At 49.5% G+C, this 115487-nt stretch overlaps 5 protein-coding genes and 2 long non-coding RNA genes across 16 annotated transcripts; 3 read left to right on the forward strand and 4 right to left on the reverse strand.

Moving 5' to 3' along the window:
• Positions 1-11418: 11418 nt before the first annotated feature.
• LOC147365191 (uncharacterized) lies at positions 11419-13213 on the reverse strand. Its single transcript, XR_015135233.1, has 2 exons — positions 12497-13213; positions 11419-12409 (listed from the first exon to the last, which is right to left on the reverse strand). It is a non-coding gene; the product is annotated as an uncharacterized LOC147365191 (long non-coding RNA).
• Positions 13214-13294: 81 nt separating this feature from the next.
• Positions 13295-23226, forward strand: NFATC4 (nuclear factor of activated T cells 4). 4 transcript variants are annotated; one of them, XM_086322556.1, is made up of 11 exons: positions 13823-13980; positions 14156-14284; positions 15372-16467; positions 17893-18055; positions 18661-18860; positions 19168-19340; positions 19769-19909; positions 20873-20928; positions 21183-21309; positions 21504-22085; positions 22811-23226. In XM_086322556.1, exons 2-11 carry the CDS (start codon positions 14185-14187, stop codon positions 22876-22878), a joined length of 2706 nt encoding a protein of 901 aa, XP_086178682.1. In that variant the 5' UTR covers positions 13823-13980; positions 14156-14184; the 3' UTR covers positions 22879-23226. The 4 variants fall into 4 exon arrangements, with proteins under 4 accessions (XP_086178681.1, XP_086178682.1, XP_086178680.1 ...); XM_086322555.1 differs by lacking the exons at positions 13823-13980; positions 14156-14284 and adding an exon at positions 13295-13422; XM_086322554.1 differs by lacking the exon at positions 13823-13980 and having other exon boundaries at positions 13986-14284.
• Positions 23227-45685: 22459 nt separating this feature from the next.
• LOC147365193 (uncharacterized) lies at positions 45686-47956 on the reverse strand. The gene is made up of 2 exons (XR_015135235.1): positions 47718-47956; positions 45686-45967 (listed from the first exon to the last, which is right to left on the reverse strand). It is a non-coding gene; the product is annotated as an uncharacterized LOC147365193 (long non-coding RNA).
• On the forward strand, positions 47090-67940 carry NYNRIN (NYN domain and retroviral integrase containing). The gene is made up of 9 exons (XM_086322580.1): positions 47090-47242; positions 47384-47598; positions 55935-56587; positions 56704-58218; positions 59077-59207; positions 59340-59436; positions 61667-61768; positions 61979-62080; positions 63238-67940. Exons 2-9 carry the CDS (start codon positions 47401-47403, stop codon positions 66098-66100), a joined length of 5661 nt encoding a protein of 1886 aa, XP_086178706.1. The 5' UTR covers positions 47090-47242; positions 47384-47400; the 3' UTR covers positions 66101-67940.
• Positions 67941-73172: 5232 nt separating this feature from the next.
• KHNYN (KH and NYN domain containing) lies at positions 73173-89769 on the forward strand. 3 transcript variants are annotated; one of them, XM_086322581.1, is made up of 8 exons: positions 73173-73454; positions 80545-80765; positions 81584-82722; positions 82880-83010; positions 83097-83193; positions 86144-86251; positions 86458-86559; positions 86996-89769. In XM_086322581.1, the coding sequence occupies exons 1-8, from the start codon at positions 73346-73348 to the stop codon at positions 87246-87248; spliced, it is 2160 nt and encodes a 719-aa protein (XP_086178707.1). In that variant the 5' UTR covers positions 73173-73345; the 3' UTR covers positions 87249-89769. The 3 variants fall into 3 exon arrangements, with proteins under 3 accessions (XP_086178707.1, XP_086178708.1, XP_086178709.1); XM_086322582.1 differs by lacking the exon at positions 73173-73454 and adding an exon at positions 79846-79905; XM_086322583.1 differs by lacking the exon at positions 73173-73454 and adding an exon at positions 80007-80142.
• On the reverse strand, positions 76251-79695 carry CBLN3 (cerebellin 3 precursor). Its single transcript, XM_086322589.1, has 3 exons — positions 78466-79695; positions 78065-78184; positions 76251-77754 (listed from the first exon to the last, which is right to left on the reverse strand). Exons 1-3 carry the CDS (start codon positions 78763-78765, stop codon positions 77557-77559), a joined length of 618 nt encoding a protein of 205 aa, XP_086178715.1. The 5' UTR covers positions 78766-79695; the 3' UTR covers positions 76251-77556.
• Positions 89770-89782: 13 nt separating the features above from the next.
• SDR39U1 (short chain dehydrogenase/reductase family 39U member 1) lies at positions 89783-93209 on the reverse strand. Of its 5 annotated transcripts, none has more exons than XM_086322587.1 (6): positions 93114-93209; positions 92656-92762; positions 92484-92566; positions 91030-92087; positions 90809-90952; positions 89783-90535 (listed from the first exon to the last, which is right to left on the reverse strand). In XM_086322587.1, the coding sequence occupies exons 4-6, from the start codon at positions 91061-91063 to the stop codon at positions 90123-90125; spliced, it is 591 nt and encodes a 196-aa protein (XP_086178713.1). In that variant the 5' UTR covers positions 91064-92087; positions 92484-92566; positions 92656-92762; positions 93114-93209; the 3' UTR covers positions 89783-90122. The 5 variants fall into 5 exon arrangements, with proteins under 5 accessions (XP_086178713.1, XP_086178712.1, XP_086178710.1 ...); XM_086322586.1 differs by having other exon boundaries at positions 93105-93201; XM_086322584.1 differs by having other exon boundaries at positions 91966-92087; positions 93077-93115.
• Positions 93210-115487: the final 22278 nt, after the last annotated feature.

Genomic DNA, 115487 nt, shown 5'->3' on the forward strand with positions numbered 1-115487 from the left:
CAAAGTCCTTTCACAGAATGTCATCACAATTCTGAGAGGTCAGACCTATTGTCAAATTTTGTAGATGAAGAAATTTTTTATTTCTCTCTCTCTCTTTTTGTTCTGGATGTGAAGAACAAACATAAATCAAGAACCTCTGTTACTGTGGCAGGGCAGGTCCTCCCCTCACTGGCACACAGCTGCTTCTGCTTATCGGGGGAAATCTTATCTCTGCTCCAAGCTGCTAAAAAATACCCTCCCCAGCGAGGGAAAGGGTACAACTATGGGCAAATTAACTGTCACTTTGGGAGACTGGGCTGCATCCTACTTAGAAAAGTCACAAACCAACCCTCCCCCATCCCCCATCCAGGGAGCAGAGAAGAGTTATGGAGAAAACGTTCTGCTTGGAGGGGAATCTATGGTATTGTGATCTAACAAGAAATAGTTGCTCTTTGGCCCCATTCTTGGCACAGAGCTCCTAAGACACTTGGAATTTCCAGTGTTGAGAGAGGAATGTTGCTACATTGATGAAGTGACTTTTGGAAAACCCTTAGGTACCAAAGGGATGCGGGCTGGTTGCCAGAGGGACCAACCTTGTGATTAGAGGGCTGGAACCTTTGGTACCTGATCCATCTTCAAACTCTGGATCAGAGAGAGGGGCTGGAGATTGAATCAATGGCAATGAGTTCATCAATCATGCCTATGTAATGAAGCCTCCACAAACCCTGAAAGGATGAATTTGGAGAGCTTCCAGGTTGGCGAACACATTGATTTTCTGGGAGAGTGGCACCTGGAGAGGGCACAGAAGCTCTGTGCCCTTTCCCCCATACCGCACCATGTGCATCTCTTCCATCGGTCTGTTTCTGAGTTAAATCCTTTTCTAATAAACCAGAGATCTAGTAAGCGCAATCTTTCTTTGTGTTCTGCATTGCTCTAGTCAATTAATTGACACCAAGGCAAGATTTGATGGAAACTTCAATCTATTGCCTGTTGGCTAGAAACCCAGGTGATAACCTGGAGTTGAGACTACTATCTGAAGTTGGGGGAGGGGCAGACTTGTAGAACAGAGCCCTTCACTACCTTGTGGGATCTGATGCTCTCTCCAGGTAGTGTCAGGGTTGAGTTGAATTGTCGGACACCCTGCTGGTGTCCCAGAATTCCTTGGTGCTGTGAGACACCTGCCCCTTCCTGACACACATTGGAACTGGGTCCAGAACCTTTAGGATCCCTACTGAGGTGGCTCCTGCTTCTCTCTGCTTTTGGATCCATTTTGGAGGGAAACCTTTTCAGTGTCCAGGGCATGCTTTTCTCCTTTAGTGTTCCAAGGAGGACAAAAGCCTTTTTTCACTTGTTTTCCTCAGCAAAGTGGAAAGACTGATGCTTTCACAAAGAACTACTCTGTCTAGGGCCACCTGCCTCAGCAAATGGAATCTCTGCTCACCATTGGCTCTTCACAGAGCAGGTTTGGCAGAACCTAAGCTGTCTGCACCTTCAAGGCAAGGGAAATTGGAAGGGTAGCTTCTTTCTATTCTACCTTATCATAAAGGGACTAAAAAGATTTTGAACAACCATCAATGACAAGTGTCCATACATGCTGTTGCTTAGTTGCTAAGTCATGTGCGACTCTTTTGTGACCCCATGGACCCCATGGCTCCTCTGTCCATGGGATTTCCCAGGCAAGAAGACTGGAATGGGTTGCCATTTCCTTCTCCAGGGGATCTTCCCAACCCAGGGATTGAACCTGCATCTCCTGCATTGGCAGGTGGATTCTTCACCACCGAGTCACCGGGGAGCCTGTCCATACACAGACAACCATGATTCACCTTCTAATATCAGTGTGGAGTCCTTCTCTCTTTGCTTTCTGTGTCTAATTAATGTTGATGATTTAATTTCTGTGCTCTCCTAGTCTCTCTCATCCCAGTAAGGCAGCTTTCCCAGCTGAATGTTCTGCTCTCTCTCATAGGGAGTTAACTATAATCTAGTGGTCAAAGGTCCAGGCTCTGAGGTTAGGCTACCTGGAACTTAATTCTGCCTCTGCAAGTTACTAGCTGTTTAATATTTAACAAGTTACTCAGTTTCTCTGCACTTCAATTAATTATACTACCGACTGGACTGGGTGGCTGAGAGGATGACATGAAATAACACGGGAAAGAATACAGCCCATTTCCAGGTGCATGTTGTGTGCTTAATAAGTGATAGACACTAATACAATCAGTATCACTGTGTTTCCAATCTGAGGAGCATTGCTAATTCACTATTTGTAGAGCAGAGAAAAATGATTTCACCGCTGCTCAGTGAAATAGCTAGCTTTTCCTTCTGGTAAATTCCCAGCCCCGCCCTTTCCTCCCAGGGCCCCTTTAATGACTCACCCCTCAGGTATTCTCACTCCTCTCTCCCAGACAAGTGTCCAGAGGGAGCAGTTGAGGAAGTCAGTTGTGTCCCTGCCTGTGGTCTAGGGGAGGACTTGAATCCCGGGTCACAAGCTTCTCAACTGTCAGGTTGCCTAAGGTTGAGGAGGTCACGTGGTTGACCCAAAGACGGGCTTTGGGCCCCAAGCAGCTGCTTTTGGTGCTCCCCCGCCACACATTCTCAGGCCCCCTTTGATCTGCGCTGCGCCCACGGTAGATATGCCCCCCGCCCCCCTCAACCGGCCTCCATCCTGCCAGCACCCCATCCAAAAGGCCTGTCTCAATTTTTCTCTCTCAGTTGACAGAATTGTGGTGAGAGGAGAGGAGAGTTAATGCCTTGGGGGCAACCCTCGTGGTGGAGGACATGGGTCAGTGCCCCAGTCTCCTGTCTTTCAAAGGGTCAATTCTCTTTTTTCTTTTCTCTTTATGGATCCATTGACTGTAGCCCACCACGCTCCTCTGTCCATGGAAATTCCCAGGCAAGAATACTGGAGTGGGTGGCCATTTCCTTCTCCAGAGGATCTTCCCGACCCAGGGATTGAACCCATGTCTCATGTGTCTCCTGCATTGCAGGCAGAATCTTTTACCGCGGAGCCATTGGGGAAGGCCCTTATCATCTAAAAAATTAATAAATAAACTTATTGTTTTGCTGTGCTGGGTCTTTGTTGCTGCTCCGGCTTCTCTCTAGTTGCGGTCTGTGGGCTTCTCAATGTGGTGGCTTCTCTTGTTGCAGAGCATGGGCTCTGGGTGCGCAGGCTCAGTAGTTCCAGCATGAGGGCTCTTTAGGTGAGGCTTCAGGCTCTCAAGCACAGGCCCAATAGTTGTGGCTCAGGGCTTAGTTGCTCTGTGGCATGTGGGATCTTCCTGGATCATGGATAGACCTGTGTCTCCTGCATTGGCAGGCAGACCCTCCACTACTGAGTCACCAGGAAAGCCCCAAAGGGTCAATTCTGAGCTATGCCCTATTACTCTTCAGAGCGTCTCTGACAGGACTGAGCTCCACAACAGTAGCTAGCTCAATAGATGGCTTTTCGGGGCATCATCTCCTTCCCTGACTCACATTTTCTACTCCATCTCTCTGACCCTTGGGACCACCCTCCGGAAGTCTCATGTTTTGGCCTCAGACGGTGTTTTCAGGGGAACACAATCCAAGCCCTCTGCCGTGTTTCCTCCTCATTGTTTATCCTCTGGATGTCTTTGTGTCTAGGATCCCTCCCTGTCTGGAAGGAAAGAGGGCAAAAGTGGGAACAGAAATGAATCTAACTCCTTTGGAGATGGGAAATCATATTTTATGTACCTACAGCTTTCTCATCTGTTATCTCACTCAAATTTTAGCAACAAACCTGTGAGGCAGATTATTATTAGCCCCATTTTATGGATGAAGAAAATGAGAAGCTGTGAGAGTTTAAGTAAACAGTCTAAGGTCATACAAAAACTTTAAAAAGGCAGGTCTATGCTCTTTCATCCATGGGGTCAAAAAGAATCAGACACTGAGCAACTGAACTGAACTGATGCTCTTTCAGCTGCCTTCTTTTATGGGTGAGATCCTCTGAAAGAGTCCTCTGGAAGCTGGACTTTGAATCAATCAAGTAAGTTTATCAGTTTTTCTTTCTTTCTTTCTTTCTTTTTTATTTCATCCTCTGGCATGTGGGATCTTAGTTTCCTGACCAAGGATTGAACCCATGTCTCCTGCACTGGAAGCTTGGATTCTTAACCACTGGACCATCAGGGAAGTTCCTATCAACTTTTTTAAGTTAAATATTTTAACAGCATCATTTAAGTAGAGTTGACATTCAATATATTGCCCATATTTAAGGTGTACAATGTAATGAGTTTTGACATACTTATGTGCCCGTGAAACCATCAGCACAATTAAGATAGTGAACATATGTATCACATCTGAAACTTCCCTCTAATCTTTCCCTCTGCCTTTCTATGCTATTTTCCCTTTCTTGGCAACCACTAATCTGCTTTCTGTCACTTTAGATTGGTTTGCCTTTTCTATTTTATATTAATATAAATGGGATCACATAGCATGTTTTCTTTTCTTATCTGATCTCTTTCACTTAATGTGATTATTTTGAGATTCACCTATGCTGTTGTGTGTATAAATAGTTTCGGGCTTCCCAGGTGGCACTAGTGGTAAAGAACTCACCTGCCAGTGCAGGAGACATAAGAGACACGGGTTTGATCCCTACATTGGGAAGATCCCCTAGAGGTGGGCATGGTAACCCACTCCAGTTTTCTTGCCTGGAGAATCCCATGGATTGAGGAGCCTGGTAGGCTACAGTCCAAAGGGTCACAAAGGATTGGGCATGACTGAAGTGATAGCATGCATGCATAGTTTATTCCTTTTTATTGCTGAGTAGTATTCTGTTGTACCACAATTTCTTCATCAGGTCATCTGTTCATGGACAATGCTTTTTGGCTCTTACAAATGTACATGTCATGTACAAGTCTTTGTATAGGCCTATGTTTTCAGTTCTCTCAGGTGAATATCTAGGAGTGGAATGTTCAGTCACATGATAGGTATATTTAACTTTTGAAGAAACTTCTAAACATCTTGTCAGTGTGGTTGTATCACTTTACACTCCCACCAGCGATGCGTGAGCCTGTGCTCACAGGGGATTGTCCACCACAGAGAGTCCCAAACAGACCTACACCAAGACATATTACAATAAAAGTTTCAAAAATTAAAAGTAAAGAGAAGATCCTAAAGGCAGCAAAAAAAAGAAAAAGGTTTAATAGCAAGGTAACCCTCCTAAGACTGTCAGCTGATTTCTCTACAGAAACACTGCAGGGCAGAAGGGAGTGGAAAAATATATTCAAAAGTCTTAAAAGGGAAAAATCTACATCCTAGAATACTCTACCCAGTAAGATTATCATTTATAATAGGAGAAATAAGTAATTTCTCAGATGAGCAAAAACTAAAAGAATACAGCAATACTAAACTTATCCTAAAAGAAATAGCGAAAGGTCTTTTCTATATAGAAAAGAAGCAAGAAGATATAGGAAGAAATAAATCATAATTGGAAAGTAAATCACTTAAATTAGCCAGTATAGAGATCAAAGGGAAAAAAACACCTATTTGTGAAAGTGATGATAAAAAAAAAAAGGAACAGCAAAAGGGTTAAACAGGAAAATGTGAGAAAAAAAAAAAGGACATCAAAATCATAAAATGTGGGAAAAGAGAGTAAGAACATGCAGATTCTTCTTTTTTTTTTTCAGAATGTGTTTGAGCCTCAAACAAGCAAAAACTAAAAGAATACAGCAATACTAAAGGCTGTATCAGCCTAAAGCAAACAGGTAGGTAGGGGTTAACATACTTGAAAAACAGGGCAGCCACAAATAAAAAACATACAATAGATTCACAAATGCCAAAAAGAAGAGAAAACAAGCATGAAATAAAAGGAAATTATCAAACCACAAAAAGAAGCAAAAGAAGAAACAAAGAATCAACTGGAAAACAAAGTTTAAAATGGCAATAAATACATATGTATCAACAATTACCTTAAATTCAATGGACTGAATGCTCCAATCAAAAGACATGGAGTGGCAGATTGGATTAAAATTAAAAAAACACGAATCTACCATATGCTGTCTATAGGAGGCACACCTTTGGGCAAAGGACACACACAGGATGAAGTGAGGGAACAGGAAAAGATATTTCATGCAAATGAAAGTGACAGGAAAGTGGTAGTTATAATACTCACACAAGACAAAATAGACTTTAAAGCAAAAGCTATAAAGAAAAATAAAGAAGGACAATATATAATGATAAAAGGACCAATCAAGAAGAGGATTTTATTAATACACTCATCGATATAGGAGCACCCAAGTACATACACAAATGCTAACAGACATAAAGGGAGAAATTGATGGGAATACAGTAGTAGAAGATTTTAACATCAAAGGACACATTTTCTAAACAGAAAATCAATCAGGCAACAGAGATCCTTAAATGATACAATAGAACAGTTAGACTTACTTGATGTTTTCAGGACATTACACCCCCACGCCCACCCCCCAAATCACGTTCTTCTCAAGTCCACATGGAACATTCTCTAGGACTGACCACATACTAGGGCACAAAACCAACTTCAATAAATTTAAGAGTATAGAAACTATTTCAAGCATCTTCTCTGACCGCAATGGACTAAAACTAGAAATCAACCACAAGAAGCGAAAGGACAAAAAAGCCCCATTAAACAACAACATGCTACTAAAAAAACAAAGGATTAACAAGGAAATTAAAAAATACCTTGGGACAAATGAGAATCAAAATGCATACAAAATATATGAGATGCAGCAAAAGCAGTTCTTAGAGGGAAATTCATAGTGATACAGGCCTTCCTTAAAAAAAAAAAAATGAGAAAAATCTCAAGTAAACAACCTAACCTACCACCTAAAAGAATTATAAAAATAAGAAAAAACAAGACATAAAGTCAGCAGAAGGAAGGAAATAATAAAAATCAGGGAGGAAATAAATAAAATAGAGATTAAAAAAACAATAGAAAAAAATCAATAAAATCAAGAGCTGGTTCTTTGAAAGGGTAAACAAAACTGACAAACCTCTGGCCAGACTCAACAAGGAGAAAGGATAGAGAACCAAAATAAATAAAATAAGAAATGAAAAAGGAGAAATTGCAACTGGTACTACAGAAATTAAAACAAACAAACAAAAAAAAGAACAATTATATGCCAACAAATCTGACAACCTAGAAGAAATGGACAGCTTTCTAGAAACATATAGTCCAACCAAAACTGAATCAAGGAGAAACAGATAATTTGAACACACCAATCACTAGAAGAGAAGTAGAATCTGGAACTTAAAAACTCCCTACAGGGACTTCCCTGATGGTCCAGTGGTTGAGTCCATGCAGGGGCTGTGAGTTTGATCCCTGGTGGGGGTACTAAGATCCTATATGCCATCTGGCATAGCCAAAAAACAAAACAAAACAAAAACTCCCTACAAACAAAAGTCCAGGACCAGATGACTTCACAGGTGAATTCTACCAAACATACGAAGAAGACCATATACTGATTCTTCTCAAACTCTCCCAAAAGATTGAAGAGTTGGGAATACTTCCAAAAACATTTTATGAAGCTACTCTCACAGTGATAACCAAAATTAAAGATACTATCAAAACAGAAAATTGCAGGCCTATATCTTTGACAAATATAGATGCAAAAATTCTTAACAAAATATTACCAAACAGACCCCAACAATACATAAAAATGATCATATACTATGACCAAGAGAGATTCAACCCAAGTTCATAAGTGAAGAAAGCGAAAGTGAAAGTCGCTCAGTTGTGTCCAACTCTGTGACCCCATGGACTATACAGTCCATGGAATTCTCCAGGCCAGAATACTGGAGTGGGTAGCCGTTCCCTTCTCCAGGGCATCTTCCTAACCCAGGTCTCCCACATTGCAGGCAGATTCTTTACCAGCTGAGCCACCCGGGAAGCCCCAAGTTCATAAGGATTCTCCTTTTCTCTTAGTTCTGCTATCTCTCCTGTCAAAATGTTCCTCTTTTGCTTAAGTTACAGGGAGCCATATTCTGTTGCTTCCAACCAACCATCTCTTATGGATAGAATTGTTTTGTTACATTGCCTGAATTATTGGTTATTGTTAAACATTTTTATTAGTTTATAACTTTCACCTTTATATTTTATCTCCCAATTACATAATATGTAGCTGGAAGGAACCACTAAGTATCAGGGTGGTTTGTTAAACAGCATTTGCTCAGGCTTGAGGTCCAGGATCTAAGTGATGAGATCTGGGCCCTTGTGCCTGAGCTTGGTGCTGTAATGGGATGAGACTTTAAGATCTTATGGGGAGAGGATGAATGTGGGAGGAATGTGGATTGTTATGACCAAATGGTGACAGATTTAATTTTCTAAAGAAGACCATATGTATGTGTTTAGTGCATTCTACATGCTCTTCTTCCAATATAACCGATACTTCTTCTACCCAGAGGTGAGGGGTTTATGTTCTCATCCCTTGATTCTGGCCAGGGGCTTGTGACTCAAGACTAGGACATGGGCTTCCCTAATGGCTCAGTGGTAAAGAACCTGCTTGCCAATGCAGGAGACATGGGTTCAATCCCAATCCCTGATCTGGGAAGATCCCACATGCCACAAAGCGACTAAGCCTATGTGCCACAACTGTTAAGCCTGTGCTCTAGAGCCTGGGAGCCTCAATTACTGAGCCCACATGTCAAAACTACTGAAGCTAGAGTACCTAAAGAACCCTTGCTCTGCAATAACAGAAGCCACTGCAATGAGAAACCTGTGCCCTACAACTAGAGAAAAGCCTGCACAGAAATGAAGACTAAGCACAGCCAACAATAAATAAATAAATGAAAAAAATTATATATACAAAAAAAGACTAGGTCATGAAAAGAATGTAGTGCCTACCTGAAGCGTGCTCTCAAAGCTGCTGTTTGGTAAGGAAGCCCAAGCCACACCGAACAGTCACATGTATGTGGTGCAACCAGTTGTTCTGGCTAGTTTCATGCAGCGGTCAATGTCAATAGCTAGACATGTGACCGCTACAGCTCCTAGCCTGCAAGTCTCTCACCAGACGTTGTGGAGCAGATAAGGAGCCTTCATCACTAGTGAATTTCTTACTCATGGAAACTATTCGAGATAACAAATGATCATTGTGGTTTGAAGGCACCCAGTTTTGAAAGTGATTTGTTATACAGTAATAGAAACTATTACAGTAAAAATGTGAAGTGTTTGTATTTAAAACTTTTCAGTGAAGGAGGCACCTGAAAGCTGTTAGCTTCAAGGAGAAACAAAACCATATTGCAATTTTTGGAACTTACTGTGAAATGGGATTGTTAATGAATTGTGCCAATCTTTTCCTTGGATTTTTTTCTATCGGTGTCTGTGAAAAATATTTTTAAATTAAAATATTTAGTCATAAAAAGGAATGAATACTGGTATGTACTACCAGTGGATGAACTTTGAAAACATTAGGCTAAGTGGAGGCAAATTTATAGGGACATAAAGTGAATTAGTGGTTTCCAGGGAGAAAGGGAAGGGGGAAATCGGGAGTAACTGCTAGTGGGTATGGCACTTCTTTTGGGGGGTTATGAAAATAGCCTGGACTTAGATATGGTGATGGTTGCACAGCCTTGTAAATATACTAAAACCTACTGAGTTGTACATTCCAAAAGAGTGGATTTTATGGTATATGGATTATATCTCAAAAAATTAAGACTATTAAAGTTTTCTTTGATCAGCCATAAGTGAGATCAACAAATCTGGCTATACTGTCTATATGTGAAGATCAATTTTGACAAAATCATTGACAAATTTGCAAAAATTAAGACAGAAGTTGTAACGTTATAATTCATTCTTATGACAGACCAATATGTAAGTGTATGTTTTCCCTTTATATTTAAAATAAAAATTATATGCATAAAATTACAATTATTAATCTGTTGCTTTTTTCTGTCTTGTACTGCCATATATATATATATATGTAGATAATCTGTAACTATATGGCATGTATATCTATATCTATATGACATATATATAGATATATTTATTTGCCTTGTTAAACATATGAGCATATAAAGTCAATAAAAGAAAATTATTATTTTCCAATTTGTCTGGCTATTATTGTTTCATACATGATTAATACTGAAAATCATATAGATAGGGTTTAAAAATTATATGCTTCAGTTATCAAATGTGTAAAGTATGTCATTGATGTTAATACTGTTATTGAGAGTCTAAGAAAAAATCAAGGTCTACACTGGAATGGCAATGAAGGGAATGCAAAGGAAGGAGATAGATAAGTAAGTACAGATAGATACTCTGTGAATAAAACAGTTCTGTACAGTTAGGGGGAAAGGAAAAAGGAGATGTCAAGTATGAAATGTATCTCTAACCTGATGATACCCAACAATTCTTGGAGGCTTGTTCTATAAATACAGGCACCCAATGCCTAGAAATGCCTCTAAACATAGAAGTTCCTCAACACATATTTTTTGTGTGAATTAAAGATTAGATAGGACACATCTTCCATCCATCTTTTTACTCCAGCTATTACTATGGCAACCAATAGCTTGCCCCTGTCACCTGAGAGTACCAGCTTGCAGGTATGGCTCCTATCTTTTACGCCTCTTGCTCGGGGGCGTCTTTGCTGCAGCACTGTGGAATACCTACCATTTTCTGACACTTGTGTAAAGCTGGAAGAGTGAGGGAATTAACAGTTAAAGGGGAACTTTTGACCACTGGAGGTGAGGGTGAGTAGACGAATATCCTGTCTCTGGAATCACATTCTGTATGGCTCCACAGAAAGTGCTGGGACAATGTTCCAGTTGTTTGAGGTGGCCACCAGCTCCACATCACTTGTTTGGATGGCTTTTCCGCTTTCCCATTTCACTCTTCCCAGTTCCCCATTTTTGTCCCCTGTGGTTGCTCTCCACAATAACCTACCTGCATCATCTCATTCTTTTTTAAGGGTTTGATTTTCGGCGGTGGGGGAAGGCCACTCTAAGACAGATTCCTACATAAAATGTGGTATGGTAGAATTAGCACTGGACAAGGACCCAGAAAACCTGGGTTCCAGACCTAGCTTTCTCACCAATCTCAAATGAAGAGGAGTGTTTTTATTACTATTTTCAGATGTACATGTACTGACAGGAAAAGATCTCCAAGTCATTTGTTAACTGAGGGGAAAAAAAAAAAGCAAGTCAAGAAAAATGCTTGCAACATGGTCTGACATACACAAAAAGGGCAGGCATGCGTGTGTGCAAGCTCAGTCGCTAAGCTGTGTCTGACTCTTTGGAACCCCAGGGTCTGTAGCCCTCCAGGCAACTCTGTCCATGGGATTTTCCAGGCAAGAATACTGGAGCGAGTTGTCACTTCCTCCTCCTCCTTCCCAACCTTGGGATACAACCGGGGTCTCCTGTGCCTCCTGCATTGACAGGAGGATTCTTTATCACTGAGCCACCTGAGAAGCCCAGCCATATGTACCATATACAGGTTAATAAACTTAGACAAAATGGTGGGGGATCACAGCTTACTATATATTTTTGTATGGCTTGAATCCTTTACAAGGAGACTGTATTTTGTGTAATTTAGAAACAACAACAACAAGAAAAGTCCGCTTCCAAGGCCGTTGAGTCACGCTTGTGAAAGTGGAGAGCGGAAGTCAACGCTCCACGAACACAAGGTGAGAAAGAGGAGCTGTGCTCAGATGTGCGCGCTAGGGGATCGGGGACCAAGGCCGGGCGGTCGAGAGACCGGACCCGCGGGAGGGAGGGCGGCTGGGTCTTTGTGGTCGCCAGGGGGCAGATGTGCGGAGCAACCCAAACCTACAACTACCCACTTTTCCCCGGGCAGGACTTCGCAGAAATTATAAATTCCATCCCTTAGCTGCAGTTCAGACAGATCCGAGGGTTTTCAGAGTCGAGGGGAGCCCCCCCTCCTCTGCCCCACGAGGAAAGCTTGGCTCTCTGAGCAGTCTGCAGGCTTGTTCATACCACATTTACGCGCAACAACTCTTTTCTCCACCCGCACCACACCTCCCGGCCCCCACCCGCAGAGGGGAAATTGAGTCACTGGAAGGCGAGGCCAGAGTCTCCAGGGGAATGTGCGCCAACGCCAGTCCTCAGGGCCTTCCAGATGCTGGGAGGAGGGGGAGGGACCTCAGGAAAATACAGAGTGGGGTGAGGGCGAGGGGAGCGGCTGGCTGGGCAGGAGCTGAGCCAGACACATGGAGAAACGCTGCCCAGGATCAAAGGAAATATGACATTTGAAAAGAATGCGCACGTCTGCTAGTGCTGCGGAGCAGGGGGCGGGGGGGCCGCGGGGTGCGTAGGCGGCGTGTCGGGGATGGTGAGCTAGAGCAGGGGCAGGGTCTCTACCCCTTCCCGCCTTGCCTCGGCTTCCCACGGCCCTCTGTCAGCCTCTTAGGTGCGGGTTGGCAGTCCGTCTCAGGATGCTCCTCACTCTCTCTCTCCTTGGGTCTCTCCTTTCTTTATTTCCATGATGAAGCTGGAAGGGAAATGTAACCTGAGGCGACAAACCAAAGCGGGGGTAATAAGAAAGGAAAAAAAAAAAAAAAAAATCAAACCAGGCCACCTCCCCGCGCGGCCTCGGAACATTCTTCTCTCCCCGCCGGCCTGGCTTCTTCTCCCCGCCCCTCCGGCGTCGCGGTCCTGGGCTCGCCGCCGGGGCAGCTCCGCACGTCACTGGGGTCCCCCGGGGCTGGGGGGTCCCCAGGGCGGGCCGGAGGGAGGGCGGGAGGGGAGGGGGGCGGGCAGTCGCCTCGGCCGCGGCGGAGTTCGGGCCGGCCGGGCCAGCCCTCCCCTGCGCCCTGGCCCCGCCGAGCCTGTTTCTCATTAGAGTAGCGGGCGCGGTCCCCGCCCGGCTCCCGAGTGTTTGTAAACGTCTGAGCCTAGGGCCGTCGCTTAACCCCTTCGGTGCGGGGCCCGAGCACAGCTGCGGGCTGGGCCCTCAGCTGGAGGTCTTTAGATTAAAGGTAGCTGCGGCCTGCTGATAGGTTTGTAGCCTAAGGTCTGCGTAGGGGGAATGGTACCAACACCCATGCACCCACCCTAACCGACAGGCATCTGAATAACTAATTTCGACTTAAATCCCTCCCGCACAACAGGACCCCAATATGCCTGTCCTTTCTAGGAACTCCAGTCCGAGTCTTTCTTCCTTCTCCCGCCCAGGTGACAGGTGTCCAACCCAGGGGCCCACCCGGTCTTAGGACTGCTGGGCGCCGGTAAACCTGGCCAGGATTATCAGGAGAGCTGGAGCGGGATGCCAGCGGAACCGAGATTCATTCCCGACTAAGATTCTAGGGAGGAGAGAGCCGGCTTCCCTTGGAGGCTAGTTAATGGCCCCTCCGGGTGGCTGGGACTAGGACAGCAGTAAAGTCCGGCCTGGATTGTCGCCCATCAGGAGTCATGGACCTTTGAACAGTGCCTCAAGACCAATAACTCTTCTTCACTTTTGGGGGACAGGGAGAGATGGACCGGTGGAGGGGCTGGTTCGGCCAGGCAAAGGCTTCCTTCCAGAAGGCTTAGGCGGGGCGGCCTCAGGCTAGGGACTTCAAAGGAATGGCCTTCTCCACTTCAGAGCAGCCTGGAGCCATTCTGCACCCCAGAGCCTGGTTGCCCTTAGACAAGGGAAAGGGGATAAAATGTGGTGCTTCCTTGCTAGTTGCTGGCTGGCTGCACAACTCTTCAGAAAGGGTCTTCCGTGGGCCCTCTACACTGTGGGCCCAGGATGTGGCCCCTTTAAGGCATTCGAACCCAGAGCCCTCGAATTCAGACTAAGTTGGGGATTGCGGTGGGACTGCGCCCTGCGGGAAATGATTGTCACCACTGAGGGCCAATAGGCATCATTATGGTCCTACCAACGCTGGAGAGACCGTTTTCCAATTCAGTTTTGTTCTTTTTTTTTTTTTTTTTTTTTGAGGGGGAGGGACTGGAGAGAGGACCGAGGGAGGGAGACGGGGAGGCTTGCGGGAGGGAGGGGGCACAAGGGGCGCGTGGTTTTCCCATCTCATCCCTGGAGGAGGGGCTGGAGCATCCCCGGCAGCCAATCAGAGACAGGTTGGGGGGGCACTTTGAAGAAGTTTGGGGAAAAAAGTTTGGAAAAGTTTCTATAATAACGAGGGGGCGTCCGGAGGGAGGCGTCAGCGGCGGAGGAGGGGGCGTCTCAGAGAAGGGAGGGAGGGAGTCGCCGGTCAAGACACTGCAGCCTCCTGAGATCCCCCCTCCCGCCCAGACCGGGACCTGGGGGCTCCGGCCGGACCCATGGGGGCAGCGAGCTGCGAGGATGAGGAGCTGGAGTTTAAGCTGGTGTTCGGGGAGGAAAAGGAGGCCCCCCCGCTGGGCGCGGGTGGGGCGGGGGAAGGTCAGTGCGGGGCTGGGAAGGGGTCTGGGGCTCCGTGAGGGAAGGGGGCGGGTGTCCTGAGTCTGGGGGCTTCAGGGGAGAGAGCCTGGGGTGAGAGATGAGGGGGTCAGAGGTTGCGGGGAGTCGCGGGGCTCGGGGGGATCTGCAGACGTGAGGCTGGGGGCCCGGCACCACTTTCTCCTTTTTAGGTCGTGACTGGGGTGGGGGTGGGGGTGCCGTTGGCTGCGCGCCGCCTCTCGGCAGGGCCGACTGTCACTGGGATGCGGGGCGGGCGGGAACACGGTCCTGAGAGCCCAGGGCGCCGCCAGGGAAAGGGGACATTACACTCTGGAGCTTGCCCCTCGGGGACGGAGCTCTGGGCCCGCAGACGGGACGCCGAGGGCTGGGGGCGCTCTCAGGCCCCGCCAGGGCGCCCCTCCCCCTCCCCCGTCTGGCCGCAATGAGAGGCAGATGGCTGGGATTGAGCCGGGGGCGGCGGCCGCCGCTCGCACGGAATCCGCGCAGCCCGCGCCCCCGCCCCCCCGCGCCTCCCCGGGCCGGCGCGCAGCACCCCCTTCGCTGCACCCCCGCCCCCGGATTGGGGGGAGTGAGGGAGGAGCCACCTTCCCTCGTCATCACAGCCCTGGAGCCCCCCTTCCCCTGGCCACCGTTGCGATGGCAACTGGGGCTCCTGCCAGCGCCGTTTGGGGGTTTGGGAACCGCTGCTAATTGGGTTCATGTGTGAGTCGCCCCCAGCCCAGCCCAATGCTTCCCTAAACACGCCTCCAAACCCAGCTCCAGCCCCTCTCGACCCGCCTTGAGACCCGCCCCCTGTCTGGTACCCCAGGTCCCAGGGCCAGAGCCCTGAGGTTCTCTGAGTAGGAAAAGGTCCGGCACTTCTGGATCTATCTCCTCCACCTTCCCAAGTCCAACTCTGCTTTTGTCTCTGTGGCTCTGAAGGGCATTTCAGAGACCTCTCTTTGCTGAGGCGGGGGTAGCATACTGGCCAGGGGTGGCTGCCCACTCCAGGAACCTAGACATCTCACCTGCCTCTTTCTCTCCCCGCCTTTTGTGTCATCCCTGTCTCTGTCTCCTTCCCTTTCCACAGAACTGGACTCAGAGGACACCCCACCATGCTGCCGTCTGGCCCTGGGGGAGCCCCCTCCCTATGGCGCTGCTCCCATTGGCATTCCCCGGCCTCCACCCCCTCGGCCTGGCATGCACTCCCCACCACCCCGCCCGGCCCCCTCACCTGGCACTTGGGAGAGCCAGCCAGCCCGATCAGTGAGGCTGGGGGGGCCAGGAGGGAGCTCCGGGGGGGCTGGGGGAGGCCGTGTTCTTGAGTGCCCCAGCATCCGCATCACCTCTATCTCTCCCACTCCCGACCCACCAGCTGCGCTGGAGGACAACCCAGATCCTTGGGGGGAAGGCTCCCCCAGGGACTACCCCCCACCGGAAGGCTTTGGAGGCTACCGAGAGGCAGGGGGGCAGGGTGGGGGCCCGTTCTTCAGTCCGAGCCCGGGCAGCAGCAGCCTGTCCTCCTGGAGCTTCTTCTCGGATGCCTCGGACGAGGCAGCCTTGTATGCGGCCTGTGACGAGGTGGAGTCTGAGCTAAATGAGGCAGCCTCCCGGTTTGGCCTGGGCTCCCCACTGCCCTCACCCCGGGCCTCCCCAAGGCCGTGGACCCCCGATGACCCCTGGAGCCTGTATGGTCCGAGTCCTGGAGGCCGGGGGCCAGAGGATAGCTGGCTACTCCTCAGCGCTCCTGGGCCCACCCCAGCCTCCCCACGACCTGCCTCTCCATGTGGCAAGAGGCGCTATTCCAGCTCGGGAACCCCATCTTCGGCCTCCCCAGCTCTGTCCCGCCGAGGCAGCCTAGGGGAGGAGGGGCCTGAACCACCTCCACCACCCCCCTTGCCTCTGGTCCGGGACCCTGGCTCCCCTGGCCCCTTTGACTATGTGGGAGCCCCATCAGCTGAAAGCATACCCCAGAAGACCCGGAGGACTTCCAGCGAGCAGGCCGTGGCTCTGCCTCGGTCTGAGGAGCCTGCCCCATGCAATGGGAAGCTGCCCTCGGGAGCAGAGGAGGCCGGGGCTCCTCCTGGGGGTCCTCGGAAGGAGGCAGCTGGCATGGACTACCTGGCGGTGCCTTCTCCACTGGCGTGGTCCAAGGCCCGGATCGGGGGACACAGCCCCATCTTCAGGTGAGGGTTGTGCCTGAAATCACCACTGTCTCCAGCCATCCCACCCAGGGAGTAGGAGGGTCAAGGGATGAATTTGGAAAAGGTCCTAGGGCACAGAAGAGAGACTCTACTACCAGCTTGACTGCTGCCATTCACTCAGTTTTAGGAAGAATTTTTTAACGGGCATCTCCTTTGGACAGATGATTTGCCGAAGGTCAGTCACTCCCTGTATATTAGAAAAAGCCCCTGGAGCCCTAGAAGGACCACCTAGGTAAAGGAGGAATTCCTCTAGGCGTCCTCCACTCTCAGCTCTGTGCTGGATCCTGGGCTGGAATTCTGCCCTGCAATGGGCAGCAGGAAGTCCCCTTTCTCTAACTCAATTCCTTGGCCCTGACTTGTGGCTTAAAAGTATATCTGCAAAATTTAGATGAAGTAGCATGTGTTTGCAAGTCAAAGAATTCATGTTCAAACAAGCAGTTCTTACTGCCCTTCTACACTTCTCACCCTCAAAGAACCGTGTCTATTTCTATAATCCTAAATCTTGGATGTCAGATTGAGCTGGTTTCATCCAGAAAAATTTCCTGGAGGAAAGAAATTTTAACACCCATTCCTCTGGGTTCCTGTAGGGCAGGGTTTCTCAGCCTCAGCACTCCTGATACTTTGAGCAGAATAATTCTTTGTTGTGTCGGTTGAGCTGGACATTGTAGAATGTTTAGCAGCATCCTGGCCTCTATCCACTCTCCTAGTTGTAACAACTTTTTAGTTGTTTCCAAACATTGCCGAGTATCACCTGCGGGCACTTACCAGTTGAGATCCCCTGGCGCAGAGTGTCTGGGTGCTCACTACAGGGAAGTTGCACATCTGTATCCCCAGCTCTCTGGAACCCACCCGTCCAGCTCCAACTAGTGGAAAGTGTGCTGGCCTGGGAAGGGATGCGATCAGGCCCTGCTCTGTTAGTTGCTGGCTTGCTTAGCCCACTATGTTCTACTTGAAATGCGAGATCTTAGCTCCTGATCACTAGACCAGGAATGGAACCTGTGCCTCCTGCAGTGAAAGCTTAGAATCCTAACCACTGGACCACCAGGGAATTCCCTGAATTTGTGCTTCTTTATTTGACTCTTCCCATCTAGGAACCCCATCTTGGGCTTCCTCTGTATCCAGGGGAACCCTTGCCCCACCCCCACCAGACCCAGTGTTCAGAGCTGGGAAGAAGGGAGTCTCACTCCTGGTGTCCCCCACCCCCCTATCTCGAGGGTCTCTCAGAGGCCTGTCCCATAGTGCCCCTGATTATAGGCTTGTGGACCATTTTACTTCTGCTCTGACTTCCTTTCTCTCAAACCCACCCCACCCCTTCCTCCCTCACACCCCTGGGAGTTGGGACCCAGGGTTGCCCTGACTCAGGTCTGAGGCTGCAGGTGATCAGTGCTTCTCTGTGTCTCTCTCCAGGACCTCTGCCCTACCCCCACTCGACTGGCCTTTGCCCAGCCAGTATGAGCAGCTGGAGCTGAGGATTGAGGTACAGCCCAGAGCCCACCACCGGGCCCACTATGAGACAGAGGGCAGCCGGGGAGCTGTCAAAGCAGCCCCTGGTGGTCACCCTGTAGTGAAGGTAAGTGGTAGAAGCCAGGCCTGATAGCCTGTCTCTTCTCCAGTCCCAGATCCCTGCAGATGGGCCGCAGCTGTGCAGACCCATGGCACTGCCCTTTCCCACACTCCCTCTCAGCAATGACCCTGCAGGCGGCCTGGGGGAGGGACTAGTGCTGGGGAGGAAGGGTGCACTTCAGGGACCCGGATGTACTTTCTACTCTTCTGTGCCTCCACCCCCACTCCATTCATCCCTTGGGACACCAGCCTCCTGTCTACTCTGGAAAATGGTGGGCTGCCAGATGTGGGGGAGGGGTTAGGCTGAGGCCAAAGTTCACTGGGAGTTAGGTTGTCTCTGTCCAGTTGGGCCAGTCTCTCTTGGAAGATTTTCCCCTTCACCCAGCCCAGTTTGGGCCTCATTCCAAGAATAACACTGTGAACTCCAGGCCACGTTTTCTCCCCAGCTGGTGGAGAGTTGGTGCCCAATCCCCCCTGGGAATCCCTTCCAGGATGTCCTTTATCTTTCACTCCTCTGGAGTGGTGGGGGGTGGGGGGACTGAAAACTTGGGCGTGGGTGAAGGATGAGACAGGGGAAATTTCAGCCGGGTGGCCTCCGTCTCCTTCTGCCAGCTCCTGGGCTACAGCGAGAAGCCCCTGACCCTGCAGATGTTCATCGGCACGGCGGACGAGAGGAACCTGCGGCCCCACGCTTTCTATCAGGTGCACCGCATCACCGGCAAGATGGTGGCCACGGCCAGCTACGAAGCCGTAGTCAGCGGCACCAAGGTGCTGGAGATGACCCTGCTCCCTGAGAACAACATGGCAGCCAAGTAGGTTCTCACTCCATCTCCTTCTGGTCTCCGGGCTTTAGGACTAGCCTTTTCCATGGGGCCTAAGCTAGGCCAACTCTTCCTCTCCCCAGAGGAGTTAGACATCATCCCTAGGAGGTGTCAGGCCCTCTTACTATCTAGAGGAGGACTTTGGGGGTGGGGAGCACTCTGGGTTAAAACAGCCACCCCCATAATCTCCCAGAGAAGGTCATTTAGGGCTTTGGATGGAGGATGGGGACTCCCTTCTTGGGAGGCATCCCCTTCTGGCCTCAGATGGGAGGGCTTGCCTTCCGTTCTTTGGCTTCAGCATTGACTGTGCCGGAATCCTGAAGCTGCGGAATTCAGATATTGAACTGCGAAAGGGCGAGACGGACATTGGGCGCAAGAACACACGCGTGCGGCTGGTGTTCCGAGTACACGTGCCCCAAGGCAGCGGGAAGGTTGTCTCGGTGCAGACAGCATCGGTACCCATCGAGTGCTGTGAGCAAAGAGGCCCTGTGCCATCCTTCTGTCTCTGGCTAACTTCTTGTCCGTGTGTCTGTCTGCCCATGGCCTCCGCAGTGTGCCGTGCCTGGCTGGTCCCCTAAGGGACCCAGCCTTTATTTCTATTGTGGGTGGGCTGGGGGAAGTGTTCTATTTTACCCCGGCTGCAGATTCGGCCCCTAGGCTGGACCAGAGCAACCCTAGCCTCCATCTGCCCCTGGGCAGCCCCTTGGCCTCTCTCTCCGCCCAGGAGGGGTTCCTTACCTGGCCTGTGTGACCCCAGGAAGACTGTTGTTTTTCTTGTGTGTCCGCTGCTGAGGAGCGCTCCTCCAGGCTCTGTGGCAGTTATCCTAGGCAGGGTGGGGGCGCAGGAGCCTGTCCTCTCCATAGCAGCCCAGCCAGGCCTTTCCTGCACTGCTCTGCAGCCCAGCGATCAGCTCAGGAGCTGCCCCAGGTGGAGGCCTACAGCCCCAGTGCCTGCTCTGTCAGGGGAGGGGAGGAGCTCGTGCTGACTGGCTCCAACTTCCTGCCAGACTCCAAGGTGGTGTTCATCGAGAGGGGCCCTGGTGAGTACCCATTCTGGGAGGAAGAGCTTGGAACGGGGAGGGTGAACAGTCTCTGCACTAGCAAGTGGAGCCTCAATTTCCTTACCTGTAAAATGGAACGGAAAGATGCCCTTCCTCTTGCACTGCTTCCCCTGCATATGACAGCCATCTGAAATGCTCAAGATGGTGAATAAATGTAAGAAATACACATTCTTTTTATTAAAGATGAGTCAGCTGTGAGCTAATTTACCCTCATGTGGACAGGGAAGATGAGAAAGGAAGAGGGGACTATACCCTGAGCCCTATGGGACTCATAGCCCTATACTATGGGACTATGGGACTATAGCCCTATGGGACTATACCCGTAGCCCTCAGGGACTATGCCAGACCCTGAGCCCCTCCTGAGTTTCCGGACTGGCAGCACAGCTATGATGACAAGAGCCTGTGAGGCATCCAGCATAGAGCTGCAGGGGTGAGAAGGGAAGACTGAGGGGCCCAGGTACACCCCCCAGCCTGAGGCTCAGCTTGCCCCTAACCCTACCTGCTCAGAGCCCCAGCCCCTGCCTTCAAGTTTAGCACCCTAGGACCATATCAGAGCAGAGTCAGAGGTTCTGGGTCCTGAGACTTGGAGTCTTATTGACTCCCTTCAAGCTGAGACCCTTTCCTACCCTTGAACTTCTTTCCAGCTCTATCATGCGAGGGGATGATGTTTGGAGTTGGGTGGGAGGGCTCAGGAGTTTTTTATGGTCCCTGGATTGGTCCTGCCATTCCTCTTGGCTCAACTGATGGCTTGAGATCTTGGAGACAGTTGTAAACCCGGCCTGTTCCATTCGATTGAGTAAACAGGCAGTGGGCTGTTCCATTAGATTGAGTAAACAGGCTTTGTTAGGACCTTCTGAGTGTGGCCTTAGCTCAGCAAGAGGGGAAATGGCAGTGGGCAGGGACTGTGGGGCTGGGCTGGAGCTCCCTGTTCTTTCTGCACAGATGGAAAGTTGCAATGGGAGGAGGAGGCCACGGTGAACCGGTTGCAGAGCAATGAGGTACCCGTGTTCCTAGGGTCTCCACCCTGGGGGTGGGAGAAGTCAGGAAATTCTCAGCTGACTCCCTTGCCTTGGGAGTGGACTCCAGAAGTGACCTGTTCTTTGCTAGAGGAGACATCCTGGCCATTCTGGAAGCAGGGACACCTCTGGGGGATGAATTTTGCTCCTTAGCAAATGGAAAAAGCCAGGAGGTGGTGTTTGGGCTGAGCCTAGATCCCAGAGGGCTCCGTGCCTCATCCTCTGCTCCTCCCCAGGTGACTCTGACCCTGGCCGTCCCTGAGTACAGCAACAAGCGCGTGTCCCGGCCGGTCCAGGTCTACTTTTACGTCTCCAATGGGCGGAGGAAGCGCAGTCCTACCCAGAGTTTCAAGTTCCTGCCTGGTGCGTTCTGGTACAGCCTGTGGTGGCAGGGTGGGGATGTGGGGGCTAAGGCAGGGGCAGAGGGATGCAGTGCCCCATGGGGAGGGGCTAAGGGCTGGATGAAACCTGGGCTGGAGAGGTGGGGTCAGCGGGTATGTGGTGGGGAGACTGCCAGCCCTCTCAGCAGCATGTCCTCCTGCTTCCCCTCCATCCAGTGATCTTCAAGGAGGAGCCTCTGCCGGATGCATCTCTCCGGGGCTTCCCCTCAGCATCGGGCCCCCCCTTTGGCTCTGACATGGACTTCTCACCACCCAGGCCCCCCTACCCCTCCTATCCCCATGAAGACCCTGCTTATGAAACTCCTTACCTGTCAGAAGGCTTCAGCTATGGCACGCCCCCTCTGTACCCCCAGACGGGGCCCCCACCATCCTACAGACCCGGCCTGCGGATGTTCCCTGAGACTGGGGGTGCCACAGGTTGTGCCCGCCCACCTCCAGTCTCTCTCCTTCCCCGGCCCTTCCCTAGTGACCCCTATGGAGGACGGGGCTCCCCCTTTCCCCTGGGGCTGCAGTTCCCTCCTCCCTCCCCCTTCCGGCCCCCGATGCCTTCATCCCCACCACTTGAAGGCCCCTTCCCTCCCCAGGGCAGTGTTCACCCCCCACCTGCTGAGGGATACAGTGAGGTAGGGCCAAGCTACGGCCCTGGGGAGGGGGCTCCGGAGCAGGAGAAATCCAGGGGTGGCTACGGCAGCGGCTTCCGAGACAGTGTCCCTATCCAGGGTATCACGCTGGAGGAAGGTGGGTGTGGGACCCGGGGCTGCGAGTGTGAGTGTGTGCAAGAGGTTGCTCTGCATGTTTACTGAGGGCTGGAGTTTGGCTTTCCAGAGACTGGGCCCTGATGGCCCCTCGGGGCCAGTTGGAGGGCCTCAGGAGGCAAGTGCCTGGTGCGTGTGGCCAGCTGACTCCGGTTAACTTAATTCTGAAGGGGGCAGGGAGTACCTGCCCCACCCTTCTGCCTAGGCCCTCGACCCCAGATCACAAAGACACAGGGCTAGAAGTACTTGCAAGACCATTCAATCTAGCTCCCTCAATTTGCAGATTCAGACACTGAGTTTCAGAGGGGGGCAGTGGTTTGCTGGTGTTCAGTCAAGTTTTCCCTTGTCTCACCTCCCCCCAAACATGGTGACTGTGGTCTTGAGTGGCGATGAGGACACTTATTTCTACTCTTCTTCTTCCCATCGGCTACACCCACTTCCGGCCCTGCTGACAGTGCGGGCTGAGCCAGCAGGAAGGGGCTGGCATGAGGGCCCGAGAGCCCACGTGGACAGAGTTGAGCAAGATTTGATTGAGAGCAGGTGTTAGGACACAGTGGGGAAACTGAGGCCCAGTGGAAGAGAAGCCAGCCAGTGCAGGAGAAATCTAGAGGCATCCTAGAGGGAGGCCTGCCTGGAATGGATTGGGGGTCTCTGGAAAAGGAGGCGACCTGCCCTGCTCCCAGTCTCTCAACTGCCCCTCCTTTACAGTGAGTGAGATCATTGGCCGAGACCTGAGTGGCTTCCCTGCACCTCCTGGAGAAGAGCCTCCCGCCTGAACCATCGCCTGGCACCCTGCTCCCAGCCCTACCCACTTTCCCTTGTCCTGGGGTGGTGGTTCCAGAGGCTTGGGGGCCAATCTGGTTCCGTTTTCCCTAGCTCTCGCCTCCTCTCCCTTGCCCTCTCTCCCCTCCTCTAGCTGAGGTGTGGCCCCTGATCTGGTGCTGCCTTGAAGGGGTGGGAGCAGGAGAGTGTGGAGGACTGGGGTGGGGGTGGACTCTGGGTGGGGCCTGCACACGAGGACTGGAGGGTTGCCGGGAGCGAAGGCCCTGTCTAGACTGTGTACAGGCCTCGGCGTGGGGAGGCCCGGACAGGCTGATGGCTAATAAACTGCTCGCTGACTAGTGCTTCCGGCTCCAGAACTCTTTGGAGAGAGAGATATGGGGCAGCTTACTCTAGCCCTGGCTGGAGGAAGCTTAGAACCTGGTAAGCGGTGGGCTGTGGCTGGGAAGATCGCATCCCAGAGTCATGGTGCAGGGGGCTGGGGAGGGTTTGAAGGGTCCCAGAGGCTCCTTAGGGGGTTTCCTTGGTGGTGCAGTGGTAAAGAATCTGCCTGTCAATACAAGAGACATTGGTCTATCCCTGGGTTGAGAAGATCCCCTGGAGAAGGAAATGGCAACCCACTTCTATCTTCTTGCCTGGGAAATGCCGTGGACAGAGGAGCATGGCGGGCTCTAGTCCATAGGGTCACAAAGCATCAGACACAGCTTAGGGACTAAACAATACCGACAACAGAGCCTCCCCCTGACCCACCAGGGCAAGGTTGGGAGCGAGAGCTTGTAAACCTCTCCTCCCTGGGGATTCAGATTCCTTTAGGAGCTTTGGGAAAATCTGTGTATTTTCAAGTTACTTTCTCTTACTATCACTGAGATGATTCTGATTCATAGCCAGGGTCAGGAAACACCTGTCTAGTCCCTCTCCCTCATTTATCAAGGAGGACTCAAAGGTTCAGAGAGGGAAATGGACTTGCCCTTTATAACACAGCTAATCAATAGCAGGTTGAACGCTACACTCCTGGGCTCCTGCCCCGAGCCGACCCTCAGATGTCCTAACCCATGGGGGTCAGGCCCCCGAAGCTTATTTCTCTGGAGCAGAGTAGGGGCTGAGGGAGGAATGGCCTGGGCCCATCCGTGCTCTGGATTCTGCCCTCTTTGGGGACTGTGAAGACATTTGGGAAAGATCTATGCTTCAGAGGTAGATTGAAGGAAGCTAAGCAGCTCCCTGGGAGCCCTGGCTTTGCCTGAACTCCGGCCCGCTCTATATGTGCAGCTATCACCACTGACAAGCCCAGCCTGGGAAAGCTGGATGGCCCCCTGTCTTCACAGCCTGGGGGCCCAAGTCCCAGTGGGTTGGGGAGAGCCTGGCACACAGCAGGGGCCACGGCCCAGAGATATTCAGGTATTAGGAACTTGCCTTGCCTCAAGGCTGGTGGGGCCTCTCTGTGTCCAGTGTGTCCAGACAGGCTTGGCAAGTCCCCATGTATTCAGGAGTGGGTGTGACAGAAGCTGGCTCTGGAATGGAGGACAAGAGAACCAGGGTGACCTCTGGTCTGGTCATTGCTGATTTGCAATGAATTTGCTTTATCTTCCTGAACACAAACTGCTGCGAACCAGACTGACATCAGGTGATTGGCTCGCTGGGGCGTGGCTGCTCCTCAAAGGTATCCTCCAGCAGGGCTAGTGTGGTCACCCAGTGCTCCCATGGCAGGAGGGACCCAGGGCGCACATGTCCTAGCCAGCACTCTTCAACTCCCCCTGCGAGATCTGACAGGGGATGCATCAGCCTGTGTGAATGAAAGGCTTTAGTGATGAGGGCTCATTGCCTCCCCAGGCAGACTGTTTTACTCTCTGCCAGGGCACTGCCATTCATTCACTGCCAGGCATTTATTGAGCAGCTACTAAATGCCAGCTAGTGGGTCCTGGAGGACCCCATGGCCTCATGGGGTGACAGATTAAAAACAGTGCATTATAACTCAACAATTCAACTCAGTAAAGGTGTTTTATACAGACAGTATGTCAGATGGGTGGGGGGCAATAAATAATTTTAATATGGGATACAGAGAGTAGGGATGCTCCATCCAGCTGTGGGGGTCAGAGGGAACTTTGGGGTTGACTTCTAGACCGAGATCTGAAGCATGACCTGGGGGTTGACTGGGCTGAGAGTGGGGCAAGGGCAGGCCCAGGCAGTACCCCCAAATGGACTATATCTGGAGGGAGGGCCCACAAATCAGGGCCTTGGCACACTCATAGAACTGGTGAAGTTCTAGAAATGGGGCGCCATGAGTAAGGACTAGGGGGAAGCAGCAGCTGGATTCTGAGGGGCTTTGTAGCCATAGTGGGAAACCTATCCAAAGGTAAAGGGCGCTTTCCCACTAGATGATTGGGCTTAGGCTTTCCAGTAGTCATGTATGGATGTGCAAGTTGGACCATAAAGAAGGCTGAGCACTGAAGAACTGATGCTTTTGAACTGTGGTGCTGGAGAACACTCTTGAGAGTCCCTTGGACAGCAAGGAGATCAAAGCAGCCAATCCTAAAGGAAATCAACCCTGAATACTCATTGGAAGGGCTGATGCTGAAGCTAAAACTTCAATACTTTTCCAATGAGTTGGAAAAAACCCTGATGCTGGGAAAGATTAAAGGCAAAAAGGAGAAGAGGGTGGCAGAGGATGAGATGGTTAGATAGCATCACTGACTCAATAGACATGAATCTGAGCAAATTCCAGGAGATGGTGAAGGACAGGGAAGTCTGGTGTGCTGCAGTTCATGGGGTTGCAAAGAGACACGACTTAGTGACTAAATCACGACAGCAACAGGTTGGGATTGGTACAGTAGATTTGCCTTACAGTTCTTCATCTGCTTCCTTGTGACTGCTCTGCCAGGGCACTGTTCTGCCCTCTGGGCCCACAATTTAAAGGCCTAACCCCTCTTCCCATTAGAATCCTAAAGTAGGTCAGCTCCCAGGGTCATTGTCTCTTCCCAGGTTCCTAAGACATCCAACTCCCTGAGGCTGGAGTTGGGGGAGAGAGGAGAAGGGGGGTGGATCTTCGGTTGGTGCCAGAAAACATTTTCTTGGCCAGGGTTTCTCGAAGTGTGGTCTGAGGATCACTTGTGTTTGAGTCATTAGGGAGGGTTTTTGGCTTTATTTATTTATTTTTTCATTTTTGTTCTTCATACAGATTCCTAGGCAACCCCTGACCTGCTCTGTTGTATTCTCTGGGGGCAGGCCTGAGTTTCAGCATTTTAAACAGTACCCTAGGTGATTCTCCAGGACAAGGAAGTTTGAGAACTAGAGTTGCTTGTCAACTAAGGGTCATTCCTTCCCACTTCAGGCTCTAAAACAGCTCCCTGCCCCCTTCTCACAGATCTAGTCTGGCCTACTCTGGGTGGAAGGTCACCTGGAAAGGTGTGCTGGGGGAGGGGAAAGGCACACACATTCTTGCTATTGCAGCTTACCACTCCCCTCACCCGACTCTGTCTTGCTCCCTGGACAATCTGAGATGGTCTCCGGGCAGCCTGGAGCTTTGGTGCAGGACGAGCTGCCCTAGAACTTTCGAGTCGCCTTCTCTGGCTGGATGTCTGGACCTCTAAGGCACGTGGGGAGGGCACCCTGGGCAGGCTTCCAGGTGGGTTTGGGCTCTGCTTGGAGCACCCCTTGCCAGACCTGGTAAGTGTCGGGAAGAAGGCTGCAGAGGAGTAACATCTCACATACCTCCTGGAAACTCCAGATGCAATTTGGGAAGTATGTAGGGGTTTGGTATATTTTTGGAAGATGGTTTTAATGGCATCATTGTCTGGTCGATTCCACAAAACATTTCAAGAAAAGAAAAGGGAAAAAAAGGATATGGGGAAGGAACCTCTTGACTATACAAGACTTAAAGACATAACAGTGTGGGTATTCTTTATAAGATTAAGCATAGACTTGCCATGCAATACCACCAGCAATCTCTTCCCTACATATTGACCCTGGTAAATAAAATAATATGTTCATACAAAAGTCTGTTCCCAAATGTGTATAGCAGCTTTATTCATTAACAACCCAAACTGGAAACAACCAAGATGTTCTTCAGTGGGTAAACAGATGAAGTGTAGTATGTCCATGTGGTGGAATGCATGCGTATGTGCTAAGTCACTTCAGTCGTGTCCAACTCTGTGTGACTCTGTGGACTGCAGCCTGTCAGGCTCCTCTGTCCATGGGATTCTCCAGGCAAGAATACTGCAGTGGGTTGCCATGCCCTCCTCCAGGGGATCTTCCCGACCCAGGGACTGAACCTGTGTCTTTTACATCTCCTGCATTGAGGCAGGTTCTTTATCACTAGCACTGCCTGGGAAGCCCCGTACAGTGGAATACTACTCAGCAGTAAAAATCAATGAACTATTGATTCATGCAACGATATACATAAGCATTAAACGCACTTTGCTAAGTGAAAGGAGCCAGACTCAAGTGGCTACATTTTGTGTGATTCTATTTACATGACACTCTGGAAGAGGCAAAATGATAGAAAACAGATCAGTGGTTGCAGGGAGAATACTTAGAGAACAAGGTGTTGTTGACTGCAAAGGGATCACACATGGGAATTTTCAGTGTGATGGAACTGTTTTGGGTGATTATCATGATGGTGAACACATGACTCTATGCCACTTTTCTATGTCGAGATCTATAGAACTCTACAAAGAAAGAACTTAATTGTAATCAAAACTTTTAAAAGTCATTCAATCCTAAATAGAATGCAAAATGTAATATATGAATCTAACTGTATTATGAATATAAATGGAAAATGTGGGGGAGGAGCTAAAACAGGTAGTTTTGGAAAACAGTGTTTTGACGGGATACTGTAAGACAAAAGGAATCATACATAAAGGTTATAGCTGGTAAAAGGGTCACAGGTTAACAATTCTGATACTACTTAACCTGTATACTAGTGTTGAACAGTAAGTAAATAAATTGTAGTGAGATAGGGTTTCTACTGTCAGGGAAAGAAGGGGGTGGTTAGGTTGATGTGGGGAGTGGAAGGCCAGAATAAACTTTGTGGTGCTGGATTCAAGTTGGAGATATCAGAATGAACTCATTCTCACTTTACAGATATCTATGTCTATGTCTATTAACATAATATTATACATGTTATAGAATATATATAATAGAGCTATATAAATATCTACATAGACCAATAATCCATAGGTATCTCTATGATATATATGTACATATTACACACACATAAACACACAAATAGATGCAGAGATAAATATAGATATTGTGTGTATATAGGGGTTAATATACATACATATATTTGTTAGCTTTGTCTGCTGCTGCTGCTGCTGCTGTCACTTCAGTCGTATCTGACTCTGTGTGACCCCATAGACGGCAGCCCACCAGGCTCCCCCGTCCCTGGGATTCTCCAGGCAAGAACACTGGAGTGGGTTGCCATTTCCTTCTCCAATGCATGAAAGTGAAAAGTGAAAGTGAAGTCGTTCAGTCGTGGACTCTTAGCGACCCCATGGACTGCAGCCCACCAGGCTCCTCCATCCATGAGATTTTCCAGGCAAGAGTACTGGAGTGGGGTGCCATTGCCTTCTCTGGAAGCTTTGTCTGCTAGGAAAGCCTAAAATGAGTGGCACTCATTAGCAATGGAGACACCTAGCATCTAGCTTTTGGCTTCTAAATACCATTCTCCAATAAAAGGAACCAGGGTTCTTTGGAAAAATGGCTAATTCTAGAACTGGAACAGGGAAAATACGACGTAATTCTGGAGCAATGTACATTGCCAGAAAGTAAGTGCCAAAAAGGCAAGGCACCTATTCAAAAGACACAAGAGCCAACTCAAATGACGTTCCAGTGGCCAGAGCTGAAACAATTTGAGCAATGTAAAAAGTAATGATAATATTAGATTATAATTCAAATAATAAATCTCTGTAAGTCCACACTGCTACAAATAAATGACTGAATAAATGAGAGAAGGGATAATCTTTTCAGAAAAAATTTCTCTTAATATGTGTAGAAGGAATAAGGGAAATAGGAAATCACCATTAGACCATCTTGCTATAGGCAAGATCCATTGATGAGTGCTAAAATCTGTAGGTAAAACTTTCAGGGAGACCAGGATATTTGTAAAGCCTCAAAGTATCTGCTCCAAAATTAGCCCTACTAATTACTGTGAGGGTTTTAATGTACTGTCCCTTGCTCTAGAAGATGGAGCTTAATAACTCTTGCCTTGAACATGGTCTGGACTTAGTGACTTGCTTCTAACAAATAGAGTATGGAAAGGGAAAAATTAAAAACTTCACAGTAGAGAAACCAGCCAAATACCACCCTAACCAAGCAATCAAGGTTAACATCACCAGCAATAAGTCATTCGATATCAGGGGGTCCCTGATATGATACATTAAGAATCTCATATAACCTCCATGATATTCTTTCTCCAAACCCATAACCTCAGTCTATTCATAAGAAAGCACCAAACAAGCCCAAGTTGGCAAGCATTCTACAAAATATATAACTGTGAATCTTGAAAAGGGTTGAGATGTTTATCTTTGTTATAAGGAAAAACAAGCATGTTTACACACTGACGCCAATGAGGGAGTGAAGCTGAAGCTCTAGGAGGGGGAGGGGCAACCTGTTCTCACGTGTCACAATTGTCTCCCTTTTGGAGATTCGGCCCCTTTGTCTGCTGCTCCCAGGTCTCGAAGCCACTGGATGTGTCCCAGGCAACTTTGGATGCACTCTCCAGCGAACCATAAATGCCTGGTTTCTTCCCTCCCCTCCATCTAGGCAGTTGCTGTTTGTGTCCTTGTCCAGGCTGGAGAACCTGAAGAAAAGAGATCCCTTCCTTCCCAGTGGGTTTCCCTGGTGGCTCAGATGGTGAAGCGTCTGAGACCCAGGTTTGATCCCTGGGTAGGGAAGATCCCCTGGCGAAGGGAATGGCTACCCACTCTAGTATTCTTGCCTGGGGAATTCCATGGACAAGGCTATAGTCCATAGGGTCGTAAAGAGTCGGACACGACTGCGCAACTAATACTTTGACTTTTTTCATTTCCTTCCCAGCAGGACCTAGCCGATCTTCTGTCCCGCTTGGCTGTGTCCTGGGCAGGTGGTGGCCCCTTCCTCCTAGTGAACAAGGGAACAGCGCCCAGGCGCGCTAGGAAGGGGATAGACACCAGGGGGCAGCAGTAACAAGGGGGAGGGTGGGGTGGGCAGATGGGAGGAGGAAGGTTAGAAAAAGCAAGACCTTGTTCCTGTTCCTACGAACGTCCCATGCTATATCATTTTCTTCGGTTTCTCAGACCATCCCTTGAAGATCAATTCCCCTTTCTAAGAATTTACAGTCATGTGGCCCCTAGGAATCATAGATTTGCCTGTTAATTGTATTCTTTTAAGAGAGCTTTCCCTGTTTTCTCCTACTAGATTGTAAGGTCCTAAAGAGCAGAGTCAATGTTTATAACTCCGTCTCTCCTTGCACAGTGAATAATAAAAGCTGCCATTTTTGTGATGCGTGTTAGGAGCATACATTATGTGTTTTAACTCCATGCTTGCTGCAACCAAGGTTCAGAAATATGTACCAAGAACAGCAGCAACAGAAGTAGATAACATCTGGGGAAGGCTCACTCTGCTCCAAGCATCTCACCAAACCCTCAAAAAGCCCACGTCATTTAATCCTCTCCCAACAATCCTGGGAAGTTGTTCTATTACTATTTCCCATTTCATAGATGAGGAAACTGAGACACAGGAGGCTTAAGTAATGTCGAGTGTCACACAGCTCCTCAGGGACAGAGCTGGGGTTCGCAGGTTAGCTTGTAACTCCAGGTCCAGCAATGTTTTCCACGATACTGCAGCCGGTTCCTTATCACATGGGTGAAATCACATGAAAAGTAAACATGCGGGATTGCCTTCACATGAGGCAGACAGACAGTCCGGATACTGAACTTTAGACTTGGAATCAAAGGCCCTGGGGTTCATGCTCCCATTTGGATATCACTCATTTTTTAAGTAGTGAAATGCAGAGGTTGGGCTGGTCCAAACTGTATCTGAGATTGCTTCCAATTCCAATGTGCTAGAGTTTTATGGTATGATGGGAATACCAGACCATCTCACCTGCCTCCTGAGAAACCTGTATGCAGGTCAAGAAGCAACAGTTAGAACTGGACATGGAACAACTGACTGGTTCCAAACTGAGAAAGGAGTATGACAAGGCTGTATATTGTCACCCTGCTTATTTAACTTATATGTAGAGTTAATCATGAGAAATGCTAGGCTGGATGAAACACAAGCTGGAATCAAGATTGCTGGGAGAAATATCAATAACTTTAGATATGCAGATGACACCACCCTTATGGCAGAAAGAGAAGAAGAACTAAAGAGCCTCTTGATGAAAGTGAAAGAGAAGAGTGAAAAAGCTGGCTTAAAACTCAACATTCAAAAAACGAAGATCATGGCATCTGGTCCCATCATTTCTTGGCATATAGATGGGGAAACAGTGGAAACAGTCACAGACTTTATTTTCTTGGGCTCAAAAATCACTGCAGATGGTGACTACAGCCATGAAATTAAAAGATGCTTGCTCCTTGGAAGAAAAACTATGACCAACCTAGACAGCATATTAAAAAACAGAGATACTACCTTGCCGACAAATGTCTGTAGAGTCAAAGCTATGGTTTTTCCAGTAGTCATGTATGGATGTGAGAGTTGGACCATATAGAAGGCTGAGCACCAAAGAATTGATGCTTTGAACTGTGGTATTGGAGAAGACTCTTTAGAGTCCTGTGGACTGCAAGGAGATCAAACCAGTCAATCCTAAAGGAAATCAACCCTGAATATTCATTGGAAGGCCTGATGCTGAAGCTGAAACTCCAATACTTCGGCCACGTGATGTGAAGAGTTGACTCATTAGAAAAGACCCTGATGCTGGGAAAGATTGAAGGCAGGAGGACAAGGGGATGACAGAGGATGAGATGGTTGGATGGCATCACCAACTCAATGGACATGAGTTGGAGCAAGCTCCAGGAGATGGTGAAGGACAGGGAAGCCTGGCGTGCTGCAGTCCATGGGGTCACAAAGAGTTGGACGCGACTGAGCAACTGAACAGCAACAACAAGAAGAGCTTTATGTAACAAATGGCAGAGTGCAGAGGAGGCTACAGAAGGTGACCTTCCTTCTCAAGGTTGCTAGATAAAATACAGGGTGTCCAAGCCCTGCTCCCAACCCCCCAGTCCTTCCCTGATTGGGTGGAGTGGGGATGGGTAAACAGGCTGGGTGTTTGTAGAGACAAGGGGCAGAACTTGCTTTGAACCTTCACTGTGCCCCCTCCACATCCATTCTTAGGTCCTTTAAGGATGTTGCTCAGTCTCAGAGAAGTCTTCTTCATCCCTTATCCCTCATGGTGGCAACAGGCAGAGGAAGAAAGCTACAAAGCCATACCACTTAGATTCAACCAGGTGCTGAAGCATCTTATCACCCCTAACACGAGTGAAGATACAGAGCGTGAAAGGTTTTTCCAAGGCGAAAGAGGCTAAACTCCAATGCCATTTTAAGTTGTTTTGGTATTATTTTCTCCATTCTGAAAATGTTAGCACTTCCAACTTAGCACCCCACTGGCTACTGTCTCACCTGATTTGGGGGTCACTCTATTTTGAGTGGCTCTGGCTATGTTCCATTTCCTGCCTCCATCAAGACTCCGCATTGTTTCCCTGAAGTTGTAGTACAAGAGAGTAGAACAAGAGGGTGATCTCTTGTTCTCCGAAATGTGACGCTGTCACAAAAATTTGCTCTGGCTTCATTGTTCATTGCTCTGCTGTGCTTAGTCGCTCAGTCGTGCCTGACTCTTTGAGACCCGATGAACTTTAGCCTGCCGGTCTCCTCTGTCCATGGGGATTCTCCAGGCAAGAATACTGGAGTGGGTTGTCACGCCCTCCTCCAGGGAATCTTCCCGACCCAGGGATCGAACCTAGGTCTCCCATATTGCAAGCAGATTCTTTACCATCTGAGCCACCAGGGAAGCCTTCAGAAGGAAGTGGGAAGTTGTATTTAATTGGGACCTCAGACTTCAGATAAGGTTTTGACGGGTAGAGGAAGTGAAAGAATAGCATGGACAAAAATTCAGAGTCTGTGTCATCTTTGTGCAAAGTGGATGATCAGTATTGTGTGAATGTTGTGAAGGTGAACAGTGCATTTGGGGGTGGAAGGACATCAGATTGGGCTGAGTGATTAGTCCTGTAAGCTGGGTAGAATCATAATGTTCAGATAATATGCACTGATTTTTATATCTCATATTTTAGACTTCCTTTAAGATTTACTATGAGAAGTAGTATTAACAAAACCACTAAGAGCTAATGATTGTCAAATATTTACTATACATGCTAGTAAGCACTTTGGACTTCCCAGGTGGCCCTAGCGGTAAAGAAACTGCCTGCCAATGCAAAAGATGTTAGAGACACAGGTTCAGTCCTTGGGTGGGGAAGAGCCCCTGGAAAAGCGTGTGGGAACCCACTCCAGTATTCTTGCCTGAAGAATCCCATGGACAGAAGAGCCTGGTGAGCCACAAGTCCACAGGGTCACAGAGTCAGACACGACTCAAGGGACTCAGCATGCATGCAAGTACCTTATGCGTTTTATCTCCTTTAAAGCCCCATAATCTCCCATCTCCTTGACAAGCAGTATTATCATCGTCTCTTTAAAGCCCCATAATCTCCCATCTCCTTGACAAGCAGTATTATCATCGTCTCTTTAAAGACGAATTTGGGATTCTTAGAGCTAGGATGTCATCTCTGGACTACAAATATCAGAGCCTATGCTTTTAATCATTATATTCTGCTGCCATCACCAAATGGGTTCCATGGATAAGAATATTGGAAAACCATTGGTAGGAGTTACTGTAAATGTCTGAGCAAACTCATGCCACAGAGAAAGTGGCATTCTTCTGTAACCTGCAGATCTGGATTCCGAGTCAAATCAGGGGTGAAAGTGGTGGGACCATCTGGTGACTGGCAGACGAGTATAAAGGTCACTTCCACAGCCTGGGCAAATGGTGTCTGTGGCATCTAAACCAAATAAATATCAGAAGATAAGGGCACATTCATGGGTCAGATAAGAAGAAGCAGTGAATGAATTGTTTGCAGAACACTAATGTAAGCATGCCACTTCCTTTTTAGAAAGCTTGTAGGCTCCCTACCGCCTGCAGCTCTGAGTCTCAGTGTTATCACGTAATTGTATACATACAATTTTAAATAGGGCCCTAATGCGGCCCTAATGTAAACTGTGGACCTTGGTTGGCACTGAAGTGTCCGTGTTGATTCATCTATTGTTACAAAAGCACCACACGGATGTGGGATGTTGAAAGTGGCACATATGTGAGTGGAGGAGGCATACGGGAACTCCGTATAGCACTTTCCACTCAACTTTGCTAAGAACCTAAAACTACTCTAAAAATAAAGTCTCTATGTTCAACATAAGGGGGAGTGTTAATTTCTGAGGTCAGTTTAGGAAACACAGGCAAATAAAGTTAATGTCTTAAAGAAATTGCAGGACTTACAGAATTCCTTTCTTTCATAACGCTTAATACAATTACAATGAAATACTTAAGTCGTCCTTTTTGTTCAGTGCTAGAGATAGGCTCCATGAGAGCAGGGACCATGATCACTGATGCACCTCTCGTACTTAGACCACCGTTTGGCACACAGCGGGCACTCACTACTTACTGGTTGAAGAGAAATCCATCTACCAGACTTGATGACAGGCTGGATGGGAGAGGCCAGGGAGCAGGAGGTGGACATAGCTTTGGAGTAGCCTTAATTAGTCATAGCCTTGTTAGAGATCCTGCTCCAAAGCTCCCCACAGCCTGACTTGTGCTGGCCTCTGACCTCTGGAGCCCCGCTTGGGCAGCTGGGCCCCCCACCATCAGTGGCCTTCAGGAAGTCCGCATTTGCCCCAGGACCCAGTGTGCTGTTTCCCCCACCAGACCTCCAGCCTCTCCATAGCTACTCACCCTAAAAATCCTTCCACCCAGCCTCAAAGCCCCAGCCCCACACCCACAGAGCTCTGAAATATTGCTGGTCTTGGTGTTTTGCAACAATTACCCAAAGTGCACCAGTGTTTCATGGCCATAAATACAAGGAAAACGTGGGAGGGGTCCACGGGTGGCCCTGGGAAACCAGGGAGCGGATCCTCGTCAGCCCCGCCCCAGGCTTGTTCTAGGGAGGGCTGGAAATCTGCCAGGACTGAGGCAGGCAGAAATGGCCCTATCTGGAATGATGTCGGGGACAGAGACTCTCTTTGCCAGCTTGAGCCAAGATAAACAATAATCCTAAAACCCTAAAGCTGGTCTTTGTTTCAGGAATGAGTTCAAGAGAGATGTCACTGAGAAAATTCTCAATAACAGATGGAATCTATTCTTTAAGTAGTGATGTATTTGTATAATATCAGCTATGCCTCCTTCCTGTTAGTATTAAAAACTCTAAAGGCAGTGTGTGCATGCTCAGTCGTGTCTAACTCTTTGCAACCCCATGGACTATATGTAGTCCACCAGGCTCCTCTGTCTGTGGGATTTCCCAGGCAAGAATACTGGAGTGGGTTGCCATTTCTTTCTCCAGGGGATCTTCCCAATCCAGGGATTAAACCCAGGGCTTCCTTGGTGGCTCAGATGGTAAAGAATCTGCCTGCAATGCAGGAGACTTGGGTTTGATCCCTGGGTCAGGAAGATCCCCTGGAGAACGGAATGGCAGCCCACTCCAGTATTCTTGCCTGGAGAGTTTCAGGGACAGAGGAGCCTGGAGGGCGACAGTTTAAGGCGTGGAAAAGAGTTGGACACGACTGAGCAACTAACACTTTGACTTGCAACACTCCCACATTGCAGGAAGATTCTTTACCACTGAGCCACCTGGGGAGCCTATACTTGTTCATGAAAAAATATTTTTAAAATGTAGAGGACTCAAGCAGAAAGTGGAACTCTCTTCCAACACTGCCTACCCACCCCCACTGCCCTCATTTTAAAATCAAGTTCTATGTCTTGTTTTGCAGCCTGTCCCCTGCTCCCCCAACTTTGGGAACTGGTCAATCATCTCCCTCATTATTTTTATTGGCCATATAATTTTCCATGGTCTGAGAGCACCATAATTCTGGAGAACAACCTAAGCATGCACAGCCTTTAACACAGCAATTCTATTTCTAGGAATCTGTCCTACAGAAATGCCAACACCCGCTGAAAGGCTGTATTACGTGAATGTTTGCCAGCAGTGAAACACAGGAAACAGTTTGTTAATTTGTCTTACAACTGGGGAGAGACAGGGAGCAAATGCTCTAGGTATGAGAAACTTGGCTTTGGTAACTCCGTAGAAGAGACAAAGGGCCATTATCAGATAGAGGACAGGGGTTTCCTACCAATAAAAGTTTCCTTTTGGGGGAGTCCAAACAGATAGTATCAGGCTAGCTGGACTCCTGAGACTTCTAAGCCAATAGAAGGGACATTTCAGACAGTAGACAATTTTTTTCCCCCAAAGATAGAGGATAGCAAGGGATTTGGCATTTTGTTTATTATTTTTGGTATAAAGCATAGAAAAATCAAACTAAATTACACGTTAAGAAAAGCATAAATGTCACGAACACTGTAACATCCAGAAAAATACCACGGTATTTAAAAATCCTTACTGACTGCTGTGCAGTTCATGTGACCTACAACTTGGTGTGACCAGCCCGGATGTGGTGATACAGTGGGCAACAGGAATATTTCTGGAAGCCATTTCGACACAGGGACCCCAAGCAATAACTTGGTTCTGTGGGGGAAGTTACTCTAGGCCATATAAACCCATACCACCAACCTGTAATTAATGTGTCTCCAACCCACCTTCCGCCTGGCCAGGAACCCCAAATGCACCTGGCTGCCCTGATGCCACCTGACACAAGGTGTCACCAGGTGTGACAGAGGGGAGTGTGAAAGGAAAGACGCAGCGGTCTTATCAATTGGGGTTTAAATATCTTTTGCAGATTTTACAAAAATACAAGACCTGAGCACACCTGGCCAGGGCCTGTCCCAGGGCCTTAGCAGTGGCCTATGTGAGGGAAGAGCCCAGAAGCCTCAGCTCCCTTGGGGACACAGTGAATGAAACTTTGGGTGTGGGTACTGGCGGATGGATTGGGGCAGCCAGCATCTGCCCTTGAACTTGGCTTTATAAAGTTCATCCTCAGATGTCTTGGACATAGTTCCATATTAGGACAAATAGAGGACCTTAATTCTCAGTTCAGTTCAGTTCAGTTGCTCAGTTGGGTCCAACTCTTTGCAACCCCATGGGCTGCAGGAGGCCAGGCTTCCTTGTCCATCACCAACTCCTGGGGTTTACTCAAACCCATGTCCATAGAGTTGGTGATGCCATCCAACCGTCTCATCCTCTGTTGTCCCCTGCTCCTCTTGCCTTCAATCTTTCTCAGCATCAGGGTCTTTTCCAGTGAGTCAGTTCTTCGCATCAGGTGGCCAAAGTATTGGGGTTTTAGCTTCAGCATCAGGCCTTCCAATGGATATTCAGGACTGATTTCCTTTAGGATGGACTGGTTGGATCTCCTTGCAGTCCAAGAGACTCTCAAGAGTCTTCTCCAACACCACACCTCAAAAGCATCAATTCTTCAGTGCTCAGCTTTATTTATAGTCCAACTCTCACATCCATACATGACCACAGGAAAAACCATAGCCTTGACTAGACGAACCTTTGTTGGCAAAGTAATGTCTCTGCTTTTGAATATGCTGTCTAGGTTGGTCATAACTTTCCTTCCAAGGAGTAAGCGTCTTTTAATTTCATGGCTGCAGTCACCATCTGCAGTGATTTTGGAGCCCCCAAAATAAAGTCTGCCACTGTTTCCACTGTTTCCTAATCTATTTGCCATGAAGTGATGGGAACAGATGCCATGATCTTAGTTTTCTGAATGTTGAGTTTTAAGCCAACTTTTTCATTCTCCTCTTTCACTTTCATCAAGAGGCTTTTTAGTTCCTCTTCACTTTCTGCCATAAGGGTGGTGTCATCTGCATATCTGAGGTTATTGATATTTCTCCCAGGAATCTTGATTCCAGCTTGTGTTTCATCCAGCCCAGCATTTCTAATGATGTCCTCTGCATATAAGTTAAATAAGCAGGGTGACAATATACAGCCTTGACATACTCCTTTCCTAATTGGAACCAGTTTGTTGTTCCACGTCTAGTTCTGTTACTTCTTGACCTGCATACAGATTTCTCCAGAGGCAGGTCAGGTGGCCTGGTATTCCCATTTCTTGAAGAATTTTCCACAGTTTGTTGTGATCCACACAGTCAAAGGCTTTGGCATCGTCAATAAAACAGAAATACATGTTTTTCTGGAACTCTCTTGCTTTTTCGATGATCCAATGGATGTTGGCAATTTGAACTCTGGTTCCTCTGCCTTTTCTAAATCCAGTTTGAACATCTGGAAGTTCACTTTTCACATATTGTTGAAGCCTGGCTTGGAGAATTTTGAGCATTACTTTACTAGCATGTGAGATGAGTGCAATTGTGTGGTAGTTTGAGCATTCTTTGGCACTGCCTTTCTTAGGGATTGGAATGAAAACAGACTTCTTCCAGTCCTGTGGCCGCTGCTGAGTTTTCCAAATTTGCTGGCAGATTGAGTGCAGCACTTTCACAGCATCATCTTTCAGGATTTGAAAGAGCTCAACTGGAATTCCATCACCTCCACCAGCTTTGTTCGTAGTGATGCTTCCTAAGGCCCACTTGATTTCACATTCCAGGATGTCTGGCTCTAGGTCAGTGATCACACCATTGTGGTTATCTGGGTCATGAAGATCTTTTCTATATAGTTCTTCTGTGTATTCTTGCCACCTCTTCTTAATATCTTCTGCTTCTGTTAGTTCCATACCATTTCTGTCCTTTATTGAGCCCATCTTTGCATGAAATGTTCCCTTGGTATCTCTAATTTTCTTGAAGAGATCTCCAGTCTTTCCCATTCTATTGTTTTCCTCTATTTCTTTGCATTGATCACTGAGGAAGGCTTTCTTATCTCTCCTTGCTATTCTTTGGAACTCTGCATTCAAATGGGTATATTTTTCCTTTTCTCCTTTGCCTTTTGTGTCTTTTCTTTTCTCAGCTATTTGTAAGGTCTCCTCAAACATCCATTTTGCCTTTTTGCATTTCTTTTTCTTGGGAATGGTCTTGATCACTGCCTCCTGTACGTCAGGAACCTCTGTCCATAGTTCTTCAGGCATTCTGTCTATTGGAGCTACTCCCTTGAATCTGTCACTTCCACTGTATAATCATAAGGTATTTGATTTAAGTCATACCTGAATGGTCTAGTGGTTTTCCCTACTTTCTTCAATTTAAGTCTGAATTTGGCAATAAGGAGTTCATGATCTGAGCCACAGTCAGCTCCCAGTCTTGTTTTTGCTGACTGTATAGAGCTTCTCCATCTTTGGCTGCAAAGAATATAATCAATCTGATTTCAGTATCGACCATCTGGTGATGTCAATTTGTAGAGTCTTCTCTTGTGCTGTTGGAAGAGGGTGTTTGCTATGACTGGTGCATTCTCTTGGCAAAACCATGTTAGCCTTTGACCTGCTTCGTTTTGTATTCCAATGCCAAATTTGCATGTTACTCCAGGTATCTCTTGACCTCCTACTTTTGCATTTTGACCTTAATTCTACTCTCCACTTTTTTTTGAATGATAATATTTCGTTGTGTGAGTCCACATTTAGATTTTTTCCAATCTGCCATAACAAACGATGCTGCAAAGAATATCTTTGGTCATATATATTTTTAAAGCACATGTGAGAATATATTTGTAAAATACTATCTTAGAGTGCAGTTGGTGGGACACAGAATATATGCAGTTAAAACACCGTCAGTTGATGGATATTACCAATTGCTATCTTTGGAGTCTGTGAGGACATACCAGCAGGATACAAAAGTGGCTGACCCCGTGTATTAACAAGCATTGCTGATCCTTGCCACTTAGTAGACAAAAAAATGCTGTCTGGTTGTGGTTTTAATTTGCACTTCTCTTATTTGGAGTGAAGAGGAGCATCTTTTTAATATGTTTAAGGACCAATTTATATTTCCTCTTTTGTGGACTTTTTATGGCCTTTGTTCATTTTTCTGTTGAGTTAGACTTTTTCTTATTGATTTGTAAGATCTGTTTAAATACCAAGGAAACTAGGTCTTGGTCTGCGACATAATTGGCAAATATGTTTTTCCAGCTTTTCATGTTGTCTGTTGACTCTGATTAGGGTATTTACTTTCCTATGGGAAAAAATTCTATATTTATGTAACTGAATGCATTAAACAATTTTTAATGGCTTCTGCTGTGGTGTCATTCTTAGAAAGTCATGCTTCTCCCAAATATAACAACAACAACAACAAAAATTCTCCCTTAGTTTGTTGTAATATTTTCATGACATTATTTTTAAAGTTTTGTTTCTTTATTTTGGCTGCATGGCACTTTGATGCTGCATGAGGGCTTTCTGTAGCTGTGGCAAGCAGGGGCGACTCTCTGGTTGCAGTGCTCTGGCTCGTCACTGCAGTGGCTTCTCATGTTGTGGTATGTGGGCTCTAGGCATGCGGGCCTCAGCAGTCATTGCCCATGGGCTTAGTTACCCCGTGACGTGTGAAATCTTCCTGGACTAGGGATTAAACCATGTTCCCTGCATTGGCAGGCAGAGTCTTAACCAGTGGACCACTGGGGAAGTCAATGTCATTTTGATATTTAAATATTTGATTCTTCAGGAATTTGTTTTGTTGTATGAAGTGTGGTTTTGTTTTATCTCAGAAGGCTATCTCATTGTCTCAAGATTATTTATTAAAAAATCCACGGTATCTCCACTGACTCAGAGGCTGTCTTTCAGTTCAGTTCAGTTTCTCAGTCGTGTCCAACTCTTTGCAACCCCATGAATTGCAGCACGCCAGGCCTCCCTGTCCATTACCAACTCCCGGAGTTCACTCAAACTCACGTCCATCGAGTCGGTGATGCCATCCAGCTATCTCATCCTCTGTCGTCCCCTTCTTCCTGCCCCCAATCCCTCCCAGCATCAGAGTCTTTTCCAATGAGTCAACTGTTCTCATGAGGTGGCCAAAGTACTGGAGTTTCAGCTTTAGCATCATTCCTTCCAAAGAAATCCCAGGGCTGATCTCCTTCAGAATGGACTGGTTGGATCTCCTTGCAGTCCAAGGGACTCTCAAGAGTCTTCTCCAACACCACACCTCAAAAGCATCAATTCTTCAGTGCTCAGCTTTCTTCACAGTCCAACTCTCACATCCATACATGACCACTGGAAAAACCATAGCCTTGACTAGACAGACCTTTGTTGGCAAAGTAATGTCTCTGCTTTTCAATATGCTATCTAGGTTGGTCATAACTTTCCTTCCAAGAAGTAAGCGTCTTTTAATTTCATGGCTGCAATCACCATCTGCAGTGATCTTGGAGCCCAAAAAAATAAAGTCTGATACTGTTTCCACTGTTTCCCCATCTATTTCCCATGAAGTGATGGGACCAGATGCCATGATCTTAGTTTTCTAAATGTTGAGCTTTAAGCCAACTTTTACACTCTCCTCTTTCACTTTCATCAAGAGGCTTTTTTGTTCCTCTTCACTTTCTGCCATAAGGGTGGTGTCATCTGCATATCTGAGGTTATTGATATTTCTCCCAGCAATCTTGATTCCAGCTTGTGCTTCTTCCAGCCCAGAGTTTTTCATGATGTCCTCTGCATAGAAGTTAAATAAGCAGGGTGACAATATACAGCCTTGATATACTCCTTTTCCTATTTGGCACCAGTCTGTTGTTCCATGTCCCGTTCTAACTGTTGCTGCATATAGGTTTCTCAAGAGGCAGGTTAGGTGTTCTGGTATTCCCATCTCTTTCAGAATTTTCCACAGTTTATTGTGATCTATACAGTCAAAGGCTTTGGCATAGTCGATAAAGCAGAAATAGATGTTTTTCTGGAACTCTCTTGCTTTTTCAATGATCCAGCGGATGTTTGCTATATACTAAATTCCGAGATGTAGTCTAGATTCTTCTTTTCTAGATTTTTAGTCTGTTCCATTGAACAATTTGTCTATTCATGTACCAGTTACATATAGTAGCTTATATATTTTGTTTCGGGACTTTCAGCTTCCAGAACTTTGAGAGACTACACATCTGTTGTTTTAAGCCATGTTAGGGAAATTAAAATGGAGGAAGTCTTGTTCAGGCTTCCGAAGCAGGAAATCAGGCCTCTGACCTGCTTCTGACCTGCCTGGATTCCATGCTTGCCAGCAAGCACAAGTCAGATGGCACTTTAGATAAGAAAGGGAGTGGGTCTCAGAATTTTCTTGAGCCCTTGAGGGTCTGGCTAACCCCCAGGGTCTAAGAAGTCTCGTGACCTTTTCCCATTTGGGACTCCAGATTGCTGTTAATGAGGGACCTACCAGCGTTATTCAAGTCTGGATGTTGGTCAACATAATTTGGTGATGTATGTGCTGTTACTTTTCTCTATTGTTTCTATTTCTCTTCTTTTAATGACTATATATTGAAATTAAAATGAATAATCCTCTGTTAAATATTGAAATTTTTTATTGTGTGTAATGAACATTTCTAATGAATCCCTCAAAACTAAAAAGAAAGTAAAACTTTCAGCAAAACAAGCCTCCCAGTTGGGGTAATTTGTAACAGCAGCTCCTCAGAAACTGATACAGTGACAGAGCTGGGGTTTGTACACAAGTCCTGAGTTCTGAATAGGAGTGCAAGGATATTCTTCCCTGTTCCTAAGAGAGTGCTGGTGAGGGGAAGATTAGTATAAATTCAGTGCCCTGGGACCTCATTAGCTTGTGGTTGCTAGGGGATGACGGGGTATGCTGACTGTTCTCTGTCCCTCCCAGTCTCCCTCCTTGCTGTTCTCCAACCTTCCCTACGTCCTGGAGGCTGACGTCAGTGGCCGGTTTGATCCCACCACCTTTGGTTTTTCATGGAGTTTGGCCAATGCTTGACTACTGGCAGGATGTTGAAAGGAGCTCCCTTCCACGAGTCCAGCTTGTCAGTGGCTCTGCATCTTTCCCTAAGACCACAGATCACATCTTGTGGCCTTTGGCAGCTCCAGCTCTGGCCTGTTGTTTGGTTCCCCTACTCCCTTTCAGGCTTCCAGGATTTGACTGCTTTTCCTAAACAAGCCTAGAGTACTACTGGTTTTCTTACCAGTCTCTTACTGGTTTTCCTTAATCCTGCCCACATCCTCATAAAAGACCCATTCTTAAAACTTCCTTCAGCCTCCCCTTTTGAGGGGATCATGTGTTTCATACCCAGATCCTGACCAACATGGGGAGCCCCTGCTTAACCCCAGTTTCCTCAGCTCTTGTCTCCACCTGCTCATTTGGAACCACCTTAAGTGCTGATCTTCCATGTATTTTTGGGAGGTCATTTCTGCTCTGAAGGAAGCCTTCCAGGAACGCAAGCCGCTCAGGCACTCTGGCAAAGTTAAAGAGAACCCTGTCTTCCCTCTTGGTTACTCCCTCACAAAGGTCCCAAGCAGGCTGACTGGGTCTCAGGGCTCCCCACCCTCTGTCCCCAGGAACTGGGCTAGGTGTAGATCTGAGCTAGGCAGGGAGGTATTTGAGAGACAAGCCTCTTTTCCCACTAGAGCCTTGGAGATATAAGAAAGATTCTATTACTCTGCCAGTCTCACAGGGCAGGCCCCTGCTTTAACCAAGACAGCCTTCTCCTCTGAGGCCTCCTGGCGGGGCGTGCTATCCTGTTCTCAGACATGCCTAGACAGATCTAATTCTACTTACACTTGAGCTGGGATCCTTGTGTAGAAGGTTGAGACGGTAGATTTGGGCTTAGAGGAGGATGGTTTCCAATGCAACAAGGTTTAACCCAATATTTTAGGCAAGAAACCACTAAATGTACCTGTGTTGGAGAAAGATGTAGGTCAAACATTGGGACCAGCTTAGTGAGTTGTCATCTCAGTGTCGGTGCTCTTGAGCTCCCTCTAGCTGAAATATCATCTCACCTGAGAGGACCCCTTCGGGAACTCTCCACCATCACACCTTGTCTTATTCTCAGCAGAGCATTTCTTATTCTCTGAAATCACAGCTGTTTTCTTCTTTCTTCACCATGATGGCAGGGAGCTATCTTTCTTAGTCAATGCTATACTCCCAGGGCCTGGCTCATACGACAATCAATATGTGTTGAATTTGTTGAGTGAGTAAATGTGTTTGACCCAATGAATGAATTTAGATGAGGGGACTGGAGCGATCAAGGGACTTGGTTACCTGCTAAAGGCACATCGTGTTGGGACTAGAACCAGGCTATATAAGTAAATCTGCTACATCTAGGCGGAGAGACAGGAGTGGGGGATGGCTTTGCAGGAAGGATGGGGAGAGCCTGATCTAGGCGAAGGGGTGGTGGCAATGAGCTGTAAAAGGATAGTATGGGACTTCCCCGGCAGTTCAGTGGTTAAGACTCTGCACTCCGCTGAAGGGGGCACAGATTCAATCCTTGGCTGGGGAGCTAAAGTCTCATATGCCGTGTGGGGCGGGTGGCCAAAAAAAAGGCTGGGAAGGAGGGGATCTCTGGGAAGGTATTATGATGTACTGGCCAGAAGTGAGGTGGAAGAAGAGACAAGATCAAGGTAGGGAAAATGAAAATGAACTGGGTGTCTACTTGGTGCCAGGTACAGTGCCATGTACCAGGTGCAGTACCCATGTGATCTAATTTACAATCCGTGGCATAGGTATCATGGTTGTTGTTGCTCAGTTGCTAACCTGTGTCCAACTCTTTGTGACCCAGGCTTTCCTGTCCTTCACTATCTCCTGGAATTTGCTCAAACTCATGTCCACCAAGTCAGTGATGCTATCTAACCATCTCTTTCTCTGCTGCCCCTTTCTCCTTCTGCCCTCCATCTTTACCAGGATCAGGGTCTTTTCCAATGAGTCAGCTTTTTGCATCAGGTGACCAAAGTATGGGAAATAGACGGGGAAACAGTGGAACAGTGTCAGACTTTATTTTGGGGGGCTCCAAAATCACTGCAGATGATGATTGCAGCCATGAAATTAAAAGATGCTTACTCCTTGGAAGGAAAGTTATGACCAACCTAGATAGCATATTAAAAAGCAGAGACATTACTTTACCAACAAAGGTCTGTCTAGTCAAGGCTATGTTTTTTCCAGTGGTCATGTATGGATGTGAGAGTTGGACTGTGAAGAAAGCTGAGCCCCAAAGAATTGATGCTTTTGAGCTGTGGTGTTGGAGAAGACTCTTGAGAGTCCCTTGGACTGCAAGGAGATCCAACCAGTCCATTCTAAAGGAGATCAGTCTCGGGATTTCTTTGGAAGGACTGTCGCTGAAACTGAAACTCCAATACTTTGGCCACCTCATGCGAAGAGTTGATTCATTGGAAAAGACCCTGATGCTGCGAGGGATTGGCGGCAGGAGAAGAAGGGGACAACAGAGGATGAGATGGCTGGATGGCATCACCGACTCAATGGACATGAGTTTGGGTAAACTCTCGGAGTTGGTGATGGACAGGGAGGCCTGCGTGCTGTGACTCATGGGGTCGCAGAGTTGGACATGACTGAGCGACTGAACTGACTGACCAAAGTATTGGAGTTTTAGCTTCAGCGTCAGTGCTTCTAATGAATATTTAATAGGTATCATTATCCTTATTTTATGGGAAATGGAGATGCAAGAGTTCAAATAAATTACCCTCTTTTTACCCACTTATCAAGTACCTGATGCCTAAGTTTGATCTTGTCCCACCCTCTGCATGGCCCCTTTGAACATAAGATTAAACCTGAAAGTTTTCCTTCAGGATGTCACTGTGCCTGCAGTTCACAGTCAGTTGAAAGAGGGCAACAAGAAATAAGTGTTTATTCAAGGAAGGAGGGGTGGGGCATGGGTATGCGGCTGTCATTTGCTTCAGAGGAGAAACTGAGGCACAATGAAGCAGGCGCTTCTTCTGATAAAGGGAGAGCAGTTAGAAGTGGGAAGAATGGAGAAAGATGGAGCTTCCAGCTTCACTGGAGGGTCTTCTGCTGCAAGGCGCTCTGGAGGGGCAGCCCAGGGACAGCAGACCTGGCAGAGCAGAAGGCCTCGGAGCCAGAGATGACATAGATCCCCTTTTCTGGATTCCAACCTAGGGTAAGTAGGAGTGGAGGTGTGGTACAGCAGGGGCTGAATCCAGACCAGAGGACTGGGTGTGCGCCCCTCTCCCCTGCCCCTTCCTTGCAGTGGGGTGCCCCTGGCTCTTTGCCTGCACAGAAATGTGCCATGGCCCCTGCAGCCCAGATGTCCCAAGGCCGGCCTAAAGTCCACTGCCCTTTGTCCCCATAGGTACACTCATGCCTGTCAGACAGAGGCTCTGGGTTTGGGGTTGGAAAAGGAAGTTCCCGGAGGCCCAGGATGCAAACTCTGCCCTCCACAGAGCCGGGTTCTGTTCAGGCCACAGGGCTGCATAAGGTGTTCTTTGTGCCCCTGATGCCTCCTGAGAAGGATGTTGGCGGCAGCCCCCCAGTCCAGGGCTGGTTCCTGACCACCGAGGCCTAGCAGTTGACTGGCGGCAGGTCAGGGGTTGAGGGAACCCTCAGAGGTTGTCAGCAACCAGACCCTCACTCTCTTCCTAAAGCTTCCCCTCTCGGCTTAGCTCAAACTTGCTCAGAAAGGCTTTCATAAACAGCGCAAGTCTGAAAACTCCCGAAAACTCGGGCGCTCTCCCCGCCCCTCCAGCCCTGGGGGCTTCAGGAGGGTCTGGGCTGCCTGCCAGCCCCAGGCTGTCCCCAGACTTAGGGGTGGGGGGGCGCGGGGGCGGTGCTTTTACCCTCTCCTTCCTGCTCGGTCTCCGGCCCGGAGTTTTCCTCAGGCCCCAGCCTCCCAGGCTCCCCACCCTGCTCTCCTTTAACCCTTTCCTGCGAGGGAAGGAGGGGCGCGGCTCTCGGTTCTCTTGGGAGGCCTAGGAGGCGGCAGGGCTGGCTGGAGGAACGGAGAGAAAGGCCGGGTGCCCGAAACCAAGCCCCCTCTCCCCCACCGGGGTGCCCTTCCTTCCTCTCCCTTCCCCTGGGGAAAGGGGAATGTGGAAGGAAATTAACTTTGACCCCCGGATTCTGGCTCTGGGCCCAAGACTTGAGTGGAAGGCAGAGGTTTTCAGGACCCCCGCCCCCGCCCGTCCCTCCCCGCCTTCCCCCGCCCCGCCGCCTCCCTCCGCGCCCCTTTAAGCTCCCGGGCAGACGCAGCTAAAGTTCATCCTGGAGGGGCTGGCGCGGCGGTGAAGCGGGGGAGGGTGGGGGCGGAGGGAAGGGCGGCGGGAGCCCGATCGGTCCCACCCCCGTTGCAACCCCTGGCAGGAAGAGATTGTCGCGGGAGCCGCCGCCGAAAGGCTCGGAGCTCCGGGGGAAGGGCGCCCGAGCCGCGGCGGGTGGGTGCGCGAGCCGGGGGTGGGGTGTGTGTGTCGGGGGGACCCAGGCCGAGGCGGGGGCGCGCCGCCCGGAGGAGGGGGCGTGGCCTAGGCGCCTCCGGCCCGGGGACGCCGGTGACACTGTCGGCTCCCTTCTTCCAGGGGCGGGCGGGGCAGCCATGCTCCTGTCCGGGGGCGACCCTCCGGCGCAGGAATGGTTCATGGTGCAGACCAAGTCGAAGCCCCGGGTGCAGCGGCAGCGGCAGCAAGTGCAGCGCATCTTCAGGGTCAAGCTGAACGCTTTCCAGAGCCGCCCGGACACCCCCTACTTCTGGCTGCAGCTCGAGGGACCCAGGGAGAACATGGGCAAAGCCAAGGTAAACAGCGTCTGGCCTCTTATCACTTCCAGCCAGACCTTTCTCCCTCCCTTCGCCCCACTTCCCTCCCCCCTCCCCCCCCCAACCCGGGAGGCAAGGGTCCCCAGAGGCCCCCCGACCTGGACTGGGCAGTATGGCGGGCAGGTACTGGGCCATTCCCTGCCTCTCCACTTCTGCAGCCTTGGGTCCTTCCCTCTGGTTCCTTCTTTCTTTTCTGCCCCACCCCTCTCTTGCGTGTCACTTCAGTCCCTCAAGTGTGTTGAGAAAGGCTCTGCGTTGTGCGTCCCCCCAGGAGCCCTCCCTGGCCAGGGCCCGCATTTACAGCCTATTCCTCCATCGGGGGAGCAACTTAAGGTCTGGTATTTCTGTAGTCTGTACAGCATATCTCTTTGTTCTCCACCCAGAGGCTGGAAGGCCCAGGTCTTTCTGCCTTCATGTAAGTCTCCTTAAATCCTGGGTTGCGCCTCGGAGCCTGAGTGCTGGGACAGGAGGGGCCATTAGAGACTTCGCTAGAGAAATGCTGGTATTTTACAGATGAGGTATTGGGGACTGGAGAGTGTCAGGGGCCTCCTGGAACACTTAGGGTAGGGTAGGTGGGGGTGGCAGGGGCTCTGGGCTCAGCGCCCCACACTCCTGATGCCCTAGGCGGCCTCTTACAGGGGCTCAGGGGCAGAGGTGCAGCTGCTCTGGAAGGCAGCAGGCTTTGGAGATGGGTGGGAATCCTCTGGGAGGAGGGCTGTGGGCTTCAGATGAAAGGGCCTGCTGTGTGGGGCTGGATGCTGGGCAGGCCAGGTCACCGTGTGCCTCTCGCGCGTTTGTTCTAGCTTCTCTCACCCGCTTCTCCTCCACTTGGGCCTATCAGGTTCCCTCTGATCCCCCGTCATGGCCAAGGTCTCCCTCTTCCCCCAGATTCCCTTATCTTATCTTTTCCTGGTAGGAATACTACAGCCTCCCTCAGTCCCAGGCCACCCTTCTCCCCCATGCACCCCACCCCACCCCAGCACACTCCCCTTCCCCAGCTAGGTCTCTACCAGTATCCTAATTGGTCAAGGCCATGGGTGGGGGAGGCCCAGAACACGCTGGCCAGTGGACAGGCAGGCTAGAAAGTTCCTGCCTCAGCCCCTCCGCTGAGCTGCTTCGTCAGCAGTTTGTCCAGTTCTGACAGAGGTGCTGGGGGAGGGGAGGGGTGCCTGCCCACATAGCAGATGTGCAGGAGCCCTGGAGATGCAGACTTTTCAGTAGCTGGGATAGGCGGGTTAGCCCGAGGAGCCTTCAGGTTCTTTGGGGGTCTTAATCTTTTTGTTAATTTGAAAGACACCCGCTCACCCTTTTGTGAGACTGGGGGTGTCTATCTCCCCTGACTCCTACTTACATCCTTCATCAGCTTCTCCAGGCTCAGCTACTCCTGCTCCCACTGCTGCCTCAGGGTCCCTGGGGCCACTGACTTTCCCTCACACCCCAGGCCCTGCTAGTGCAGCCAGTGGCTTTCTCCAATCCCCCCCATCCCGCCCCATCCTTTCAGCTCTTTCCCACCTGTTTTCTTCTGGAGAAAAGCACAGTTTAAGATGGAAGCAGCATGAGGGGTTTGGGTAACTCCCTCCCTTATTGTAAAGAATGAGCAGAAAGAAGAGATGAGTAGAGCTTTGGAGCAGGAGGGCAGGGAACGTGGGGAGGGTGAGGTTTTGTTCTAGAAATAGGAGATCTGGGCTCAATTTGCTGTCACCAAGTTAACTGCTGGGACAAATGGGTGTGGTGGAAAGAGCTGGAGATTGGGGTTTGCTACCTTCTAACTGGCTGACCTGGGTCAAATCACTGACCTTCTCTTGAGCTTATTTCCTCATCTATAAAACAATGTAGTAATACTCACTTCATGAAAGAGTTGTTAAGAGTCAGCTGAAGTAATGCATGCTTACTTTTGCAAATGTGGAGAGTTATAGGGTAGAGATGTCAGTAAATGTTGTGGTTAACAAGCTATATAACTTTGAATGAGTTCTTTTCCCTCTCTGAGTCTGTCTCCTTGTCTGTGAAGTGAGAGGCTTGGATGAAATGCTTTCCAAGGTTCAGCAATGTGATGCAGGAAAATTTCCCATGTATAAGGATGTCTTGAGCAGCTGATTGGTGGCTCAGTGGTAAAGAATCTGCTTGCAATTCGGAAGACATGGGTTCAATCCCTGGGTTGGGAAGATCCCCTGGAGGAGGAAATGGCAATCCACCCAAGTATTCTTGCCTGGAAAATTCCATGGACAGAGGAACCTGGCCATGGGGTCGCAAAGAGTTGGACATGACTGAGCACACAAGAAGGATGTCTCGGAGTTTCCATGTAGAGGTGCTGTGGCTGACCCCAATCCCAGCTGTAAGGACACAGAACCATGTACCTTGATAGTGAGTTGATATACATAGCCAGCTGGCAGAGAGAGCTCAGTGAGACTGAAGCTTGTGGGATGGAGAAGGGGTGATGGATGTCCTGTCTGTGAGGGAAGAAGGGGTCAAGAAGGGTACGGGCTTCTTTGGAGAAGAGCTCAGGTGTGTTTTTCTATTATATGCACTGGTTTTCTAGGAAATCTCTGTAGAACTCGAAAGTACCTTGAAGTAGTTTTCTTGTGGTGGGATTTAAAAAATAATGAAGGCATTGCTGGAAATCACATTTCCTAGGCAGCAAAAACAAGCCCTGGGGAGGCGTGGCCTTTCTGAGGTGAAATCAGCAAGTAGAAAGGAGAGTTCTTAATGATCAGATTCTCTCAGAGACAAGCCCTGCTCAGCTTTTCTGTCCTCCTTGACAACGGTGTGAAGAAGGGTTGGGTGCTGAGAGAACAGGTGACCGTTCGAGATGATGGAATGAGGTGATGGGGAGCTCGAGATTGAGACGGGGAGCCATGGGGCAGGGTGTGGTCTGCTGACTCTGGGCTTGGCTCTCACGTGCAAGTCAGCCTGTTCCTGCCCCACACTGACTGTGAGCGGTACCATGAAAGCTGGCAGTGGCCAGGGGTGTGCTGAAACTGGCTCCTGCTGACCCATTGTTGCAAAGTTTTGGAAGTTTTTGAGCCAGTGGAGTCCTGTTCATAGTTTGAAATCAGCCAGGATGGGAGTAGTTACACCACAGAAACTGGAAAATACTACAGATCGGGACTGCCCTCCCCACAACTGGCTCCCTACAACTTACCAGCACACATAATTGTGTTGTGAGCACCTGATCCTTTTCCTTTAATTACTTGTTTTAATTTATTTTTTAAAAGAGATGCTTGCGCATATATTTATCTCTCTTCCTCTCGAGCTTCCCTCCCACGTCCTTCCCATTCAACCCTTCTGGGTCATCACAGAGCACAGAGCTAAGCTCCCTGTGCAGTACAGTAACTTCCCACTAGCGATCTATTCTACACATGGTAGTGTATATATGTCAATATACTCCCTCAGTTCCTCCCACCCTGCATACGTGTGGCTGATTCATGTTATTGTACAGCAGAAATGACATTGTAAAGCAGTTACACTCCAATTTTAAAAAGAGGCTTATTTACATTTATTTTTATTTAGTTTTTGGCTCTGCAGCATGCGGCATCTTAGTTCCCTGGCCAGGGATCGAACCCGTGCCTCCTGTAATGGAAGCAAGGATTCTTAACCACTGAACTGCCAGGGAATCCCTCCTTTATTTTGAACTTAATTTTTCTTTATCAAAATAATAAAAAGTCCAGTAATTTTTTAAAAGTCCACAGTATAATGCAGTGATTCCTTGCCTTGTCCTGCCAACTCCCTCTTCTGTGCTCTTCCCTGTAGAAAATATCTGTTCTGGAATTTATGCATCTCCACATTCCTAAAAAATATGTAGATCCTGTATCTTTGGATTAATTTTAGATACCTTTTTACTTCCTTTTATTATAGGTGAGGGCTTCCCTGATAGCTCAGTTGGTAAAGAATCTGCCTGCAATGCAGAGACCCTGGTTCGATTCCTGGGTGGGGAAGATCCCCTGGAGAAGGGATAGGCTACCCATTCCAGTATTCTTGGACTTCCCTTGTGGCTCAGTTGGTAAAAAAAATCTGCCTACAATGCAAGAGACCTGGGTTCGATCCCCGAGTTGGGAAGATCCCCTGGAGAAGGGAAAGGCTACCCACTCCTGTATTCTGGCCTGGAGAATTCCATGGACTGTATAGTCCGTGGATCCCAAAGAGTTGGACACGACTAAGCGACTTTCACTTTCATTATAGGTGAGGATTTAGCTCCTTTATATTGCCATCCCTTTTTTCTTCCCAATATAACTATATTTCATTTTCTGTTAAATCTGTATTTATTATTCGCAACATTATGCCCATGCAAATATCACTCACATCTAAACACTGAAGTATACTGTAATTAGGTTTTCTATCTTACTTTTCAATTTTTCTGAGGTAAAGAGCTCACACCTTTCCTGTTTGTTTTCCTTTGAACTCATTGCTAAGTCTTATATAACTTTCAGTAGCTGCTCACGACAATTTTCTGTAAGGATAAGGTTTTGATTCAAGGCGGCCTGTTACAGATTTTTTCCCGGGGGCGCCCTTCTTTCTTTCTGGTCAGGCTTGTGTGGCTATCATCCTGAGACTCCTGTTTGCTGTCATTCTTGGCATCCTTTTGCCCTTTTCTTTGTTAAACGCCTTGTTTCCTGAACGCTGTGTCTTTGTCTTGGGTTGGTGGAGCACGTCTGTCAGTAGCGTCATTAAGTTAGAAAGATGGTGCTGTGCTAAAGATCATGCTGATAACTGAGATCAGCCTTCCTGTTTCTGGAATTCCACTCTTCAACCTGAACTAGATGCCCTCTATGCCTCCCAGAGCAATGCTTGATACATAGTAGATGCTCAGTAATGATTTCTTGAATGGATGAATACATTCTAAAATTTCTCTCCACAATCATTCTGGAGATTGTCTTTGCTTTTTTTCTGAGTTGGGTCTCTTTTCTTGGTTTTTCTTTTCTTGATTTGCTGGAAAATGCTCTGCAGTAGCTTCCTGAGAAAGGCTTTAGAGAAGGTAGATTCTTGGGGTTGCATATCTGAGTATCTCCATTGCATATCTGAAGGTCACTTGATCGACAGTTTGGCTGGTATCGAATTATACATGGAAGATTATTTCCCTTCAGAAGTGAGAAGGCATTAATCTATTGACTTCTTGCTTTGGGGACATCTGAAGCTATTCTTGGTCCCTGGTCCTTTGATGTGAAGTGTTCTTTTCTCTCTGGAAGTTTGTAGTTTCCCCCACTCTTCTGAGATGCCCCAGAGAGACCCTTTTGTATGGGCATCTGCCTTCATCCATTGTTGGTTACTATGGCTGAATCTCTGAATGAGAAGAATGAGTTTCTCTGCACTCACTGCTCACCGTAGACCTCACTGTCGGCCTTCCTCTCTTCCTGCATGATTTTGTATGGTACCCACACTCTCAAGTACACTGATCAGCTTCTGCAGAACAAACTTCAGGGGGTAGGGTGGTAGTTGCTCAGCCTTTGTGTAGTGGAGTAGGTAGGCTCCCAGATCTAACTGCTCTTCAAACAACTTCATCTTAGTCCACCTTTAATTTAATTTTTTTTTTAATTTACTAGCTGCACTGGTTCTTAGTTGCAGCTTGTGGGATTAGTCTTTAGTCGTGGGACGTGAACTCTTATTTGAAGCGTGTGGGATCTAGTTCCCTGACCAGGGATTGAACCTGGCCCCCCTGCATTGGGAGCATGGAGTCTTAGCCACTAGACCACCAGGGAAGTCCCCTGAGTCCACTTTTTAAAAAATGTTCTCCTTCACTCCTAATTCTGGAGTTTTTTGGATTCTCCTTCAGTCCTAATTCTGGAGTTTTTTGGTGCTGCCATTTTTTTTTTTTTTAACTTTTTGAGTGTTCTGCAGTGTAATTTGGTGTGCTTCTGGAAAGCAGACAATGAATGGTAACTGACTTATGAGAAAGAAGAATCCTAAGTCAGGACTGATAAAGTATACAGCAGTAGTAAGCTGTCTGGTGGTATTATTTTTATTTAACTTACACATTGACCGATGACTCACAGGACACTGGGCAATATATCTAACAAATAACAAATACACAACATTTTTCTGTGTGTACTTCGTTCCTGCCTCTTCTCTACTTCTTCTCTTGGAGAAAAAGGTCTGGGTAGGCTTAAAGCAGGAAAATTGCTCCAGATATTTTCTGGATGTAAAGGTCTGGGTAGGCTTAAAGCAGGAAAATTGCTCCTGATTTTTCTGGATGTAAAGGTCTGGGTAGGCTTAAAGCAGGAAATTTTCTCCAGAAATTTTCTCGATGTAAACGCCTTTTTTCTTATCTGTTTTTTCTCTAACGCGCCATTGGCTTCTTTAGTGGCTCCGTGGTAAAGAATCCGCCTGCCAGTGCAAGAGATACAAGAGACTCGGGTTCTCTCCCTGGGTCAGGGAGGTCCCCTGGAGCAGGAAACCACAAACCATTCTAGTACTCTTGCCTGGAAAATTCCACGGACAGAGGAGCCTGATGGGCTACAGTCCATGGGGTCGCAAAGAGTTGGACACGATTAAGTGACTGAGAACACACGCGCATATAGACAGCATCGTGGTTAAGACCTCAGACTTTGGAGTCAGAGTGCCTGAGTATCCCAGCCTCTGTCTGTGTGACCTCAGACATGTGTCCTTTCTTGCTCACCTGAAATGAGGAGGATAGTAATTTCCATATAGGTCTGAGAGAGGAATCAACGAGTTGATGTATGTAAAGAGCCTGGCACCTAGCAAGTACTCAGTAAATATCAGTTCAGATTTATTATTTTGAAAGTCACCTCATTTCCAATCTATATTTAAATTGTATTTCTTTCCTTATTGGCTGCGCTGTGCGCAGGCTGTTCTCTGGTTGCGGTGGGTGGGGCTAGTCTCTGTTTGTAGTGCGTGGGCTCCTCGTTGCAGTCACTTCTCGTCTCTTGTTCGCACGGGCTCTGGTGGGCCAGCTTCAGTAGCTGTGCTTCCTGGTCTCTAGGCCACCAGCTCAGTAGGTGTGGCACATGGGCTTAGTTGATCCATGGCATGTGGGATCTTCCCATGACCTGGGCCAGGTGGAAGAGGTAAGCTCAGACCTGAGCAACCTCGCTTACCCACCGCCTGGCAAGGGTGAGTCTGACCAGGTGGAATAACTCTTACAAGTCTGAATACCGTGAACCCCATGTGGTCTTTGGGATGGCTGTTGGAGATCCAAAATGGAGCATTTGTTCCTTATGGATCTGTCAGGGGAAGGCAGGAAGAGGGATGACTGTGGTTGACGCAGGGGTGAGGAGGCGCTTGAGGATGAATGCAGTCATCAGGGTTGGCCGATTAAGAGGGGATTCCCATGGTTCCTTGGAGCCCGTGGGGTCATGCTGGGGGAACTCAGTCAGAGAGTGGAAGAACCCAACCTCTTCCATCCCAATGCTCTCTAAAGACGGAGTGTGTGAGCCCTGGAAACATGAGGGCCTGGTGCCCAGACAGCCAGAGGCCACCCTTCCGGCTCAACCATTGTATATATCTGTGGGGATCCCTTGGATACCAGACCAGGGACTTATCTTCTCCTCTGTCCCCTCTGGGCAACAGAGTTACCATGGTTACAGTTACAGGTTGTGCCAGAGAGCTTCTGCAGGGGAATTAACCAGAATCTCATAGGATTACCCTGTAGTCACTGTGTAGTCAACCCGAGGAGGTGGAAAGAGCTCTGGTTTCAGACCCAGACAGATGGCAGCTGTGGTCTTCACCCAGTCACCGCTGACTGTGTGTCCCTGGGTCAGCGATATGGCCTTTCTGAGCCTGAAAAATGGGAATAGATTGTACCAGGCTCAAGCTAAGCACTTCCTTTGTATTAACGCACTGAAACTTCATGATAGCCTAATGAGGGGGAAACCATTATCCCCATTTTACAGATGAGGAAACCTAGGCAAAGGGAGAGTTAATAACTTGGAGGGTACTCAGTAATGTGCCATCTCCATCCCCTCAGCTGTTTCACAATTCTAGAATGCCAGGGTAGGACTGGCTCTTGGGAGTGTCTCATTTAATCCAGCTTTTTACAGGTGAGGAGACTGAGCCCCTGAGAAGGTGATAGTTTTCACAGTACCCCTAACATATTGAGGTCCGGTTGGAACTAGAACTAGAACCCTTGACTCCAAGCCCAGGTACTCCCCTCCCCCATTTGTCAAAGCTCCCTGGAAAAAGATGAGTGTGTGAGGAGGCAGTACCAGGGAGAGAGGGCTGGGTCCCGGGCAGGAGTTGGGGTGGGGGGAATGGGTCATTTGGCTTATTAGTGAGCAGGGGGAGTACACGTGCTTAGTGAGGGGAGTGAGCACCAGTGACGGGCCCCCAACAGCTGGCTTCCTTCCTGTTTTCCCCACTGGCTGCAGGAGTATCTGAAGGGCCTGTGCAACCCGGAGCTATGGAAGGAGGTCCGCTACCCAGCAGCTCTGCACTGCGCCTTCCTCGGGGCCCAGGGCCTCTTCCTGGACTGCCTGTGCTGGAGCACCCTGGCCTACCTGGTGCCCGGCCCCCCGGGCTCCCTAATGGTGGGCGGGCTGACCGAGTCTTTCATCATGACCCAGAACTGGCTGGAGGAGCTGGTGGGGCGGCTGCGCTGGGGCCCGGCCCCTTTGCTCACTCCCCGCGGCATCTGGGAAGCCGAGGTGACCCGGGCCTTTGGGGCCCTGGTCTGGATCCGTGGTGACCAGTATGCCGGGGACCTGCTGCAGCTGCCCCCGGCGGTCCAGGAGCTGCTGCTGAGCCTGGTGCGGGATGCCGCTGGCAAGGAGGACATCATCCAGTGGCTCAGCCGCATCGGCACCTCCGACTCCCGCTCAGACTCTGAGCTCCTGATCTGTCCAACCCACCAGCAAAAGGAAGGTCCAACCATGGTGGCCGTGGGAGACGGTCCTGGCCCCTTTGTGGAGATGGGGAGCCCAGAAAATTCAAAGAGATTAACCAGCCTGGGAGCCACAGGGGCCCTAATCTCGGGTACCCCAGGCCTGAGCACCCAGCAGGAGACAGCAAACCAGCTGGTCCGGTAAGTTCTGGAGAATCAGTTTGTCTTCTCTCCTGTTTCTGCGCCCCAACCCCAGGGAAAGAGTTTGGAACCTAACTCACCTTCCCACCTTTCCAACAAACTCGGGTTTTCTCCAGGGTCACTTCCAACAACCAAGGTGGTGTGGACTGTGCTCGCGAGGAAGGGTCAGTGCAAGCCAGCAGCAGCCAGGACTCCGTGGATCACACCCAAGCCTCGTCCCAGCAGAGGCAAGTCCGGAGAGGGGAAGACAAGCTCCCCCTCCAGCCTCCAGTGTCAGCCCTGAGTGTGTGCTCACCCTGGAAGGCCTGGACCCCAGGGCCAACCTTTGCACCCATGTGGCCAGGGGCTATTGCTGCTACCTTCTGGAGGATCAATGAACTGCACTCTCTTCACCTGGCCTGGCTCCTGTCCCAGGCGTGCTTCAGTTTCCCTTTCTGGCAGAGGCCACTGGGCCCCATTCAGTTCAAGCTGCCAGGGCAGAATCCTTTGCCCTTAAATCTGGGATGGAAACAGAAGGAGCTGGTTCCCCTGCCCAGTGTGGAAAGCCCAGACTGTACACCAGACGGCGGGCCGGGAGGAGAGGCAGCCCTACAGAACTGCCCAAGGCCAGAGACCCCCAAAAAAGTCATGAGTTTACTGGTGGTCTCAGGAGGCTCAGGGGTAAAGGATAAGTCTATCCCAGGACTTCCACAGATAGGGCCACCTTTGACCTCTACACCCCAGCTCCAAGCCAGAAGTGAGCTGGGGGATCAAGGAAGTGTGCAGTGGGATTGTAAGAGGCCAGAAGAGGGGCCCGTTCCAGCACCACCCACTGGGCAAGGGGTGCCTGCTGCTCAAGGGGGGCTGACAGCTCCATCGGGACCTGACTCTAAGACAGTGCCTGAAACTCTCAAAGTGCCCATGGCTGCTGCAGTGCCCACAGCTCAAACCCCACCCACAAATCCAGTGCTGCCTGCAGCCCCCAAAGTGCCTGAAACCCAGATGATGGCGGCAGCCCACGAAGAACGTGCAGCCTCCGAAGTGCCTTCAGTTCCAACAAAGCCAGAAGCTCAGGTGGTGCCCACAGCGCAAAAGGCCGCTGTGGGCGAACCAGCGCCTGCAGCTCCCCATACTCCCACAGCTCAGAAAAGGCAGGCAGCCAAAACATCACCTGCAGGTCCCCAGACATCCAGAGCCCAGACTGCGCCTGCCCCTAAAACCGGACCTACAGCTCCCAAAGCCCCTGCCGCCCCCCAAACTTCCAGAACTCCGAAAACGCCGGCGGCTCAGAAGGCGCCCGCAGGTCCGGGGTCCACCCTGGATGCAAGCAAACTCCTGAGTGAGAGCCAGCCTCCGTCAAGGGGCAGTGCTTCCTTCCTGAAGGGCCAGGGGCAGCCTGGAAGTCAGGGGCCACAGTGCAGTGGCACCTTGGCTCCCAGTAGCAAGCGCCAGCCTCAGGTGGAAGGGCTCCTGGGGGCTGGGGAGGGGACCCCAAGGCAGCCAACTCGCCACCCACAGGCAAGCAACACAGTGACCAGCTTCCAGAGGTACCACGAGGCCCTGAATACACCCTTCGAGCTGGACCTGTCAGAAGAACCCGGGAACCCGGAGCTGCGGCGGGTGGTCATTGATGGCAGCAGCGTGGCCATGGTGTGAGTAGCCTTGGGCCTGGGGTGGACTGGGACTGCCAGGGAGTTCAAGCAGGCCATCCCCGGGGGCACCCTGGGGTGCCATTGGGTTCGAGTGGGGGAAAGGGGAGGGACAGGCACGTGTTGAGCAGCTACTGTGTGCTGGGCAGTGCTTGCGGAATCGACATAGCAGCCTTCCAAGGTGGATTTCTGTTCTCCCTTGATAGAGACAGAAACAGGCTCAGAGAAGTGATGCGTCTTGCCCAAGCTCCCAGAGCCAGTAAGGGGCCACGCTGGCCTTTGGGTTCAGATCTGCCCAGGCCCAGAATCTTTCCCTTTCAGCCTGCCTCACATAGCAGGGGGCCTGTAAACCCCAGTTTTCAAATGTTCAGCCCAACCCTTAAGGCCCAGCACTGATCTCAGTGAGGATTTTCCTCACCGTGCCAACCTGTAGAGATCAGGTCCCTGCACAGCACTTCCTGCTGTATATGCATATGTCAGCATGAATACGTGCAAGGTGTCTTCATTTGCCCGTGTCGTAGAATCTATGCTGAGAACATTGCCAGCACATGGTCGTGGTCAGCAAATGTTTGCTTCCAGCCCTAAACTGAGCTCTTTGGTTATAGAGGTTGCCCTCTTCCTTTTGCCCTGGAGGCCCCTACACACACACGCACACGAGCAGGTGAGTGGACCCAGTAGGTGCTCACTATTTGAAGAAGGAGGGAAGGGAGAGGGCACGGTTGGTGCTGATGCTGATACCCTGGCATTTCTGATGCCCTGCGCTGTCCTGGGCTGGTTCTGAGGAGAGTGCAGAGGCAGGGCCATTCCTAGGGCAGAAAATTGCTCCCTCATTGGTACCCCTAACCCCAACCCCACCTCCAGGCACGGTCTCCAGCACTTCTTCTCCTGCCGGGGCATTGCCATGGCGGTGCAGTATTTCTGGAACCGGGGACACCGAGAGGTCACCGTGTTTGTACCCACCTGGCAGCTGAAGAAGAACCGGAGGGTGAGAGGTGAGCTGTGCCCTGCCCCCCAGCCCCTCCGGTGTCACCACGCCTTCTTTTTCCTTGCCTTTCTGTTCCCATCATAGCCTTTCCTCTTGGCGCTTCCTCTGACCCTCACTGTCTTCTGCCTTTCATTTCCAGAGAGCCACTTTCTGACAAAGCTACATTCCCTCAAGATGCTTTCAATCACCCCCTCCCAGCTCGAGAATGGCAAGAAGATCACCACCTACGACTACAGGTGTGTGGCTTTGCAGGCCTTCTCTTGTGGGGCCCCGGGCTTGGGCTTCACTGATGTGTGAGGCAGAGTCTTGCTTCATCTGCTCTGGGGAGATGGAGGCGAACATGTCAGAGGGTCTTGTCAGAGAGGGAAGTGTGGTGCACTGGCCCTCTGTAGGCAGAGGGAGGAACACAGAGAGGAAAGGGCTCCAAGATGGTTCTATTCAAGCCCAGGGACTGTTCCTGAATTTGGGACTTTGCAGTCCCATTTCTCTGAGTTAATAGGCTTTCCTCTCCCATCAGCTTTGGGCTGAAACCCTCTACTGTCTTTGGATGGGACTAGCCCAGGTGACTCCTGGTGCTTCAAGCAAGCCGCTTCCCCCAGCAGCTGATTTGGGTGCCAGTTTGGGTTGAAGCTGAGGTTTTCTCAAGGAATTGCTATAGCCTTTTCCTCCTACCGCCTTGGCTCTGGGAGGAGGTGTGTGTGTGGCTGGAGCCCTGGCTCTGAAAATGGAGTCAGACTGCCCCTGCCTCCTAGCTAAAGGCCGAATGACTCCCTATTTGTCAATCTTGCAGCACGTGACTGCAGGTCCAATGTGCACAGGGGGATCTTGTGATGCTGCTTCTGTTGGGGGCAGAGAAGGCCCTCCCAGCTCACTGGCCCTGGGCTGGAGTCGATGCCCAGCAGGCACAGGTCTTGGCTTCACTTAGACTCCTCCCATGCCAGGCAGAAAGAAGTTCGGTTCCTCCCTAAGACATGGTATCCACTCAGCCTTCAGGTTTGGGTGGGGCAGCTCAAGCATCCTTCCTTCAATAGCATAGACCCTAAGCATGCAGCTTAGATCCTGCATAAGGTCTTTAAAGTGAAAGTGAAAGTGAAGTCGCTCAGTTGTGCCTGACTCTTTACGATCCCATGGACAGTAGCATGCACCAAGCTCCTCCGTCCATGGGATATTCCAGGCAAGAGTACTGGAGTGGGTTGCCATTTCCTTCTCCAGGGAATCTTCCCGACCCAGAGATCGAACCCAGGTCTCCCGCATTGTAGACAGACGCTTTACTGTCTGAGCCACAAGGGAAGACTCTCAAGTGTTAGCTTAGCTGCTCAGTTGTGTCTGACTCTGTGTGATCCCATGGTCTGTCCATGGGGTTCTCCAGGCAAGAATTCTGGAGTGGGTAGCTATTCCCTTCTCCAGGGGAATCTTCCCAACCCAGGGATGGAACCCAGGTCTCCTGCATTGCATACAGATTCTAATGCCTTTTAATTCAGGCCTGGGTTTGAGGGAAGAAAGCTTTTCTGTGGGGCTTCCCAGGTGGCGCTATTGGTAAAGAACCTGCCTGCCAACACAAGAGACTTAAGAGACACGGGTTTGGTCCTTGGGTCAGGAAGATCCCCTGGAGAAGAGCATGGCAATCCACTCCCAGTATTCTTGCCTGGGAGATCCCATGGACAGAGGAGCCTGGCTGGCCCCAGTCCATAGGGTTGCACAGTAGCGGACAAGACAAGCGACTTAGCACACACGGCTTTTCAGCAGAAGGGCCCTCTGCTGGGCACTTGTGGGATTGCATGGTCGAGGCTGCTAGAATTGCTTGCTGCCGCAAATGCTGAGAAGTAGGTAGCCTTTGCTTTCTTTCCTGGTCACAGCCCTCTTTCAAGGAGAAGTGATCCTTGGAAAAATGGATATGTTTACTCAGGTAGGTGTTTTTACATGTGTATAGATGCATACATATATATGTAAATGTGGCTTGGCATGTACATGAATGTTGTCAATTGGTGAAGAATAATCATGGAGTATTGGATATTAATATCTGCTGTGTAGCAGGCACTGAGCTAGACACTTAAGCGTATTGTCTCATTCAGTTTAATTTTCACGGCGATCAAGGGTAGGTATCTTATGTTTGATCGACAGGTACGGAAACCGAAGCAATAAAGAGGTATGTGTGGATGTGGATAAGGCGTGGGTTTCTGTGTGGGTGTCTAAGCATGTGTATGTGAGTGCCTATGTGTAAAATAGGGGTCTTTGTTTGCATAGACAGCTGGGGGGTGTGCATCTCAGACTGCCTTTCCGGGGGCTCATGGTTCTCCAGCTAGCTGCATAGACAAGGATGGGCTCTCAAGCCCTGGCTCCCTGACTATCAAGGGCAGTGTTTTTGTCCTACACTTCTCAACAGGAAGCTACAAGTTCAGTTTCTCAGAGGACTGGGGAGGTGAGAGGCTGGGTACTGGGTCTATAGTGACCCCCCTCTCCCTGCAGGTTCATGGTCAAGCTGGCGGAAGAGACAGATGGCATCATCGTTACCAATGAGCAGCTCCACGTCCTGATGAATAATTCCAAGAAACTGATGGTCAAAGATCGGTGAGGCGGCTTCCATGGGATTGGGCTGTTCCTTCCCCGTGGGTGCCAGATAGCCCCTGGCAGGGGATGGTTGGAGGCAGGGAGGGGGGCCTTGGACCAGTGCTCACCAGCACCTGCTGGGAGGATATATTGGTCTCAGCTCCAGCTGCCAACAGGATGTGAGTGGTCAAGAGCTCCATAGTGACCTTTCTTCCTCTGTCCTGGGCCCAGCCTGCTGCCCTTCACCTTTGCGGGGAATCTCTTCATGGTGCCCGATGACCCCCTGGGCCGTGATGGCCCCACCCTGGATGAGTTTCTGAAGAAGCCAAACAGGTAATGGGTTGGACCTCCCCAACCCCCTGCCACCTCCCAGCTCCTCCTGGGACTGACCGGAAGCTTCCCCTTGGTGCTAGCCAACATTTGTTTAGTGCTTAATAGTGAGCAGAGTGACTTGACTTTTTTAGGTCTTTGTACTTCCACCCACATCTGCATCCATAAACTAATTACAGTATGGTTTTACAGTTTACAATCTTGCACGCACGCTTGAGTACTGTACGTATCCTTCCACGGCCGGCATCTGTCCCCACGTTTGATTGTTTTTCCCAGGTGCGCGCCATGTTAGTTCCTGTGGCTGGCTTTAACGTCCATTCCCTATTCCATTGCATGAATGCCCGACAGGTTTACGGGGTCTCTGATGGGAGGCCATTTGACAGTTTCCGTGTTATGCTGTGGGCACCCGTGCTGCGGTGAACCACCTCATTCTTGTTTCATTGCATGCAGGGGGAGCTATGTCTGGAGTATATACCAAGAGGAATTTTTTCCACGTGTCTTTCCCCCTTTGACCCTCACAGCTTGACTTAGATACGTGTGACCACTATCCTTATTTTACAGATGAGGAACCTGAGACTCAAGTACTTTCCCCAGGTCACTGTGCTGGTGCCGGCACAACTGATTTGCAGTAACTCAGTTCCTCTGGCTCCCACCCACTCTGAGCCTCCCAGTTCCCTGGGCCCAGCAGGGGACTGTGGTTGGCACCTTCTGGGCAGGGCACTGCTTCCTGGGTCAGGTCCCCCAGTCCCATTTCCCCATTTTGAAGAAAAATGCTGTGGCCGAGGCCTGTGTGCTGTGCCTCCTAAGCCCCTTGTCAGGCCTCCTTCCCTCTCTTGAGCTCCCCTGGCTTGCTTACCCTAGAGTCTGGTTGGAAGGACCAATCATCTAATTCTTATCAAACCGTTGGCTTAAAACTGCTTGGAAATGTCACTTGATCAATGAGGTTTTGATTAAATAAGCCTTCAAAGCCCAGATGAATATCTGACGTTGCGGTTTAGTGATTCTGGGGCTGGAGGGAGTATCTGGGCAGGTCGTGCTGTGTGGGAGGCTGACCTGGCCTCAGGGGCACTCAGCCATTGGGTTTCGCCTCAGGTGGCCTCTTGGGCAGGCTGTCCCCCACCTCCTCCATCAGACCCTTCTGCTCTGCTATTTTGGTGTAGGTTGGACACCGACATTGGCAACTTCCTGAAGGTGTGGAAGACTCTTCCTCCCAGCTCGGCCAGCATCTCTGAGCTGAGGGACGACACGGACCCTGGCCCCCCGGAGAGTCTGCAGAATGTGGAAGAAGTCAGGGAGGAGCAGGAGGAGGAAGAGAGACAGGACGAGGAGCAGAGAGAGGAGCAGGAGATGCAGAAGCCGGCTGAGGAGGAGGAGGAGGACCTGGACTCTTCGCTGATGTCCGTGTTCAAGGCTGAGTGCCCTTCCCTCTCAGAGGAAATCCTCCGGTGCCTCAGCCTCCATGACCCCCAGGATGAGGCCCTGGACATCGATCTCCAGCCGGCGGTGGCCTCTCCCTCGCTGGGCATCCCCTGGGATGGAAAGGCTCCCTGCCAGCAGGTCCTTGCGCAGCTGGCCCAGCTGACCATCCCCAGCAACTTCACCGCCCTCTCCTTCTTTATGGGGTTCACGGACTCCCACCGGGACGTCATCCCCGACTATGAAGCCCTTGTGGCACCCTTGCACAGCCTGCTCAAGCAGAAGCCGGACTGGCGGTGGGAGCTGGACCATGAGAAGGCCTTCCTGGCCCTGAAGCGAGCCCTGGTGTCCGCCCTCTGCCTGTCGGTCCCCAACCCCCAGCTGCCCTTCCACCTGGAGGTGACGGTGAGCCAAGTGGCCCTGACGGCCGTTGTGTACCAGGAGCACTCGGGGAGGAAGCACCCTGTAGCCTATACCTCAAAACCCCTCCTCCCCGACGAGGACAGCGAGGGCCCGCAGTCAGGGGGAGACAGCCCCTACGCCGTGGCCTGGGCCCTCAAGCATTTCTCCCGCTACATTGGGGACACCCCCGTGGTCCTGGACCTTTTCTACGCCTCCCGGACCTCTGTGGACCCTGAGGCGTGGGACGGCCGCAGGGTTGCCAAAGCGTGGTTGATCAGATGGGCCCTCCTGGTACAGGACAAGGGCAAGAGAGCGCTGGAACTGACCCTTCTGCAGGGCCTGCTGGGGAAGAACCGGCTGCTGACTCCCACGGCTTCCATGCCTCGATTTTTCCAGGTTCTGCCTCCTTTTTCCGACCTGTCCACTTTTGTCTGCATCCACATGTCGGGATACTGCTTTTACCGGGAGGATGAGTGGTGTGCGGGCTTCGGTCTCTATGTGCTGTCTCCCACCAGCCCCCCTGTCTCCCTCTCCTTCTCTTGCTCCCCTTACACCCCGACCTATGCCCACCTGGCGGCCGTGGCCTGTGGCCTGGAGCGTTTTGGCCAGTCCCACATGCCCGTGGTTTTCCTCACGCACTGCAACTGGATCTTCAGCCTCCTCTGGGAGCTCCTGCCCCTTTGGAGGGCTCGGGGCTTCCTCTCCTCCGACGGGACCCCACTACCTCACCCAAGCCTGCTCTCCTACATCATAGACCTCACCTCTGGCCTCTCATCCCTCCCGTTCATCTATCGAACCTCCTACCGGGGCTCCCTGTTTGCTGTGACGGTGGACACCCTAGCCAAGGAGGGTGCCCAGGGGGGCGATCAGTGTTGGAATTTGCCAAACGACGTGCCAGCCCCCGTAGTGACTCCCCGTACTGTGTGCAAGAGGCCTGACTTGCTGGCATTGCAGCGGAGCGACAGCACCCTGGCTGATACCATGGCTAAGCTGCAGGCCGGGCAGAAGGTATCCAACTCCTCACCCTTCAGTTCCGCCTTTAGCTCCCTCAGCCTCGACAAGGAGAGCGGCCTGCTTATGTTCAAGGGAGACAAGAGGCCCAGGGTCTGGGTGGTCCCACGGCAGCTCCGGAGGGACCTGATTTTCGCTGTGCACGATGGCCCCATGGGGGCCCACCAGAGGCCCGAGGAGACCTATAGGAAGCTGCGGTTGCTGGGGTGGTGGCCAGGGATGCAGGAGCATGTGAGACATTACTGCAGGAGCTGCTTGTTCTGCATCCCCCGGAATCTCCTAGGCAGTGAGGTGAAGGTCATTGAGTCTCTGTGGCCCCTCAGGTCCACCGCCCCCTGGTCCAACCTGCAGATTGAGGTGGTGGGCCCGGTCACTGTCAGCGAGGAGGGCCACAAGCACGTGCTGATCGTGGCCGACCCCAACACCAGGTGGGTGGAGGCGTTCCCGCTGAAGCCTTACACGCACACGGCTGTGGCCCAGCTGCTGCTTCAGCATGTGTTCGCCAGGTGGGGCATTCCCGTGAGGCTGGAGGCTGCCCAGGGCCCCCAGTTTGCCCGCCATGTCCTGGTGAGCTGTGGGCTGGCCCTCGGAGTTCATGTGGCCTCCCCGAGCAGGGACCTCCAGTTCCCCTGCCTGACGAGCTCCGGGGCCTACTGGGAATTCAAGAGGGCCCTCAAGGAGTTCATCTTCTTGCATGGCAAGAAGTGGGCGGCTTCCCTGCCCTTGCTGCACCTGGCCTTCAGGGCCTCCTCCAGCCAGGCCTCGCCCTTCCATATCCTGACAGGGGCCGAAGAGAGGCTGACCGAGCCCCTGTGGTGGGAGATGAGCAGTGCGAACATTGAAGGGCTCAAGATGGATTTATTCCTGCTACAGCTCATGAGGGAGCTGCTGGAGCTCCACTGGAGGCTGGCCGAGAAGACAAGCGAAAAGGCTGAGAATAGGCGTTTCAAGCGTGAGAGGCAGGAGAAGGAGTGGAGCGTGGGGGACCAGGTCCTCGTGCTGTCCCTCCCCAGGAACGGCAGCAGTGCCAAGTGGGTGGGTCCCTTCTATATCGGGGACCGGCTAAGCCCATCCCTCTACAGGGTCTGGGGCTTCCCTACCCCGGAGAAGCTTGGGTGCATCTATCCTAGCAGTCTGATGAAGCCCTTTGCCAAGAGCGTCACCCCGCTGTCCTTCAAGGTCTTGGAGCAGTGAGCTGGAGCGGTGGGGGAGCCCCCTCCCAGGGTCCTGGGCTGCTGCTGCTAGGTCTCCCCCTGCCCCCAGGCATGCTCTCACAGCCTCCCCACCCCTACCCCCGGGACTCTTCACTGTGCCTTTTGTAGAGAAGTTACTTCACAAAGCTTTGCTGAACTGCCTTGAACTGGGGACCAGCGTCCCTGTGAAACATCCCCAGTATGGGGTACTGGGAGAATCTGCTGAAGGCTGTCAGATGTGGGCCTCTGGCAATTCTACCCTGGGGAGCAGAGAGTTCCTTTCCCGAGGTAGACCGAGTTCAGTGTCTCTCCCCAAGTGAGAATGTACACGTACACACGCACAGCTCAGAATCTTACTCCTGGCTGTCCTTACCATGAAAAGGTGTGGCTCTAGACCTCAGAATTGAAACCACATTCCCCTGTCAAACAGAAACCCCGGATACGGGCTCCTCCCCTGTCTGTCCATTTGGGGAACCTTTGCCCTTGAAGCCGTAGCAGCTGAGACAAATCCATGCAGGCTAAGGAGAGGCACCCATCCTCGGTCTCATGGACCGCTTTCTCAGGCCAGGCTAGGCCTGCCCATTGACCAAGGAAGGACTGGCAGTCCTGGGCCCCAAGGCTTAGAGCTGGGGTGGGAGGGTGGCCAGCCAGGTGGGCTCGTCCTGCCTGTCGGCTCCGAAGGGCAAGGGGGAGCGAGTCAGCCTACCTCATTTGACTCCAGCCAATGGAGACACTCCCTGACCCTGGCTTTAAGGACATAGACCCCACAGGAGTCAAGGATCTTGATGCCAAGTGTGGCATCTCTACCTGAAGAGCTGCTTTGACTAGACCAAGGGGCCCAGGCCTCTGTTTCGGGTTGGCGGGGGGTCACTGAAATGAGCAGTCTGGCACAGTGTGGTGCTGGCGTGGCTCTTCATTCCAGCCCCACCCCGAAACCCACAGCCTCCTCCCACTGCCCCTGTGCGCTGCATCCCCAGACCCTACAGAGTGTGGCTGCTTTGTCTGGGTTCTCCCATCCCACCCCAGTCCCCTCGATTTGCCTTCTGTGTAGAGACAATCCTGGCCCTCCCCTGGCACCCCCCAGCCACTCTTGCAAAGATCAGTCACTGGGAGAGTGCGTTTCCCACAGGTGTGTGTGCCTTCACTCACCCTCTGAATTGCTGCTGCTGCCAACAGAGAGGGTTCGAGGTGGAGGCCAGCACTGTGTCACTCTGGCTGAGCCTCTATGTCGTTTAATTTCTCTGAAGCTGAGCCGGTCTCCTTGCCTAGCTCATGTTGCCAAAACACTTGATATTGCTAGAGCCAGAGTAGAACTTGCCATCAAGTCCACTTTGCTTGTTTTACAGCCAAAGGAAAAGGCCCAGAAAGGGGACGTGACTTCCCCAAAGTCACACAGAGTTGGTGGCTGAGCTGGGACCAGGATTAAGCTTCTTAGTTCACTGTTCACCGTAGATGGGGGTTCAAGTGAGAGAAGCTCTTAAAATCCTGTACCCATCTTCCATCCAACTCTCCATCTCCCAAATCTTGTAGACAAACTACTTAGGTGTTGCCCTTAAACCATTTCTAGCTGTTAATTCTGTCCAGGAAAGAACGATTGGGTGACAACTGAGACACTGAAAGGTGAGCCGTGGGGTTTTTAGCAGATACCTCTTTCCCCCGCCTCCTCCCGCTGCATGTCCCCCTCCTCTTCCCTTCCTCGTCCTCCCTCTGATGGTCTGTTCAACCTCATTCTCCCTTCCCAGTGCTGTACCCATTCCCTGTTAACCACATTTATAATACTATACCTGTTTGTGACCTTTTTTTTTTTCCATTTGATTTGTCAATAAATGGATCAAAATGGAGCTAATGTCCAGGTTTTTTGTTTAACTTTAGACTCAATTATGGGCTTTCTGGTGACTCAGATGGTAAAGAATCCACTTGCAAAAAAAAAAAAAGAATCCACTTGCAATGCAGGAGACCTGGGTGGAGAAGATCCCCTGGAGAAGGAAATGGCAACCCACTCCAGTGTTTTTGCCTGGAAAATTCCACGGACAGCGGAGCCTAGTGGGCTACAGTCCATGGGGTCACCAAGAGTCGGACAAAACTGAGCAGGTGGGAATGAAGATTAATGAAGGCTGGTGTAAAAATGGCATCCATGCTAAAGCAACTTGGCTGTGTCGGAAACACAATAGAACTAGGTTTGAATGCTGACTCCATGGCTGTGACCTATGTGGTCCTCTCCTGAAGTCTTGGTCTCCCCATCTGTCTAGTGCAGGCTAACAATTCCTAAATTTCGGATGGTGCAAGGATCTTATGAAATAATCCATGCAAAGAGGCTCCTGTGGTGCGGGGGATGGAGTAAGCCTTCATCACTGGGATGGACTGCATGTTTGCAGATTTATTTTGTCCCCTCAGATTTATAAGCTGAAATCTCAACCCTTAGTGAGATGGTATTAAGGTGTGGGGCTTTGAGGAGGTAATAAGGTTTAGATAAAGTAATGAGGGTGGAGTCCCCAAGATGAGATTAGTGTCCTTGTAAGAAGAGAGAGAAATTGGAGCTCCTCTCTCCACCACTTGAGGATACAATGAGCAGATGGTCATCTGCAAGTGAGGAAGTGGGCTCTTATTAGACACCTGATTTGCCAGCCCCTTGATCTTGAACGTCCAGCTTCTAGAGCTGTGAAAACTGAATTTCTGTTGTTTTTGTTATAGCAGCCACAACAGACAAAGGCAATCACACAGCTCATATTTCTCTTCCTGTCCTAGAACGCTGGCTGTTATTGCCCCTCAGGCTCAGAGACCTTCCTAACCCCGGCCAAGCTTCTGCACTTCCGGTGTCTACTTCTTGCTGCTCTTCTCACTTGTCCATTCAGCACTGGTCGGGGGATGGAGGGGCAGGAAGGAACCTTCCTTCCTGGGAACTCCCCGGCTCACGTGGTTATGGTCACTTAGTGTTTATAGAGCATATCTTGTGTGCCAGGCCTTGTCTAGTGTGGAGTGGGTGGAGGTAGTGGCAGTGGCATGGTCTCTGGCCCTTTGGAGCCCAATGCCAGGTGAGGGAGGCATTTCAACAAGCAAATACAGTGCAGAGTGGTAAGGGAAGGAGCATGGCTTAGGAGCCCACAGCACAGGAGCCTGAAGCCTCTGCTCACACATAATCCAGAGAGGTCTTGTCTTCCCTGACCCCCTTCACTGAAAATAATGCATGTGCTCTTAGGACAGGGCAGTAAGTGAAAGGTTCATACCTCCTAAGAGGAAGTTGATCCAGGAGGGGCTTGGCAAAATCACTACTTTCTACTCAACAGAACTTTAAGCAATACTCCTGTTTTACACACACTGGCTTATGAGCCTCCTGTTGGTGAGATTTCTCTTCTTCGCTGTTGAACAATTTACAAGAATCTGATTTGAGATTCCCCCTATTTTTAGAGGGGCAAATAAAGAAGATGGTTCCACAGTTGAGCACTGTGGGCATGGCAAACCACTAGTCCCTGCTTCTCTCCTTTATACCATCACAGTTTCCTTTTCTCATTTTGGGCACTGGCAGCTGAGCTTCCCAAGTCTCAACCATAGAAATTACATCAGACAGTCCCAGACATAAACAAAATATAGAGAACATTCTATACTGTATCTCATTCTCACATTAAAAAGTACTTAAATTACTAACATAACATTGTAAATCAACTAAACTCCAATAAATTTTTTTTTTAAGTACATAACTATCTGGTGAGCTGGGCACCCCCCTAAGCCTTGATATACCGTGTTTTCCTAGGGACTCTTTATGATATCCTGTGTTTCTGGGTAGAAGTGAACACATCTGAAAGAAAGAAGCATTATAACAGGTAAATGGCTACAATAAAACAATACAAAAATCCTACCCACTTTAAAAAGATTGTCCAAGAGTCCTTGGGACATGCACCAGTTTTGACTTGTTTCTTAGTTCCTATGGTAACAATAACTTACATATATTAGATACTTGGTCTGTGCTTTCCAATCCTGTGGGATAGATACAATGTTTTCTCTATTTTGTAGAGGAAGATAATAAGGCAAGGGGAGGTTGAATACTTTGCTGAAGGTCATGTGCAGCTACTAAGTGAGAGGCTCCAATACTCACCACCTTCACCACATTTACTGTTTCTCACACAAGTATATTCACTTTGTTGCTAGAGTTACTTTCTCCCCACTAATCTATGACCTCTCCATCTTTTGTTAATGTATTCTATGATTTCTCCATTTCATTATGATTTCTCCATTTCAGTTTGGTCCAGATTAAGACAATTCATAAACTAAAACAGAGCTGGTCTACTTCAGTTGGGTCCAAGAACAATTCTCTTGGCCCTGATCAAGTGACTCAAATGTCATGCCCTTGCTTTCTGAGCTATAATGAGAAAAAAGCTATTTCGAGTTGCTGTTTAGGCATTTTACAGTATAATGACCCAGAGTCTGGACATTTGGATAAGGACTTGAGTTTAGGATTCCTGCCCCAAATTACCACTTGCTTTTCCTGGGGCACCTTTGAAAACGACCATTGAGTGTTGAACCTGTATAAAGTTAGTGACCTGCACCCCAATCACCGTATACGTTAATATACTCTTGCTAGCCTGTTCACATGTGAACTGGGTCAGAGCACTGCCCTTCTCCTTGCTCACTGCCTCCCTTTCCCTGCTCCTGGTTTCTGGGATGGCTAAGTAATAAGTCTTTCAATTTTACTTCCTTTGTGGATTGTACTGTACCTTCAATCAAAACAACTGCAAGTTTTTACTTCCCCAGCTGGGCAACCGAGGGAGTTACTTGCTGACCCCATGTGGTGGCTTGCGCCTCCTCATTTAGCAGATCATAATCTGTATATCCTTAATTTAATATACCAGCTACATGTCCCCCAACACATAAGGGGTGCCATTTTCCCTCGGCTAATAAATGGTGCTATTTTGTAAGTTTCTACACTCCTGTAGATGGCGAAAAATGAATCAAAGGAGATTGCAGTATCTGGATTGTAAAGGACCTAAAAAATCTCATTAAGGAATATGGATTTAATCCTAGACCCTCTCCCTTCCCCCACAGTCCCCTAAAGGGCTTTAAGGCAGTGAAGCTCTTTTAACTAGATCACTATGGCAACCCCAGTATGAAGAACAGACTCACCAAAGGCCAAGGGGCCAGTTGGGAAGCTTTCATAGAACTCTATCTGTGATGTCGGGAGTTTGAGCCAGGATGGGTGGGAAACAATGGATAGAACTGATGGATGTGAGTGACTGGATGGGGGTCGTGGGAGAGGGAGGCAGGATTGTGGCTGGTGTTTCCTTGGGGCAACAGGGATGGTCTATTTTTAGACACAGAGAATGAAGGAGGAGATAAATCCACGCACATATGGACACCTTATCTTTGACAAAGGAGGCAAGAATATACAGTGGATTAAAGACAATCTCTTTAACAAGTGGTGCTGGGAAATCTGGTCAACCACTTGTAACAGAATGAAACTAGAACACTTTCTAACACCATATACAAAAATAAACTCAAAATGGATTAAAGATCTCAATGTAAGACCAGAAACTATAAAACTCCTAGAGGAGAACATAGGCAAAACACTCCCTGACATACATCACAGCAGGATCCTCTATGACCCACCTCCCAGAATATTGGAAATAAAAGCAAAAATAAACAAATGGGACCTAATTAAACTAAAAAGCTTCTGCACATCAAAGGAAACTATTAGCAAGGTGAAAAGACAGCCTTCAGAATGGGAGAAAATAATAGCAAATGAAGCAACCGACAAACAACTAATCTCAAAAATATACAAGCAACTCCTCCAGCTCAACTCCAGAAAAATAAATGACCCAATCAAAAAATGGGCCAAAGATCTAAACAGACATTTCTCCAAAGAAGACATACAGATGGCTAACAAACACATGAAAAGATGCTCAACATCACTCATTATCAGAGAAATGCAAATCAAAACCACTATGAGGTACCATTTCACACCAGTCAGAATGGCTGTGATCCAAAAGTCTACAAATAATAAATGCTGGAGAGGGTGTGGAGAAAAGGGAACCCTCTTACACTGTTGGTGGGAATGCAAACTAGTACAGCCACTATGGAGAACAGTGTGGAGATTCCTTAAAAAACTGGAAATAGAACTGCCTTATGATCCAGCAATCCCACTGCTGGGCATACACACTGAGGACGTGTACCCCAATGTTCATCGCAGCACTGTTTATAATAGCCAGGACATGGAAGCAACCTAGATGTCCATCAGCAGATGAATGGATAAGAAAGCTGTGGTACATATACACAATGGAGTATTACTCAGCCATTAAAAAGAATACATTTGAATCAGTTCTAATGAGGTGGATGAAACTGGAGCCTATTATACAGAGTGAAGTAAGCCAGAAGGACAAACACCAATACAGTATACTAACGCATATATATGGAATTTAGAAAGATGGTAACGATAACCCTGTATACGAGACGGCAAAAGAGACACTGATGTATAGAACAGGCTTATGGACTCTGTGGGAGAGGGAGAGGGTGGCAAGAAAAAAAAAGAAAAAAAAAAAAAGAGAATGAAGGAGGAAACAGATTAGGGATGAAAGACTAATTTTAGCAGGTTTACTTTAAAGTGGGATGGGTCATGTACAAGTCTGAGATTTAGGAGGGAGGTTGTGGACAGAGATTAAAAAAGGTGGAAGTTGTCAGCACACGGATGGAGACTCGAGCTTTTAAGAGTGTGTCAGGACAAAAGGAATTCTAAGACAGAATCTCAAGGGAAACTGACATTTAGGAGATGGGCCGGGGTACAGGAGCCTGAAAAAGGCCTCAGCAGAGAGTTGGAGGGAGAGCCCAGAGCATGCACAGTCAGGGAAGTGGGGGCAGGGAGTGCTTCTAGAAGGAGCGGGTGGCCAACAGGGTCAAATGTTAGGGAGAGCCTGAGTGACAGAGGACCAGACGATAGTGACTTTAGTGACGCGGGAGTCCTGTGTGACGCGGGAGTCCTGTGTGACCGGCTGAGGGCAGTTCAGATAGAGCAGCAGAGGCCACAGTTGACTTAAGGGTGTGAGCAACCTGTGCGCATAGATATATGGCTCTAAAGGGGAGGAGAGGTGACGCTCACTAGCATATAAAGCTGAGGGTAACTACGTGTCTACCACTGTTTCCACATCCATCTCTTTCTGTTTTAGATCTAAGAGACTTGAGTCTATTTAACAGCTAAACAGAAGGAGAGAGTGGGGAAGGAGACATCGAACCTACAGGAGGGAGGAGAGAAAAAGAAAAGGCTATGTTTGCAGGAAACGGAATCCACGACTGGTGGATGAAGATAGCCGCCTTGACAGAGAGAAGGACAAGACTTCTACTGAGCCAGATAGGAGGGAGAGATGAGGAGGACGGTGAGTTTCCAGATACGCTGGTGGAAGGGTGTCTCCTGGGGTTTCTGCTTTCTCAGTGAAGCAGAGTGAAGAGTCTGCTGCGGGTGGTGGGGGCAGAGTTGGAGGAGTAAGAGGTTTAAGGAGAGAACAGAAGTCTTCAGCTGGATTCTGGGGAGGATGAGAAAAGAAGCTGGCAAAGAAAACCACAGAAGAACTGCTGGGAGGATAGAGGACCAGGGGCAGCTAGAGACCATGGATTTTAAACCACAGCATATCCTTCAGCAGGACTTTTCTTTGTAGCAATCAGCTGCCAGGGCGTGGGTGTAGAGAAGGTGGACAGTTGGATTCTATTCTTAGGTTCCTTAAAGTCCTAGGAGATTTTTGTGCCTGGAGAGGAACACTAGCCACCATCTGTGCTTTATTTGTTGTCTAATTTATTTACTTCACAAAACTACTTATGCAAAAATTGTCTATATATTTAAACACTATTTATATAACCAAGTCAAAATCTACACATTTTGCAAATCAAATTATCTAAACATTGATCACAAATTTAAATCTTCCTACACATTTCAGAAGAATCATCATTATGTCAGCTTCTCTACATGTTTCAAACATTTTGGTAAAGCACATGTATCTTATAAGGATTATAAACTCTTTTACACTTATACTCATTATAAAAATGGATTTGTAAACCCAAGAGAAGGACATTATCTCAATTCAGACCAATTATTGAATTTAGATATCCAATAGAAGAATATTATCTCAGTGAGACGATGTTTTGAATTGTTAATCAAATTATTAATTATTATAATTAATTATGAATTCTTGGTTGGGACCTGGGAACTACCTGAACTTCTAAGATGATGAAAATATGAGCCAGTGTTTATGTTATACATCACTGGAACTTTTCAAGTCCACACTTTTCCCAAGAATTAGTGTATTGTAACTGGATACTTTCTCTTTAAATTATTTCATCTTTAATGATTATAACATGCAAATGTCCCAAAGATGTCCATACCCAAACCTCCTGCGTTTAATGGTAAAGGGACATTTTCTATGTAATTAAAGTTAAAGGTCTTAAAATAGAGAGATTTCCTGGATTATCTGTGTGGGCCCAATCTAATCATATGAGCCATTAAAATTAGAGAATTTTTAAAGTCAGACACATAACCTAAGGGTAGGTCAGAGAGGTACTGTGAGAAGTACTTGGCCTGACCTTGTTGGCCCAAAGATTGATGGGTAGGAAACTTAATCCTGCAACTATAAGGAACTGAATTCTAAATGAGCTTGGGAATGGATTCTTTCAGTTCAGTAAAGATGGCAGCCCTGCCTACATGACCTAATGAAACCCCGAGCAGAGAATCCAGTCATGCTTTGCTGGACTTCTGACCTATAGAAACTGTGAGATAATAAGTCAAAGTTGTGTTAAGACACTAACTTTGTGGTAGTTGTTACAGGGCAATAGAAAACTAATACAATAACCGACATCATTTACAAATGTATTTAGCTCATTTTACATTTTTACAAACTCCCCCAATATTGTTGTTTTCCTCAATATCCAATTTCCCCTTCTTTCTTATTATATAACTCCTGACATTTAGCTGGACATGGCTGCCTGGAATAAGGACTTATTTTCTAGCCTTCCCACCCCTACCCAATGTGGACACATATGACAAAATTCTAGCCAATGAGATGCAATCAGAATTGTTGGATGTACCTCTCAGAAAGCTTCTTTGAAAGGAAATGGGTGTGTCCTTCCTTCCCCCTTTCTGGGGACTGTAAGGCTGATGTAATGGCTGGAGCTCAAGGAGCCACCTTGGGTCAGAAGGTGAAATGCTAAAGGTGGTAGAACAGTAAGAAAGGAAACTGGGCTGTGATGCTCATAAAACTACCATCCATTCCTGGACTCTTTATTTGCAGATTCTTCTACGTGAGACAGAAATAATCTACCATTTCATTTAAGCCAGTATTATTTTGGGTTTTATTGTTACTGTAATCTGACTATAATTAGTAGGGTAGTATACAGGCTTTCTTTCCCAAGAAATGAAGGATCATGTTTGAGCAGTGAGCAGTTATCCTTTGGATGTTTGACTAATTCATCATCATGTAACACACTGCTGGAATTTCTTCCTTTCTAGTTGTAATATATGACCAGATGGTGCCAATCAATCTCTTTCATTTTTGGTACAGTTCCAATTTTTTCTGGAATTACTCCGAGCTCTCTTGAGCCACCCATCCCTACTTATGCAGATAAGAAAAATAAATGTGCCTTATGAATAAATATAATATGTTATATTTATATTCTTCTACTTATCAAAATTAACTAAAAATATCCTATTATGGTCATAGTTCTTCACTCAGTATATTAACTACATTTTTGTACATTGTATAGTTGCTTTTTTTCTTTTTGAAAATCACAACAGAGTTGTGGATTTTAAAAATTCACCTTGTTCCAATTAACTATATTATTTTCCTTTTGATTATCAAATTGTCACAAATGCCACAAAAGTCAATTTGTGGAAGCCTATTAAATTTTGCTCCTTTGCCTTCATAGATTTACCCTATACATTAAAAAAAAAAAATCTTTGCTTTTTGTCTTTACCAATATGTTTGAGGCCTAGAGTTATTCATGGCATGGAACTATTCCCTGAGGGAGCCTGAATCCCTTTAAAGGTGAATAATATTTGAGGCAAAGATCCAGGTGCTAAGAATGCACATCAGATTTTTCCCTGATGTTGTTTTATGCTACTTTAGCGATAAAGTTTGAAAAAGTAATTTCTTTTGAAAACCACAAATTCACATTGGTATTTCCTATTTAACTCAAGCACTACCAAATCCTTTTTTATTTGACTTTAAAATACAATTTTACATTTATTGTCTCTGCAGCATATCTCCTTATATCCTGTAATCCCTGAACCTAGCTGTAACAGCATTTTCTCTCTTTAGTGATCCTATATGATCTCACTGACCATCATTCTCTAATTACTTTACTGATAGAGTCATCCATGCTGGGCCAATGGGACAGAGAGGCGAGACAAAGTTTATCATACTGGCAGGAGAGTGGTTGAAGGGATGCACCATGGAATCCAAGGTAACAGGAAGTCTGAGAAGGAGGATAAGATGCCATAAATCAGGAGAAAGAAGAGAGGTTGTGGGATGTGTGAAATAGGTACAGTGAAGGTCAATGAGAGAGCTGGGAGGAAGGAGGTGGTGGTCAGAGCCTGAAGTGATCGAACTTCAGACTATAAAGGTGGAGCAGTTCTAGGAGGCAGCCACAGTCACTGATGTGTTCCATGCCTGCAGACCTACCGTGGCCTGCGTGTGACCTACCTCTATCTCCAGCTGCCAAAAGAAGCTCTGTATACCTGCTCTCAGCCAAAGCAAACATACACACCCCATGTCTTGGGTGGAGAGGTGAGGGCCAGAGTCCATTTGGGATCTGCCGCAAATAGATGCCTGGGTTCACCGTCTGCTGGCTGCCCCCTGTACACGAAAAGTGTGCACTGTGTTCAGCCTGGGTGCATGCCCCCTTCCTGTTGCCGTCACGGGCTCTCGGCTGCCCTGCCGCCCTCCCTACACTTCTGCTAGTGGCTGAACCTCCCTCCTGCCCTGGCCCACACAGTGCTGGCTCAGCTTCTGACTGCGATGGCTGAGATCTGTGATGCTGGCACTCCTCACAGGAAGGAGCCTGCTGGGTATGCTGAGGCTGGTCCATCTGGTCCCATGCAGGGGCCTGTCAGGCTCACCTGAACCACCTGTTCCCAAATAGCACCAAGCAGGAAGCAGAGGTGGGGGGGTGGGGGACAGAAAGAGCAGAGTCTGCAAAGTAGCACAGGTCTCCCTAGCTGCCAAACCCTGCCCTGATCCGAGGACTGCAGGCAGGAGATGCAGTGGGAGGCTGGGGGGGGCAATTGTGGGGGTGGAGTAAGAAGGGCAGGTCCTGAGACACCAGAGCTCTACTCTTCACCTTGGATGTCTGGCACAAGGTCCCATGCAAGCAAGTGGAATAAAAATGCAGCCAGAGGGCATCTCTCTCCTGCCTTAAAGACAATACTTCTGGGGCAGAGGGCAGAGGGCAAAGGTCAGGGGCTAGGTTTCCATCCTTGAAAGGCTTGAGTCCTCAGAGTGGGAAAATGAGGAAGCCAGAGAAGCTTGAATATTTCCAACCACCCAGCAGGTTCCCTCGACGCAGGCGCAGAGATACCCGGTCTCCAGGGTCCAGGGGCAGTAGCACAGAGCTGGTGGCCGCCTCCCGGGTCACATCTGGATCGTTGGCAAAGGCCGAGACGACAGGCCATGTGTTCAGCATCAGGCTCACCTGGGGAGGGGAATCCAGTTAGCACCTCTCCCTGGCCCTTGTCCCAGGAACCCCACTTCCCTCCTTTTCTCCAGCCCCAGAGAGACACTCTGGAAGCTGGGGCTCAGTGCGCCCTCCTGGATGACTGAGAGGTGGCCAGCATTGCACTCTGTGCCTCCTTCCCAATCTCTGCTAAGCAGGCCCTCCCCCACCCTTGCTCCTGGCCCCCCAGGATGTAGCTTAATGGAGGTCTGCCTGTGGGTCCCCTGCGCTCCCCTCCTCCCTCCCCCTCCTGAGCCAGGGATGGGACAGGGCCTAGGGTTCAGGTCACCTGGACAGTCTGGCGGTTGTACACCTTCACCACATGGAACCGGAAGCTGTAGACGCCCCGCACAGGGGCCACGAAGGAGCCAGAGGTGCGGTCAAAGCCACCTCCCTCGTTCACTAGGACCTGTGGGAAGCAGACCCTGCTGAGTGGGGCTCGGGGATGCTTGGGGCTCCGAGAAGCCACGGCATTGGGGGAAGGGGCAGTGAGTAAGGATAGGAAGGGGTGGCAAGTAGACTAAACAGGAAGAATGGACAGATTTAAAAGAAATGATGAGAAAGGGAAGGAAGGTATGGTGGGAGTGAAGGGAAAGGAGACGGGCAGCGGGACCCACAGCAGGGCCATTTCCTTAGCAGCAGAGTGGGTTTGGACAGTGACTCCAGGTCTTTGCAGGGTAGGGGGATTACCTGGTCGAAGTAGATGGCTCCACTGGTGCCATTGCCGATCTCCCCTGCTGGCTCATGGTGGTGGCTGCGGACTGCAGCAAATGCCACTCTTCCAGGGGGCGCCTCTCCCAGGGCTGCTCCCCCTGGCCCTCCTGCGGCAGCTCTGCCGGGCTCACAGACCACCAGGCACTCGCCTTCCAGGAGGACTGGCTCTGTCCCCTCCTGGGCCCACCCGGCCCTCAGGGCCAGAAGTGTGAGGGCCAAAGGCAACCCCAGGCTGAGTGAGGGACCTGGCGGCCAGTGTTGCTTTGTTCCCAGCATGGCTGAGTGGCTCTGTGACCCACAAACCTTCTCTTTCTGCTCCTTGGTTCTTCCCGCCTCTCCCCCAGGCTCTCACCACCCCTCAACCTGCTTCTCAGCTCTCTCTCTGGGACTCCTTCCTGGTCACCTGGTCTTGGCGTCTCTCTCTCCATCCCTCTCCAGGCCCCACGACTCTGTCCTGCCTCTCACTCCTGCTGTCACTGCAGTTCCCTCCTCCTTGGCAGGGCACAAAATGACAGCAGCTGGGCTTTGGGAGGGAGAGGAGAAGTGAGACAGCCAGACAGGAGGGCTACAACCAGAACCCCAGGGCAGCCCCTCTGGAGAGCACTGAAGGCTGGAACTGGGACCACTGGGTGTCTGTGTGAGATTGTGAGTGCACGTATGTGTATGTGAGTGTGTGCAGATGTGTGACGGCCCCTTCCTCTTCACTCCTCCCCTCTTCAAAAATCCTTCACAAGTCAGCAGCCCTCTTAGCAGAATCTTTTCCACTGTTGGAAGAAAGGGAATGTTCTTGTATTTTCCCCACAACTGTTTTAGTGGAAAGTGCTTGGGTCAAGGGTGTCACTATCCTGTGATCCTGGGCCAGTCTTTTTCTTTTCTTGGTCTTCTATATCATCATTCGAAGGGACTGGATTAGTCCCTTTAAGGCCCTCTTCACCTCCATCTCTCCCTGAACTGGTTCCTCATTCCAGAGAAACAACTGAAAACTCTGAAGAGCGAGGAGACCTGACCCGGCAGCCTCCGAGCCAGAGCGGGCGAGTGGGCGGGGCAGGGGCGGGCCGGCCGGGGGCGGGACCGGGGGCGGGGCCCCGATTGGGGCCAGGGCCGGGGCCGCGGCCTGGGCTCGGGCCGGGGGCGGGGAGCAGCTGGCGGCTGGCGGGGGCGGGGGCGCGCTTCGGGGCTCGGTGCTGGCCCAGCCCCGGGAGGGGCCCAGCTGACTCCGCCCCCGGCCAGGAAGTGACTCAAAAAATTGTTTGTGATGTGGGGAAGAGAGGTCCCCGTTGGGTGAGGAATCGGAAAGGCCCGCCCCGACTCGGGCCCCCCGCCCTTCTTCCCTGGGCCGGGGGCGCGGGCGAAGCTGGGGCCGGCGGGCACCGAGCGGCGCCGGCGGGACCGAGGCCGCAGCGGGCGGCGAGGCGGGTAGGCGCGCTCTCCCCCGCGCCCGGGCTGCGGGAGCCAGAGGGCGCAGTGCCGAGCGCAGGCGGGGGGCGGCAGCCGCCAGCGGCTGTGGGCGGGGCCCGGCTCGGCCCCTCGGCCCAGCGTGGGGCGCGTGGCGCGACCGAGGGGGGCAGCAGGGGGAGGGGGAGGGGTGGGAGTGGCCAGAACCTTGGAAATGGCCGACGAGGGACCCCAGAGGAGAACCCAGTTCAAGCCCTGGTGAGGATTCATCTCTAAGAGGCCGTCTTGGACCCGGAGGTTGCAGAGACCCGGAGGAGAGGGACTCTTTCGTCACCTGTCCACTCCTTCTGGCCTCCAGACCCAGCTGGATCCTCCTCCCCGTTCCTGCTCAGGGCTGTGGTCGTCATTTTCCAAAGGCCATACGGCCATCCCAGATAGACAGCCTTGTTTATCCGTGACTTCGTCTCCGGGGAGAAGGCCCCCGTGTCCAGATAATCTGACATTCCCTCCCTATTCCAACTGGACTGAAGTTCTGGTTACCTCCTGGGTTGTTTACAGGTTTCATAACTAGGTGCGACCTGTTGATAGCTGGTTAGGTTAGGAGACCAAGATTTGGGCTGAGGGGACATCAAGGCTCTGAGCTGCTTTCCCTCTTCCCAGGGTCAGGCGGCCAAGCAGCCATGCCTACCTGGGGGGCCGGCTCCCCGTCCCCTGACCGCTTTGCGGTGTCTGCGGAGGCCGAGGACAAGGTGCGGAAGCAGCTGCCCCGCGTGGAGCGCATCTTCAGGGTGGGGATGAGCGTCCTTCCGAAGGACTGTCCTGAGAACCCTCACATCTGGCTGCAGCTGGAGGGCCCCAAAGAGAACGCCAGCAGAGCCAAGGTGAATGCCTCTCCTTGACCCGTCCGGGGAAACGATGACCCTCCCCCGAGGAGGCAGGAGAGAGGAGGGGCTGGGGAAGATCTTCACTTCTTGCTTGTCTCACTGGCTCTGAGCTTTGACGAACTTGCACCTTCTCTGTACAGAGTTTTGGTTTCATTTCCGCTGTAATGACCCAGGTTCTGCCAGGGTTTGGAAATAAGTGATTCAGGTCGAATCAGTTTGTACTCTTGGGGAGAACAGAGATAATCTGGTTGGGCAAGCAGGCCCCACCAAGGAATTCACTGAGTGGTGGAAGCCCACACTGCTTCCTCTGGAGTTAGTCAGGGCTTCCAGTAAGGCACCGCCACTGAATACTATCCTTGTAGTCCTAGTTTCAGTTTCCTTATCTTTAAAGTATGAATAATAACAGTATCCACCTCACTGAACTTACTGTGAGTGAGATAAAGCACGTAAGGCGTAATGCATGAGCTCTGTAAAAGTTAGTGTTGATGATCGTTATGATGGAAATATGCAGCATACATACACATAAATGTTTAGAAGAGACAGCCTTTTAACCAATTACTTAACAACAATATCTTAAGTTGAGTCGAGTTCTAAATGGAAATTCAGCCACAGGTTGTCAACTGAAAAGGGAAAGGAGTGAGTTTCTCCAACCTCTTTTAATCCCCACCTTTTTCAGGATCTATAGGGCTCTATTTCTCTGCCCAGGCATCCTGGAGCTCAGGAGACAGCAGTGGGCCCGAAGGGGCTATCGGACCACTTAAGACTCCAGCAATCTCCTTTTTCTTCCTACCTTCCTACCCTCCCTTTTCCCCCAGGAGTACCTGAAGGGTCTCTGTAGCCCGGAGCTACAGAATGAAATCCACTACCCACCCAAACTGCACTGCATCTTTCTGGGAGCCCAGGGCTTCTTCCTTGATTGCCTGACTTGGAGCACATCTGCCCACTTGGTGCCTGGAGTGCCCGGCTCGCTGATGGTCAGTGGCCTGACTGAGGCCTTCGTCATGGTCCAGAGTCGAGTGGAGGAGCTGGTGGAGCGGCTGAGCTGGGACTTTCGTCTGGGGCCATCCCCTGGAGCCTCTCAGTGTGCTGGAGTGCTGAGAGAGTTCTCTGCCCTGCTGCAGGCCCGGGGGGATGCCCACACAGAGGCCCTGCTGCAGCTGCCCCAGGCCGTCCAGGAGGAGCTGCTGAGCCTGGTGCAGGAGGCATCCCGGGGGCAGGGGCCCCAAGCATTCCCGTCCTGGGGTTGGGGAGGCCCAGGTCCGTTGGGCGCTCAGCAGCAGGGAGTCAGGACTCCCCTGGGTGACGGTGGAGTGTCTTTGGACACAGGACCTACAGGGTGGCAAGAGTCAAGGGGAGAGAGACATGCCGTGGAGAAGGAGGGAACAAAGCAGGGTGGTGCCAGGGAGATGGATTTGGGGTGGAAGGAGTGGCCCGGGGAAGAGGCCTGGGAGAGACAAGTGGCCTTCAGGCCACAGTCGGGAGGAGGAGAGGCCTCGGGAGGAGGAGAGGCCGGGCAGGCAGGGCCTCCAAAAGGGAAGGCCCTGGGGAAGGAGGGAGTGCCCCAGGAAAGAGGAAGGCTCGGGGTCCAGGGCCAGCCCCCTAGTACCCAGGGCCCCTATCAGAGGGCATCTCAGCTCCGGGGAGCCTCCCTCCTCCAGCGGCTCCATAATGGGGAAGCCTCACCTCCAAGAGTGCCCAGCCCCCCACCTGCTCCTGAACCCCCGTGGCACTGTGGAGACCGAGGGGACAGGGGAGACCGAGCAGACAAGCAGCTGGTTGTGGCTCGAGGCCGAGGGTCTCCATGGAAACGAGGCACCCGGGGGGGCAACTTGGTGACTGGCACACAGCGTTTCCAGGAGGCTCTCCAAGACCCTTTCACCCTGTGCCTTGCTAACGTGCCAGGCAAGCCAGACCTCCGCCATATCGTCATCGATGGCAGCAACGTGGCCATGGTGTGAGTATCTGGTGGGGCTGAGGGTCCCAGGGAGGGGATGAGGTAGAGATGGGCAGTTGTGTTCACCTTGGGGACATGTGCCAAGCGGAGGGCAGTCCAGCCAGGCTGCCAGGTCTCCACTCCAGGGCCCTTGAGTGCTGACCCCTTCCCACTGCAGGCACGGCCTCCAGCACTACTTCTCCAGCCGGGGCATCGCCATTGCCGTGCAGTACTTCTGGGACCGGGGCCACCGAGACATAACTGTTTTTGTGCCTCAGTGGCGTTTCAGTAAGGACTCCAAGGTCAGAGGTGAGTTGGGCCTGGTCTCTTGTGTCTGGGGTTGGACCCCGTGTTCACCTCAGGGATAACCCCATTGTGCTCCTCTGTTTCTCCAGAGGGTCACTTCCTGCACAAGCTGTATTCCCTCAGCCTGCTCTCCCTCACACCCTCCCGGGTCTTAGATGGCAAGAGGATCTCCTCCTATGACGACAGGTACTTGCTTCTCTCTTGTCCACAGACTTGACATTCAGGGAGCCTGGTGGGAGACTGAGGGGGAGACAGAAGCTCTGGCCCCTTCACACTAAGACTTGAGTCGTGGAAAAAGGGCCACTTCTCCATGTGCCCCTATGATTGGGGAGGTAAACCGGCCCTGCAGACAAGATGAGATGGATGGTGAACAACTCTGTTTCATCCTTCACTTTTTCACTGATCAAACTAAAGGATGCTTCGTGTTTATATTAATAGTGCCTTACCATCTAGAAAACACTGGTTTAATGGAAGCATGGGAAAGCTGGTGATATGAATAGCTAGCTGACAAATGCCTCTTACAACCTAGATGTCCAAACACATAGAGAAATTCTCCAACCTTCTGGGAAAACCAGAGTAAATGATCCAAATAATGATACAAAGAATGGATTCCATGCATAATACAGCTGTACAAAACATGGTATTTAAAAAAAGATAAGTGAAAGATCAATGGTCTTAGAATTTGAAGGCCTGAATTTGAGCCTCAAGTCGCATAGTCATTGTGGGTTCTCTTAGTGGATTAACCTCTTTGTCTCAAGTTCCTCTTCCATTCATTGGTCCTCCTTGTGAATATCAAAAGAAGCTAAGGTATGTGCTTTCCTCACTCAAGGTGCTCTGCTGGAGGACAGTGATATTCTTTAGTTTTTCACAGACTCAGTCAAGTGTGGCAGCGCGTCTTATCTCCATTGTACAGAAATGGAGACAGAGGGTCGGAGTAGTTAATTCTCTTGGCAAAGGCTATGACATGGCAAAGGAAGAACGAGAACGTAAAGCTGCTAGATGGTTTAATTGAGGAACACAAGACACATTTCCTCCCTGGTGCACACACTGTGGGAGACAGGTGGATCTCACTTATTATTTTTTAATAGGCTTTTCTCCCTGCCTTTGGCTGCATTGGATCTTTGTTGTGTCATGTGGGGTCTTAGTTCCCCCAACCAGGGACTGAAGCCTCATTCCCTGCATTGGCTGGTGTATTCTTAACCACTGGACCACCAGGGAAGTCCCATGGGTGGATTTTAAAAGCTAATTAACCAATTTGAAAAAATCACAGTGATAAGTTCTTTATTCTCTAGGATTCTCAGTTTTAAATTAAAAAAGAGTTCCCAAGCTGTACTGATTATATATTTTGTTTTTTCAAATATTTAGCTTTTACTCCCTAACAGGTAAATGGTATTCTACAAAACAGACAATTCATGTTCTCCCAATGCAGTTCTGTTTTATGCCTAGATTTCACAGGTTATCTGGAATACAGAACCTTCTTTACATGCCAGTATTGACACAGAATTAAAACTGAAGGTTGTCACTTGTAATACATTTTGAAGGCACGTGTCTACAGTTGTGTAGGTCCTGATAGGCAGAGGTACAATATAAATTTTGTATTTTGCCTGGTTACAGTGGCATGTAGCACAAACCTATTGAATACTGTGGAACAACATATGATCTAATGAGATGATAGTACAATTATCCTTAATTTGAAAATACCTTTTGTTATATGATACCATATATATTTATAATGTCATCTGTTTGTTTCCCAGACAGAAGCTCAGAGCCAGACATCTGTCATTCTGAATCCTGATTAATGGTCCCCTCTATACCACACTAGGGCTTCCCTGGTGGCTCAGACAGTAAAGAATCGCCTGAAATGTAGGGGTCAAGAGTTCCATTCCTGGGTCAGGAAGATCCCCTGCAGAAGAGAATGGCCACCCACTCTAGTATTCTTGATGGGAGAATCCCATTGACAGGGAGTGTGGCGGGCTACAGTCCATGGGGTCACAAAGAGCTGGACACGACTGAACGACCAAGGCTATACCACACTGGTTTCAGATACTGACTGCCTGTGTGGTACTAGGTGTCTGGCCTGCCAAAGGAGGCAGGAATCAGGGAAGACTGGATTCATGACTTCAAAAAGCCCAAAGAAACTGTAAATCAAACAGTATAGAACCAAGAGGAAAGGGATCTCCCTTCTGGCTGGGGTCTTGTGGGAAGGGAAGGATTTGAGAGTTTTTGTTGATTGACAAGGATATCGGATGCACTGGATCTCTTGGTTTCTAAACCTGTTAAGGACTTATGAGTTCTACCCCAGTCCTGTGGAATCAGAATTATTAAAATGGGGCCCAGGCATGTTTTTTTGACGTTCCCCTTATGATTCCTCTCATCAGTGAGGTCTGGTTTCCTTCCAGATGGAGGAAATAAAGGGAACAGTTTGAGAAACATGAAAGTCGGAGAGCGCAGGGCATGTTTGAAGAACAGGGTGAAATCTGATCATTAGTTTTTGGCAGGAGCTATGAGTGCATTAGGGAGGATGGGGAGAGATAAGGCAGTAAGAGTGGTTTGGAGCTGGTTGCTAGGCCGTAGCTGCCAAGCCTGGGATGTGGAAACATTTGGTAGATAAAGGGCAAGTTTGGAAGACTTTTGTGTAGGGGAAGAGCATGTTCTCTGAGGGGAGGAGAGGCTGGAGGGTGGTAAATGGCTGGGGGCAGGAGACCCCCTTATTGGGAGGCTATGCAGTGGTACCTAAGTTGCATTGTCCAAGTAGCGCAAGTACTGGCAGGACTGGAAATGAAGGAAGCGGAGTGGAAGGCCTCAGGGGAGGCGCATGAGGGATCTGTGACTGATTCAAGGGGCAGCAGGGAAGAAGCCAGAGCCAGAGCCAGGTCTTTCTGTCTCATACAGACAAGACACAAAGTGTTGTGGAGGGTTGTGGTGACTGGACGGGTTGCTCTTGGGAGGCCATGAAAGGGTTCATCTTTGTTTCCTTTCTAACCCATGGCGCCTATATCCAGTCAGTCATCTGGTGGCTGGTTCAAGGTGAGGGGCCAGATCTCCATCACTAGAAGTGCGTCACGGGAGTCAATAACGCACTCCGGGGTTGGGACCTTGGAGAATCCCAATATGGCTGCTGTGGTTTTCGAGACAGGTTCATGGTGAAACTGGCTGAAGAGACTGATGGGATCATTGTCTCCAACGACCAGTTCCGGGACCTGGCAGAGGAGTCTGAGAAGTGGATGGCAATCATCAGAGAGCGGTGAGGGAACCCTCCCCTGAGAACAGGGCACAGACTCAGACCTTTCTCTTAAGCCAGCTGTGCCCTGCCACCGGGTGAGGACTCTGGGAAGGGGCTGACACTGCTTTGAAGGATGGTAGCCAACAGCTTCTGATGGTGTTGGTCTTAGCTGTCCGGGTAGCGGGCAAGGGCCCCTCTGTGACGACACATTCTCTGTGCCCATCCAGCCTGCTGCCTTTCACCTTTGTGGGAAACCTCTTCATGGTGCCGGATGACCCCCTGGGGCGAAACGGCCCCACCCTGGATGAGTTCCTGAAGAAACCGGTCAGGTAAGGCCCTGCAAGCTCCTAGGCAGCCCTGCTCTTGCTCTGCAGGGGCCTAGCAGGCCTGGAGAGTCGGTGGAAAATGACTCAATCCAGGCCAGCTATATTCTATAGTAGTTCAGGTTGCCTGGGCTTTGGCCCAAGGAATTCTGACGCAGACCCTTCTGGCTGGGAAGGAAGCTCCTGCTTCCTGTTTTCCCTGATCAGTGTGTTGTATTTGGTAAATGGTTGCTTTTACTCATAGCTGGTTGCATTCAGTACGCCCTCTGCTGGACAGAAAGTAATTATTAGACTAAAGCTGGTTTCACCATCCGGTTCCAAAGGAACCATCCATTTTCCCTTCAGAAGTGAGTTGATACTGCCACTCGGTGGTCAGTTTCTAGAACTTCAGGCTCACTCACTCTAGGACGCTTATCAGCTTTCTGTCTCTGCTTCTTCCCAGGGCCCCGGGGTCTTCTAAGCCTCAGCAGTCTGCCAGGGGCGTCACAGAACACAGTAATCAGCAGCAGGGGAGAAAAGAAGAGGAAAAAGGCAATGGCGGCATTCGGAAGACGCGGGAGACAGAGCGGCTCCGGCGCCAACTGCTGGAGGTGTTTTGGGGCCAGGATCACAAGGTGGACTTCATCCTGCAGCGTGAGCCGTACTGCCGGGACATCAACCAGCTCTCTGAGGCCCTGCTTAGTCTCAACTTCTGAGCCTCACCTGGCTGAGTGGCTGCCCCCCTGCTCAGCTCGTCTCACCCAGTTCAGCTCATCCTGTGAGGGTCCCTCTGCTGCTCACACCCTGCCCCAGTCTCCCCCTGAGTTGGTGCTTTGTGTCAGGGAAGTTCTGAGGAAGAGCATTCGTATGTGAGGAATGCTCTGGTGTGGAGCACTTTGGGGACAGGTCCATGACGTGACCTGATCTCATCTTGAGTCAGGACCTCGACCAGCTCTCAGGAGGTTCTTCTCAGCCTTAACTTCTCAACCTTGCCTTTCGCAGGGTTTCTGTAGGGAGTGGGGGCTGCTGCAAGGGGTGGGTTCCGGAGACTGGGACTGCTGGCCCCTCCTCCACGCCGAGCTGGGGGTAGAGGCTAGGGTAGGTGGGAGGGGAATGGAGAACAGGTGGCCGGGAAGCTAAGCCTTTCCTCCTCCTGGCTGCTGCTCTGAAGGCCAGAGGACAGGGACGCTTCCCAGGCCTGGCTGGGCTCCTGGGCGCACCAAAGGGAATGCTGGCCCCTGGAAAGGCTAGTGTTCTGGGGTCTGGGTCACAGTGGGGCAGCAGCGAGCTGGTGGAGAAGGCAGAGGGAGACTTGGCTTCTGGTCTCAGCTGTGCCTGCCTGTCACCTTGACTGATCTTGGTCTTTACTTTTGCCTACAAGTCGGGGGTAAAAATGCCTGTTGGGAGGAGAGATGAGAACGTGGAGGAAAAACCCTTTGGACGAAAGGTACTTGGACCAAGTCTCAGGTGTGTCTGTCTGTGGTTGCACAGGCTTCTTAACCAGAACCTCACTTTCAGAGAGCTGAGGGTCCTCTGTCCCCAGGGCCTGTGCCCTGGATTTTAACACTGCATCCTCAGTATAATGTGCCCTGTAATGGCTGCGTCCCTTTTGGGCAACCCTCCCCCCCAATCCACATTTACAGAACAGGTAATTAGGGTGACTGCATTACCAGTAAACTCTCAGGGTTTGTTCCTCTCAACGGCAGCTCTCCTGTTGCATCCAGGTGTTTGTTTACAGATGAACGAATGTGTCGGCTAGTCCCAGTCTCTGGTTAACGCACTTGCTCGAGCGCTGAGCAGTCACCAAACTGATGAAGCCATGTTCTGTGAGGACAACGATCATGTGACCTGACCCCAGCATTTTCTCTACAGAACAGCTGTGTCGCATAAAGTGAATCCCACTTCTGCTCTGTGTGTGCGTGTATGCGGATGGGAAGGGTTTATAGAGCTTCTTGTACCTAGAGGAGCTAATCTGGAAAACCAAAATGGAAGACTCAGAGTCGGACCAACTGCTGTCACCTCCGGACTTTCTCTGTCCACCTTGGTTCCTACATGTCATTGTATCTGAAGTCCTCCCGTGCCAGGAAATCTACGAGCTCCGAGGCAGTACGTTCATCTATAGACAGTACTAGTCAGCCCTTCCTTTAGTGCAGTCCTAAATATGCTTCTGTTACTTCTACCTTTGAGGCCAGTCATTCCCTCAGGAACAGTACAGAGCCAGGCAACTTCCTAGAGTCCAAGACCAGGTAAAGAAGTAGGACAGCTGCCTCTGGGTTCAGTGCTGTCTGAGCCCTGCAGCAAGTCCCTAGACGATGCCCTCTGTTTAGGCTCTGACTTTTGCTGCCTGAGTGATAAAGGGAGTTGAAATCACCTGAGATCCTCATACCAGCAGCTAGCATGTGGAGGTTGATGATGGAGGAGGTCCTTGAGTCCCAGTGTTGCCACCCCTGCCCATGGCTGAGGTACACCACACTGAGCAGGGCTGGGGGCAGTCGTACTGGGGAGAGACTAGTTGGGGCTGTGACAATGATTCAAAGATAACCCACAGTCCCCTCAGAAGAAAAGAAATTGGTTAACATGGTCTGAATTGGGAGCTGGGGGAATTACTTCTAGTCAAACTATGGCAGAAATCAGGGTTGATAGAGGGAGATGGTCTTCGATGAATACTTGGGACGTTTTTCCCCCAAAATGTTCAAGTTTGTAGTTTTTGACAGGTTCCTTGTACTTTTCACTTTCAGTGCTGGTGGATGTGCAGTGGGCTTGAGGTAACATCTGCCCTTTTGTGCTAGGGACTCTGGTTGACTGAAGTGGCCTGAGATGAGAGGCAGGTCCTTGGCTACCGACAGTCCTAAGCTTTGCACAGCTTTGTCCTGCTGCAGCTTGATGAACGGGCCAGAGTGTGATTGTTTATCAGTTCACTGCTGTCCAGTGACAGACCAGAGGCTGTCCTAGACTCTGGCCTGTTTCTTCCTCTGCTGGTACCCTAACAGCATTGTGTGAACAAGTAAGTATGCAGGGTGACCACAGAGCCCACCGGAAATGGATCACTGTTCCTCTTGTCTTCTCACCTCTGCCTTTGTTATAACCTTGTGCCTCAAATTTGTTGCCAGCTCTTTTGGCAGTCAAGGGACCAAGAAGGGAGATGTTGCCCGTTACCATTTTCAAAACTCCACGTAAAGGAAAGGGTCATCTCGGATGACATTCTTTGAAATAAATTTCAGGAGAATCTAGAACAAAGAGATGAGCTGAAGCCAGTCAATTAATTTGTCTTTATTGCCTAAACTGCAAAACATTCTCTGAATACCAAGAAGGAGAAATGGGGCAGGAACAGGACACACAAGGAGACCAAACTGAGATATATATCTATGAGGAGTTGAAGAAGTTAAGGTCCCAAATTGATGTGACTGTAACCCTGAAATAGCGGAAACCTCTCAGTTAAATAAGATGGAGCAGTGGGACAGTGAGCAAGAAAGGGGGCTTAAGAACCGGATGGTTTTCAGTCACTAGAGGAGAACCCGAGCTTATGCAGTCTCTCACCAGCAAGCCCCTGCTGAGGAACAGGCCTCAGGCCCTGCCTTGAGCCTCCCTGTTTAGGCTATGACTTCCTTCAAGGCAGCCCCCAGCTCTGGGAAAGAATACTGGTAGCCAGCAGCCAGTGTCCGCCGTGGGACCACCTTCTGGCCCTCCAGCAGCATGACGGCACGTTCTCGTCCAAAGACAGCTTGTACCACAGCACTGGGGAGAGGGATGAAGGCTGGGCGGCCCAGGGCTGTGCCCAAGGCCCGGGCAAACTCAGCATTGGTGGTGGAGGAGGCGGGAGCCACTCCGTTCAGGATCCCCTGGACATGGCTTGTTTCAAGGGCATGGGCCAGGATTCCCGCCAGGTCTCTGATGTGAATCCAGGGGAAGAACTGGTGGCCTGAGCCAATGGGGCCCCCCAGGCCCAGGCGGAAAGGCAACAGCATATGACCAATGGCACCGCCTCCACGACCCAGCACAACCCCTAGAGCAGGCAAGAAGGATGGTACAGGGAGGTCCCTCAACCTCCAGGCACCCCCACTGTTCCTCTCCACTTTGCCTTCATCACTCTTTACCTATACTGACTCTGCTCTGTGGCAGGTGAGGGCTGTGGCTCTCTTTGGGCTGTCCTGTCCACCCACCTGCAGGTCAGCCAGAAGTGGCATCTCCTGTGAGCTCAGCTTCCCTTAACCCCACCCCCTCCTGGTCCAGAGAAGACATTCCAACCCTGTCTGATACCCAGACCCCTTGTTCTCACCGGAGCGCACCACCACTTGGCGTGTAGAATCTCCAGGAAGCCTGGCTGCAGCTTCCCATTTGGTTACGAGGTTGGAGAAAAAGTCGAAATCCCCTCCTGGGCTGTCCTCGTCGTACTCCGCAGTCAGGCTGGGCTGGTAGTAAGCTGCCGGAGGAACAGCACTGGTCTGCCCTGGGTGTCCTTTGTCCCATCTGGCCCTTTGCAGTCAAGGCTTCCCTTACCTCGCCCTCCTTGGCACCTTGGGAGTCTCTCCATGGGTAGTCAGAGCCGTGGATAGTTTCCCCTACAACTTCTCCATGAGCTGACCCGTTCCTGCCTTGGAGTCATTCTTATCTTTCATTAGAGGGCTAAGCTGAGACTGCTAGAGTGCAGAAGCTAAGAACAGACTTCGGTGCCAGGCTGCCTGAGTTTTAATCTCAGCTCCAAAATTATTTGTCACTTCAGGCAAATTACATAACCTGTCTGTGCAGAATTTTTACGTCTTTAAAATAGGAATAATACCTATCACATAGATTTCTTGTGAGGATTATATGGAATATGGGCAAAGCACTTAGAATAGTGACTAGTGTATATGTATGTGTAGTGTATATAGTGTATGCGTGCGTGTGTGTGTAGATATATATCTATCCTGGTGGCTCACTGGTGAAGAATCTGCCTGTAATGCAAGAGACGTGGGTTCAATCCCTGGATCGGGAAGATGCCCTGGAGAAGGAAATGGCCACTCCAGTATTCTTGCCTGGAGAATCCCATGGATAGAGGAACCTGGGAGGCTACAGTCTGTGGGGTTACAAAGAGTGGGACACAACTAAGCAACTAAACGTGTGTGTATGTATGTGTATATATATATATATAAAATTTGGTCCCAAAGGCAAAATACAAAAACTGACAATTCTGTTCCTAAAGCTCTGTGCTCTGAGAAATAAGGGGCCTGGGAGTAGGTGGAGCTTTCTCAGGCACTGGGAGCAGTGCCACTCCTCTCACTTTCTCTGAGGTCCCCATTTCTCAGTGAAAGTACACAAAAGTCAGAAAAAATGTGCGTGGAATGAGGGCCTAGGTAGTTCCTGTGCCTGGAAAAGACCAGCACTCTGGAGCCTGAGCTACCCCTCACTGTACTCCCTCCTTTCCCTGGCTAGTCTAAAGGCTGGTGGGGGGCATACCTACACCTGTGACTAAGACCCAGGCCTGGGGGGGTTGTGGGGCCTTGGCTATGGCTCTAGCCAGCGTTTGGGTGGTCTCCAGGCGGCTGCTGAGAACTTCTTTTTGAAAGGCTGCATTCCACCTGCAGGAGAAACATGCATGCATGCATGCTCAGTCATAGGAGTAACACAGAGGGGAATAAAATACCACTAAATATACGCACATACCCTTCCTTCCCTCTTTCCCTGGGGCCCATCTATATCCACGCCTAGTAAAGCCCTCATTGCGGCTTAGAGAAACGGTCCACCTCTCCTGTAGAGGGAAAAGGCACAGGTACTTGGGGGCATCCTGAATGGGGAGTAAGGTCCACCGACTGGGAAGAAGGGTAAGTGAGTGTGGAGGAGAGAGGGTGAGGGAACGAGAAGTTCGGAATATAGGTTGAGTTCTCCATCTGCCAGCCCCAATCTCCACAGCTCACAGGTTCCCATCAGAATCGGCCCTCTGCTCTGAAGAATGTCAGCTTCAGGGCCCGGCTGACCTGCGGAGAGGGTTGAGGATGTTCTCTCCCGCCAGGTTGACTGCAGCATCGCAGCGGGGCAACCCCGACGTCGTGAGATCATCCTGTGGGAGAAAGCACACAGTGGCCTCGAGGCCTCGCTAGGAGCCACCCAACTAAGCCTTCTTTCCATGCCTCCAGAATATGGACATACCCACGTGATCCGATCTGGCCCTGGCTTTCGGGAGATCAACGTCACTTCGTGGCCCCTGGCCTTCAGCAGCTGGGTTAGGGCTGTCCCAATGAAGCCCGTCCCGCCACCTGATCAGAAAATACGAGGTGTTTATCCGCCCGGGGGGCCTTCCGTCCTCGCATGTAGCCCCCTTCTCTGGTGCCCTCCCATATGACTTCAGACTTCTCCCCTCCTTCTTGCCCCCTCCCCGCGATGCTTGCAGGGTGAAACACAGGGTTTAGGGAGATTCGGCCCCTAGGGCTTGGAGGCAAAGGCCAAGTAGCCTGTGCATGAGACGGTACCCTCTCTCAGAAACAGTCTCCTAAGCCCTCAACTTCTGGCTGTATCTTCTTTTTATAAACCTGCCCCCTCCCGCGCCCACCCCCTTCCCGCCCTCCCTCACCCACAAGAACCCGCATCGCGACCACGACCTAACGCGCCTGCGCAAGATTTAGAGTGTCTCTTCTCTAGGACGCCGCTGTAGCCTTTTGCGCATGCGTTTTTCCGGGAGGCGCGCTCCAGTTGTGGGGCGGGCCGGATTGAGGCTGGGAGTGGCCCTGCCTGGCGACCCGGAAGAACTCGTAGAGAAGGTGGTATTTTTCATTACAAGGCGTGGCTGGGACCAGGCAAGGAGGCGGGGCCGGGGAGTAGACTGAGGGGACAAGCCAAAGAGGGGAGGAGGTGAAGGAGGGAAGATTTTAGCGTAGAAAAAACCTTTGACCTAAAGCCCGAAGCTACTCTAACCGCCGAATTCTGGATGTCTATTCGGTTAGACGGATCAGTAGTCCAAGAGAATCTGTCCAGCGGTAGAATGGATTTCTTTCTACCCAGCCTATTATTTTACCTTTTCTTCTGCCTGTTCCAGCTCCTTGCTGTCGGCATTTAAACGTCCTCAAGTTCTCTTCTACTTAAAATAATCCTTCTCCTGCACTGTTCTTCCTCTGCTAATGTCTTTATAATCAAACTTCTTTAAAGAGCGGGGTCCGTTTTCTACTTCTACTTCGCATCCGCTGGCTTTGCCTTTATCATTCTCTGCCTCTCTCGCCAAGATCACCAATTTCCAATGTGTCACCAAAACTAATGCCTAGTTTTCGTTTTTCTTGACCTCTGCATCGCTGGACACTTGCTGACTCGTCCCTCCCTTTGGAAATGCTTGTTTCTCAGCCTCAACAAAAGTCTCACTCTCGTTTGGGTCTTTTGCTTATCTTTGTTCAGTCTCTGTTGCTTGTTCTACTTCCATGTCTTAAAATGTTGATATTCCTCGAAGCTGGGTCCTAGGATCTTCATCTCTTTCCGTTCTGCACTTTCTCCCAGGTATGTATCTCGGGGAACTCAGTTACCAATTTTAAAAAATAAGACTTCCCAAATCACCTGCGAACTATAGGAGAGCCTGAGAGCTACTGAATTCTATAAAAACTTCCCATTAGATATCTCTTTTTGGATATCTAAAACTCTGTTGACTTTCAGTTCAGTTCAGTCCCTCAATTCAATTCAGTCGCTCAGTCGTGTCCAACTCTCACTTCAGTTCAGTTCAGTCCCTCAATTCAATTCAGTCGCTCAGTCGTGTCCAACTCTTTGCAACCCCATGAACCGCAGCACGCCAGGCCTCCCTGTCCATCACCAACTCCCGGAGTCCACCTAAACCCATGTCCATTGAGTTGGTGATGCCATCCAACCATCTCACCCTCTGTCGTCCAGTTCTCCTCCTGCCAATCTTTCCCAGCATCAGGGTCTTTTCCAGCGAGTCAGCTCTTCGCATCAGGTGGCCAAAGTATTGGAGTTTCAGCTTCAACATCAGTCCTTCCAATGAACACCCAGGACTGATCTCCTTTAGGATGGACTGGTTGGATCTCCTTGCAGTCCAAGGGACTCTCAAGAGTCTTCTCTAACACCACACTTCAAAAGCATCAATTCTTCTGTGCTCAGCTGTCTTTATAGTCCAACTCTCACATCCATACATGACCACTGGAAAAACCATAGCCTTAACTAGACGGACATTTGTTGACAAAGTAATATCTCTGCTTTTCATGTCCGATTCTTTGCAACCCCATGGACTGCAGCCCTAAGCATCACCAACTCCTGGAGTCGACTCAAACTCATGTCCATTGAGTTGATGATGCCACCCAACCATCTCATCCTCTGTCGTTCCCTTCTCTTGCCCTCAATCTTTCCCAGCCTCAGGGTCTTTTCAGATTAGTTAGCTCTTCGCATCAGGTGGCCAAAGTATTGGAGTTTCAGCTTTAGCATCAGTCCTTCCAATGAACACCCAGGACTGATTTCCTTTAGGATGGACTGGTTGGATCTCCTTGCAGTGCTAGGGACTCTCAAGAATCTTCTCCAACACCACAGTTCAAAAGCATCAATTCTTCAGTGCTCAGCTTTCTTTATAGTCCAACTCTCACATCCATACATGACTACTGGTGAAACCATAGCCTTGACTAGATGGACCTTTAAGTTAACCTTAAGTTAAATAAGCAGGGTGACAATATACAGCCTTGACGTACTCCTTTTCCTATTTGGAACCAGTCTGTTGTTCCATGTCCAGTTCAAACTGTTGCTTCCTGACCGGCATACAGATTTCTCAAGAAGCAGGTCAGGTGGTCTGGTATTCCCATTTCTTGAAGAATTTTCCACAGATTGTTGTGATCCACACAGTCTAAGGCTTTGGCATAGTCAATGAAACAGAAGTACATGTTTTTCTGGAACTCTCTTGTTTTTTCGATGATCCATCGGATGTTGGCAATTTGATCTCTGGTTCCTCTGCTTTTTGTAAAACCAGCTTGAACATCTGGAAGTTCATAGTTCATGTATTGCTGAAGCCTGGCTTGGAGAATTTTGAGCACTACTTTACTAGCGTGTGAGATGAATGCATTTGTGCGTTAGTTTGAGCATTCTTTGGCATTGCCTTTCTTAGGGATTGGAATGAAAACTGACTTTTTCCAGTCCTGTGACCACTGCTGAGTTTTCCAAATTTGCTGGCATATTGAGTGCAGCACTTTCACAGCATCATCTTCCAGGATTTGAAATAGCTCAACTGGAATTCCATCACCTCCACTAGCTTTGTTTATATTGATGCTTCCTAAGGCCCACTTGACTTCACATTCCAGGATGTCTGGCTGTAGGTGAGTGATCACACCATCGTGATTATCTGGGTCGTGAAGCTCTTTTTTGTACAGTTCTTCTGTGTATTCTTGCCACCTCTTTTTAATATCTTCTGCTTGTGTTAAGTCCATACCGTTTCTGTCCTTTATTGAGCTCATCTTTGCATGAAGTGTTCCCTTGGTATCTCTAATTTTCTTGAAGCGATCTGTTGACTTTACTTACTAAATATCTTCTAGATCCATCTATTTCTATCTGTGCCACCATTACTCATCTTCAAGTTATTAATATTATCCTCTTTGATCTATTTTCTGCAATAGTTTCTTGAATAGATCTCTGTTTTTGCATGTTTTTTTCCTTTCCAAACTGTTCCACACACTGAAAAGCTGAATGAGTTTTTAAAAATATGTGGGAGGAACACTGTGTGGCATAAATTTCCATTACAGAGTTCCTGAATGTGCTGGATAGACTTGAACTCATCTTCACTTTAATGCATTGTTGAGTTAGCTAGAAAATAAATCTCTAGAGACCAAAAACAAAGTGTGTTTTGGGACTGAGGCTACCTTCTGGGTTGCCAGACTATCTTTGTAACCCAAAGGCTTGGTTGCCAGACAGTGCCTGGGAAGGGGCAAGGGTGAGGAGCTATGGGGAGAAGCGGAGGAGTGTTTGGTAGTCAGGTACCTTTAGACCACAGATTCAGGAGAGTGGAGGTCCATCCATAGCCTCATGGAGGTGAGGTGGGAATCTCTTCCAGAGCTTTATGCCCTTTGTAAGAGGAGATTTACATACAGAGTGGGACAGCACTCTGATCCCAGCCACCACTCCTCCCCTGGGAGGCTGATAGAGAGCAGGCTCTTAATGCCTTAAAGATGTTTTTGTTTGGGGTTCTGGGGATTGGTGGGTCAGCTTCTCCTTCCTCTTCAGCCTGTGCTTTGACAACTGATGTAGTTAGATTAAACGGTTCGCAGATCTCACAGTCCGTCTGACGCATTGGCAGTTAAAACGTTCAAATCTGAGCCAGATAACAAGACATGAGAAATTTCCATCTGCACATCTGGGTGGAAGGGCAGGTGCAGCTGGTGCCCTTCAGGAAGACTGGGGTCCCTCCTGAGTCTGTTGTAATCATAAGGACTTCATTCATTGAAATGAAACTGTTTCCCTTATAGTTGCTTCCTGAAACAGCAAAAGGAGCTGAGCACAGTCCCTCTGGGTGGTCAGGCCATCACTGTGGGGCAGGACAGGAAGCCAGGACTCAGGGAGGTATCCTTCCTTTAGCAGGGACTAAAGGGATGGGGTGTTTGCTGGTGACTCTGCACCTTCCCCCGTGCAAGCTCTAATGTGTGTGAATGCCCTCTTCATTTTGTTTGGGCAACTTCTCTCAGGCTCTGGGATGTGACTTGTTAAATTCTATTCACATCATCACTTTTTTTTTTTTAATCTGCACTTTCTCTCAGGCTCTTGGATGTGACTTGCTAAATGCTGTTCACACCATCATTTCAGGTAGTTTCTGATTAAAATATGATAAAACCAATCAACCAAAATCCTTACATGGAGACCCAACAGATAGAGGACCCTAGAACCCCTCTGGTCTACCTTTTTAACACAGTCTCAGACCCCAGAGTTTGTGGTGATAGAAACAATGTCCTCTGAGCCTTAACCTCTGTGCAGATGCCAACTCTTCTCCCAGGGCCATACCTCCTCTTCTCTTCCCTCCATGAAGATTTCTAGATGCCACCCTCTCCAGCTAGGCCACTATCCAGACATCCGTTCCCAGTGGGGCCTTACTCTGGAGTTGATACTTTCTCACCTCTGGCATCAGCCCCATGTCTTTCTGCTCTTGCTCTGGATCTACCATGAAGACCAAGTGCCCTTGAGATCTGTCTTTTTCTTTCCAGATGCTCCTGTGTGTTTGAGTACTGGAGTGTGTGTGTGTGTGTGTGTGTGTGTGTGTGTGTGTGTGAGGGATTGACCTTTGGTCAGGCTGAAGGGAAATGTTTAGCATGAGTAGCTCTTGTTGCACCACCAGAGGTCTCAGTAACCCAGAAATTACACTTCCTAGCCATTCAAACGGAGAAGGCAATGGCACCCCACTCCAGTACTCCTGCCTGGAAAATCCCATGGACGGAGGAGCCTGGTAGGCTGAAGTCCATGGGGTCGCTAAGAGTCGGACATAACTGAGTGACTTCACTTTCACTTTCCACTTTCATGCATTGGAGAAGGAAATGGCAACCCACTCCAGTGTTCTTGCCTGGAGAATCCCAGGGACGGGGGAGCCTGGTGGGCCGCCGTCTATGGGGTCGCATAGAGTCGGACACGACTGAAGCGACTTAGCAGCAGTAGCAGCAGCAGCCATTCAAAGGAAGGGCTATGTTGTGATCTGAGCGCAGGTTGGAAAAGAATTTCCAGACACGAGGAAGAATGAGAAACGAATAGAGTTTATCAGAGTGGGACAGGACATTTGAAGAGCGCTCCCGGTCAAGGGAGAACTGAGCCTTTTAAGGGTTAATAGCAAATTTTTATAGCCTCAAAACAGAAAATTCCTGCTCCATTGGTGGCATTAGGTCATTGGTTAGGGTGCTATAGGGTGCATATTTTTATCTACTATGGAGTCAGGTAGCTGGCCGGTTAAGATTAGGGGCAACTCATGCTATGGGGCTTGGTCAGTTCTGGAAATGACCTTGGTATAGAGCTCCACATCTGTGACCTTGGTAGAGGGCTCCACAGGCTACAGGCTGCAGATTGTTTCCAGGGTTCTGGCTCTGGGCTGTGAAACGGCCATCAGGAGACTTTTCCTGGTTTTGTTTCTCCCTGACCGATAGTACAGCAAATAGACAAAGGCAGAAAAAGCCAAGCCAGGTGAGAGATATGGTCCTCCTATTTCATTGCTGGATCATGAATCTTTTTATTTCTCTTGTGATTTACTAAATTTTGCTGGATGAAACACAAGCTGAAATCACGATTGCTGGGAGAAATATCAATAACCTCAGATATGCAGATGACACCACCCTTATGGCAAAGCAAAGAAGAACTAAAGAACCTCTTGATGAAGTGAAAGAGGAGAGTGAAAAAGTTGGCTTAAAGCTTAACATTCAGAAAACTAGGATCATGGAATCTGGTCCCATCACTTTCATGGCAAATAGATGGGGAAACAATGAAAACAGTGTCAGACTTTATTTTGGGGGGCTCCAAAGTCACTGCAGAAGGTGACTGCAGCCATGAAATTAAAAGATGCTTGCTCCTTGGAAGGAAAGTTATGACCGACCTAGACAGCATATTAAAAAGCAGAGACATTACTTTGCCAACAAAGGTCTGTCTAGTCAAGGCTATGGTTTTTCCAGGATGTGAGAGTTGGACTATAAGGAAAGCTGAGTGCTGAAGAACTGATGCTTTTGAACTGTGGTGTTGGAGAAGACTCTTGAGAGTCCCTTGGACTGCAAGGAGATCCAACCAGTCCATCCTAAAGGAAATCAGTCCTGGGTGTTCATTGGAAGGACTGATGCTAAAGCTGAAACTCCAATACTTTGGCCACCTGATGTGAACAACTAACTCATTTGAAAAGACCCTGATGCTGGGAAAGATTGAAGGCAGGAGAAGGGGACGATGAAGGATGAGATGGTTGGATGGCCTCACCAACTCAATGGACATGAGTTTGAGTAAGCTCCGGGAATTGGTGATGGACAAGGAAGCCTGGAGTGCTGCAGTCCATGGGGTCACAGAGTCGGACACTACTGAGTGACTGAACTGAACTGAACTGCTACATCATAGTGCCCAGCACACGTCATTCACCCATAAACATTATGTTTATAAGAAGAATAGTACTTTCAGCATTATTCAGTCTCTAAGTGCTTGGCACCACATAAGCAAAAGAAAGTGGAAATCCATTCTATTTAATTATTATTATCGGAGAAGGCAATGGCGACCCACTCCAGTACTCTTGCCTGGAAAATCCCATGGACAGGGGAGCCTGGTGGGCTGCAGTCCATGGGGTCGAGAGGAGTCCGACACGACTGAGCGACTTCACTTTCACTTTTCAGTTTCATGCACTGGAGAAGGAAATGGCAACCCACTCCAGTGTTCTTGCCTGGAGAATCCCAGGGACGGAGGAGCCTGGTGGGCTGCCGTCTATGGGGTCGCACAAAGTCGGACACGACTGAAGCGACTTAACAGCAGTAGCAAAGCACTTAAAACAAAGCTTGACCACCATTGTTGTTGTTCAGTCACCCAGTCGTGTCTGACTCTTTGCGACCCCATGGATTTCAGCACACCAGGCCTCTCTGTCCCTCACCATCTCCCAGAGTTTGCCCAAGTTCATGTCCGTTGCATTGGTGATGCCATCCAGCCATCTCATCCTCTGATGCCCCCTTCGTCTTCTGCCCTCAATCTTTCACAGCATCAGGGACTTTTCCAGTGAGTTAGCTGTTCGTATAAGATGACCAAAATACTTAAGTTTCAGCTTCAGCATCAGTCCTTCCAAGGGGAGTATTCAGGGTTGATTTCCCTTAAGATTGACTGGTTTGATCTCCTTGCTGGCCAATGGACTCTGAGGCGTCTTCTCCAGCACCACAGTTCCTTCATGGGTCCTACTGCCCCCCATGGTCCTAAATAAATAATCTTCGGGGCGATGGTCCTTAATTCTAGGCATCCCAAACCCCAGCAAAAACCCACCCCCTCGCCCTGGCAGCCCCACCCCTGCGGCCAGAGCCGCGCCTGCGCATTGCATGGCAGGTGTTCCGCGAGCTCAGCTACCATCCGCGGAGCTAGCGCTTGAGCCCAGCCGGCCCGCTAGCTGTGTGCTTGGTCGCGTGCCATGCTCTCGCTGGGCACCACGGCCTCGTCCTCTCCCTCCGCCACTCTAGTCCGCACACCCCGGCAGGCAGCCCACTTTCTGTATTTAAAGATGCAGCATTCACGCCTCCCTCCGCAGGCGGCCTTTCATTGGTGTCCGGGCCAGAGTTGCCCGGCCACCCAGGAAAGGAACATGGCGAAGCGGGAGCAAGTCCTGAGCCTCGGAGCGGAGCCGCAGCAAGAGCTCAAATCCTGAGGAAACGCCCCGCCTCTCCGCCCGGGCTGCGGGGTGGGTCACGAATTAAAAACGGAGGTTTGAAACCCTCTGTGGCAAATGAACAGCATAAGAGCGCTTATCTGATTTACCGGGACAAAATTCCAGAGTAAAGGACATGGATAGGCATATAGGAGTGTAGTGGCCCTGTATGTGAGGAAGGCGTAGATGATCTTGAAGTGAAAACTTACTAAATGTTTGGGAGGAAATAACATTCTCATGTGATTCTCAAAATCACACTTGCTTGTAATGTCTGCTGATTGTGTGACACAATATAGTCTTAGAAGTTTCTTTAGAAGACATATCATTGCCAGATGAATAAAACTTTATGTATTCATTGGCTTGCTAGAACTATTTGGCATCCTTTTTAGGAACTCTGGAATGAGTGGGTGAGGTAGTGAGGGGCAAAGTATACTTTTATGATTCAGGATGGATGGAAGAGGGAAATGGGAATGTGAAAAAGCGGACCACTCTCTATTGTGGGCCCCCTAACCAGACCGGAGAGTGCAAAGTGAGATAAGAGAAGCTGTTAATTTAATACAGACTGGACTATTTGAGGAAACAAAGGATGGAAAATGCCTTTTTAGGGTGGAAATTAGAGGTGATGTTTTTACACAAGATTTTAGGTTTTAGAAATAGACTGCCATATAAACCATACCAGGTAATGGTGTTTACACTCAGTTAAGTCGGAGAAGGGAGGTAACTGAGATACCATAGGAAGATTTGTTAGTGAAAAGTTGAAAGATACAATATCAAAAGGCAACAACCCATAAGAACCCTACAAATTAAGAAATAAATTTCTGGGTTACTGTTTTCAGGTACTTAAATTTTCCTTGGTGATTAACCAGCCTAGTCAAAAAGGCTGCTATAGGTAAAAATACCCCTTTTAAAAATACGGTGAAATTGGCTGGTTGGGGAAAAAGAGAAGTCACTGAATAGTAAGAATTAGATGGTAACTAGAAATAAGGCAACCAAAAAACTTGGACTCAAAACCGACTTAACAAAAAACCCTCCTAAACCTTTAATTACAGTCTAACACTGCCATAACTGAATGTGAACACATCCATGTAACCACCACCCCAGTCAGGACGAGCACATCCACACCAACCCCCCTACCCCCCTGCAGGAGGTCCCGTATTCTCCAACCTCAGTCACGGTCTTGAGTCCTGCCTCGTTGATCTTCACCAAAGGTAGCTGTCTATTTTGACTTTTAATACCATAGATTAGTTTTGTTAGTTTCTGAGTTTTATAGAGATGGACTGACAATAGGTCTTCTTTTAAATCTGCCTCTTTTCCTCCCCTCAACATTATGTTTTTGAGATTCGTCCAGGTTATTGTGCATACCAGTGGTTAATTTTTATTGATAGTATCTCATGTGATATTCAGTTCAGTTCAGTTCAGTCGCTCAGTCGTGTCCAACTCTTTGCGACCCCATGAATCGCAGCACACCAGGCCTCCTTGTCCATCACAAACTCCCGGAGTTCACCCAAACTCACGTCCATCTAGTCGGTGATGCCATCCAGCCATCTCATCCTCTGTCATCCCCTTCTCCTCCTGCCCCCAATCCCTCCCAGCATCAGAGTCTTTTCCAATGAGTCAACTCTTCACATGAGGTGGCCAAAGTACTGGAATTTCAGCTTTAGCATCATTCCTTCCAAAGAAATCCCAGGGCTGATCTCCTTCAGAATGGACTGGTTGGATCTCCTTGCAGTCCAAGGGACTCTCAAGAGTCTTCTCCAACACCACAGTTCAAAAGCATCAATCCTTCGGCGCAACTCTCACATCCATACATGACCACTGGAAAAACCATAGCTTTGACTAGACGGACCTTTGTGGGCAAAGTAATGTCTCTGCTTTTCAATGTGCTATCTAGGTTCGTCATAACTTTCCTTTCAAGGAGTGAGTGTCTTTTAATATCATGGCTGCAATCACCATCTGCAGTGATTTTGGAGCCCAAAAAATAAAGTCTGACGCTGTTTCCACTATTTCCCCATCTATTTGCCATGAAGTGATGGGACCAGATGCCATGATCTTAGTTTTCTGAATGTTGAGCTTTAAGCCAACTTTTTCACTCTCCTCTTTCACTTTCATCAAGAGGCTTTTTAGTTCCTCTTCACTTTCTGCCATAAGGGTGGTGTCATCTGCATATCTGAGGTTATTGGTATTTCTCCCGGAAATCTTGATTCCAGCTTGTGCTTCTTTCAGCCCAGAGTTTCTCAGGATGTACTCTGCATATAAGTTAAATAAGCAGGGTGACAATATACAGCCTTGACGTACTCCTTTCCCTATTTGGAACCAGTCTGTTGTTCCATGTCCAGTTCTAACTGTTGCTTCCTGACCTGCATACAGGTTTCTCAAGAGGCAGGTCAGGTGGTCTGGTATTCCCATCTCTTTCAGAATTTTTCACAGTTTATTGTGATGCACACAGTCAAAGGCTTTGGCATAGTCAGTAAAGCAGAAATAGATGTTTTTCTTGAACTCTCTTGCTTTTTCGATGATCCAGAGGATGTTGGCAATTTGATCTCTGGTTCCTTTGCCTTTTCTAAAAAGACCATTCCACAATTGTATTTTTTCCTCCTACTGTGGATGGACTTTTGGGCTGCTTCCAAATACGCTGTTGTTTTGAGCGTGCTTGTTTATGCTTTATGATACAGTTATTTCTTTAGGGCACATTCCTAGGAGTGAAATTGTTAGGTGAGGGGATATGCAAGTTTTCAGTTTCCGGACTGAGGCTGTCAAAGTGGTTGACTCAGTTTACACTCCTTTCATCACTAGAAGAGTTCCTGTGGCTCTCCTTGCCTAGACTTGTATTATCAGTCTTTCTAAGCCATTCTGGTGATTGTGTAGTGGTAGCGATTGTAGTTTTAATTTGTATTTTCCTGATTACTGATAAGATTGGGTGCCTTTCACATGCTCAGTGGCCTTTTGGATATCTGATTTGTGAACGTCCTGTTCCAAGTCTCTTGTCAGTGTTTCTTTAGGGTTGTTTGATTTTTTCTTATTTATTGATGGGCATTATCTATAAATTCTGCACATGAGCCCTTTGTTGACATATGTGGTGTATAGATCTTCCTCCGTGGGGTAGCTTGCCTGTTTACTCTCTTAAAGGTCTCTTTTGATGAGTGGAAGTCTTTCTTATAATCTGATTTATCAAATCATTTCCCCTTTAAGACAGTAGTTCTCAACTGGCAGTGAGTTTCAGGTAAAATACAGGGCCCCTAGTTAAATCTGAATATTAGATAAGTAGTGAAAAAATTTATTGCCTAGGAAATTTTTGGGACACACACTATTTTTTTGTTGTTGTTGGAGCTGAGATTCAGTTTTACCTGGGTGTTCTGTCTCCCTCCCCAAATGGCAGCAGTTCCCTCCAGGAACCATTTGGCAATGTCTTGGAGACATTTTTGGTTGTCTTGACTGGGGCTGTGATGGTGGTACTTTTGGCATCAATAAGTAGAGACCAGGGATGCTGTGAAACATCCTATAATGCACAGGACATTCCCTGCAACAAAAACTTATCCCATTCCAAATGTCAGTAGTGCATGGTTGGGAAACTTGCTTTAAGTTTAGTGATTTTTGTGTGCCTTGAAGAAATCTTTCTAAACCCCAGGGTAATAGAGATACTCCTGTCATGTTGTCTAAAAGTTTTATTATTTTACCTTTAATGTGTGGAACACCTGGTATTGATTTTTGTGTGTGTGTGAGATGAGGGTCAAATTTCATTTTTCTCAATAGATAGTCACTTGGCCCAGCAATATGCACCGAAATGAGTGTCCTTTCCCACTGTCCTGCACTTCCTCCTTTGCCTAAACCAAATATCCATGAATAAATGTGTCTTTTTTGCTGGACTCTGATTCTCTGCATCAACATCATATTGTACTAATTACAGTAGATTTAATAAATCTTGATTTCGAGGGATATCTTAGATTGGGTTTTCCAAGAAACAGACAGTGATACAAAGATTTGAGCACAAGTAATTTATTTATGATGCGATTCCTGGAAGGGATGTGGCTTTAGGACTGTCAACCAAAAACATGAGAGACGGAAACAGGCCAAAGGACTTAATGGAAGTTTCTCTTAGGAACTGGGCACAGACAGGAAAAAGCTCTATTCTCCACTCAGCTCCTCAGATCCACCCTCCACCTTGCTCTGGGACCCATTTTTTGCCCTGCTTCTAAAGTCCTCCTTGGCCTTTGGTTTTCAGTTTGGATTGGCAAGTGGGGGCACTGACAGGAACTGTGGGGCAAGGGAAGAGTGAGATGGTGGAATTTTCCACTCAGCCTCTTTGTGCCAGACCACCTGTTGTGAATCCTTCTTCTACCAGAGCCCACGGCTCCTGTGCTGCAGCCACAGCTGGAGCTAGTGGAGGCAGAGCTTCAACTTTCCTTCTGAAGTCCAGGAACCACCCCTCCCCCAAGTGCCCTCATGCCCAAGGGCGGTGGTGGCTTCTCACTCTTGCCAACTCTAGGGTGTGTCGCCACCTACTATTGCTTTCCTGTAACTCTGCTCCCTTTGCAAGTAGAGCCTCCATTAAACTTTTCCTAAATTATTCTGTGCAACTGTGCTGTTGAACAGACACACCTGACAGATACACCCTCTGAGGATAAAGGCACAAGAACAGGTTGATGTGGTTGTTCCACAGTCCAGAGGTGGAGTTCGTGATGGAAACATTCATTTGGTGTGGTGTGCTTTTCAGAGCCAGTAGCCCCAGCAAAGATAAGCTCATGTGTGAGATGAAAATCAGAGAAGATTTTCATCGGGAAAACCATTATGAAAACTAGCAAAGATCTTATCGTCCTGTCTACCCTTGCTAATGGCACAGTTATTGATGAGAAAAATGAACCTGAAATGAACCCGAACTCCTCTTCTGGGGAGCCGTGGTTTTGAATAGCCCTAAAGCCATGTAACCGAAACAAATTCCCCAAACTACAGAAACTTCCAAATAAACTGAAAGCACTGTAAAGGTTGAATAAGGACAGAAGCTATCCATCATTTAATAAAAGACATATACTTAGTAATTAATAGCTCCAGCTGCAAACCATGTAAGCTGGCCAGAGATCCATTGGCCTGGTGGACTGAGATGAGATGTTCAATCACGTGAGAAGAGGAAAAGTCCAGGGTCTTCCCAGGAAAAACAAACCCTGCCTTAGAACCCCCATACTAACACACATTTCCCCCACCCTTACTACATACACGGTGCTGGATCTTGGCACATAGTCAGAAACAAGCAGTTTTTTTAAAAGTTTTATTTATTTTGTGGCTGTGCCTCATAGCCTGCAGTATCTTAGTTCCCTGACCAGGGATCAAACCGGTGGCCCTTGAGGTAGACGTACAGGGTCTTAACCACTGGACCGCCAGGAAGTTCCTAGCCTCCTGACTTCTGTCCCTGCCTTTTTGGTAGAACCCAGAGTAACTGGCTGCTTTGGACTCTGATTGTTAGGGTTTGTCCTGGGTAGGTCCTGGGTTGTTCTTTTCCATGACATGGGGAAATCCTCTTTTATCTGAGCTAATTCTACTCTAGATGTAACATTTTCCCTCCTCTTATCAAACCCCAGCATCTGATATCCGGAGCAATGGCTTTTTCTGCATCTCTGAATCAAATCTACACTGGTTGATCTTGTTTTTTCTGGGTAAACTAGTTGATCAGTGTGCCATTAACAGCTTTTTCCACACTCTCTGTCCAAGAGGAGCTTATTTTTTCTGGACTCACGGCCCTGCAGAGCAGCCCTGGAAGAGGCCAGAGAGCTGGCCCATGATCCTCACGGAACAGTTCTTGGATGGCGCTTCCCTGGGCAGGGGATGTGGCCTTGGATGAGAGCAGCTCCTGGGGAGGGACTGTGAGCCCCCAACAGGCCACGCTCACCCTGACCCTGCAGGGCTCCTCAGCTGTGCAAGGCACACCTCTCTGAGCCTTCTTCCTAGGGTCACCAGGCCTGGTACTTGGACAACTTTGTAATATCCTGAGCTTCCTCGTCTATTTGGGGAGCTCCATGGTGTGTCCACATCTCTCTCTGAGCAAGAAATGGAGGCTTTTGGTCTCAGTTTCTAGAACTGTCACTACGTACTATACATGACTGTTGACTTTAATTCTAGGAGGAGCATTATAGCTGTTATCCCCATTTTATGGATGAGCAAAGTGATATTCAGAAAGGTGAAATGAATGCTCAAGGTCAGGGTCAGGATGTACCCTAGGTCTGCCTGGTTCCTTCACTGCCCTGTGACTTTGCCTCTCGCTGTCAGGCGAGTGTATGCCCCTCGGTTCTTTGTCTCGTCACAACAAAGATTTGGAGTGATGGACATTAAAGCCCCCTCAGCGTGTCACAGCTCTTGGGTCTTGGACAGACCGTATTATAGCTCTCAGGTCTCGAACGGACCATGTTATAGCTCTTAGACAAATCAGTGTTACAGCTCAGTGTTACAGCTCTATTTTGCTTAGAAGATAGCAGGAAAATCCATGTTCAAGACATGAGGGCACGTCGATCCAAAGACGCGAAGAGAAGAGCGCCCCAACGCACGGGGGAAGGGGAGAGAGAGCTAGCTTTGGCTCCTCTTTTTATATGTTTGCCTCTCCCTGGGCCTATCCTATGTAAATTGGGCCAGCCAGGAGTGTTGTTTGTTTTACCTGAGGTCCTCACTCCGGTCCTCGGACCTTCCTTTGTTCTATTTTCGCAGGCTTTTCCCTTCCTTGTCTTTTAGCCACCACCATTTTGGACTCCTTTTCCCTAGTCTACCTACCTAACATCACCATCCACCATTTTCTTATTAGCTGTGTCACCTTGAGCAGGTCGCTTAACCTCTTTTGGCCTCAGTGTTTTGAAAACGAATTCTAGTCTCCGCTGTGACTCCCTCCGAGGGTTGTTTTTGTCTGACTTTCAAGGAGACAAGGCACAGTAGACCTTGTGCCTGGGCCTGTGACCCTGCTTCTCTGACTCCCTGGGCCCAGCCAGCTTGCCCCCACCCCGTGCTCCCCCTCATCCAGGCCCCTGGTAGCTCTCGGCCCCTGATCCAGAAGAGGAGGAGGAATGAGGAGGGGTGGGGTGGGGGAAGATCTATCTCTGGCTGCTTGTGGTTTTCAAGATTGACCTGTCACCTTTGTAGTTTCTCTTAATGCTGGGAATTATGCAGGACTGCTGTGAATGATCATATGGTGTATGTGCTGGGGCTTTGCCAAGGAAGAAGTGGGGGGTTGAAATCCAGCCCACGCTGGCACCTCTTGCTTGGCTCAAAGGCACCATCTGCCAAGAGGATGCATCTGCCCAGAGGGGACAGCCTTTTAAAACTCTTACAAAGGCTACACAGAAGTTCGCCGTGGGCTTGGAATGTGTTGGCTTTGCAGGAACCCAGGGCTTGCAGCTCAGCCTTCAGACCCTGGAATCCAGATGGAGAAGGGGAGTAAAAAGTAAACCCCAGATGCAGGGGGTTTACAGGTGCAGTTCCAGAAGCCACTGGGATCCCTCCCTGGGAACTGCCCAGCCTCCCAGATACATGCAGAGGGGTTCTCAAAGCCTTCAGCTCACTGCTCTCTGCAGACCTGTGCATGGAGGGCCCCATTCCAGACTGAACTCCCTAGAGCAACCACAGTCAGTCACAGTCTATGTTTTTGCTTGCTCCAGAGAAGTTACTTCCTTATTCATCTCTCCCTTCCCAGTCCTTTCTGTATGGGCTCCAGATTAACATGCCTCAAACCCAGACTTCACTACATTCCTTCCTTTCCTGGCTCAGAAACATGTCGAGCATTCATTGCACATGATCACACACACACACACACACACAGCTGCTTTCTCTCAGCGCACATGATCACACACACACACACACACTGTCCTAATTTTAATTTCCCTTCAACCTACCACTTCCTGTCCCCAGGTCTCACCTTCAGACCTTTGCCTCCTGCATCTGTATCCTCACCCACTCTTTTTCACTCTCTAAATAGCAACTTCCGCTATGGGCAATACAGAGCCCCCTCATCCTGGGCAGAGGACCACTGATTTCAGGGGGTGCTGTAGGCCAGGTAAAGCAGCTCTGGGGTGCAGCTCGGTGCCTCAAGTGTCTTGAGGACTGGATGTGAAGCAGGTACTCTGTGGGGCCTGCACCAGACGGCAGCTTCCTGTGTGATGGGGCCTCCCCGGGCGGGACTCTGGGGCCTGAGGGTGCTAGCAGCCTTGGTTAGGGAGCAACAGGAGGAAATAAACTACAAGAGGCAGACTTTTTCCCCTTCTCTGTTGACACCTGGTTCCTCCTGAACTTTTCTCAAACTTTGAGCTAACCATGCAGTTTTTCTTATGGAAATGTTTTTCTTAAGTTATGTTAATAAAACGATGTATTTGCTTTGGAATCTGCCTTCAAATCGGTTCCACCTAAGGCTAACTTTTTTACTTTCCTCAAACCTTGGTTTGATAATGGCTCAACAAACCAGTATTCATGTCAATTGTTGTATGGCCGGGGATAACACACGTGGTGCCGTTCTATCTCAAAAGTGCAAGGGAGAGGGGCCTGGTGAGACTCCCGCAGCCTTGAGGTGTCCCTCTTATCTGATTAGCAGCTCGCTAACAGACATAAACGGAAAACAGCCTTGCTAAAAACTAGCAAGTGGGCATTCTTTTTGCCCTCTTTTGATGTCTATGTCAGAAGCTTTCTCTATCTCTATCTCTATCTCTATATCATACTTTAATAAAACTTTGCTACACAAAAAGCTTCGAGTAGTCAAGCCTCATCTCTGGCCCCGGATCGAAATCCTCTCCTCTGGAGGTCATGAATCCCGGCGTAGCACATGGCTCACAACTGCAACCTTTCAGGCCCTGCTAGCTGTGAGTGGGCTCCAGGTCTCCCAGAGGCACCCAGGACCCCCTGTATGGGAGGATCAAAGGTGGAGAACTTGCAGTTCCCGGGGCCCCTTGGCCTCTGCTGTGGTAGGATCCCCAGGAGACCCCAGCCTGTAAGCCAGATGGCACACTTCTAGAGCCCAGAAGGTGACAGGGGCCAGTGACTAAACATGCTGCCCCCACATATGCTCCACTTACTGGCCATGTGTGGCTACTGAGCACTTGAAATGTGGCTCATCCCAGTTAAGATGTGCTGAAAGTGTACTATACTAGTCCCTAATAATATTATGGATATATTGGGTTAGATAAATCTTTTCACTTTTTTTTTTTTACAGTTTTAATGTGGCTGTGAAAATATTAGAAAATACACTTGTGTGTCACATTGTATTTCTGCTGGTCTGGGTGTAGAAAACATAGGAGAGGGCCTTGGATGGCTGTTCACACTGTGAAGCAGGTGATGTTTAGGTACAGGTTAGAGGAAACAGGCAACACATGGAGCCTAGACCATCGCAGCTGCCAGGTGCTGGTCCCAGTGCTGCTCTGGGGCAGGAGGGCATGGCTGGTGCAGCTGCTTCCTGCTCTGGGTGCATCTCAGAGCCGAGCCTCTGCTGGTGGGAATGGCAGCATCCTGGGTGTCTGAGTGCGTGGTGTGTGCAGACGAAGATCTGTGAGTCTGGGGAGGAAGCAGACAGATCCTTTCCAAGAGGCTCTTGTTACCATTCTGAGAGGTGACTCATCCAGACCCTGCTTCTCTTGGGCCACCATGCGTAAATGACCACCACTCACAGCAAATCACTCTGAACCACAGTGTGTGGGGGGACTAGGGGTGGGGAGGAGAGGATTCCCAGCCAAGAACTGGGTGTGAAGGAGGCCGTGGTCTCAGTGCATCCACCCACGGGGCTCTGGAGCTGTCAAGAGATGCTTTCAGGGGGACCCTGATGGCTCTTTTGTCCTAAGCTAGTTGCCAGTTCCCAGCAAATCTGCAGCCAGAGTGAAAGGCTCAGGACCTCTGAGAACCAACACCAACACCAGATTCCTTCCCCCACCCTCTTCCAGTCCCCCAGAGTGTCTCTGGCCCAGAAGGCTAGGATTCTTCCCCTGCCATCCCTCCACCCCAGCCAGAGCACAGGGATTGCAGAGTGACTCCATGGGCAGGCAAGGTGCCTTTTCCCTGGGGCAGCCTGGCCTTCCAGTGGAGGCCTGGTTTGTGGAGGAGGTGCGCCCTCTGCAGGACTAACCTGCAGGCGCAGGTTCCACAGCAAGGAGGTGGTGGCTGGTTCTAGAGCCCATACCTTGCAGCTGTAGGAAGACACAGTCTTGAAAAGGCCTTTCCTCCTGTGGCTACTGCTTCTTGGGTTGAAGAATAAAGGATCATTGTTTTTGTTCAGTCGCCAAGTCGTGTCCGACTCTTCTCGACCCCGTGGACTGCAGCATGCCAGGCCTCCCTGTCCCCCACCATCTCCTGGAGTTTGCCCAAGTTCAGGTCCATTGTAATGCCATCCAACCATCTCATCCTATGTCGGCCCCTTATCCTCCTGTCCTCAGTCTTCCCCAGTATCAGGGTCTTTTCCAGTGAGTCAGCTCTTCGAATCAGGTGGCGGAATTATTGGAGCTTCAGCTTCAGCATCAGTCCTTCCACTAAGTATTCAGGGTTGATTTCCTTTAAGAGTGACTGGTTTGATTTCCTTGCTGACCAAGGGACTCTTAAGTCTTCTCTAGCACCACAGTTCAAAATCATCAGTTCTTTGGTGCTCTGCCTTCTTTATAATCCACCTCTTACAACCATACTTGACTACTGGAAAGACCATAGCCTTGATTAAATGGACCTTTATCAGCAAAGTGACGTCTTTGCTTTTTAACACACTGCCTAGGTTTGTCATAGCTTTCCTGCCAAGAAGCAGTCATCTAATTTCATGGCTGCAGTCGCCATCCTCAGTGGTTTCAGAGCTCAAGTAGAGGATATGTCACTGCTTCCACCTTTTCCCCTTCTATGTGCCATGAAGCAATGGGGCTGGATGCCATGATCGTGTTTTTTTTTTTTTTTTTTTAATAGCTTTAAGCCAGCTTTTTCACTCTCCTGTTTCACCCCCATCAAGAGGTTCTTTAGTTCCTCTTTGCTTTCTGCCATTAGAGTGGTATCATCTGCATATCTGAGGTTGATATTTCTCCTGGTAATGTTGATTTTCTAGCTTGTAACTCATCCAGCTCGACATTGCTCATGATGTGCTTGGCATATAAGTTAAATAAACAGGGTGACAATAAACAGCCTAGTCATATTCCTTTATCAGTCCTGAACCAGTCAATTGTTCCATACAAGGTTCTAACTGTTGCTGCTTGACTCACATCCAGCTTTCTCAGGAGGCAGGTAAGGTGGTCTAGAATTCCCATATCTTTAAGAATTTTCCACAGTTTATGATCCACACAGTCAGAGGCTTTAGCATAGTCAGTGAAACAGATGTAGATGTTTTTCTGGCATTCTCCCACTTTTTCTGTGATCCAGCGAATGTTGGCAATTTGACCTTGGTTCTTCTGCCTTTTCTAAACCCAGCTTGGACATCTGGAAGTTCTCAGTTCACGTAATGCTGCAGCCCAGCATCAGGATTTTGAGCATGACCTTACTAGCATGGGAGATGAGTGCAATTGTCCAGTGGTTTAAACATTCTTTGGTACTGTCCTTCTTGGGAATTGGGCTGAGGATTGACCTTTTCCAGTTTGTGGCCACTGCTGGGCATAAATGATCATGGTGCACCTGAAGCCTGCAGTATCTGCCCAATAGCTACCAGTTCTTTGAGTTGACATTTACTGGACTAAACACATTTATAGTCATTTGTCTTACAGTCTGTAAAGTATGTCTTTTTATTGCTAATTTATAGGTGAGAAAACAGAGATGCAAAGAAGTTATGTGTGTTGTCCAGAGGGCCACACAATAGTTATCTGGAGTCTGACTCTAGAGTTCACGGACTAAACCAGTTTACCCTGCAACCTGCTTAGGGTGTGGCCTCCCAGGAGGGAAATAGGGCAGACAGCTTTGGTGACTGTCATTGTGGTGGTCTAAATGAGGGGAGGCTGATGGAGAAGTGGAAGGGACATGGGCCCTGGGGTAGGAGTAACACCAGGCCGTTTCTGAGTTCTCCTGAGAAGAATGTGTCAGTCTCCCAACCCCAGCTGTGTGTGATAAGTCCCCACTGCTTCCCTTCCCCTCACCAAGGCAGCTTCATTCTGCTGTACACGCTCTGTGGTCAGCCACAGGGTCCCTGTGGAAGAGAGAAAAACTCACCCATTGATTTGGTTTTCATACTTCCTCCCATTTCACAGAGGGAGAAACTGAGGCCCAGCTATGGGTCACCTCACTGGTCGCTTGCAGCCCTCAGGCCTGCTACTGTCGGTGAGTGGGACTGAGTAATGAAGCTGCGCCTTTGCTGAGGAGAGAGAAGTCAGGAGTTGTCACTGAGTTTTTTCTGGGTCTGTGCTTGGGAGCCTCGCCCCTTCTCTCCCCATCACAGCAGACCTTGTGTGTCTTCTAAAGATTCCTTCCCGCCTTCCTCCTGCCTTTGTTCTGACAGGCTAACATCCTCCTCTACTGAACTTAAGAGTTTTGAGAACTCATCTTCCCCAGTTCCGCCTCGCCACTTCTGTGCCACTTGGGCGTTGCTCTCACCCCATGCTGCTCGTGACAGTGACCTTCACCACGCCACCTCTCCCCCTGCCTCTTACCTGTACCCCCCAGCCTCTGCACGCACTGCCATCACCTGCCGTTGCCGGCAGCATCGCACTGTCCTCCTCCTCCTGACTTCTATCAGTCTCCCCTCCTTGTCACCATCCTTTCCGCCACCACCATTGTCAACGTGACCTCTAGCATCCCCATGTCACCCATAGCATCACATCCTACATCACCCCCGTAGCTACCATGACCAGCGCCACCGCCACCGCCACCTCCGTCACTTTTACCGTCACCAGCGCCATGGCCACCATCTGTCATTGTCACCGTTCCAGGAGCTTCACCCTCCCCGCCCCCTGTGTCATCTTCTCAGCCATCCCCAGCCCTGCCGCTTCCACCATCATCTCTCCCATCACCTCCACCACCTCCACCACCCCTGCCAACACTACTCTTTGCCCCAGAGAGAATGACCGGCATTGCACCAAGGGACCTGGGAAAGGAACACTGGCAGGGAACAGCCTCCTGCCCGACAGACACTGGCTCCCAGATTTCTCAGAGAAGACCGCCAGCAAGTGGGTGTCAGAACAATCCTTCCTCTTGACCCTTCCTCAGGATGCCTCTGACAGGAGACAGCTCAGCCCTCTGTGTCAGCCATGGCTATACCTAAAGAGACAGCTGCTGTTTGGATGAGGGATCAAGGCCATTAATCTGGGACTGCCCTTGTTTGCATAATGATTGCATATATTTGCATCCTATTTGCTCTCAGCTTCTAAGCACAGCACTGTGGGTGTTTAGGTGCCATTTGCATATCACTGCAGGTGAGGCTCAGGCCTTTGAGATGTGGGCACTTATTAATTCCCCGTTCTTTTATTTATTTATTTTTATTATTATTTTTTTTCCCCTGTTCTTTTATGTGCTGGTTCAGAAAAGAACTTGAAATGCCTAATTCTAGAGTCATTCAGATGCAGGGTTCTGAGGGTGGGGGAGTTGGGAGGAGCCTTTGGTGTGTCCAGGGTGGAACCGATGGTGGGGGGTTTGGTTGCAGAGACGAGCTCTGGTTCTTAGTATCAGTTCAGAATAGTGGCCTACACAGCCACTCCTGTCCTCCCCCACTATGATCCCTTCACTGTGTGACCTTGGGAATGTCCCTCCCTCATCCTGTGTGGAAGGCATTAAGCCTCTAAGCTCACTCCATCCACTGTCTGCTCTGAGCGCAGGGGTTCTCCTGACTGCATATTGGAGTTAACTGAGGAGCTTTTTAAAAACACTAGTGCCCTGGCACTGCCCCCTGAGATTCTGATTTCATCAGTGGGCCCTGGGTACGGGTTATTAATAAAAGCTCCCTGGTAACTTTAATGTGCAGCCAAGATTAAAAGCTACTGCCTCTGCCTCTATCCTCCCACCCTGCCCCCTGCCCCCCACAGCCTCCCAAGACCCACCTCCCTCATTTCCAGTTGCTGCTAATCTTTCTCTCATTATAGGCTTACTTAGCCGCAGGGTCTGGCAGGACCATTTGGATGCTAGTGCTTCTGTTGGAGGCCTCAGAAATAAATCCCTTCCCCTGCCTCCCCCTGACCACGTGGCTGATGGCCCTCATGTGGCAGGATAGTACTTGGCAGGGGCTGGAAACTCCTGTCTCCACCTTGGCCTTGCCCAGTCTCGGCTCCCTCAATCTCATCACTCTGCCCGTGGCTGGTCCAGAGAGGGGTCTGCAGGGGCCAGGATGGAGCTGGGGGCTTCTTCTGTGCAGCTCTCCTCCCCACTCCTCTCCCAGACTCATGCATCCAGCTCATCCCACCCACCCAGGCTTGGTTGTCACTGTTTCCCCACCCGGCAGAGAGGCCTGGTAGCCCCTCTTGGCTCCTTACCCTCAGCCCTGTGCAGTGTTCTCCCTGTAGCCCCAGAGCCCCAGCCCAGCCCCCTCTCCTCTCCCACCCCACGTCCCCATTCCCGGCCCCCAGACCCATTCTAGAGAAGGAATGTCCAGAGCAGCCTGAGCATTATTTCAAACCAAGTTGTAGTAGACATGGCTGTCATTTGGTCTTCCCCAAACTTGCTAGGCTCCTAACAGGCCTGTCCTGCACAGGGCAGGACTAGGGAAGTAGAATGGGGCCTCTGCACACCCCCCCACATCCCGGCCCACCTGTGGGTCCTCAGTTGCCAGGGGCCTGTGAGATGGAGG

Source organism: Bos grunniens, chromosome 10 (genome assembly GCF_055505025.1).
Source record: "Bos grunniens cultivar Pamir isolate PY7600 chromosome 10, Bosgru_T2T1.0, whole genome shotgun sequence".
NCBI classification, from domain to species: domain Eukaryota; kingdom Metazoa; phylum Chordata; class Mammalia; order Artiodactyla; family Bovidae; genus Bos; species Bos grunniens.

What these genes read in the sequence shown, in the direction of transcription:
- SDR39U1 (XM_086322584.1), bottom strand. An exon ending in GGCCAGATCGGATCACGTGG is followed by an intron (nt 92,567 to 92,655) that starts GTATGTCCATAT and finishes TTTCTCCCACAG; the next exon opens with GATGATCTCACGACGTCGGG. An exon ending in GGTCTTAGTCACAGGTGTAG is followed by an intron (nt 90,953 to 91,965) that starts GTATGCCCCCCA and finishes TTCCTCCGGCAG; the next exon opens with CTTACTACCAGCCCAGCCTG.
- CBLN3 (XM_086322589.1), bottom strand. Translation starts at nt 78,765, where the DNA reads ATGCTGGGAACAAAGCAACACTGGCCGCCAGGTCCCTCACTCAGCCTG. An exon ending in GAGCCATCTACTTCGACCAG is followed by an intron (nt 78,185 to 78,465) that starts GTAATCCCCCTA and finishes TGCTTCCCACAG; the next exon opens with GTCCTAGTGAACGAGGGAGG. An exon ending in ACAACCGCCAGACTGTCCAG is followed by an intron (nt 77,755 to 78,064) that starts GTGACCTGAACC and finishes TCCCCTCCCCAG; the next exon opens with GTGAGCCTGATGCTGAACAC.
- KHNYN (XM_086322581.1), top strand. Translation starts at nt 73,346, where the DNA reads ATGTTTGCAGGAAACGGAATCCACGACTGGTGGATGAAGATAGCCGCC. An exon ending in TAAGGACTCCAAGGTCAGAG is followed by an intron (nt 83,011 to 83,096) that starts GTGAGTTGGGCC and finishes CTGTTTCTCCAG; the next exon opens with AGGGTCACTTCCTGCACAAG. An exon ending in TTCCTGAAGAAACCGGTCAG is followed by an intron (nt 86,560 to 86,995) that starts GTAAGGCCCTGC and finishes GCTTCTTCCCAG; the next exon opens with GGCCCCGGGGTCTTCTAAGC.
- NYNRIN (XM_086322580.1), top strand. Translation starts at nt 47,401, where the DNA reads ATGCTCCTGTCCGGGGGCGACCCTCCGGCGCAGGAATGGTTCATGGTG. An exon ending in AGAACATGGGCAAAGCCAAG is followed by an intron (nt 47,599 to 55,934) that starts GTAAACAGCGTC and finishes CACTGGCTGCAG; the next exon opens with GAGTATCTGAAGGGCCTGTG. An exon ending in AAACTGATGGTCAAAGATCG is followed by an intron (nt 61,769 to 61,978) that starts GTGAGGCGGCTT and finishes TCCTGGGCCCAG; the next exon opens with CCTGCTGCCCTTCACCTTTG.
- NFATC4 (XM_086322556.1), top strand. Translation starts at nt 14,185, where the DNA reads ATGGGGGCAGCGAGCTGCGAGGATGAGGAGCTGGAGTTTAAGCTGGTG. An exon ending in CGCGGGTGGGGCGGGGGAAG is followed by an intron (nt 14,285 to 15,371) that starts GTCAGTGCGGGG and finishes CCCTTTCCACAG; the next exon opens with AACTGGACTCAGAGGACACC. An exon ending in GTTCATCGAGAGGGGCCCTG is followed by an intron (nt 19,910 to 20,872) that starts GTGAGTACCCAT and finishes CTTTCTGCACAG; the next exon opens with ATGGAAAGTTGCAATGGGAG.